Source organism: Microtus pennsylvanicus, chromosome 14, assembly GCF_037038515.1.
Source record: "Microtus pennsylvanicus isolate mMicPen1 chromosome 14, mMicPen1.hap1, whole genome shotgun sequence".
NCBI classification, from domain to species: Eukaryota; Metazoa; Chordata; class Mammalia; order Rodentia; family Cricetidae; genus Microtus; species Microtus pennsylvanicus.
The window spans coordinates 52,038,897-52,183,075 of NC_134592.1; positions in this window are offsets into that span (position 1 = coordinate 52,038,897).

A 144,179-nucleotide genomic window follows, 5' to 3' on the forward strand; every position below is an offset into this window, starting at 1 on the left:
GATCTAACAGAAATGACAATCATTTAATGTATAACTGTCCTGACAATAGCCGGCACCAGTCAGAGATCAGCAGATGAATTCAAAAGAAATCTTAAAATTGGAGGTAAAGATCTGCTGCCTGCAGGGAACAATGTACCACAGACCATTCAGGTAGACCACAGTAAAGGAATAAAGATATATAACACTAGTCAAAAGGAAGCTGGAACCTCTCTTCTTCTGTGTTCATAAGACGTGAAGTCAGAAAAAAAAAAAAAAACACCTGAAGAGACAGAGGGTAAGAACAGAGAATTGCATAATGTTAAAGGTGCCAGTTCTGGGGAAAAAAATGGAAAATGAGTATGACTTTAAAAGCAGAGCACCACAGACAGTGTATGAGGTGTACTGACAGAAATCAATGAGGAACATCCAGGATTCATAGGTAAACTTGTAAACCTGCTCTAATTTGTATCAGTAGAACACTCCACTTTAACAATAGCAAATCACAGTTCTTCTCAAGCTCAGATCTAATGTTCCCTCAAAAGATGAGACCATAAGACAGACTTCAGCAGTTTTGAAGAATGATTTATGCAAAGCTTTTCTGTTTATAGTGGAGTGAACTTAGAAATCAATAAAAGAAAAATACATTTAAAATGCTCAGTGATTAGAAATTAAACAACAATTTTGAAAAACTCAATTGCCGAACAACTGTTACAGACAGTTCTGTGAGGACTTTTGCAGACAGTTCAAAACAACAAAATCATAAAAGCAGCCTGTTGAGGGCTGTGAAGAGAGAACAGCCATACTAAACCTTTCCTTCAAACTCACTGGGCATGACACCACACACTCTTGGGATTCATGTCTTAGAAAACTTGACTTCTTCCCACTTTGCCATACCTGTTCCCATGCTAACAGATCCCACAACAGTCAACAACAACCCTTTTTCTCTGAAAGTAAAGCCAGATAACCACCCTCCTTTGGCTCTGAAGCTTGCTATGTTTTGCTGCCTCGTTCTCCTTATGGTAATATATACACCGTGTCTTTCAGTGTACATATCCCTTTGGCTGTTTTGTTACATCAGTGCACAACAATTGTAAAACAAAGCATTTCATGAAATACCTGTGGGATGTGAAATACAACAGAAACAAAATCCCGGGAATCTGATTCCGGTGTTTGGAGGTTGCTTGAGGTTTGGACTGTGCATGCAATGGCCAGCTCAAGAATCGGGGATGACCATCAGCCGTGTCCTGCACTGATTAGTCTCTCCAACTGCACATCACTCCAGGGATGAGGCCACTCATCCCAGCTGTCCCTGGGAAGCTGCTTTTCTGGCAGTGTTAATGGAGTACGAAAGGAGAAGTTTTAATTGTTGTTACTATATATTTCATTTTAGGATTTTGAAAAGTTTAACAACAGCAAAAATGTCAACTGAAGCATAATCATCTGTACTTTTAAAAATAATATATATATATATATATATATATATATATATTCAAAGAAACTGGAAAGAAAGTGAAGAAGGAAAGGAGGAAGAAGGGCCACTACCCAAAACATCATCTTGTTAAAATGATAAAATTTCCTCTAAAAAAAAAGAGCTTAAATAGGCAATATAGAATTCATACATTTAAAAGGCATGAAAATTTAAGTCAATAAGCTAAGGTTTCAAAAGGTAAATATAACATATTTGTAGTTTCAAAAACATATTTATAAAGTTCCTGAAATTTTAGAATATATGATATATCTTGGATTCCTCAGTCTAGATCAATGAGCTCTAAACTTTGCTCTAAACTATTATAAATTCAGACTAAGACAGTATTTACTAGCTCATACTATAGCTTTGATAGACCTAGACACTGATATTTTCACAATTATTTCTGTATTTATTTTGAAATGTTCAAGGGGTACAGTGAAAACAGAGATGTAGAAATAAAGCCCCAAATTAATTTGTTTCAATTTTAAAAAAAAATGAATTCTCATTCACAACTGAGAAAGTAAGTACAGTTACTGTACTTCTCACATGGTGTATAACTTAACTGTCATTAATGTGGACTGTTATTGTCTTCTTATGAAATTAGAGTTCCAGATTTGTGACTTCCAAAATTAGAATTTAATTCCAGGGTAGGGTCCATTCGGATGTCTGGACTGTATTTTAAAGAGTCATTCTTTCATAAAATGAACCTTGACAGAATTAAGTTGCTTCTGTGCAAGATCCTGTCCACCCTCTAGGACTTCACTGAAATTAAATATGATCATTGCTGAAAATGAGTTTGGAAAGATATATGATTTGGGGAAGTAGCTTAGCGATAAAATGCTTATGAAGCATGCATCAGACCCTGAGTTCAGTCTCCAGGACTGTTTAGTCTCCGGAGCCAGATAGTTAGTTTCCTGCCATCCCCCACCAAAATAAAGTAAATAAGATCAGAGGGTTTAGCTTAGTGTATGTAGAAGGGTCCTGCCCAGCATGTATGAGGTCGGGGGTTTAAACCCCAGAAATGAAAAATAAACTTATTTTTTATAAAAAAAAATACTTGCACTTAAATTTTTAAGCAGGAACAAATTTGCTATATTAAAATGTGTTTTAAAATGACTTCCTAAGGAAAATTACATTCAAACCTTTCATGGGTAGTATACAAGTTGAATAACTACTCAGGCACTCACCTAGTTCCCACATCTATGTTATTGTGGCACGAATCTCAAATATCAAAGTCATTTACTCCATAAATGTTTCACAATATTCTGAAAAGAGTTTAAAAATATAATCATAATAATATTTATGTCTGCGCTCTGTGCTCTAGAATCCAGTTCGTGAGCTTTGGACAAGAGGCTGGAGGTTGAGGAAACACACACAGAGACAGACCAACACATGGACCTCTAATCGCTGGTACAAAACCCCTCTTTAATAGCACCATGGGGGCTGAAATACCCTGCAGTCAATGACCAACAGGTGAAAATCTCATCCTCTGATCCTCTAGGCTAGGCACAGCTTCAATTAGAAGGCTCTAGACAGGAAAGAGCAGCTGAAGGCCAGGACTCAATTGGTCCCAACAATTTTCGCAATATTCTGAAAAGAGTTTAAAAATATAATCATAATAATATTACAAGAAACAGTTTTTCTTTAATATATTTACATAAATAATGGTTAAAATTGTCTCGTAAATATATATCAATTTTATTGCTTGTTTTGGTCAATAACCAAGTAAGACCACACTTTATACTTGCTTGAGATAGTTCATATTTTTCAATGTCTTCATTTTCCTTGCCACTCATTAGTGCTGTAGATATCCCTATGGAAGTTGATAATTGCTTTGCCAACACATATGTGAACATGTTCCTTTACTTTCTACCTTTGTCATAGAATATACTTTAAATTTAGATCAAATAGTTCTGAAGATTTAGGAGTTGGCGAACATGATAGGTTAGAGTTGATCAATGCTCAGATCTAATAATTTGGGGTTTATAAAATATTGATTTTTAATTCTGTCTGGAAACTTCCCATAAGGAAAGAGTACCACTCCTTTAATATCCTTGTATAACATCTTCCTTGTGTTCCCACAGTTTCAAGTTAATTAATTGACTTAATAATACTCAGCAGCACTGAATAATTAAGATATCACTGTGATTTAAGTGCAGTTTATAGACCACCATCTTCGAAAATATGTTTTAAATAACAGCATTTGTTCTAATTATCATTGGTTAAATTATTCATTTTTAGGGGGATAAAACCTTTTGCATAAACTTTTGAGTTTGCTTGCTTGCTTTTTGACATAGTTATGAGTGTTTTATGGTTTTCTAGACTTTAATTTACTTTGTTGTTTTGTCTTGTGTGTGTGTGTGTGTGTGTGTGTGTGTGTGTGTGTGTGTGTGTGTGTGTATGACCAGTTGTCTCCATGAAGACCAGGTTAATTTCAAACTATTGATGCTCCTTGCCCAGCCTAGGTTGCTGGGATAACAGCTGTATGAAAACTCTTTCAATTTAGTTTTATGTATGGCTTGATGACCTGTTATCATCCTGTTTATTTTCTCTTCTAGACCTGAAACATCCATTCCTTCAAAAAATTCTAGATCCTTTTGTATTTCTGTTTCTTTTAAAGATAATGTTTGAAAAAAAAAGATAACATTTGATAGATGCAATTTGGATACCATGGTGCTTGCTGCCAATCAGCCACTTAGTTTTCTTTCACCTTCCAGTAAAAGCTATAAACAGTTATTTTAAATAAAATATATAAAGAACATATAAAAATGCTTTAAATATTTTAAGTCATTTTAAGTCATTTGTTTATGTAAGGACAGTATAAAATGAAAGCTGTGTCAAATAACTAGAGCAAACATAAAATTTAAATTATGTGAGTGTTAGAAACTCAGTGATACTTTTTAATTTTTAGGAAATATCTGATAAGAGAAAATAAATATATTTGAATCAATTAACTCAAAATAAAACTTAATTATAAATTTTAGTGTGCACATTGTGCATATAAAGAAAGAAATGAACAGAGAAACATGACACAGTTCATGATTAGTCCCCTGATTCCTTTCCACTGCTCTTTTTCATTCCCTTACCATACAATTTCTGGATTTTTGTTTTTTAAACTTCAAATCTCTCGAATGCCATAAATTCGTTTTTTCTTCTCTGTTTTTAGAATGATACGCAATGTAACGGTTTTCACTATGGGACCCTCTTTCACACAGTGTATTTACTGACCCTCAGTACTCACTCCCCTCCCCCAAGCCCTACCTTCTTCCTGGCAGCCTCCTTTCTCCCACCAGATCCATTTCCTCTTCCATGTAGCATATTTACTTACCCACCCAATAACTCCTTTATGATGTCTTTCTTTGTCTCATGATCCTGTTTCTAGTAGTTATCCATGACCCCTACTCTTCTCACACCTATACACATGTGTAGAAATTAAAATCTAGGAGACACACATGAAAGAACAAGGTATTTGTCATGTTTTTTGGTGGTGTGTTTTAGGTTCCAAGGCTGACCACTCTGTATTGAACAACCAATAAAGAGATGCATACTTGGGAGAAGTTAATTGTCATTCCAACATTTATTTGGGTCTTACAGTTTTTTGTATAGGAGGGAGACTATAGTTGCCATGAGGATTGGCCTCCAGCAATGTAAGCATCTATTGGGATCCATGGAGTTGACAAACTAAGACATTTTTGTCTGAGGGAGTAAGGGATAAGACAGACACACTCTCTTGTTGGTTTCTTTTTGACTTTTTCTTGATTCTTCTATTATTTTATTTTTCCTCTACAGATTTTGTGGTGTATTCCTTCTCTCATTCTTGGTGTTTTCCTTCTAAATTTCTTGATTTTTTTTTCCTTTTAACTAACATTACTTTTTTTCCTTAAAACTTACTTATGCCAGTAGAATCTTTCAAGCAATATGAAAATTACAATGTGATTACATTCTATTTTTCAAGTGAATGATTACAGTGAATGCAAGTAAAAATCCATGCTTTCCATATCCCTTACATGATTAAACATTTTACATGTTATAAGTGAAAAATGAGTTGGCCCAAGAACTCATATACATTCATATCCAATCAACTTCTTATAGATTAACGGATTGTGAGAAAGCAAGGTATTTTTCTCAGCCATTTCTTGGCTAGAAGGCTATATTTTGTGGTTACAAAGAAAGGACCAGTCTTTATTATTCATCTCAAAAGATAATCTTATAAGAAACATTAGAAGAATCACAAATCCAATCTCTGTATATGAAAAATAACCAGATATCTATATTTTAAATCCTCAGAGTGCATACCCACTCACCAACAGTTTTTTTATATCAGGAAGCTGAGGGAGAAATTGGCTGCTCCTCTGTCTGACATGGCCACCAGCATGGGACCTCAGAAAATTTCACCCCATCCATATTAGCATGTCCACTGATACTGTCTTGTTTATAAAGACATCGCAAGGAAAGATTTCACAGCAGACTTCCTGATATTCTGGCTCTTTTCGTCTTTCTGTCCCCTCTTTCCTGATAATCCCTGACCCCATAAATGAAGAAGCTGTGATGTAGATGTATCCTTTGGAGCTGGGATCCCCATCATCTGTTGATCTCTCAGATGTTTCCAGCTGTGGCTGTCTGTGATGCTGTCTTTTTGCTCGACAGGAGGCTTCTTTGATGAGGGATGGTGTATCTGTGGGTATAAGCACAGGATTTAGAATGGTAAGGAGTAAAGCTAGTCTAGCCATGTGGAGGTAGCAGATTCCTTTCTAAGGTCCTTGACCTCACTGTCCTTGAGAAAGCTGGCTAACTTCCCAGTGTTACAGGGATCTCTCTTAAATAATCACTCTGACATCAATGAGCATGGAAGAGAGAAGTCACAGGTGGACCAAATGCAGACTAACTCCTGAAAGGCCTCTGACCTGGGCCAAGTTTATACACCAAAACCACAAGGTGGGGTGCACAAACAAGCCAGATTTTATAGAAGCTTAACTGGCAAGCCAGTAGGTTGTTAAAGCAACAATCAGTTATTTTAGATACTGTTAAACATCATTCTGTTTTAGGTTGCAAGTGAAGACATGCTTGGCAAGTAGACAGTATGATCAATGCTTTAAGTAAAATAAGTCAGTATCTAATAATTGGTCTTTCCACTTTATTCTACTTCACAAATACCAGGAATGATTTCTCACTTGTTGAATTGGACCTCAAGACCAGTTAGACAGCTGTTGGTTGTCAGCCACATGTAAGTGTCACTTATTGCAGGGTTATGTATATCTTGTCATGCTTTTAATTGTCATGACTCATAGAGGTCATAACTGTGGGTAGAACTCTTTAGTTGCCTCCCTCCATCGACAGCTTTGTAGTATTTTCTGGAAGTATGGCAGGTAGATGTGATAGTTTATCAAGAGTTGCTTCAACATGATAATCTATATTGTCTGGGTAGTCACTTGAACTATGTTAACAAACCATTTAAAAAATGTTTCTTGTGCTTGATATTAGAGTTCAATTAAAGAGAAAGAAGCCACAGCTTTGAGAGCAGGCATAAGGTTATAAAAGAGGAGTTGAAGCAAGGAGAGGGACAAAGGATGTAATTATATTATCTTTTTTTTTTTTTTGGTTTTTCAAGACAGGGTTTCTCTGTGGCTTTGGAGCCTGTCCTGGAACTAGCTCTGTAGACCAGGCTGGTCTCGAACTCACAGAGATCCGTCTGCCTCTGCCTCCCAAGTGCTGGGATTAAAGGCGTGTGCCACCACCGCCCAATTTTCTAAAAAGAAATTGATCAGTTTCATTCACTGTTTCTAAAATGTTTGCACTGATAAGACTATCAAGAATGAATATATGTATTTTATTTTGTAGTTTCAACTTTTTTGTTTTTTCCTTTATTTTTCTTTATTTTTTTAGCCTTAACTTTTTCCATGGCAGGAATAATGCTTCCAAGAACATTGATACTTACTGATATGTCTACTCATTTTCAGCTGCCACTAAGAGGTAACCACTTGATTCCATGTCAGTGCTTGAGCCTTCTTGTCATTCAACATAAGATTAACTAGGAGGCAGGTCAGGACGTTATAGCTACAGGAAATTATACAACATAGGTATCAGTACTGATAGATATTTTTCAGTTTAACAAATGAAACCTTCACAAGGAATTTTGGTTTTATAATTATCTCCATACACTAAAGTTCCTACATATCATAAAACAGGGGACATCCATTTTCTGTAAATAATTAAAGGATTTCCAATTGTATTTCTTAAATTATTTCAACTATATTGTCGCAAATTTAAAGTGTTTATCCTATGTTGGAATAAACATAGCAGGCAAAGAGAAAGGACACAGAGAAAGGAACATAACTAAACTGAACTGGGAGATCAAACTATTATGTTTGGAGTGCAGGCCACTTTCTGCATTTGTAATTTTTCATTTTTAATAGTCTTCTTCCATTTTCAATTTCCCATGTATACCTTTCCTCAAATGTCTAACATGTGAAGGGTATAATTAAATGTTATCTTAGGAAATGTCATTGATGTTTGAAATGTACTAAATTAATTGTCATCACTATGCATTCTCTGAAAAATATTTGTATATACAATAATAGAACTTGTAAATTCTTATTTTCCAATTCTTTGGATCATATTTTGAAGTTTGTCAATTTTTTCTGAGTCATAGAGACTCACATAAATCTTTTCTATGTTTAAAGATATTTTGAATTGTGGTGTTTTACATTGCAGATGCAAATTAACAGCATTCAGTTTAGGATAAATGGCTTAGACCATAAAATACTAATTTTCTCCATTTATAACTTATTACCACTTAATTACTTAATACATATTAGTGGATAAATTGTCACAGAAATAATGTTTTTTTAAAAAAAATCTGAACATATATTTGTATAATGCAGAAAATCTAAATGTTTGCAAACTTTTGTAGTATTTATTTGCTTTTATTTTTACAGTATTAAAATTAACTTGGAGTATTATACATGCCAAGCCAAAGTCTCACCACTGAGTTACACTTTCTAACCAAGCGTCTTTAAAAAGCTAAGGTTATAGGGCATTGCAATAATATCTCCAATTTTTTTAAATTCTAACCTACATTATTCGTCTGCTAACTAGGACGACCATAGCAGAACACAATATGTACTTTATATGGGTTAAACAATAAAATTTGTTTTCTTGAGGTTAAAAAAAAAATTCAAGATTATAGCAGGTTTCTCATGACTTCTCCTACCTTGGTTTGTAGAGTCCACCTTTTTTTTTTTAGTGTGCTCGTATATGTCTTCCCTCTATGAAGATTCATCCATGACATCACTTTGCTTCCAATAAAGATGCCAGTTTTATTTTACAGTCCAAAACACTGCTGCCTTTCTTTATGTTAATAACATCCCTGATCCCAGCAAGCACGGTCACATTGGCAAGTAGGAGTACTTCATTCAGCATTTGAACTTGACAGGGAATAATTAATTCCATAGTTTCTATTAATGGACATCTTATTTTGAGAAATAGGAACCATATTTTTTCTGAAGAGAGGCAAAATAAACTTAAGCACAGTAAATAAAACTAAGAGGAATAATGTTAAATGAAGAAAAAGGTTTCATCTTGTTCTATTTTATATATCATATATTTTTGCAATGCCTAAACCTTTGCCTTACAGAAGGTAACGCCAAGGTGGCTCAGCAGATGCCTGTTATTAGGTCTAATGATGCATTTAATCCCTTACCTTGGAGTGATGGGTGAGGCCCATAATCTACTTCTAACTAGCAGAATATGCCAAAAGTAATAAAACATTATATCTATAACTTTTGTATGATGTGATAATTAATCTTCCCTGAAGGCATAGTTCAGTTTTTATTTGCTCTAAGTAAACTGAAATAAGTGACTATGCCAGAAGCCCCCATATAAAGGAAAGTGAGAATCTACTCTAGACAACATCCAGAAAGAAGTTGAGCTTTTATTTCACAAGATCAGGAAAATGATCCCTGCAATGACCCAAGAGACAGAGAAAGCAAGCATAGCTCTGTAAACAATTGGATGAGAACTAACGCCTTCGTGATGACTTACACGTGCGGCTGCCAGACATCTGACCCTCAGCAGCAAGTGTAGGAAAATAAATGTGTGCTGTTCCACACTGTGTGCTCTTCATAATTTTTACTCAGCATCAAACATTAATGCATGCTTAAATTGAATTTGCAATATGGTCAACATTTGATAAAATGTTATATCCTAACATTTCGGCATAAAATATCTTCATAACATCATCTTAAGCCAGTTTTCTGTATTTTAATAAATGTAATTCTAAAGTATATTTTATTCTGGTTTAGGTACAAATGTTGATTTTTATTATCTGGATTATGTGCACATTCACACTATTCTGTAAAATACAAAAAGAAAAAATGCTTCCAAATTCATTTTTCTGTCAAATGTAAACAAAAATACAAGAAAAGGCTATAGAACAATTTCCATGATGAATTTACATGTAAAAATTCTCAGTTACACATTGAATTCCAGATCATATAAAAGTGATGACTCATCATTAGCAGGTTATCTTCATTCTATAGATGCAAAGGTAGTTAAACATAGTCAATACACATAATTCATCACATAAATGAACTCAAGCACAGGAATCACATAATCATCGCAAGAAATGTGAAAGGGCCTTTGATAAAAGGCGTCATCTCTTCAAAACAAAAGAACATGTGAAGAGGCTAGGGATAGAAGAACATATTTTGACATAATAGAGCCTAGAGAATAAACCTATAGCAAGCATCATGATAAAAGAGTAAAACTCAAAGCATTCTCAATAAAAATCAAGAAAAAGACACAGGTGTCCAGTCTTTAACCTTCCTATAGAGGTTGAACAAGGCAACTCATTCAGGAAAAAAAAAAAAAAAGACTTCCCAGAGCAGGAAAAAGTCAGAGAAATACCTACTTCGGCTGTTAGGAATCCCACAAAAACACTCAGTCAACAGCCATTAACATAGACAGAGGATCTGGAGCAGAGCACACCCAGTGTCTTTGAAATGCTCTGAGCTCTACTTAGGTGATTTAGTGGGCCATGTTCTCCTGGCTGTCCTCCATGCCCTCTGACTCCTGTAATCCTTCTCTCCCCTCTTAGGATTTCTCAAACCCCTGAGAAAGAGACCCAGTGGAGACCTCCAATTTAGAATTTTTCTCTGACTGTGTGTATCTGCACCTGCTCCCTGAGACTGGAGGAAGCCTCTCTGGTGACAGTTGGACAAGGCACCAAACTATGAATATAGCAGAATACCATTAGCAATCATTTCAAAGTTGCTTTGCTTATTTATTTGTATGTTTGCTGTTTTACCAGTCATGTTTGGTTTTACCCTAGGTCTCTAGATAGACTTTTTATTTATTTATTTTATTAAAGATTTCTGCCTCCTCCCCGCCACCGCCTCCCATTTCCCTCCCCCACCCCCAAAGAAGCCCCCCTCCCTCGTCAGCCAGAAAAGCAGTCAGGGTTCCCTGCCCTGTGGGAAGTCCAAGGACCGCCCACCTCCATCCAGGTCTAGTAAGGTGAGCATCCAAACTGCCTAGGCTCCCACAAAGGCAGTACATACAGTAGGATCAAAAACCCATTGCCATGTTCAGAGAGTCCGGTTTTATCCTATGCTTTTTCAGTCACAGTCCAGCTGGCCTTGGTGAGCTCCCAATAGATCAGCCCCCTTGTCTCAGTGGGTGGATGCACTCCTCGTGATAGCACAAGGTTTTGATCCTACTAGGCTTTGTGGGAGCCTAGCCAGTTTGGATGTTCACCTTCCTAGACCTGGATGGAGGGGGGAGGACCTTGGACTTTCCACAGGGCAGGGAACCCTGACTGCTCTTGGGACTGGAGAGAGAGGGGGAGAGGAGTGGGGGTAGAGGGAGAGGGGCGGGAGGAGGGGGAGAGAAATGGGAGGCTGGGAGGAGGCAGAAATTTTTTTTTAATAAAAGATAAAAAAAAACAACCCATTGCCATTGTTCTTGAGTTCTCAGTAGTCCTCATTGTCCGCTATGTTCAGCGAGTTCAGTTTTATCCCATGCTTTTTCAGACAAAGGCCAGCTGGCCTTGGTGAGTTCCCGATAGAACATCCCCATTGTCTCAGTGTGTGGGTGCACCCCTTGTGGTCCTGAGTTCCTTGCTCGTGCTCTTTCTCCTTCTGCTCATGATATGGACCTTGAGATTTCAGTCCGGTGCTCCAATGTTGGTCTCTGTCTGTCTTCTTTCATCGCCTGATAAAGGTTAATATTCAGGAGGATGCCTATATGTTTTTCTTTGTGTTCACCTTCTTATTTAGCTTCTCTAGGATCACGAATTATAGGCTCAATGTCCTTTATTTATGACTAGAAACCAAATATGAGTGAGTACATCCCATGTTCCTCTTTTTGGGTCTGGCTAACCTCACTCAGGATAGTGTTTTCTATTTCCGTCCATTTGCATGCAAAATTCAAGAAGTCATTGTTTTTTACTGCTGAGTAGTACTCTAATATGTATATATTCCATACTTTCTTCATCCATTCTTTCAATGAAGGGCATCTAGACTGAACCTGATAGAAGAGAAAGTGGGAAGTACTCTACAACACATGGGCACAGGAGACCACTTCCTACATATAACCCCAGCAGCACAGACATTAAGGGTATCATTGAATAAATGGGACCTCTTGAGACTGAGAAGCTTCTGTAAAGCAAAGGACACTTTCACTAAGACAAAAAGGCAACCCACTGACTGGGAGAAGATCTTCACCAACCCCGCAACTGACAAAGGTCTGATCTCCAAAATATATAGAGAACTCAAGAAACTAGACCGTAAAAGGCTAATCAACCCAATTATAAAATGGGGCACTGAGCTGAACAGAGAATTCTCAACAGAAGAAGGTCAAATGGCCAAAAGACACTTAAGGCCATGCTCAACTTCCTTAGAGATCAGGGAAATGCAAATCAAGACAACTTTAAGATACCATCTTACACCTGTCAGAATGGCTAAAATAAAAAACACCAATGATAGCCTTTGCTGGAGAGGTTGTGGAGAAAGGGGTACCCTTACCCATTGCTGGTGGGAATGCAAACTTGTGCAACCACTTTGGAAAGTAGTGTGGCGGTTTCTCAGGAAATTCGGGATCAACCTACCCCTGGACCCAGCAATACCACTCTTGGGAATATACCCAAGAGATGCCCTATTATACAACAAAATTATATGCTCAACTATGTTCATAGCAGCATTGTTTGTAATAGCCAGAACCTGGAAACAGCCTAGATGCCCTTCAATAGATAGACTTTTTAAATGTGACTCAAATATCACAGGAAATTAGTCCAACAAATGTCAAATGGGACATCATGAAACAATAAGTGTCCATATTCCAAGGGACACTTTTTAATGTTTTAATATGTAGTTACATCATCGTTCTCTCCCTCCAACCCTCCCTGAGCCTCTTTTGAACCTTCTAAAATTCATAGCCTGTTTTAAACTATTATTTACACACACACAGTTGAGTAAAAAGGTTGGAAGAAAAATCTATGCCAGCTATACGTCGGACAGTGAATTAGCATGTGGACTATATGAAGAACAAAAGATCTTAAAATGAAGTATCAAACTACCTACTTAAAATATGCGTTGCAGTATCAAATAGGGTTCTCAAAACAAAAAAGAAAGCTATAAATGGACAGGAAACATATGCAAAAGTGTTCAAAATCCTATCTGTGAGGAAAATACAAAACCCAAGTACTTTGATAGTCTACCTTACCCCAGTCACAGTGACCACCATCAAGAACACAAATGAAAACATGCAGCTGTGGATGTGAGGAAAGTGTAAACCACATGCATTGTTATCAGGGATATAAATTGTATAGCCACCATGAAACTCAGTCTGGAGCTTTCTCAATAGACTGGAAATAAACCCTCACATAAACCATCTGCACTATGCCTAGCCTGACACTTTGCTATGGAGATAGATGCACATCCATGTTTACGACTACTCAATTCCTCATAGCTATAAAATTGATTGAGTTTAAATGTCCATCAACTGATGAGTGGAGAATGGAAATGTAGCACAAATACCAAATACAATTTTATACAGCTATAAATAAATATGAAATTATAAAATTTGTAGAAAAATATATGGTTCTAGAAAATATTATATTGAGTGACCCATTCCACACACAGAAAGACGGTCTCTGCTTATTCTGCTTTATATGTTTAGCATACAATCAAATTTATAGATGTCATATTTAACTTGGAATGTCTGTACAGACACAGAATGAGGATACAGTCATGGAGTGAAGGGAAGGAGGTCTTAAGTGGTATGGAGAGAGTAAACTGTATGTGATATGGAAATAAAAGAAAAAATATCATGGGTGGCAAAGTTTTAACATAGGTGAAGGTAGGATATTTTGGATAAGAGAAAGATGTACAAAAACTTTATTGGAATTTTTTTAGGATATATGAGAAGCTACATCAAAGCATACTATTTTATAAGTCAACATAGTTTTTTTAAGTTTGAACAGAGGTACCATCTATGCATTGGTAAAATGAACCCCAGATTTTATTGGCTATTAAACAAAAGTGTCAGTGCTAGCTCTGAAAAACCTACAGAGGACAGCCATAGCAGCTCCTAACACTATATAGGTTCTAGAAACTGCCCTTAGTTTCCCACCAGAACTGGATGATAAGACCTTGTTGCTCATGTTCATAAGAGGGAGAGAAATAAAGGAATATGCCTTACACCTTCATCTTCATCTGGTCTTCAACTGTGTGTGTGACTGTGCACCTGCAGAGTCAGATGCATCACAGCACCACACACACACACTCAAACACATACACAAACATATGCAGCATACCACGTACACATAAAGAACAAAAAATACCAATAATAAAAGTACTTGAGTTCATTTCTGAATGCCAGATCAAATAACTTTTAATCAGCTTTATTTATTTTTATCTGGATCTGACTTCTGATAATTTTATTTCTGATTTCCTCCCATGATTCTTCATTTCTCTGGAATATTAAGTAGACTATATGAAGTCTGTGTGGAAGTAGGTTTCTGTTGATCATACAGAGTATCTACAAACAAATTCACTATCAATTTGTCAAAGTTTGTGTATTAAGATCATTTTAAGTAATGATTATAACATACCAAATACTTATGCATATGATGGTCCAGTAAATTTTCATGTACTTTAAGTATGTTAAACTATTTCATACTAAATAAAAGAGTGTTGTGTAGAGACTACAGGTATTTCATTTGTATCTTCACAATGGACAAAAGTGACAGAATGTTAATTATTTGCCTAAAGTCATATAGCTATTTAATAGTTAATCTAATATTCATTATGAATCTATTGACTTTTTTGATCAATAGTCTCATAAACACATAGTTAGCATGGAAAGCAACCAACATATTATTTCTGGCCATACACACACACACACACACACACACACACACCTGACTCTGTCAAAACTGTCCCATTAGGCAAAGTGTCACCTACCATAATGATCAATAGATATAGATTACATTTTAAGTTCTAACTCCTAATTCTTTTTGCTACCCTAATTAATGTGCTAAGGTAATTAAATCAGCATAAATATCATAGCTAGCCGAATTTCATGAAAAAGATCAGAAAATGTTATGCTCATTAATAACTTCTATAGCTATTCAAGCAAATATAATGCAATAAGGATAATTAAATCTTGTGCTTCAGGGAGCAATTGGGCTTGCTTAAGGAACAAAATGGAAAATATGCTTTGATTCTCTGCTCTAGGGAAGGCAGTGGGAAAACTGACTCGGTATATTAATGGGGTGCTAGGAAGGCTAACATCTGCTCTTCCCTGAAATATTAGAAGTCTGGCTAAAGCATAATTAACTGACTCATATCTGATATTGAATTATAATAACATTGATTTATAATGTAATAGAAACAGGATCTGGTTTAATTTAATATTAACTTTAACTTCCTAAGTATGGTGACAAGCACTAGAAAATATATTTTGAAGTACCCAATGTGATACTTCTAATGATACTTAAATTTTGTTTTCTAAGTTTATTTTAATGGTGCTGAGGTGTTAAAGACTTGAAGCAAAGTTTTCTTTTCCTTAATATAGCCTCCATGCTGGATCGACTCTGAATTATTCATAGATTACTGGAGGAAGCAGAAATAAACACACAGGTGTCAGTAAGCATTTCTCAATGACCAAAGAAGTTACTGAGCAAAAATTCTTAATTATAATTTGAATAAATTAGTATTACTTTTAATCTTTCAAGAATGAAGATTCTTAATATTGGGAATAATTTACCGAATGGACTGTTCAGTGGATTTAGGTTTAATGCCTAGAAAAGATGATAATTTCTAATTTTCAACTCATGCCTGCTTGCACTTTCATAAATCTACTATTTTAGTAGTCTCAGATCCTAATAGCAGGGAGCTTTAATAGGCTGAAGAGTTCTAATTTCGGTTCTTAAATCCAGATTGTAGTGTATTTGTGTTTTAATATATTCTTAAAATTTAATTTTATTCCTATCTGCCCTCATTTTTTTCATGCCTAGGCCCCTAGACTTTGCCAATTTACATATTTGAATTAATGTACCAAATAATGTTTGAAAGTCTAATCATATTAAATGCCTTTAAACCCAACACTTCTCCTAACTAGTTAGACCTTACTAATTAACCTATGTGATAAAAATTTTATGCTGCCTAGCTACTAAGTTGTCTCTTGGGGTCAATGGACCAACTGGTTCCCTTAAAAAAGCAGAGTGCTGAGGCAGGGTGATATACATGAAGTTAGATATCCATGGCACTTTTAGATAGTCTCATTTTCTACTTACACAAAATTCTACTCATTATAGAATATACTGTAGGAATAAAGATTAAGAGTTGACACACTTGACATAAGGAGTTTTATTCAATTTTCTTACCCAAGAGTAAAATTCTGCCAAAACCAAGGTTGCCAATGACTGAGGAATGATTAATTTGTGACATATGCTACAATTATTTTAATAGAGACAGAAATATAGAAACACTCCAGGTAGTTTTGAGCCCAAAAAAAGAAAAACAATTCTCAGCTACATAACATCTCAAAACACAAATCTTTTCAACACATGAAAAAACATGAGTAGCATAGTGCTAGCCTGTTATGAAACAAAGAAGGACATGCTGGAATTGTGGGTACACTATAAAGATCTCAGAGTGCATTTTTGAATTTCATGTACATGGAATTGTCAGTTAGTGATAGGCCATTGTGATCAACTGAAGCAATTAAATAATACTAATTACGTGGTATAAGTCTCAGAAAATACACTGTTTCTCAGGACTGAGTGATGGGGTGGTGTGGATTTCTGTGTGTGTACGTATGTGTGTGCACATGTGCACACTCAATATAGACAAACATTTGTGTTACTGCAAACCAAAAAATAGCTATGTAGCCAAGAACTGCTACGATATGAACGGTCAATTCCTTTTTTCTAAAAGGGAGCTATCCTTTATCAATCCTTAGACTTACTTCATCTTTATTGACTATTTTAGCCTTTATCATATGATATAAGCCTTCCTACCAGAGAATGCACAGAAAGGAATTTGGAACAGTGACACTTGCCCACCTATTTCAATAGACAGGAATTGACACTACCTTGTGTTGTTATCATCACAGAAATACTTGACAGTCACGCTTTTAAAAATCACAGCACTTCACGGTTTCTGAACCAGGATCTAAAGGAGAACACTCAAGGTTCAATAGTGCATCCTTCTTATGCTAATTGCTCAGAAATCCTTACATACTAAATTCTTTATTTGCTTCTTTTAATCTAAAAACACAGCAACCTTTGTACTTATCTGTACAAGTTTTCAAGAGTTCTTCATTGTTGTGTAATCAAGGTTTATGGTACAGAAATGCTGACCTTCTTGCTTTGATGGTGTAGCTTTGTAGTATTTGTGTGTAAGCATGGATGAGTGTGTGTGTGTGTGTGTGTGTGTGTGTGTATACATGCATGTGCATGTTAAAGACAAGGTTAAAGACCCCTTTTACAATTTCTGATATAGTTCTAAAAGAAATGTTGCAATGTTAGCTAAGTGGGCTGCCACCATGATAATTTCAACTGAGTGATTAATAGGACATTACAACTGCTGTTACAAGAGATGTTGTAAAATAAGAAGAAGGGTTTACTGGTTATTCTAAAATTAAAAATAGAAAAGCAAAATTGCAAAACTATTATATCCACTTAGCAAATAAAAATTCTTTAACATTGAACATTTTCCAGAAACCAAAGAACATCTGGACTGAACCTACTTATTGAATATACAATCTCTTTGTAATTAATAATATGCCTTTTCTAAAATTAGTATCACAAAAGTTTGATATACAGAATTTACAGTTGAAATTAGCAGATGTTGTTGGAATAGTCACACAGTCAATCATTGTGTGATTAAAGCCAGGTCATTCCCATAGCCTGAGTTTTTTATGGTAGTTGTATATATTACAGAGAGCAATATTATATTTAGAAGATTTCACTAGCTTTTAAAACTTCATATGCAATCATGACTACTATACTAATAAAATGAAGTTATTATAACATGCCAAAATTGGGTATAAAATGATCTAAAACTGATAATTCCATTGAGAATGTCATGAGCCATATTATGCTAAATCTCTAGTGAGCTGGCTTTTCATTAGGGTTGGGCATAAATATCTTCACTGTTGATCATCCCACCATCAATTTAGATATAAAGTTTGTCCAAGAGTTGCTAAGTAGTTAAAATCCTGACTTAGATTTTCAGAGTGTTTTTAATGACCAGGCTGTGGTTTCATTTTTATCGGAATATTTATAAGTTAAAGCATGTCTCCCTTCAAACATCTGATTCCTTCTCTTTTCTATAGAAGCTAATTTGCATACCTTTTATCCAAATACAACAGTCAGTGTGTAGGCAAGGATTTCATGATTTGGGTGAACTCCAGAAATTGTGAATCTTAGATCTGGGTCTTATGAAGTAAAAAGTCAAATAATTTGTCTTATAGTATTGGGAAAATGACATAAAAACAGGAGAAACTAGGAATAAATTAGCAGGCATTGTTTTTTACAAGCAATTTTGAACCTGAGTCCAGGAAATGCCCTTTCATTGAGGTTCTGAGAGAAGTCACTTCCTCTCTAAACTCCAGGTCTGTCTGTTGGGAATTTATTCCTCTCCCATCATTCTTTGTGGCAGAATATAAAGAATTAGTTGAATGACACATTCTCTCAAAACCAAACCAAACAAACAAACAGAATCCTAGTTACTTATAAAATTAAAAGTGCAGAATTATTTAAGAGAATCTTTGACCTCAATGATCCAAGGTAGACTTGCCTTTTTGCTGACATAATTCTATTTTGTAGGGTTAACAGGGGTTGTTTTTTTTTTTTTTCATGTACTTTTGAAGTTCAGTTTTTGAAGTTCAATTTCCGACCATCAACTTACATAACACCTTCCATAAGTGTCTCTTCTGATTCATTTGAATGAATTTTTGGTAATCCAAGTCTAGTAAAAAGACGTCTTTAATTGTTCTTTCACTATTTTTGACTGTCTGAATGGTGTGCTTGTCATTTTAGAAGGCCTTATACTCAACAAATATTGTATACATTTTTAACAAGGGGTTCAAAAGCCTCTCCTTCAGGGAATCTTCTGTTCTGGAATACTTATATTGATATTTCTAGATTATATCTTTAATTATGTCTGCATAACTTAGGTGTGGGAGTGTGTGTGTGTGTTTAACAAATATTTGTTAAATTATTATAGGTTCTGGGATAAAAATATGGACTTTACAGGGCATAAGGTAAGTTGATCTTAAAGCATTAAGGCTCATAGATTTAAAAGAACTTAAAAATAGGAATAATGCTATAGTACTTTGAGCTAAAAGCAAGAGAATCCATCCCAAGACATTATAGGAGAGACCAAAACTATACTGGCTAATTTTATGTCAACTTGACACAAGCTAAATTCATCTGTGAGGGAGAAACTCTAATTGAGTAAATATTTTCCTAAGGTTAAGCAGGCAAGCCTGTAGAACATTTTCTTCATTAGTGACTGATGAGGGAAGGCCAGCACATTGGGGGGGGGGGGTTATCTCTGTGCTGGTAGTTCTAGGTTCTATAAGAAAGCAGGCTAAGCAAGCCACGATGAAGAAGGCAGTAAGCAGCGCTCCTCCCCTGGCCTCTGCATAAGATCCTGCCTCTAGGATCCTCTTCTATTTGAGTTCCTACTCTGACTTCTTTCAGTGACAACTGTTACCTAGAAGTGTAAGCTGAAATAAACCCTTTCCTCCACCCTCGATTTGCTTTTTGGTGTTTCATCACAGCAATAGTAACACTAAGTAAGACACCTCACCTGTCCCTTTTAAATTTCTCTGATTCCTTCTTTACTTGGTAAACCTTCCCCTTGGACATTTAGTCTCCTTGTTTCATAATGTCTTTTTCATAACCCTGACATGTGCTCATAATGTTGCTGTCTAAAAACTGTGAATACAAGCCCTCTTTCAGCCTCTGAATCCCAGTTATCATTCATTTTCCTTTAATATGAACTCTCCAATATTCATTGTCCTTATTGCCTGTGCTTAATGGTTTTACTTCTTCAAGTGTCTTACTTTTTAACTTCTTTTACAATATATCTTATCAAATCCCTTTCTCATTTCTCCTTACTCAACCAACTTTGTTTCATTTTTATCTCACTTAAAATATGAAATCAAACAATACAAAAAATGTGCATGCACATATGTGTATATGTATTGTGCATGCATGAATACACATACAGAGGGAGAGAGAAAGAGGGAGAGAGAGAGAGAGAGAGAGAGAGAGAGAGAGAGAGAGAGAGAGAGAGAGAGAGTCCTTTTTGTGTTAACTAGCTACTTTTAAACAAAAGTCCTGTCCAGGACTGTGATTGATGTACCTACTGACAATCCTTTGAGGAAAATGAAGTTTTTCTTTCGTAGATGGCTATTGATTGTAAATAGATTCTTCATTAGGGGTAAGACTTTGCGCCTACTTCTTTTCCATACTGGGTTTTGGCCAAACGTGAATTTATAAAGGTCTTGTGCTTACTGTCACACTCTCTGTGTTTTCATACATGCCTCCACCTAGGAAAATGGTGTTTCCTTGGAGTCCTCCACCATCTCTGACTCTTTCTCCTCCATTTCTGCATAGATCCCTGAGCCTTGAGGGGAAGGGTGTGATAATAATATACCATTTAGAGCCAAGTACTCCAAAACCTCTCACTCTCTGCATATTGTCCAAAGTGCTTGTTTAGTTGTTTGTAATTGTATAATTACCATTTACTACAAGAAGAAGCTTCTCTAATGAGGACTGAGTAATTCACAAGGCTATGGGTATAGCAATATATTATTAGGAATAATTTTATTACTATGTTCATTTAGCAGAACAAATTTAGGACTGAAGTTAATGAAATAGAAATAAACAAAAACAATATAAACAGACACAATTTCAAGCTGTTGAAAATAGTCTGACTTAATTCAATTTTAAACTGTCTGTAGGTCTTATTAATTTTTAATTAAGGGTATCTGAAAAATCATAAGGAATCAAGTTACTATTATTTATCTAGTACTACATATAAAACACATAAATATATGTGCATACATACACAAATATAGTTTAAACAAAATTATCCCACTTGAACCAAGCAACAGGCTTTTATCTAAGAACAGCAAAAAAAAAAACAAACAAACAAACAAACAAACAAAAAAAAACAGTACCAGGCCAGAGAAATTCCCATCAAGTTGTTGGTCAAGGAAGTCCAACAGGTTCAGCAAATAATATAGGATATTGGTGTTGTACTTGGTTGCCTGCTAAAGGTTTATGGTAAATTCCTAAATCCCTCTCTTCCCATTGCTCAATATACAATCCCCCAATCTGATCCCCAGCTAGGTGGTAGAACTTTTTTCCAATTCCCGTGGCTAAATAAGCAGATCCTAGTGGAATACTCTGCATTCTTCCCTTCTGTCAACACCTTCAAACACCTAGCCTAAGCAAGTGTCAGCTTCCAGTGTCCAGAAATACATTTTACCTGAAATTCCCAATGATCACACATATCAGATCCACAGAAAATTTTCTAAAAGGCAGCACACAGCTAATACACCCTCTTAAAATCCAGAGAGGAAACAAGAAACCAAGGAAAACACACTCATCCAACAAAGACAAGACCAGATATCACACCTGGACCTATAATCATCCCATCCACATAAACCTAGATGCAAACATAAAAATACGGTGATTAGCAGTCACAACCACATCTCAGCTCTAGAGGCCAGCAACCCTACCACAGCAGGCCCTGGAAATATTTCAACATAGCTGAAACATAAGAAAAAGACCTAAAGACCACCTGTTGAAGATAACAGCAGTCCTTCAAAAGGAAATGGACAAATCCCTTAAAGAAAGCAAGGAAAAAATAAACAGTTGAAGGGAATAAACAAAATAGTTCAAGTTCTGAAATTGCAAATAAAATCATTGAAGAAACCCAATACTGAGGGAAACCTGGAAAAGAAACTCTTAGGACCTGAACTGACATCTCAGAGGCAAGCTTCACTAACAGAAGAGGTAGAAGAGAGAATCTAAGCATTGGAAATACAAAATAATAAATGCATCAGAAAATATTAAATCTAATAACACAAAAGGCATTCAAATATCTGGGAAACAATGAAAAAAATAAATTTTAGAATAATATTGACTAGAGGAATAAGAAAATTCCAGGTCAAAAGCCCAGAAAATACTTTTAACAAAATCATAGAAAAAAATTCTAACCTAAATAAGAAGGTACCTATAAATGTACAAGAAACAAACAAAATGACAAATACACAGAACTAGGGAGAAATAAGTTCTCTTGGCACATATTAATGAAGATACTAAATATATAGAAGAATGTTAACAACCAAAAATCATATAAATCAAATCTAGAAAAATTACAATGATTTCTCAGTGGAGATGCTAAAAGCCAGAAGGGGGTATGGACAGATGTGCTGCAAACTCTAAGTGATGACAGATGCCATCCCAGACTACTATACTCAGAAAAAAATCTTCCAATCACCGTAGATGGAGAAAATAAGATATTCCATGATAAGTCAAATTTATGCAATATTTCTCTACAAATATACACTTACTCAGTTACTAGAAGGAAAAGCCCAACCTAAGGAGGTTAACTACAACCATGAGATAACAGATAAAAATAAATAAGTAAATAAATAAATAAATTTCTCAGAATGGCAAAATCAAAAGAAAAGAAACACACAAACACACACACTACCACCCCTACCATCAACAACAATAATATAACAAAAAAAAGGGATCAAAAATCATTGGTTATTAGTATCATTCAAAATCAATGGTCTCAATTCCTTAATTAAAAATAAGACATAGATAAACAAAGTGGATATGAAAACAGGGTTCATCCTTCAGCTGCATGCAAGAAACACAACCCTACATTGAGGATAGATATTGCCTCAGGGTAAAGGGTTGGAAAAAATATTCCAAATAAATGGACTGAGAAAGCAAACTGGTATAGTTGTTATAATACCTAGCATGAATCTAAGAATCTCTCCACTCATGCAATAAATGCTTTTAAGAAATATTTAGTCCTTAAATTTGGTTAAAATATTAAAACCTATAGTAAATGTATTTAGAAACACATTATTTCAGAGGATATTTGTATTAAAATTATCCTTCCAGAAATTCAGCTAAAGAAATTAATAAATGTTGATTAACATAAAATTACAATCATGTTTAAAACATTGTAAGAAATTTATCAAATTTTTGGTAATTTAATTGCAAAATTCTCAAATGTACACACTGGAGGTTATGATATCATGTTGTAGTCTCAAAAAGTTGGACATCCTGCCAAAGAAACTGAACTTCAGGGCATCTGTGTCCAAATCAAATGAATCCCAAATGTGTTTTGGGATTTTTCCCCTATTCAAATTTCTCATTTCTAGGGACAAACAAGAACAGTGGAAGAGACTCCCAGGGAGTAAAGTAGAAACAAGATCAGTAGAAACAAGAACTGGGAACACTGGAAGGAAATGATTGTCATATATCTTTCATAGTACTACACTTTTATAGTTCTGGAGCTTCCACATTAAGGATAATTCTGAAACATCAAAGTTAAGTTTTTACCTGATATGTAAAGTCTTTAATTACAGACATAGGCATCTTGAATCAAGTTCTATTCCATTACATACAACCTATCTCTTCTTGAAAAAAAATCTCTTATGCTCAGTAAATCTAGATATATTTTCTCATTTAAGACAACATTATTGCATACTGTATGAGGCTGGGGAAAAAAGATTAAATTATTTTATATGCCATGACATTGTCCCATTACTTCATTAAAAAGCAACTATGGAAGAAAATAACATCACTCTGCTCCTTGTTTTTTATTTTCCACTTATTTTTTTCCTTTCTCCTTTACCCATTCCACTCATCTTATTCTTCTATTTTTTATCCACCTCTTTTGCATTCCCAGGATGATGGAAGTGTTCACAGACATCAGATATAACAATTATTGAACAGACACACAAAATTGAGCTGCAAACACAAGCACAGAAAGCAATACTCATCTGAGATGCAGAAACATCCACATAGGGCTTTTGAAAAATTAGATAGCATCTTACTATACAGCCCAGGCTGTCTTTAAATAAACTCAGAAATTCCCTCTTTGTCCCCTTGAATGCTGAGGTTATAAGCATTAGGTACGGTGTCTGGCTTTGAGTATGTCTTAATGCCTATACAATTGGACTTTACTTTATGGGTCTGTACATAACATTGGAACAGTACACCAGCAAACAACTCTGACAAAAACCTTAGTGGATGGCTTAGCACTGCTTAGAAGTTCAGTGCACGTTCTTCTGTGTATAACACAGCTTAGGAAGAAATGTGCAACACTTAGAATCCACTTGTTCTGATCTATTGCCTGTCTTTGTTCTAATTACCCTATTATTTAAGCGACTGAAGGCACACTTAGAAATAAATAAATAAATACCAGGCTGTGTGTCCAACACCCATAGTATAAATCACAGCCAGCCACTGCCAACTCTTTCGCAAAACTGGAGCTCAAGGGAAGCAAACATGTGTTTTTTTGACACGGGGACCATAAACACTGACATAATGGGGCTACGAGGAGAGCAACTACATCTTTCTACTTCGTAGTATCCAGGACTGAGCCTGTGGGTAAAGGGATCTTTCTACCATGCTAGAAAAAATCCAAGGGCTTCACTTTTCAGGGCCAAAATGTCGGAAGGTAGGTAGGTCCTCACCTTTATATTAGCTAGCTCTGCTGTCCAAGCTCAGGACTAAGGCCATCTTGGTTTTCTTTGTAAGAAGTACAGATGGTGAAATGAGAAGACCCCAGTCTTCACCTTAGTGCCCCAAGCAGGCAGATGGGAAAACAAAAACGGGAGAGAGGAGGACTTAGGCTAGCCAGTGCTTTCCTCCTTCTAACAAACATCCTGCTCTAAGAACTCTCTGCTTACTGACTCGCCCATAGGTTATTTAGTAGGACTGAATCAAAATTAACAGAAAAAAAATGGGAACTATTTAATGCCTGCTGTTCTCCAGCAACTTTTTGAAAATGTAAAAGTTGTATCAAATATTCCTTGCCTCTTCAATGCAAAAATGTTCTTGATTTAAGAAATGGAAATTTATTTTTCTTCACGAAAAGCATCTCCATCTTCACACTTACCCAGCCTGCAGTTTCTGAGGATATTGGGATAAGGAGCAGAGCAGTTTCGGTAGCTGATTCTCTATAGGTAACAGTATAAGATTCTGGTTTCTAAAATGTCTAGTTCTTTGGTCCCTGAAGAAAAGTTTCTGTTAGATCAACACTCAATAAATACAAGCCTAAATCAGCTTAAGCACAATAATAAACTTAAGGATCAGAAGGACCAAGATCCAACAATAAAGAGAAATGCATTGAAGTATGGTGTATATTTCCTGCACGGTAAAGGGACAATGCCTTAGGCACCCAGGTTCTTGTGGGGTGTCATGAATTTGTGAGATAGGAACCCTAAAATGAGTGGAACCTAATAAGCTATCATCATGAAGAAAAGAAAATCACTTATATAAACAGAAAGTGCTGTGTTAAATTTTTTCTCTGAGTACTTGCCACACCCCAAGCCTCCAAAAGAATGATCAGGACCACAAGTCTAGAAATAGTGAAATAAGGAGAAAGCTGATGGGACCTAGAAATCTGCCTACAGATTAGAGAAATCAAATGGCAGCCAGAGCTCAAAAGGGAGAGAATGTACAAAAACCTCAGGCTTCCAAATGATGCCTTGGAAGATCTAGACTATAAATGTAAACCAATAGACTAAGGCGACTTTCAAGTAACCCACTCTCAGCAGAATCAAATCATCTGCCCGTACAGTCTCTTTGACCAGAAGACACCCAAGTCATTATAAAGCCACAAAGAAGACAATGCATTTCAGGATCTCTGCACTGTTATACACAACTTAAAATTCTATAAAATGTTACTTGGCTTGCTGATGAGAAAGTTTTGACAAGTTCCATGAACTTGGATCCTATATAACTCATGCACAAAAACGTTGCTAAGATTGGCCTTCCCAATTAGATCTTCAACTGAGGCTTATAGAGTTACTTTACATTTTATTGTTTCGTGAATATCCTAACAGTCCATTGCTTTGCTGTCACGCAGCCACTCTAATCCTTTTATTCATCTTTTCTCCGTGTTTTCCATGTCTCTGAAGTCTCTACTCACTTTTCTGTTTTCCAATTTCTTTGTTCAATAACAATGAAACACTCAGTGAGCTCAAGTCACACACTCAGTGAGCCAGATCCTTATTCATACTCCCATTTTATTTTATTTTTTACACAACAAAGCTGAACCAAAGGTCTTCAGTAGCCCACCCAGCATAGTAAAACCATGATCGAGCAAGGAAAGTCTGGTTACGGGATCCATAAACTTAACGTTCGGTCTACATATCCACTCACAAAACAAGATGATAAAAATTTTGTTTTATCCAACAAAGACAGAAGAAAAATATTTCAAAATATTAGAATATTTATTATTATTATTTAATATTATTATGTTTTGTTATCTGTATTTTTATATCTTTCTATTTCTTGTGTTACATAGTACCCTTAAAAAATGATGAAAGTAAAAAATGGCAAAATATTCTTACCTACCAGCAGCAATTCCTGTAAATCATTTGGAATCCATGTCTATGGACGACATGGTTATTTTAGAATAAAGCAGGTATCTCTATTGTGCTTCATCCCACCATAGGAAAATAAAATTTTGTAAGGATCCACAATTTTAGTTAAATGTGAGTTGGCTTGAACAGTTTATGAATATGTTCTTTAATTTCCTCCCAGCAGGAAATAGTTCTTTTCCAAGCTTACCAACCATTTCAGGATACTACATTTTCACAAATTTTACTACAGGTAGCGATTTTCTCATTGTAGTTTAATGGACTGAGCAAATAGCTTTACTGCATAAACAATGTACTCCCCACACCGTTGAAACTGAATTAAAAGCAGAGGGGTGTAATGCTTCCCCTAAATGCAATTCTAACCCCCTTGAATGGCAACATATAGGTAAATCATTTTAATTTACAGCCGCAACAGTGGTGAACCTTTGGTAAAAACAAATGGTGCTTAGTAAGTTAAGCCATGAGGAAATAGAAAGGAGAGTTTAAAAGTCACTTAGTTAAACAATAAGCAAAATCTATCCACTTGAATAGCAGTAAAGGAAGTAAATTGGCTGGGCGTGAACTCACACAATGATGAGAGTCCTAACATGGCTCATCTAGAGGATTGATCAGAGACAGGGAAGCGATGCCCTTATTTGCAGCAGCGTTGCTCGAAAGACAGCTGCGGCTGTACCTCAATCCCACTGAGACTCACAGACTTTCTTCTTAGAGCTTGTACTGCGCAAAAGTCCGCAAGTCATTGTTATTGGGACAGACGAGGAAAAGGGTTTCCCATGAAAGGTCTTGATTAACAGCCCAAGCAGCCCTTTGCTTTCTGGATGGATTTGCACATGTGCTTTCAGCAAATCCGCATGTACATCTTTGTTTTCAAATTCCAAAAGAGCCAAAAATAGGACCGAATTGTAAGCAATCACAGAAGTTACATCTTGTGTATGTACACAAATTGTTTGCGCATTTAGTTATTCATAGTGTAATTTATTTTAGTTCACTAATCTAATGAAAGGAGTAGGAGTCCTTGAGGTGCAGCGGAAACCTAGGTAAGTACTCACTTCTTTGAACACACAACACTTACTTCTTTTCCTTAAGCATTTCTAAGGATGTTTGGGTATCTTTTGGGGACTCATTGACAAGAATCATGGAAGAATATTTTATTTGTATAATAATCAAATTCTATCGTGGAATTATACACCCTGAATATTATTTCTAAGGAGAATATTTTAATAACAGTCTATGTTTTCTGTCTTTTCAGGAAAAATAACTTTAGAATAAAGCATATTATTTCTTTTGTAAAATTATTTATTTTATTTTAAAGATTATAATACAATTGCATCATTTCTCCTTTGCACTCCTCATTCAAAATTCTTCCCTATGCCCCTCCTTGGACTCTTTCAAATTCGTGACCTCATTTTTAAGTCACTGTACACTCTCTTATAACCTCTACTTTATTTTTAACCTCCCGGTGTGTGTGTGTGTGTGTGTGTGTGTGTGTGTGTGTGTGTGTGTGTGTGTTTGTGTGAGTGCCACATGTTTGCAGAAGTTCGGTAGAAAATGTCCATGTAGCTATAGTTACAAGAAGTTATAAATCATTCAAAACATATGTTGAGAACAAAATTTATGTCCTATGGAAAGGCTGAAGGTATTCATAACTACTAAGCCATATTTCCAAACCCTGAGTGGGATCTTTAATACATAAATTATGTATATATGCCTATTTACACATTTTATTTTTGTGATAAGACTGGGATTCATCCATTTTTTCATGGTGATTAATGTATTATTTTAAAAATATTTCAGTGAATTTATTATATCCTATGATATTTGTAATGGATATGATACTAAGATATTTAAAATATTTCTGCAATAATATATTTATTTACTTGCAATAATTTTAGAATAAATATAAATTTAAATGTGGTTGTTTCAAAACATAATCTATGCTTCTTCTTCTTTATGTAAGGCTAAAATGTCTTGGAAATTTACCAAATAATCTATCACAAAAATATAATGAGGAAAAAGTGTTGTGTACACAGGGGTTGGTATTGAATGTTATCACAAAGAGAAAATGAACTAAAAAGAAGTCAAAGGAATATGCTAAACTGAAGAAAGAATTAAAAAATAACAGATATTTTCTAAGTTTTACACCCCCTAATGGCATTAAATTAGCTTTGGGTTTCCCTTCAGAGAAGAAAGTCTTTTGCTAAAATAGAATATATATCCAGAAAAGATTTTTATGTAAGTAAAGCCATCTGGTCATTAATTTGCCTTGAAATTTCTTTGAGGTGCTAAGGGCAAGGCAACAGATGTCATCAGTGAACTGTGGAGAGACAATAATTTAACACATGAAGCACACCACAGAGAAAGAGAGAGAGAGTAAAGATAAAGCAAGAGGAATGAAAATGCCCTCGCACTTTTAATCAAAACAAAAATTATTTGTTATTTTTTGAATTTTTTATTATAAACTTGCTAAAAAATAGGAAACATCTATCAAAGAGGAAAAGTCTATTAAAAACAAAAATGGATTATATTTCTATTGGCATGCAGACTATTACTCAAATTATAAGTGATGAAACCAAAGGCTGATAATTGTTAAGAATAATAATATGTATCAATAACAACAAATAATGCAATATTATATTATACTTTTCTAGCAGTGTTTTTTTTGTTTTTTGTTTTTGTTTTTTTGTTTTTTGTTTTGTGGTTTGTTTTTTTTTTTTTTTTTTTTGCTGGGAAGAAGTGTAACCCCAGATACATTAGTTGATATCTGGGAACATTCTGGGTTGTTATAACAAAGGGATAATACTGGCATCTAGGGGTAGCATCCAGGGATGCTGAGAAATATTTGTCAATTACCAAGACATTTGGACCTAAGAAATGTTCTAACCCAAAATGTTAATGACATCGAGAAGAAGCAATCCTGAAACCTTTGACAGACTCTCTGTTTCCCCAGAAGCAGTCCCTCAGGCCCATCTCTAGCACTGCAACAAAACACTAGCTGCAGGCCCCCTTCCCCATACCTTACCCTTGTCCTTGTTTCTGTTCATCACAGGGACCATGCCCTGCTGGCCTCTCTGTCCCCACCTGTCACCATGTCCCAGCCCAGAAGTTGGACAGGTCTATTCAGTCACAGACCATGCTTACCAGAAGACCAGCAGACTGCCATCCCACCTTATCTGCGCTCTAGCTCTCTCTCTCTCTCTCTCTCTCTCTCTCTCTCTCTCTCTCTCTCTCTCCCTCCCTCCCTCCCTCCCTCTCCCACAGACCATCTGCATACTGATATCCCTCCCCCAAATGATCACTGCATTCCAGCCTTCAACATCAGCAGGCATTCCTATTTTTGCACCAACCATGAAGGCCAGTAAAAGAGGCAACACACAACAACCACACTCTGAAAATCTAGAGACGAAACAGAAACCAAGAAACAAAACAACTAACCACAAAGACAAACACAGAAATCAACACCAAGACCTACAATCATTCCAAAACCAGAAGCCTAGATGCCAGTATAATGAATAATAGCTAGAATAATAGTCTCCACTAGAGCTCAGCCAGAGTATTGCAGCATAGCTGAAGCACAAGAAACAGATCTCAGAACAAACCATATGAAGATAATAGAGACCTTTGAAAATACAGTGAATAAGTTTCTTAAAGAAATCTAGGGAAACACAAAAAACAATGGATAAAATAAATGCATTCCTTAAAGAAAGAAAAAACAGTTGAAGGAAATTAATAAAGTGCTTAAGAAGACCTCTGAAAATCGAAATAGAAGCGAAAAGGAAAACACAAACTGAGGGAAATCTGGAAAAAAAAATAGGAATTCAAACAGTACCTACAGAAACAACCTACACCAACAGAATATAAGAAATGGAAAAGAGACTCCAAGTCATTGAAGGAAGATGCAGTAGAAGAAATGAATACATCAGTCAAAGAAAATGTTTAATCTGAACAATTCCTGATACAAAGAATCCAGGAAATGTGGGACGCAATGAAAAAAAAACATAAGAATAACAAAAACAGAAGAAGGAGATTTACAGTTCAAAGGCCCAGAAAATATTTTGATCAAAGTCATAGAAGAAAATTTTCCTAATTTAGAGAAGATATCTATAAGGGTAAAAGAAGCATACAGAACACCAAACAGATTAGAGCAGAAAATAAATACCCCTCGCCACACAATAATCAAAATAATAAACAAATAGAACAAAGAAAGAATATTAAAGGATTCAAAGGATAAAGATCAAGTAACATATTAACTGCAGGCCTGAATTATATCTGATACCCCTTAATAATAAAAGTCTTGGAGAGAGACATACCTAAATGTAACAAAGTAACAAAGACAATTTACAGCAAACCTATAGCCAACATCAAATTAAATGGAGGAAATTCAAAACAATTTTACTAAAATTAAGAACAAGACACAGTTGTTTCTTCTCTCCATATCTATTTAATATAGTGTTTGAATGTTTAGCTAGACCCATAAGATTCAAATCAATTCCAGTAAAACCAAGGACAAGACTCGGTTGTTTACTTTATCCACATCAGTTAATATAGTATTTGAATACTTAGCTAGACCCATAAGGAAACTGAAGGAGATCCAGGCAATACAAATTAGAAAGGACAAAGCTAAAGTATCATTATTTGAAGTGAAGATGATATGAAAGTACACATAAATAACCTGAAAATTCCACCAGGGACTCCTACAGCTGACATTCACTTTCAGAAAAATGGCTGGATAAAAGATTAACTAAAAAAAAATCAGTAGCTCTCCTATATACAAATAATAAATTGATGGATTCAGAAATCAGGGAAGTTTGCAGAAGGTATGAAAAACAGGAAGTGTCATATTTTTAATTAGTTATGCAAGTATAATAAAACACTGTATCAGAAATTTGTCTGTAAGTTTATGGTGCTTAATGCTGATAGGAATGCTAACTAGCATTCAAATGTAAATAAAATAAAAAGATGTTGTTTTTAAGCAAAAAGAAGTGTTGGTGGTATCTATTTAAAGAAACTAAATCTAGGATTAAGAACATCTAGGAGAGTGTTTTCTCAACAGTCTGGAACAGGCAAAAGCAAATGCAAGGCTTTGTCTTGAGGAAAGAGCTTAAAAGGCAGGAAAATGTGTTAGCGATTGCCTTGGATCTCTTCCAAAATTTGGTACTGTTTGTGTTTTGTCATAAACTGACCTAGATATTTTTAGGACGTCTATTTTTACTTTAATGAAGAGAAGTTTTCTACAATTGTTATATCACCAGAGAACATGATTTTCATTTAAATGTAGACTATTTCAGTGAAAATGCTTCTAATTTAAATTTATGAGCATCTTGTCTTGTTACTTAATAAACTCCTCAAAAAATCTTCATGGTTTTGAACACTAGATGTCAAACTAGGCAACAGATTTTCTTAAACATTGGGAGATCATAAAGTGGTTGACTGCAGAAGGACTTCAGGAACATTGGTGAATAAACCAGCAAATTTCCACACTTGTTCTGTAAAAGGGAAACCTTGATGATCAAGTTCCCTCCATGTTGCTGGGAAAGAGTGGATTTGAGGGTGAAGAACTTAAAATGAGCCTTACATGTGGAGAAAATTGGAAGCACTTAAGACTACAGGCCACTCAGAGAGGGAATTCAGCAGGAATTACTAAGCACATGATATAGGCTACAAATGAGCTTGAAATGGACTTGGGAAAACCAAAGCACCTATATCATGTCTCAGGTGCACATAGTGCTTCTCTGGATTCAAAGCTGCAGTTAAGACACAGACATTAAGGTTACCAGAATTAAATACATTTACATGGACAGATTATTTAAATTTAGAATATCAGATAATAGAGTTACTGCATTTAAATACCACTTAACTAAAAAAAATCAACTGCTTAGTATTTCTTAGGTAGCATAGAAAAGAATTTCTCAGCCATATTTATTGAAAAGCTTGATTGAAGTTGTAAAACATCTAAATAGTTGATTGAAGATCATATTATATTATGTATATTGGTAAAGAATATGGTGTGCATTACTGTGAAAAAACAAGCAAACCTAATGAATGATGAAATTCCCAAGAAAATGAAAAATTTTCGCAAAATATGTACCGTGTTTTCGTTTGTTTCCCTTCTTTATTCTTTGATGTATTGACCCAAACTGTATGTCTGTTCACGTGAGAAATTATTACTGTAAGTAAAACTTAGGTTCATAAAGGAGTGTTGTGCCCACAAACTCTTAAGATGATAACTCACAACAAATTTCTCTATAATCTTACACATCTGTGCTGAATGAGGACACCAGAAGAAACACGGCCAAAAGAATAGACTAAGCATTGCTCACTGGGGTTCATCAAGACTGAAGTGATAACCAGGAAACCTGTATAGGTCTGAGCTAGGTCCTCTGCTTATATTGTGGTTTTGTAGCTCGGTGAACATATGGACTTCTAGTGGGTGTTGTCTCTGACTCTTTTGCTTGCTCTGAGGACCCTTCTCCTACAGGGTTGCCTCATCCAGTCTTGATATAAACTATGAGGCTAGTCTTATTGTGACTTGTTATGATGTGTTTGTTTGACATTCCCAGGGGTCTACTCTTTTTCTGAAGGGAAATGGTGGCGGAGCAGATCTGGGGTAGAGAGGAGGTGGTGGGGAGGGACTGGGAGTGGAGGGAGAGGAAACTGCAGTCAGGATGTAATATATGAAAGAAGAATTTAAGAAAGAAAGAATGCTAATGTCCTCTGGACCTAAGTCTCAAATGTGTAGAGGGAGCGTGTATCTTTAGCACACTAAGAGCTGGTGTGTAAAGTATGCGACTACCATTGCTGACGAAGATCGAATGGAAAGCGCTGGGAATGGCAAGGCGACCTCCAAAGTTCATCTGCTGAAGCTGTGGCCCCCAAGGCAACTGCATTTGGATACCAGGATTTCAGAAGTTAATTATGATTGAGTGAAGTCCTCAGGATGGATCCCTGTTCTAAGAGGAATAGTAAGGGAGACTTACAGGAACTCACTTTGTACGATGTAAGACCCAGTGAAAAGCACCCCTGCAAGCAATGTGAGGTGCCCTCACCAGAAAATTCAGTCACCGTTCAGTAAGGAAAGACATTCTGTTATTTCACTAGGCTACTCAGACTGCCATTTTGATATGGGAGCTTGCATTGTATCTGAAACCTTCTTATAAAACTTCACTCACCTAGAGTTTTTGTGGTATCTTCCAGGAATTTTAGTCTTGACTTTTATGTCAGGGCAATATGCACCCAGTTAGGGTTTTCTGCGATGGTCTCTGTTTCTGAACTAATTTATGAAATGTATTAGATCTGAATCTATATATTGTTTTTATACAATTGTCCAATTGTACTAATTTCATTTGTTGAATAGGTTACCTTCACTTCATTTAATTGCATAAGCTCCTTAGACAAAAGTAAACTAATTATTATCTGTGTTAGGTTAATTCTAGACTCCCTATATGGTCCTTTTTGGTATTGTGTTTGTTCTTTTGATAATATCTTGCTCTTTTTATTATTATGGATTTGTATCCAATCTCGAAATTGAGCAGTATAGGACTTTCAGCATTTTTGTTCTTTAATATTATATTTAATATATCTTTATTTCCCAAATATTCTTAAAATAATGAGTCAATAATTCATAAGAAGTGAACAGGAAATATATATATATATTTAGAATTTATTTTATTATTTTTATTACATTTTATAGTTTTAAACATGTAGACTCTACAAATTTTAATAGAATTGTGCCTAATTATTGAAATTGTGTATGCCACTAATGATTACTATAATTTTATTTTAGATATGAATTGTTTATTACTGACTATAAAATGGGGTTATGACAATTCTTTACATTTTAAATGTCTACTGTTTAGAAATAGAAAATCAAATGATTTCTATTCCCTTACTTTTAAAAATATGTTTTAATTGAAATAGAATTGTATCACTTTCCCTCTTCCCTTTTCTCTCTTCAGCTCCTCCCAGCTACTCTCACTTGATCCCCTTCGATGTCCCACAGCTCTCATGTTAATAGCCTCTTTTACTTTGATTTATTATCATTAATACATATAAATACATGTATGTGTATGCACAAATATGTAAATACCACTAGTTCAGCTCATTTTAATATATGTATACATATACAGTTTCAGGGCTAACCGCTTTTCACTGGGCTATAAATGAGAGATCTCATCCCCCAGAGAAGTTAATTTTTTTTTCCCAGCAGTCATTATTTTCCTACGAGTCCTTTTTCTACGAGTGGACCCATAAAACAGTCTCCCTTAAATGTTAAAGTGTTCGTTGATATTGCCATTGTTCTGGCCTTGTTTATTAAGCTATTTCCCTTCCCCCAACCTCTCCCCCCATCCCCTACCCCCCTCCAGTCCAAAGAGCAGTCAGGGTTCCCTGCCCTGATGGGAGAGAGTCTTCTCTTTTGTGTTAATTTCATTGGTTAAATAAAGAGACTGCCTTGGCCCTTTAATAGGACATAAAATTAGGTAGGCGGAGTAAACAGAACAGAATGTTGGGAGAAAGAAGCTGAGTCAGGGAGTCGCCATGATTCTCCTACTCCAGACAGACGCACGTTAAGATCTTCCCTGGTAAGCCACCTCGTGGGCTACACAGATTATTAGAAATGGGTTAGATCAATATGTAAGAGCTAGCCAATAAGAGGCTGAAACTAATGGGCCAGGTGGTGTTTAAAAGAATACAGTTTCCGTGTAATTATTTCGGGTGTAAAGCTAGCCTGGTGGGGGGATGCAACCCCGCCGTTCCCCACAACACTTCCCTGTGGGAATTCCAAGGTCTTCCCCCCTCCATCCGGGTCTAGGAAGGTGAGCATCCAAACAGACTAGGCTCCCACAAAGCCAGTACATGCAGTAGGATCAAAACCCACTGCCATTGTCCTTGGCTTCTCAGTCAGCCCTCCTTGTCCGACACTTTCATAGAGTTCGGTTTGATCAGATGCTCCATCAGTCCCAGTTCAGCTTGCTTTGGTGAGATCCCTTTAGATCAGCCCCATTGTCTCAGTGCGTGGGCACACCCACCCTAACTAGTCTTTTTTAAGAGTGCAAAATTTTAAGGAAGTAATACAAAGACAGTTTAGAAAACTATTAATTTCTAAGGCAATAATTGCCATTCCCTTCTTTGTCCAACTACAGTAAAGTTCTGGGTAATTAGCAGCTTTTTAGGTGTTTTCATTCAAATAGCTTACTACATTCACAGTAAGCTTCTTCTTTGACTCACCTTAAAACCATCAATTTCTTATAAAAATGATATAACACTTTAATGCTTAATTTATTTTTTTAAATCAGATGATACAGGATTGACTTTGTTATTTATTCAGTTATATGAAATATTCAGGAATAAGATTCATATCATGTATATCATACATATCTGATCCCATATGTGTCTGCAAGCCCTCTAGCACAAGGTAATGAGTAAATTTTCCAACAATTAATTGGAAATGTGTTGTTGGCCTCATGATTTCATAAAAAATGTAATTCCCCCTTTTTGTCTAAACAAAAAAAATGAAAGGTTTTTATTTTAAAATATTAAGACTGGACACAATAAGAACAATTATCAAGTAAAAATTACATTTACAATGTGATAAATTCCCATTCATTTATGTTTGATAAATTAAATGAAATTCCCTATTATCTATCCCATCTTATTGAATCTACAGTTTTATACCTAATTTACTCTCTATCATAACTAAGGAAAACTGCAACTATACCAATTCAAGGTTATTTTTGTTACAACATATTGCATATATATTTTTCTCTTGTTTAAGGTATTATACCTATGCAATTCATTTAAAAATGTAACATAAAATTCTAGTTTTTGAAAACTATTATTATGAACTATATAGGACATTCAAGAAACAAAGGGCGGTAGTTAGTCATCTACAACAATGAAATTTGTCGCTATTCTAGGTATGCTTTCCAGATCATATGGAGAGACAAATGGTCTTTAAACCATTCAAAGACCTGCAGAATATGGCATTTAAAATGTTTTGCTAACTTAGGGATTTTCAGGACAATGAGACAAATCTACTCTTGGCAGCACCAGGAAAAAGATTGTTGATCTTTGCCAAAGCAAGGTAGGACAGTTCTTCAAAGTTCATGCTTCACAGAAGAAACTTCTAAACATTCTGCAGGAAATGAAGACATTAAGGAACTTGAAGAGGAACCTAAGAGGCAAGCCTCATCAAAAGAATATAAGAGCAGAAGACAAAACACAAGAAAAGAATACCTCAATCAAAGAAAATATTAAATATAAATAATTTAGACATAAAAAATCAGAAAAACTGTGACAAAATGAAAAGAACAAATCTATGAATAACAGGAATAGAGGAAAAAGAAAACTATGTTAGAGGCCAAAAAATATTTTCAATAAAATCATAAAAATGAATGTGCTTGTTGAGGCACAAGAAGCATATAGTACACCAAATAGACTGGCACAGGAAAGAAAGTCCCCTCACCCTTCACCCATAATCATAATAAAAAAAACCTAAACAGAGAGAATGGAGAAAGAATAATAAAATCTACAAGGGCAAAAAAACAAATAATATTTAAAAACAGTTATTATAATAATACCCAACTTTTCAATAAATACTCTAAAAGTCAAAAGGATTTGGAGAGATGTTCTGTGAACTCTAAGAGGTCACAGATGCCAACCTGGAAAATGTTTGAGTTATGATAGATGGAGAAAGAAAGGTGTTCTATGGTAAAACCAAATATAAACAGTACTCACCCAGCCCTACAGAAGGCACTAAAAGGAAAACTTCAACATTATGAAATTAGTCACAGCAAGAAAACACAAAGAATAATTAATCTCAGACCAGGAAAAGTGGGGGGGGGGCAGACCCACTTGATAACAAAACTGATTCAATAAATACTGCTCATTGATTACTCTCAACAGTGGTATTACCCCCCCCCCAATAAAAAGACACTAACATATTGGATTCAAATCAGGATTTCAGGATTTCACATTTGTAAAAGAAACATTACTAAAGCTTAAACCACACATATAAGCCTGTACATTAATAGCCTTCAAAACACCACTCTCACCAATACATAGGCTCTTCAGTCAGAAACTAAATGGTGAAATAAAAGAACTAACAGATGTTATGACTCAAATAGACATAGACCCAATAGACATCTACAGAACATTCCACCCAGACTCAAAAGAATACACCTTCTCCTCAGCATCTCATGAAACCTGCTCCAAAGTTGAGCATGTACTTGGTCACAAAGCAAATCTCAATAAATCCAAAAAAATGGAATAACCCCTGTATCTTCTCAAATAATTGTGGATTAAATCTAAAATTGAACAACAACAGAAACTACAGAAAGCCTCTAAGATCAAGGAAACTGAACAATTCTCAACTCAATTACCACTGGACCAAGGAAGAAAGTAAAGAATTCCTAGGATTCAATGAAAATGAAAACACCCAAATTTATAGGACACAATTAGAACAGGCACTAAAAGCAATAAAGAAATAAGATCTCATGAAATTGACATGCTTTTGCACAGCAAAAAAACACTGTCATTCACAGAAAGCAGCAGCATAAAAAATGGAAAAAAAGAATTTTTACGAAATTGTGAGCATGGGGACCTTGAGAGAGATTTGAAGTGGAGGGAAAAGGCAGAGAGGGGAGCAGAGAAAAATGTAGAACTCAATAAAAATCAATCAATAAAAGAATACTTAACTGTAATATACATCAAGTTCCAAAATTAATATGATATGTAGCTATGAGAAAGACAAATAAAGGTTACATGCTGGTGATTTTAAAGAGGAAACCCAAAAATGCTAAAATATCTCAATAGGAGACCATATAATAAAACATTCATAAGCAGTCATTTTGCATGTGCCAAAGTACAAAAGATTAAAGCAGGATAACGACATCTATTTTTCTTGGCAGGGACATAAGACCCTCTACATTTTCAGTGAGCCTGTAATTATTATTTCTCTTTGATAATAAATTTAGCAACAATTAATTTGCACAGGATAAGCAATTTCATTCTACAAGTTTAGCTCACTGGAATATAATTATCAGTTTCTAACACCGTATAAACAGAAAAAAGTTATCACAAAGTTGTTTATAGTTTTAGATACATGAAAAACAACATAAGAGTATGACAAGTAAGACAATAATGGCTTTTTGTCACCGTGACCAATACTTGAAAAAAATCTTTATTTTATAAAATTATATTTATATTTGTGCATGTTGTGTGTGTGCATATGTGTATGTGTGTGTGTGTGTGTGTGTGTGTGTGTGTGTGTGTGTGCTTGCATGCTTGCCACAATTCACACCTTGATGTCATAGTATAATTTCTGGGACCCCTTCTTTCCTGCCACCAAATGAGTCCTGGAGATCAAACTCACTTAGGCTTCTTTTAGCTGTAGCCACCTTTCACCACTGAAACCTTTCACCAGCCTTTATGTTAGAGATAACTTCATGAAGTGAACTACAGATCTATGTCCACCAATTCATGAATATTGATTGCGGAGGTGTTACGTGGAGGTTTATGTGCTTTGTGCTTGCAATGGGTACACTGTGATCAGAAGGCAAAAGCCAGTGGAATAGGAACTCCTACAAAGCAGAGCATCACTTACTGTCTGTACACTGTAGATTTCTCCAATGCAGTCTTTATTGTAGTTCTAATTAATACTTATATATCGCTGTGCTGTTTTTGAAAAAGTGTGTTTTAATAGATTACCTTTCCATTCCTCTGCTTTACCTCTCTGACCCCCTTTCCCTTCCCCCATTTAGTCTCGTTTTTGTTCTCATGCCACATGTCACCTTTTATGTTCACACAACGCTATTTCATCACTTTCTTTCTCTCTCTCTATTTTCCTTCCAGCTTTTGTTGTTTTGTTTTGTTTTATGCTTATCCCACATTTACGTGCATACATGTAATAGATTACAAACTAAGGTCCACATATAACATACAGATTGCAAGAAGTTTTTGTCTTTCTGAGTTTGGGTCACTATTTTTTTTTTAACTGAAGATAGATTTGTCTCTCACATAACATATACTGATTATGTTTTTCTCTTTCTGCACCTCACAGCTCCTTCCCTTCACTCCTCCCACCTGGGCCCACTCCCTTTCTTTCTCTCATTAGAAAAATGTTCTAAGGGATAACAATATATATAATAAGATAAAATAAAGTAAACGAAAAGCTAATGTCAGAATGGACAAACAAACAAACAGAAGGAAAAGAGCCCAAGATAAGGCACAGGAACCAGAGACTTCCCTCATCCTCACCCTCAGGAAGCCCACAGAAACAACAATGGAAGTCATAATATATACACAAAGGACCTGGTGCGGACCCCCGAAGGCCCTGTGCATGCTGTTTCAGTCTGTGAGTTAGTTATGTGAGTTTTGAATATGTTGATTTAAAGGTCCTTGGGTTTGCTGTCATTATTGTTTGGTTGGCTGGTGTGTGTGTGTGTGTGTGTGTGTGTGTGTGTGTGTGTGTGTGTGTGTGGCTGTGAGTCTCTATAGTTGTTTCCATCTGATGTTTTTAAAAAAATGTATGCAACAGTCTCCATTTTGGTTCAAATAAATTATGATTTTTATAGTGAATTCTTGGTAGAGGCCACATAAAACCTCTTGTTGGAAGGAGGACGCTTGTTCTTCCCAACTGCCTAGCTAGCTTAGACTATAAATAATCACACAGGAGAGAGAGCATGAGCAAGGAACTCAGGACCACGAGGGGTGCACCCACACACTGAGACAATGGGGATGTTCTATCGGGAACTCACCAAGGCCAGCTGGCCTGGGTCTGAAAAAGCCTGGGATAAAACCGGACTCTCTGAACATAGCGGACAATGAGGACTACTGAGAACTCAAGAACAATGGCAATGGGTTTTTGATCCTACTGTACGTACTGGATTTGTGGGAGCCTAGGCAGTTTGGATGCTCACCTTACTAGACCTGGATGGAGGTGGGTGGTCCTTGGACTTCCCATAGGGCAGGGAACCCTGATTGCTCTTTGGGCTGATGAGGGAGGGAGACTTGATTGGGGGAGGGGGAGGGAAATGGGAGGCGGTGGTGGAGAAGAGACAGAAATCTTTAATAAATAAATAAATTAAAAAAGAAATTATATTAATTAAATCACTGCTTGGCTTGGCCCATTAGTTCTAGCTTCTTATTGGCTAACTCTTCCTTATTAATTTACCCATATCTATTAATCTGTATATCTCCACTAGGTCATGGACTACCAGCAAAGTTTTAGTATGTCTATCTCAGGCAGCAGCTATATGGCATCTCTCTGACTCCACCCTTCTTTCTCCCAGCATTCAGCTTATTTTTCCCTGCCAATCTAAGTCCTGCCTTGCTATAGGTCCAAAGCAGTTTTTTACTCATTAACAATAAAAGTAACACATAGACAGAAGTACCTCCCACACCAAACTCTTCTACTGAAACATAGCTGTGTACAGGTAAACTGATAGGAATGTGCAAAGATATTTACAAAGTTGCTTACATTAAGTGCCTCAAGGGAATGAGAGATCATTTCTTTTGATTTATGCATTTTTATGCTAGTTGTTATTAAAATATGTACTACTTAGGTAAGTTTTTAAATAATAAACATCTACCCTTTATTAAACATGGGGCATACTATCACAATTTTAGGTCTGCTAAACTGGAATCCATACCAGTGACCTTCATACCACATGCAGATTGCACCTGTCTTACCATTTTGAATTTCATCTTTGAAATACGAATCAATCTCCATCCATTTGTGAGCCTGTCGAAAGCCTTTCTTGTCAGTCCTTGGTTCTCCTCTGGGTTATAAGCATAATTTTCCCTTTTATCTTTTCTCCCTTTATTGTTTTCTTTTGATATAGCCTTATACCATGTTAATAAAGAGGATTTGAGTTTCTATATGCTGTATCAGTTCATTTATTTTATTAAAATATGTATATTCTCCCTAGTGGAAATTTTTCAGAAATTGTTTACGATACTGGCAATGTAAATATATTGAACACATGATTTATCTATTTTGAAACATAACTGGATCTATTGAGTCCATCACACTAACATACAAAGAGCAACCAGAGGAAGCAGTTGAGAGTTCACTACAACACTACAAAGCATGTTCTTGAATTCTTGTTTGGGCATAGAAAAAAATAAAGTACTTTCCTATGTAATAACACCAGAATAAATTTGAAAACTGTCAATTCTACCCATCTATATTACCAAAATTGACAGCTGACAGATAACCTGAATTGATTTTCCCAGAGGCCACCACAGGCAATGAGTTCCCTTCACCAGCTCTGGGCTTAGGTCTGAGCCTGAAGAGATCTGTCTAACACCTAGAGCCTGTATCTACTTGAGAAAAGGTCAGGAGAGATAGAGGCTGCGAAATCAGCAGGAGAAACTGAAGTCAAATGCAACAAACACTTCCTTTTCCTAGAAAATGTCCTGATCTTATGTCTTGGATTTGCTAAACTGAGCACTCAAGATTTTCTGAAAAGTGGAAAAAACACACAGTGAAAAAAAAAACTGTTCTGCTGTTCTAATTGTGCCAGAGACCAGAAACTACAAGAGGGACCCTTCCATCCAGAACCCTGGGGGATCTACATTCAAATTCTGACTAAAATGAAACTTTTTGAATAACAAGCTTCAGCCAAGTAGCCGAAAGCTCACTTTCAATCAGAAATGAACTTAATTTTAGAGCTGTAAATCAGTTAATGTCTATTTTCAACATTTAGCAAAATGTAAATTGATGAATTTCACATTCCTGCCATCAGGTAGAAACAGCTTCATATGCTCCTAGAAACAAATAGGACAATAAGGCAAGGCATGCTTTCTTGTTCCACAAGGTATCTGCTGTTCAGTGATTGAACAAGTACTGCAAATGATCAATTAAACTTGACCCTATAATCAAGGGAGAAGCAAACAAACCAAAAAAAGCTTCAACTCCTAGGCAGGTTACATGTGGGAACTGTTGAACATCAATGTTAAAAACATCTCCTCTAGATAAGTACGGATTGGAACATACAGAAAGTAGGGATAAAGAGATGACAACTCTCAGCAAGTGAAACTAAAAGATGGTGGAAACTTTGATTTTTCTTTCTGAGTCTGGATATGGCCATAATCGTAGCACTAACAAGGGCACATGAGAGTAGAAAGCAAGATCTTAGGGAAGAGCCGCAGGGAGAGGAGTTAGAAAGACAAGAAGGTGGCAGTATGCATGTGACATGGGCAGAGAACTGGGGATGCTGAAGAGAGATGGGAATAGCAAGGTGAGGTGGTGGGGGGATGGGGAGATACACATAAGGAGTGGGGCAAGACCAATGCAAACTACATATGAGAATGCAAAAGTGAAACTTGTTACTCTGTCTGGTATGCTCATTTTCAAAACTAAGAAAGAAAAAATAGAACATATGATTTGTAATACAAAGCGGGTCTCATAGTTGAATTAAGCTGAAGAAGAAATAATCAGTGAATGTCAAGGTGGGTTAACAGTGAGTGTTCTAAAGTAAAGAGGAGAGAGAGAGAAAGAGAAAGGAAACAAATTATCAGAAGCCTGTGATAAAATGTCAGGCTTCAAGGTTATAAACGTGCATGTAGAAAATAATTAATATAACCCACCATGTTAAAAATATAAAGGTTCTCTTTCATTTTTTTCTCCCTCACTGTCCTATTCCCCTCCTGAGCATCCCATTCCCTCATATTCTCTTCTTCCTTTTCCTTCTCCCTGCCCCTCCCCTTCTACAGTTCCTTCTCTCCACCCCCTTAATTTTCTCAGGAGGTCTTGTCTGTTTCCTTCTCCCAGAGAGAGCCATGCATGTCTCTCTTAGGGTTTTCCTTGTTACTTTTCTAGTATGGGAGGTCTTTCTGTCTATGTGTTTGTTGCTTTTATTGGTTAATGAATAAAGAACTGGCTTGGCCTATAGCATGGGAGAAAGAAGGTGGAGTTAGAGAGAAGACATGGAGTCACTGGAGACAGTCGCTGGAAACTTTACTCAGGTAATCCACAACCAAGTGGTGATATACAAATTAATAGAAATGGGTTAAATTAATATATAAGAGGTAGCCAATTAGAACCTAGGACTACTGGGCCAAGTAGTGATTTAATTAATACAGTTTCTGTGTGATTATTTCAGGGCTGAGTGGCCAGGAATCAACAAGCAACTCTCTGCTCCTACATTTTGCTTTTCTGGGATCACACAAGTATAGACTGGTTATCTTTTGCTTTTCATCTAGTAACCACTTATGAGTGAGTACATACCATGTTTGTCTATCTGAGTCAAAGTTACCTCACTCAGGATGGTTTTTTTTTAGTTCCATCCATTTGCCTGCAAATTTCAAAATGTCATTGTTTTTTATTGCTGAGTGGTACTCCATTGTGTAAATGTACCACATTTCCTTTATCCAATCTTCAGCTGAGGGGCATCTAGGTTGTTTCCAGGTTCTGGTTATTAGTAACAATGCTACCACAAACACAATTGTATTAATGTCCTTGCGGTATGAGTGTGAATCCTTTGGGTATATGCACAAGAGTGGTATTTCTGGGTCCTGATGTAGATTGGATTCCCAATTTTCTGAGAAACTGCACTCCACTAGAAATGAAGGAGTGTTCACCTTATTCTGTACCCTGTCAAGCATAAGCTATCACTTGTGTTTTTAAAAATGGAGTTTGCTCATTCATTTCCTGGCTGCCCAGGTCCAAATAATAACAGAGAAACTAACTACATTAATTACAACACTGCTTGGCCTATTAGTTTAGGCTTCTTATTAACTAACTCTTACATCTTAAATTAAACCATTACTATATCTCACCATGATGCTGGGAATTACTGGGTAAAGTTCTGGCATCATTCTCCTTATCCCATTTCTATTAATCTGTATATCACTATGAATCAAATTGAAGGCAAATTCCATAACAAGTTCCTTAGCCACTCTGACATGTGTAAGATTGATATCTCAGAGTTGTTTTGATTTGAATTTTCTGGTGGCTAAGGATATTGAGCAATTCCTTAAGCGGGGGAGAGAAAGGAAAGAGATAACTTGATTGAGGGAGCCATTAAAGGGCTATCAAGGAACATAGCACTAGAGAAATTCCCAGTAATTCACAAGGATGACCCAACTAAGATTCTAAGCAGCAGTGGTGAAAACACCTAAACTGATCTTCCCTGTAATCAGATTGATGATGGCTACCTTAATTGTCATCATAGAACCTTCAACCAGCAATTGATGGAAGCAGCTACAGAGAGCTACAGCAAAGCACTACCTGAGACCATGAGAGGGAGATACACATGGTCTTTAAACGGTTTAAGCCCATGATGGTGTTACACAAAGAAACAGCTGATCTGAGCTAGTGAGAGCTCACTGACTCTCATCTGATAGCAGGCGAACCTGTATAGGAGCAAAGTAGGCCCACTGAATGTGGGGAACAGATGTGAGTGAGGCTTGAACAATCTATGGGGCCACTGGCAATGGGAGCTATATTTATCCCTAGCACTTGAACTGGCATTTGGAGCACATTCTTTTAGGAGGGATGCCTTACTCAGTCTACAAATATGGAGGACCTTAGTCTTACCTCAAAGTGAAGTGTCAAACTTTGTTGACTCCTCATGGAAAGCCTTACACTTTTCAAGGAGTGGATGGGGAGGTTGGGGGAGGGGAAGGAGTAAAAAGTGGGAGGGGTGGAGGGAGTAAGTACAGAGATAGCTATGTAAAATGAAAAAAAATTGAATTAAAAAAATTCTTAATTAAAAAACAATAATAATAATGATGGTAAAGGAGATAAATAAAAACATCTGCCAAAAAGAAAACAGAAAAAGCCTGAGACAAAACAATGTTCATTAATTAAAGAAAAAAGCTTCAGAAAGTTGGAGAGATGTCTCGGGGATTAAGAGCAATGGCGGTTCTTCCAAAAGACAGGGGTTTGATTCTGAGCACCCACATGTAGCTCACTGCCTTTTGTAACACCATTATTTTTCTGGTTTTTCGAGACAGGGTTTCTCTGTGGCTTTGGAGCCTGTCCTGGAACTAGCTCTGTAGACCAGGCTGGTCTCGAACTCACAGAGATCCACCTGCCTCTGCCTCCCGAGTGCTGGGATTAAAGGCGTGCGCCACCACCGCCCGTTAAACTAACATGATGACACTACTGACTTGCGAGAGTACCAAGCATGTGTATGGTACCCAGACATTTGTGCAGCCAAAACACTGTACACATGAAAAATTGTAAAAATCATAAAAATAAAATAATTGAATTAATTGTCATAAAATAAAAATAAATTTAGGATCCAAAATTAGGAAAACTTTTTAAAACTAAAATATATTATTCGTAAAATTAAAAAATATATAAAAAGTAAAATTTTAATAACTGTGTCTTAGAGTTTCTATTGCTGTGACAAAACACCATGACTAAAAGGCAAGTTATGGTGAAATTCAGAACAGAAACTCAAGCAGGACTGAAACCTGGAGGCAGGAACTGATGCAGAGGCTATTGAAGGGAGCAGCTTACTGAGTTGCTTTTCCTGGCCTGCTCAGTCTGCTTTCTTTTTTTTTTCTTTTTTTTTTATTGATAAAAGGAGGAAAAGGAAAAGAAAAAAAAATTTCCACCTCCTCCCACCAGCCTCCCATTTCCCTCCCCCTCCTCCCACTCTTCTCCCCCTCCTCCCACTCTTCTCCCCCTCCTCCCACCCCTCTCCCCTTCCCCCCACTCCTCTCCCCCTCCCTTTCCAGTCCAAAGAGCTGTCAGGGTTCCCTGCCCTGTGGTAAGTCCTAGGTCCTCCCCCCTCCATCCATATCTAGGAAGGTGAACATCCAGACTGGCTAGGCTCCCACCAAGCCAGCACATTGCGTAGGATCAAAACCGCGTGCCAATGTCCTTGGCGTCTCATCAGCCCTCATTGTTCGCCATGTTCCGAGAGTCCAGTTTTATCCCATGCTTTTTCTGGTAACAGTCCAGCTGGCCTTGGTGAGCTCCCAGTAGATCATCTCCACTGTCTCAGTGGGTGGGTGCACTCCTCGTGGTCCCGACATCTTTGCTCATGTTCTCACTCTTTCTGCTCCTCATTGGGACCTGCTTTCTTATAGAACCCAGGACCACTAGCCCAGGGCTAGCACCACCTACAATGGGCTGGGCCCTCCTCCATTGATTACTAATTGAGTAAATGCCTTACAGCTGGATCTCATGGAGCCATTTCCTCAACTGAGGCTCCTTCCTCTCTGATGACTCTAGCTTCTGTCAAGTTGACACACAAAACAAACGAATACAAACACCCCCCACAATAATTTGCATTTAAATTCCGTACTTCCTTTAAAACTTTTAGAGCCAAGTCTGTGATATGGGCATAATTTGAACCAATGCATCAGTGAGACAAATGGGAGTGCACAGATGTAGACCATTGCAGAAAAACATGACTGATCAAAATGCAGTGTTGCAGAGCTGAGTCCCAAAGGGTACGTGTACAACACAACATCTAAGTCCCAGGGCTCACTGAAGAGGAGGAATCAAAAGATGGTGAAAAACAAAAAATACCCAAGCCACCTGGGATTTTACTGTGAGACTGTGTCTCCTAAAAATGTCAGAAGCTCCATTCGTGAAATCTCACTAACAAGACTGCCTAACCATGAGCTGAACACGGACACCAATAGACACATGGAAGTGGATGGGGAAAAGCTAGGGAGGCCCCAGCCATGCACAAAGAACTACAGGCAATTAAGAAATGCTGAGACTGTGAGAAATAGTCTTCCTCAAAGAAGAGCATGCCGGCTAATACCAAAGATCAATATATGCATACAAGTAATATCCTATGACTGAGGATGTTGGCATAAATATTTAGCAATTAAATTTATGTAGTAATGAAAACCACATCATGTATTTAAGAAAGAGTAAGGACGATAGTATATGGAAGAGGCTGGAGGGAGGAAAGGGAAAGGGGAAATGATGTAATTGTATTATAATCTCAATACATATTTTTAAAGGAGTTCAAAAATAGCTCTGCAGAAATGTAATTAGATTATTTTGACAGGCAACAATGCAATTCAATAAGGAAGAAAAATCTCTTCAGCAAGGCTTTATTAGTCTCACTGAACAAGAGAATGGAGGAGGAACTAAATCTCCTTCCGTTGACACATCAGGCAAAAATAATTTCAGATCAATCATAAACCTGAACATAGATCTAGATGCTAAGATTATAAAACACCCAGAAGAAAGGAGCTTCATAGTTGAGCAAGATCATGACTAGCAGATGTCTATAAGCTCGTGAGAAGAAACAAATAACCAAAATTACAGAGAACTAACCTACACAAAAACACAGTATTGAATCTGCTGTGTGTACAGGGAACTCATCTTCTTCGGCAGAGAGCAGAATGTTCTGCTTAAAGCAGAGAATTTAAAATGATTACTAGGAGCTCCTCTGCACTGGGGACTAGTCTAAGAGAATGTTGAAGAGGTGCCTACTGCAGTGGAGCAAGTCCAGTGGGAACTAACTGCCATCCCTCTGAGAACACAGAGAGCACAGCGATTAATTCATACAAATCTCAGGCTCCGTAGATTTTGTAAGACGGACAGGTTAAGTGTATTGATGCAGAGGAACAGGGGATTTATTTTCTAGGAAAGCACACATGAAGTAGAGTAAAATGAGCTGCTTATGAGACTGTATGGAGTTGGCATGGTTGCTGGAAGAATTTAACTGATGGGAGAAATTGATGCTGGGTTGTAAATGGCAAACATGCCAAAAAAAATTATAGATATTAAACACAAAATGTGAATTTACCTATCTTCTAATATTATAAAATGTTCTAAAGCATGTTTTAGGTTTCTTATTGTAAAAATGACAGAAGACACTGGGAGTTTGGGTTCTTTTATGTGAAGTGTTATATCTTCTTGGAGAATTGACTTTTCTTTCTGAAATTTTCTTTATGTCCAACTAATCTTGAATCTTAAGCCTCCTCTGATGAAACCTGATAAAGTGACTCACTTTTTCACTTAATATTAGTCTGTTGTACTTCACCTAATTTTTAAATATTTTAATCTATATGAGTTACTACATTAAAAGTAAGTTTTAAAATATGGTAGAATAGTCTATTTTTAAATATATAAACCATGATAACTTTTGTCTTAACTCTGAATTTTGTCCATTTCAATTTAATATTTAACATACTTTGGTTAATTAATCTACTCCATTTATTTGTTTAACTGTTTGACATTTGTCATATTTATTTTTCTTCTCTATTGCTATCTTCCTAGATTTTAATGGAGGATTTCATATAATTCTCTTTTACCTTCTATATTCTACATCTACATGTATAATGATTTCCTTGAGGTACAATGGATACTAACTGACCTAATCTATTCTCAAATAGCACTAATCTGCTTTGAGTGTAATAATAAGGATATTCAATCTTTCCTTTTATCCATGATGACTGCAGACATTTATCTAACTTGACATAGGCAATGGTTACTTGATATGTTTTTAATGATATGACGATAAATTTCTATTTTTGATCAATTAAAATAATAGTTGATCAATTATTGTTTATTTAGTTGGTTGAAATTTTATTTCTTTTTTGGTGCTCTAATATTCTTCATGCAAACTTTCTGACAAATATATTTTCTTTCTATTAAAGAACTCTGACATTTTGCACAGCAGCTTCCATGGAAATTATTATGTATTTTCAGTTGTATATCATTTATTTTTAATGATTTTTCTTTTTTCTTTGGTTTTCTGATGTTTTCAGGTGATGTACAAGGTATAGATTTTCATATTTAGCTAACTTAGTATTCTGTTATTTTTCTAAATCTGTGATTAAGTGTCATTAATTTTAGAAATTTCTAATTGCCTCAAGTATTTGTCATGCTTGCACTTCTTTGATTCTGGCAATTGAATCATGCATTATATAATGTACATAATTATTATACATTTTAAAACTTCCCACCCTATAATGTTGATTTCCTTTATTTTCAATTTTTTATATTTTAAGATTATATGTAATTACCTCATTTCTTCCCTTACCTCTTTTTCCTCCAACTTCCCAGCCCTTCCTCTTTCTCAAATTCACAGGCTCTTTTTTGTTAAATATTGTTACACACACACACACACACACACACACATATACACACACACACTTCTAAATACTATCTACTCAATCTGTATGTTACTAGAATGTAAGTGTTTTCAGGGCTAACCATTTACTATTCGATGACAATTGGTGTCCTCTTCCAAAGAGGACTCTCTGACTCTGGATTCCTTACCTCCTGTAGTTCTTTGTCTTGAGGACTTCTGACCTTCTGCTCTTCCACATTAGCATCTCTATTGGAGTGGAACTTGTTTGGTCATTTTTAGGCAGCCATATTATCTCCAATTCATGGGTACTGAACCTGTAACTTTTGGTCACTAGAATTCCAATGTCTTGCTTAACAATATGGTTTGCCTCAAGCTCATGAACAAATTACTCCTAACTTGTTTTAGTTTTTGGGTTTAGGTCTGTGACCATTTGGCTTAAATTTTGGGTATGACAGGAGGTAGGGGTTCTCTATTTTTCTTCTGTGATTAATATGGAAGGCTATCTATAAGAAATTATTTATTAGCAGAATTATTGTTAATGGTACAAGCTATGGTGTTTGGGCAGAACAATTTTGTACATGCTTATCAAATCTGGTTATTACTGAACTCTGTCCTTTCTTCCCAGCCTAAATAAATTCCAGTGTTCACTCTTTTGCTTGCCAATCACTACTTTCGATTTCCCCATGTGTGTGAATACTGTTTACTCCTGAGCACAGCTTATTTTGCTTAACGTGATGTTCTTCCCTCCAACCCACTTTGCTGCAAATAGAAGAATTTCAGTTTTTATACCCGTTGTTTATAATAATCTCGTTTTCTTTATCCATTCAATTGTTGGTAAACCTCTAAGCTGATTCCATATTGTGGATCATATGAATGGAGCCACAAAAACATGGCATTTAGGTGTCTGAAAAAAAGTAGGTTCCCACAGGAAAAATTACATGCCTGGATCCCTCTAAATTATATAGCAAATAAACTCAGAATAAGGACCTCTCATATTTTGGGGAAGAAAAGTTATGATATAGTACATGGATAACTACTCAGTGCAAAGAAATGACCATGGAAATGTTGCTATCAGACAGATATAATACTTGGTAGTTAAATGAGTGTCTGCAGTCATTTTTCAGTGATTAAAATTTATTTTCATTAAAATGTTGAGAATTGCAAATTTAAATTAATATCTGTGAATTTCAATTTTAAAGATGTTTCCTGTGGGATCAGATATTGGAACGCTCATAACACAAAGGACTGAAACACCTAGAGTTGGTAGGTTAGGCTGGCTTTAACCTCTAGTGCCCGAGAATGACTGTTTTTTACTAATGTTTTACTATGCAAACTCAGACCTTTTATGTGCCACTGATGTTTGCTTTTTCTGAAAGCACCGTTCATTTTTTTCTCACACCAAATGACTCTGTACAAATACAAATATCAGTTTAAATTAGTAGACTTCTAGCATTTATGCTCAAAATTAAATTCACATGAGACCCAGGATGCATAACTACCACTCCTTGTTCTCAGGAAACTGAGACACAAAGATCACAGAAAAAAAAGCCTGCTTGGACGACAGCGTGAACTCAATATCAGTGTGTCAGCTTAGCTAGATCCTGTTTTAAACTAAAAAGTAAAAGATAACTGTGGATATATAGTTCAGTGGTAGAGTGTTAGCCTAGAATGTGCTGGGTTCTGTATTCAATCCCCAGTTCTTTCCTGTGAGAAATTCACAGGGGAATGGATGTCCTCAAAATCATACCATGAGTAAAGTATAAGCAATGGCAGAAAGTTGACTGATAATTTCCTTTTTCCACAAGAGATAATCTACACTTTTGTACTAACACCCTCTCACCATCAGCCCCTCCAGAAAATAAGCATTCACTAATATATGCCACTTAAAATCCAGAAAATCTGTTTACTGTAAGTGAATGAATTTGATGAGAGCATAGGAAATCAGTCTTCACCTTCTCCTCTGGGGGAATTAATACCCACACTGCAAGAGAAAGGGATAAAATATGAACAGGGTGGAAAGTTAGCTTGGAATCATTGCAGTCCACTTATAGTTTGACTTAATACCTCATACCAGATCTCTGGGAAGCATCTCATGCCTCTATTTTGCAATTCTGTCATGGTTCACCTGATGCGATGTATTTTTTAAAAAGGAATGAAAGAAACCCCATAGGTTCTATGTCTTTTCAAGAAATTTTGCTTTGGCTCATTAAAGTTTTCCATCTCATTTCATATTTTCCATTGAAAAATTTGCCCAGAGCAATTTTAACATATAAATAAAATAAGATGAATGGAGTTCATTTGCTTGCATCTTTTAAATTAAAAATAAAAGGAAAACTTTCTATGGATCACAAATTCAGAAAATTTTTGTGACAAAATTGAATGGTTTAATAACCTAATAGAGTTACTTCATTTACAGCTACCTTGAGATGGAATATCTGATAATTAAAATTACTCATCTTCTCCTTTGTAAAAACATCTAGACATATAAAGCAAATGTATTCTTCACAGTCCCTTTGCTTGCAAATTTCTGATTGAGTAACAAAGGACTTAATTCTGATTTCATAATCATTTCCATTGTGAATATAGAGACAAACACAAAAATACTATACAGCAGGCTTATTGTGTAATCGTTATGAACTTATTATTTACAGATTGGCAACAAGGACCAATGCAAACCTGGGATTCGTTGTGAGTCAGTCCCCAGGCTCAGGAAAGCTGCCCAGGGCAGATGGAGTCTCATCTGTGCATGCTCCATTTGCTTTGCAGCCGAGAGACTATGGCAATCAGTTCATCCTGGGTTTTATGTCTCATTGGGCTGAAGTGTCAAAGGATAAGCCACTTTCAGGGAAGACCTGGAAGAGAGCCCAGGCTGTTCCACTCTCTTTCTTAGCTTAGGATATTTCATTCCAGTACATCCTATAGCTGTTCTCAGGACCATATATAAACTGGAGTATAACAGTGTTGGTCTAAGGTAGCCTGTGAAACTCTCTGCAGTTGCAGAGATTGTAGAACAATAGAAGGAAGTACTAGAGTCTTGATTTCATTTATAATTGCCTGTATGCTGTCACCACCACCTCTTCTCCTCCTCTTCCTTTGTTTGAGCTTATAATTTAATACCTCATTTCTCCCTTCTCACTCTCCCCTTCAAACTCTCCCATGTAACCCTCGCCACTTTCCTTCAAATTCATAGCCTCCCTTTTCACTAATATTTATTGCATGGATATATGTATATACATATATTCCTGAATATAACCTTTCCAGCTCATGTGTATGTTTTCATGGTTGACCATCTGAAACTGGACAATAAATTTGTGTGCACTTCCTTGGGAAGGTCACTTCTCCTGTTCCCAGATTCCCTCGGTTGCCTATAGTTATTTGCATAATAGCAACTGCTACAATGAACCATAGCCAATTAAAATTCAGAACTGTGAAACCCAGCCCCAATGTATACATTTACAAAACACCCCAGCACTTATGGCTAAGGAAATATGAAAGGAGAGAAATAAAATATCATAAGAGTCAGGGGATCAGGGAGTTTGCTATGAGATTGTATCTCTAATAATATCAAAAGCTACACACTAGTGATGTTAGAAGTCTCGCCAATGTGACTGCCAGAAGAACATGACAAACAAGATAGATGAAAGCCCGTGAGGCTTTTCACCACTTCATAATCATCCAAGATCAGATCTTCCTGCAACTTTCTTTCCTTATCTTTGAAATTAGTCAGCTTTTTGTTATTTTGGTGAACTCTTGGTATAAGCCACTTAAAAGAGAAAATGTTTATTTTTGGGATGTGATTTCAGAAAGTTTCAGTCCAGAGTGGCTTAAAATCATTGCGCTGACACAAAATGTATCAACTACTGGTGTGTGTGTGTGTGTGTGTGTGTGTGTGTGTGTGTGTGAGAGGTGGATGCTAGAGTAGTAGGGTTGTTCATCTCATGATGATCAGTGTTACTTTTCTATTGCTGTGATAAAATTCAAATACCAAAAGAAACTTGGGAAAGAATACTTTCCTTTCATCTTAAAACTTCAGGCTTCACTAATGAAGGAAGTCAATATAGAAACTCCAGGGAAAAACCTGGAGGCAGGAATGAAAGCAGAGACCAGAGAGGACATGCAATAACACTGCTTGCTAGATTGATGCATGGCTTGGTCAGTCTGCTTTCTTATACAATTCAGAGACATCTTCTCAGAGCTAGAAACATCCACATCTTCTCAGAGCTCGGGCCTTACCAAATCACTCAAATTAAGAAACTACCTCAAAGTTGTCTGCAATTTTTTAATTAACTAATTTTACACCTCCCTCCTCTATTGCAGTCCCTCCTCCTGACCCTCTCTGTCCTCACCACCAAGCCACTCCTACTTCTTTTCTGTTCAGTAAATGTTGCCTAGAATCTTAAAGATGTACTTTCTCAATTGTAGTTCCATCTTCTCAGAAAAAAAAAAAGGTAATTGGATAACTGACCCTTTGTCAATTTGACACAAACACACTATTATTCCACTATATTTTCTTTCTCATTCATTCCCAAATTCTTATATTAATTTCACTATCCAAATACAAAATACATTCCAAAGTTTAAAAGGCCCGTAGTCTTGAAAATATAAAATGTTTTAAAATTCCTATCTCTTTCAGAGTTCAAAGCCAATCTAAAATATCTAGGCTCTCAAAAATAACCTGCCTCTACAAAACCCCCAAATCTCCAGATTCTCATAACTGTGGTTTCTTATAAAAATCAACAGCAAGTTAGATACTTTCTTTCTCTAAGAGAGAAGAACCAGAGAACAGGTAAATCAAATCAAAATAAAAAACAAACGTCAACAACATAAAGAGTTATGTACTTAAAATCTGGGATCCAAGCAAGACACGATGGGCTTCAAATGACTCGCGTCACTTCCCTGGCTCTGCCCTCTGCAGCACACAGAGCTTGTCTCTCAGGCCCAGGCCGGTTCCATACCACAGCTTCTGCTGGTTTCAGTGATTATCCATGACACTTGAATCTCCAAAATTTTGGGGTTTCCTTTCAATCACAGCTCAGACTTTCTAATTCCTCGATATGATTTCAAGTATCAACTACTTCCCATGACCTCTTCAATACTGGGATTTAATTGAAACTTCCATCAACAATGGCCTCTTCTAGACATTCACAGTATCAAGTCTCAAATGATTTTCTTTTTCTTTCTTGCCTTCAAACTAATACCACGTTGAAGAGTCTTGCACATTATCAGGTTAGATTGTAAGCATGAGTTACAACCTTGTTCCCTCTACCCCCTACCAAATTTCTGTGTGCTGACCCTAACAAAAATATTTCCAGAAGATTTTGCCTCAATGATGCTTGTATTTTCTCAATCACCACTAAGTTCTCAGTTCTAACCAATCAGTGTTTATTGTCCCAGCAAAGCAATGGCTTTACTTTAGTGGATCTGGTCTCTTCTTAACCATAGCTGATTCTTCATACCCAGATGACAAGAGCCACAGATTCTTAATTCCAAGTATCATATAAATAGCACGATAGAGTTTTAACTAGTCAAAATAGAGAAGACAACTGACCATGAATTGCCCAACCCCAAGGAAACATCATGGAAGTGGGGACCAAAAGAGTGTAAGAGCCAGAGGACCAGGAATGTCTATTGTGAGTTCTCTCTGTTATCTATGGCAAGGAATATATAATTGTGAAAACTCAAAACTATTGTCACTTAAAAAGACCTGAATTATGAAACACCAGGTAACATAATAATGGGGATGGAATAAATCTTACAGGGTTCTACCTCTAGTTGAAGAACTACAAGCAATTAATAACTATTGATAGAGGAAAAATGAATCTTCTCCAGGGCTAAGCTCGCAGGTGGTTGTCTTACATGTATAGGCATGAGAAACACTGAATATTTCCAGCAGGATATGTGTATATGAGTGTGCTAAAGCCAGTACAGTCCTGAGCAGCACAGGGTCCTGGAAACCATGCATAGGATTCTGATTTCAATTCAGGAATAAACATTTTTCCCGTTGCTATTTATACATTGTTTGGCTGGCTTTTAATTCAGACTTCATTGCAAACAGAGCTTTAACAAACAGGCTCTTTGACCTGTTTGAGTTCTTACTTTTACATCCTGCTGCCATTGTGATCTGTTTTGCTCGAGAGGACATTACTCCTCAGCTAAATCTCACGCCTGCAAGTTTCTGCAATCACATGACCACAGCTAGGATAAACTTTGTGCCTGAAAAAGGAACTGCTGAAGACCTTCTGAACCCCAACATGTGTGAGCATAATAATTGTTATTTAAAAATATTAAAAGAAGAGGTCATGAATTTGAGAGGGAGTGGGTAAAATATTAAAGAAATCATAAATAAAAACCCAATTATCATTAACAATTAAATGAAAGGCAATAGGTAAGAATTGATGCATGGTCATGAATACCCAGCGACATATAATACCGATAAACAAGGAATAATATTTTCCTTGAATAGTTTACTGACATGCAGGCAGAGGCAATAAAGGGATGGTAAAACAGCCCTGGAGAAAGTCTTGTAAAAGAAAGACATTGCTCATGCCCATCCTAATAATGGGATCTAGATAGCACTGAAACATTTCTTTTAATGTTGAGATTAAATGAGTGAATTACAATAACCAAATGAAATGGGGCATACTTTTCACAAGTAATTTTCCCATTATGTATCTTCTTATGAAAAATTCATATTACTGTCTTTTGTTTCATTAAATATCTGATTGTTTTGTCTCCACTGGGTTAAGTGGGATTTTTGTTAATTTGGGTATTAACCATAAATCAGATGTATGTTTTACAAACACACTCACAAAATCTGTAGATGGCATTTCATTATTGATTGGTTCAGTTTGCTATGCAGATGCTTCTGAGTGTCACACTTCTTTTATGATATAGAATCTCATTGCTGCCTGTACTGTTACAGAACATCTCTTTTTATATTTATACAATTATTTACATTTCAAATTCTTTCATGAATTTTGGGGCTTTGTTCTTTATATCTGTGGAATGAGGGTCTAATTTCATTTTTCTTGTTACAAATACCAGTTTTTTTCTAGTACCTCTTACAAAAGAGAATATCCTGTCCTCGTTATGTGTTTTTGGAATTCTTGTCAAGAATCAATCAATTGATCATAAATATCTGGGCATAGTTCCAAACTCTCTCTTTGGTTGGACCTTATGTCTATTTTGCATCAGCGCTGTGCTATGTTGATGACTATAGTATTTATATCAAGTAGGGTGATGGCTCCAGGTCTGAGAGATGCTGTATCCATTCATTAAGCATTTCAGTAGTTGATTCTTGAGGATGAAGGTGTTGGTATTTCATGTGAAGAGCATGTAGGTATTCCCTGGAGAACAGGCCACTGGGGTCTCAATTATCCCTACTGTGGATGATAAGAGGAGCTGCTACCTGTCTTTTCTGTGCCTAGTCATCTCTTAACATCTCAGCATTTTAAAACAGCGCGGCTTTTTTTCTTGCTATGTCTGAAAACCAAAAAGCATGCAGTCAGCTTTTCATCAACAGTGTTTAAGTGTTTCATGGCAGGGCCTCTTAAAAGCTGCAGGGTTTTGCAGCTAAAGCTGAGTCAGGAAGCCTCTCTTAAATGAGAGTGCTTGCCTCTAACAAGCAGAGTCCACCAGAGAAAATGCTGCTATCAATAAGCCATGCTTTTCTGTCTAGAATTAATTCCTAAGCTCTCTCAGGATTTATGTGGGTTTAGTTGCCCCATGTTGGGCACTATTCTGTAACATGTGGGTCTACTTGTTGGGGTTTCTGTACCATTCTGTAACAAAAAAAAAGTCATAATTTCCTGTGGTGTTGAGTTTAATGTTTTATGGTGGAAACACATGCACCAAACACTTTTGACCAAGGAGTTGTAAGATGAGATACTGTCAAGGGCTAGGGATGCTGACTTCCTAGACCTACAGGAGATCATGAAACTTACAGTTCTTAGTGATCCAGTAGCCTAGAACCTTACAAGGGTCTGCTTTATACATCTCAGTTTCATTTCTGTTTTTGTAATAGTAACATGACAAGTTACTTAGGAAATAAATATTTTTAGCTTACAATTCCAGGTTACAATCCATCAGTGCTGGCTTGTCACAGTGAAAGGAGCTTCACATAACTGGTCATACTGTATTCGTGGTCAAAGCAGAGAGAGAAATGAATGTTTGCCTGCTTTTTTGCTCAGCCAACATTTTATACTTCTGTACAATCCAAGAGTCCAAACCAGGGAACAATATGTCTCATTTTCATGCTGGGTCTCTCTACCTCAATGAAGGTAGTCAAGGAAATTACCCACAGGCATACCCATTTGATCTAGACACTACCTGATTGAGCTTCTTCATGATGACTCTAGCATATGTCAAGTTGACAATTAAAAACAACTACACAGGGTCCCAGCACTTGAGGGTGACAATAAATAGCACCTTTGCTGCTCTTCCTCCTGTCTACTAATATCACTTGTCAAATGCTCAGGATTATGGAAACATCCAAATAGCAGCATAGGAAGACTTTGTATCCATGAAGAGGAAAGAGACCCAACCACTTCCTGATAATGTTTTTCTTTCAGGATGTAGTTTTATTTGGAGAAAGAATTGTAAAGAAGTTAACAAGTGGTTATATGACTTCAGTATAGCCTTCCTTAATAAAATATGACTAATTTTCTTTTAAGAAGCAATCAATTGGTCCTGTACATCTTCAGGGCAACACAAGACACAAAACAAAGAAATACAACCTAAGGAAAGAGGCACACATATGAAACCAAACCAACCAATCCCTTGATCTTTAACTGTTAGCCTGCAGAACAGTGAGGAAATCAATTTCTGCTGTTTAGACCCCCTGTCTTTGTTTAACATCTCCAGGAACCTAATAGCAGAGGGCACTCCTCCATTGTTACATCTTCAAAGGAGGGGCAAGGTGTTACTCTATTCTGGAAAATACAGCAAGCTAGAAACCTTACAGTCATTTTACACATTTAGCTCCATTTCTTGTCAAAAACAAGTGTAATAAATAAAGTAAATATATTGGATAAAAATTCCACAAAACTGGTTAATAGACAAACTGTTTTACTGTGGGATTTCCTGTATTACTCCCCAGTGAGGCTGCTTTTCATTTTAAATCTTATTTTTCCATTTATTTTACCTAAAATCACAGATAAATTTCTCAATTGCTTTGGCTTAGTTTTCACCAGTAAAATATGGAGAATTATGACTGTCTAACAGTGGCACTGTGAGAACAGTATTTATTATGAAGACTGTCTGATCACATACAGGCAATAACTGAAAATGACATATTTGGGAGAAATTCTCTTAGGAAGATTGAACCAAATAAACCAATTTATATGAGTAAAATGTTCAAATTAGCTTTTTTTTAAATTGTAATTAAGTATGAAATATTTGATATATAAAATAAATCTACAGAATAGAAGATTTTAAATAACTGATTTATTTGTATTTTTAATAAATACACTAGTATTTATTATAGATAACTAATAATGCAATGAAAGTGTAGAAATTTAGTATAAAATGCTGGCCTAACATGCTAACCTTGTTAAAATCTATTTAAGTTTGAGATATTAATAAGCAAACATTAATATATGAAAATTAAATGGAAGAAATTAATTTTGATGAAGTTTTGAGCTCATCTGTTTTGACTCATGTATTTTCCAGTGAATTCTGCCAGTTCCTAGGGTTTTTAACAACTGAACATAGTGATTAGATTTTATAGACAGAAAATTTGCTTAGTGCTGAAGCACACACAATGTACCTTTGCTGGAGGCATGGTTTTTATTTTTTAGAAAGCCCTGGTGTGGAATGTACTTTCAGTGATATAAAAATATAAACCCCAGATAGGCAAGAGCCAGGCAACACTAAACAGTATTACTTTGCAAACACTCCCCTGAGATGTAACTAATCTGCTTCATTTAGCCTAGAAGAATCACACAATATTCTTCTCAGAACTATTTAACTAGCTCAAATTCAAATGAAAACACAGAGCAACAAAGAATAAATACAAAGAGAATTTCCCATCATCTGATATAGCCTGATGTTTAAATGTATTTCTGAAAAGCTAAAGTATTACTGTGTTTAAGTCCATTGTAATGACATTTTTATTTATAATACATTAAAACTATGTCCTAAGTAAATCTTGTTTACATTATTTTTAAACAAACAAATTCTTGAAATGATATATTCCATAAATTTATATGTAATAACCACACTTTTTATACTTAGCTTTATTTTGATCTGAAAATAAAACAAATTAAAGACCATCTTTCCAGAGAAATCAGTCATTTACTGTAGAAATACAATAACAAGTCTATTATGAAACAAATTAGCGCACCACTCAACTGTAGAACCATCTTCAGTTCTCCTCTAGTATTTCCTTGACTTGTTGCAGTGATGAAACACTTGACCACGCATATTCAGAAAGGAAAACTTTGTCTTGGCTCACAGTGGCAGCACATGGTCCATCATGACAGAGTAAATGCCAGCATTCAACTCACCTTTCCACTTCTGCAGTTCAGGACCAGCCCAAGCAGTGGTGCTACTCACAGTTAAAATGGACCTTTCCACTTCAATTAAACCAATCTAAACAATCCCTCACAAGAACACAATCTCTCACAAACACCCTAAAGGACTATGGACCAAATCAATTTGACAATCAACATAAACCATCACACCAGTAAAACTATTTACATTGAATTTAATGGAACACTTGCAAAATATAGAATACAATTTCTTGTCCTTGTGTAGGACATTGCATTGTATAACATTTTTTTAAGTTTTTATTTTTTTAATTTTATTTATTTTTTATTTTATTTATTTATTTTTTATTGAAAAAAAAATTTCCGCCTCCTCCCAGCCTCCCATTTCCCTCCCACTCCTTCCACTCCTCTCCCCCTTCCCCCACTCCTTTCCCCCTCCCTCTCAAGTCCCAAGAGCAGTCAGGGTTCCCTGCCCTGTAGAAAGTCCAAGGTCCTCCCGCCTCTATCCAGGTCTAGGAAGGTGAGCATCCAAACTGGCTAGGCTCCCACAAAGCCAGAACATGAAGTAGGATCAAAACCCAGTGACATTGTCCTTGGTTTCTCATCAGCCCTCATTGTCCGCCATGTTCAGAGAGTCCGGTTTTATCCCATGCTCTTTCAGTCACAGTCCAGCTGGCCTTGGTGAGCTCCCAATAGATCAGCTCCACTGTCTCAGTGGGTGGGTGCACCCCTCGTGGTCCTGACTTCCTTGTTCATGTTCTCCCTCCTTCTGCTCCTCATTGGGACATTGGGAGCTCAGTCCAGTGCTCCAGTGTGGGTCTCTGTCTCTATCTCCATCCATCACCAGATGAAGGTTCTATGTTGATATGCAAGATATTCGTCAGTATTGCTCTAGGATAGGGTCATTTCAGGTTCCCTATCCTCAGCTGCCCAAGGAACTAACTGGGGACATCGCCCTGGGCACCTGGGAGCCCCTCTAGGTTCAAGTCTCTTGCCAACCCTAAGATAGCTCCCTTAATTAAGATATGTGCTTCCCTGCTCCCCTATCCATCCTTCCTTTATCCCAATCATCCCGTTTCCCCAAGTTTCCCCCATCCTCCACTTCTCACTTTTCTCTCCCCATCTCCCCTTACCCCCATCCCACCCCACCCCCAAGATCCCAATTTTTTGCCCGGCAATCTTGTCTACTTCCCATATCCAGGAGGATAACTATATGTTTTTCTTTGGGTTCACCTTCTTATTTAGCTTCTTTAGGATCACAAATTATAGACTCAATGACCTTTATTTATGGCTAGAAACCAATTATGAGTGAGTACATCCCATGTTCATCTTTTTGGTCTGGGTTACCTCACTCAGGATAGTGTTTTCTATTTCCATCCATTTGCATGCAAAATTCGAGAAGTCATTGATGTTTACGTCTGAGTGGTACTCTAATGTGTATATATTCCACACTTTCTTCATCCATTCTTCCATTGAAGGACATCTAGGTTGTTTCCAGGTTCTGGCTATTACAAATAATGCTGCTATGAACATAGTTGAACAAATGCTTTTGTAATATGATAGGGCATCTCTTGGGTATATATATTCCCAAGAGTAGAATTGCTGGATCCTGAGGTAGGCTGACATATACAGATTACCACTCAGATCATCACAAAATGATTTCTGCTAGTTTCCAAAGTAAACATTCAAATAACATACCAACATCAGTACAGTAGTTTTCTTAACTCACATGATAATCAGCTCTTGGTATTACAATGCTTTCCTTCTCAAATGATATGATATGCAGTGTCTTTATGGCTTTGATCAGCATCTTATAACTGTTTAAAATATTTTCTTTTTTATTAATTTGTATTTTCTCTACTCTAAAGTTATTATTGTGCATGCTAGGTTCTCTATCAATTTTCTAGTTTTAAATTATGAGTAGTTTATTTTGTGGGGAAAAATATGGTCTAAAAATTTTGTGCTTTGTACAGGAAATGCCTCTGCACAGTTTTGGTGTGTGATAATTTCCTTCATTGTGACACAAAATATTGAAAACATAATGGATGTTTAAGGAGTAGATAATAGAATGAAATAATAGTAGGTGTATTTGTAAATTAAAAATATCGTCAGTACACAACATTAAAGTTATAATATATAGTACATAGCATAATACCATTAAAAAATAACCAATATTTCGAGGGAAATTTTAGGTAAATCAGTCCATGACATAGCTATATATATAATTTATAATATAAGTTAGAAATAAAATATTATAAAATTTGCATACATTTTAAGTTATAGAACATTTCTTACCATTTTCTGTTAAATTGGATATTCATTTCAGATGTGAAAGTCATAAAAGCAATTAGATGATAAAAAGCAAGCAAATTAGACAAAATGTCACACCTCTTGTTTCGTTGACCCAGTGATTGATGTATCATTTATACCATCCTGTACTTTCCTTGGTGTCACATTTATGAAACTGATGACGAATGTATATTAATAAGATGCACAAAGGTTGGCACAGAAAGGTCTAATATAGATGCCACATGCCATGTGGGGCACCATCTGCCAGCCCCCACATATTTACTTCTCAGAACGAGTTAGAAGAATTATCACCTTATGCTTATTCACCAAAATGTTTTCCTTTTGTCTTCGCTGTCTGAAAGCTAAGGAACAAGGAACCCATCTGTCAAGGCAGACTTAAACAAATAGAGATCTTACCCTCATCAGGATCTCCTTACATTTCCAAATATACACAAAGTGGAATGTCTTTCACATCCATGTGAGATCTGGAGGAGTGAGAGTACTAAGTTCCTTTGGTCTCTAACAGACAGACACAGTCTACCGTACACACCAACGAGTATTGAGATAATGAAACACCTCCTTGTTATACACAGCAGCATAGTTATATATCCTATTCCACGAAGCCACGCTTTTAAAACCATAGAAACAAGTGTGTTTACCAAATGGCTCCCACAATAAGAACATCCTGTTAAAACCATTGTGAGAATATCCACAATAATGAGAGTATAAGTAGTTCACAGCACAGCTTCTTTAACTTCTCCAATATGAAAATCACTAGTTACTATTCCTCACAGAGGGGGCTCCCAGGTCTGTACCAACTTGATCTCTCCAAGTCCTGTACCAATGGAGTATGCTGTCTTCAGTAATAGGTTCCTACCTTCATGGTGTGGGAAGTCCTTCTGTATATGTGTTGCTTCTATTGGTTAATGAATAAAGAAGCTTGCTTGGCCTGTGATAGGGCAGAGCAGAGCTAGGTGGGAAAACTAAACTGAATGCTGAGAGAAAAAAGGCAGAGTCAGTGAGATGGCATGAAGTCACCAGAGGGGAAAGACATAAGCTGTCAGCTGGAAACTTGCCGGTAGACCATGAGACTCATGGTAAAATATAAAATAATAGAAGTGGGTTAGCCAAAGATATAAAAGCTAGCTAACAATACACTTAAGTGATTGGCCAAGTAGTGGTTTAAATAATATAGTTTCTGTGTGATTATTTTGAAAGTCTGGGCTGACAGGAAACGAACAAGTAGCCTCCCCCAACACCTTCAATTTCTGGGAAGTAGTGAAGGGCAATGGCAATAGCTTTTATTGTTTTCTGGGCCTCTTAGAATATAAAAACAACAACTTGAAGGGAGATGTCTCTTGCCTTGCACTGGATTTCAGAGCAAAAATTATCAAATACAATGACAATGAAGCAAATGAGACAAAAATATATAGAAAACTTGAACATATATGTATTTCATAAAACGGTGTCAAAATGCATGAAGCAAAGTCTGAAAGAACTAAAAGAAGACACCATGAAGACTGCACAATGGCCATCCATCAGCACTTCAAATTCAAGGAGCTGAAAAGATAATAATACAATTATATATGAATATACATATATGTATGCAATAACAATCAATGAAAGAAGAGATTGAATTGAAGGAAAGTGGTGTGTAGGAAGATTTGGAGGGAGGAAAAGTAGGAAGAAATGCAAATATATTATAATCTTAAAAATAAGTATAAGTTAAAAATAAAGAATTCATAAAAGCTCATTACACTACCTATAAACTCAATCTAATTTACATCTGAATAACAGCTCATCCAACAACATCAGATTTTATGTTCTCTGAGTTTTATGGTAATTTTTCCAAGATAAACTATAATTTGGGTCAAAAAACACTAGGACAAATTATAAAGTTGCAGTAATATAAAAATGAATTTTAAAGTATTGAAATTTCTCTAACTATTGTGAAGTAAGACACATTTCTGATCAAGTGATAAGTACAGAAAAATAATTGATACTATTTAAAAGTTCTTTGTATTACAGGAATACTAAAGGTAATTTATCAAATTGATAGACTCTTTCGTGAGTTGTGGGAAATGGGAAGATTTCAAGGATGGTAACTAGAAGTAGATGAAGAGAAGTGAAATAATTGTATTTCAATTTAATTTTTTTTTAAATTAGAAAAATACTATTTTCAACTATAACCTAGATGCAAAGCAAATATTTTGGGACTCGTTCTATGGAATCAGTATGAATTAAAACCAAAACAATATAAAGTCATTTAAAGAGTAAAAACCATGAATCAGTCCTCCGTAATAACACAGACAAAATGTTACACTAAATTGTTTGCAAATGGAATAATGCAACATGTGCAACATGGAAAGGCAAACCGGGACCCATGCTAAGTGTGCAAGGCTTGATCAGCATTTAAGTTTCTGACAACTACCTCATCAACAGGACGAAAAAAGAGAACAGAACAAGTAATCAGAGGGCCAAAACAACTGAGAACAAAACATTATTAAGCAAAGTTCAAAACTTGTTCACAATGAAAACCTCATCACTTCATCAAGAACATCTATAAAATACTTATGACTAACACAATACTTGTGTAATATTGGGAATTTTTGTCTACATTTAATTTATTAAACAAGCATAAACCCAAACAACAATCTATAAACATTTGTCCTTATAACACTTTACTTGTCATCTGTAAAACTTCTCTGCCTCAGATAAAGAACACTACAGAGACTTACAATCAATCAATACGCAGAGGTGTGGAGCCAAATCTCATGGGATGCATCTGCAAAACAATCCCTCATCTCAAACCCAGGGAACTATGAAGAAAGGGAGGAAACACTGCAAGGGCCAAAGGATCACTTTGCTGTGAGATTGGGTCTCCTAGTAACATCACAAGATACACCTGTAAAGCCTCCACAACATGAATTTCTCACACATGAGGTGGATAAAGAGGACACCAACAGACAAGACAAACCCATGGAAAAGCCCACAAGGGCTCAGTGCTACACAAAGAACTACAGGCAATCAATTAAAGCTTGCAACATGATTGGTGGACCTCCCCAAGAAAAAGTGTACCAATTGGTTATCAAGTGCAAAGTGGCCATCCCTGAAAATAAGCATATAAGTAACATTATATTGACTGATTTAGTTAAATATTAGGGAATATATATATATATATATATATATACACAAAAAAACATATGCATGAAATAATATTTGATGAAAAAGAGACCATGTATTTAATGAAAGAAGGGAGTAGTATATGGGAGAGTTTAGAGTGAGAAAGACAAAGACAGAAATGTTGTAAAATATAATCTCAAAAATAAACATTTAATGGGTTCAAGAACAAACAAATGAATGAATTTTTTAAAAAAGGACAAAGCATACATGTTCCTTTTCAGTACTCCCATTTAGCATTTTATTGGAAGCCCTGGTCAGTTGAATAATGCAAGAAAATAGCATAAGTATAAAAGGAAGAAAATAAATAAATTTTCTGTAGATGACATTATTTTCTGTGCAGAAATCTCCAATGAACAAAGAATCGAAAAATTCCTTAGAAGTAATACCTATACTTGTGTGACTACAACTTTCAAGGTCAAAATTTGAAAGTTCATTTTGGTCTTATGAAATAAATGTTCTTGAAAATATTTTTCTCTATTTTCAGGAGAGCTTGATTGACAAAAAAAAACCAGTGGTAATAGAGAGGAAATGAAAATGGAAGATGGAGGCTCAAATTTGCAAGCTAGTAATTTGTACTGTGAACACACATAGATATGCAAGCACAACACACAACACCACAACGATGGCTTCCAGTTATAGAGGAATCTGGTTTGAAGCAGAACTAGATGCTACTATGTCCTGCAACACTATTTGAGAGCTCTCCAGATGAGCTAGAATCATTCTAGTTCTGTTAAATGATTCTTGGAAGTGCAGTCCATCTTCAGCACTCAATACACATTTTGTCATCTGGATTAATTCCATTTGTCATGGAAAATATCATAAGATGAAACCTATGTTTACCATGTTTTTAATGTTTGATACAAATTATGTGAGATTAATGCAAATCATGAGCTGCACAATGAGGTCAACTTATTCTTACCTGTGAGTTCACAGCCATGTAAATTTACTTTCTATAGAATCAGAAAGTTCATCTTTCGTCTTTAAACTTCACCTATGAGAAAGAGCTTTATGAATGCTGTTTTTTGGCTGCAGGATGATTTTGAAGGAACATGTATCCTTATTTAAGACTTATAGGCTTCACTGTTAATTGGAATGACAACACACAATTTAGCATGTAGACAAATGTTGAAGGATTTGGTGACCATGGTAATAGAATGAAGCTTGTGTGTGACTGTCTTATTAAAGGCAGCCTTCGGCCATACAGTAAATCAAGACAGTAATTAGATGTCAAAAAATAATCCTTAAAGGAAATGTGATGTTTTTGTGTGAATGTTATAATTTTCTAAAACCATTTAGATACAAGAGGTTTTTTTTTTTTTAATGTTTCTGTTCCTCTTGTGGGAAAACTAATTAACCAATGCAAAGTACTTATGATCCCTTCAGATAATTAACTGCTGGTGTCTGTTGAGCATCAATCAACACTATTACACATAATTATACAACAGACAAAAAAAAGCATCACGGTCCCCAAAGGTTCACCCTTCCCAGTGGACTCTCCAGTCACATCCTGAAGTAGACACCAAAAAGGTGTTTATAGTACGCAGGACACTGTTAGCTCTGAGATCCCACAGAGCCCTTAAGCATCCCACAGGTAGCCTGGGCTGTTGATAACAGACTTACAAACAGATGATCAAAGACAGGCTTCCTGGGATCCATTCATGAAAGTTATAGTTCTGGATATTGGGAGTTTGATGGTTGTTATTGTTATAATGGCTGTTGTTTTCCCCTAAACTAAATTTTGGGATTATCTAGAAGAGACTTCCTTTTATTAAAAAAAATCATATCTAGGAAAACAAATGTGCCCCAAAGATATACAAAAGTAGCAATAATTATAAATATATGACACTTGTTCACAGGACAGTTGATAAGATTTATTCACATTTCCAACTCCCTCACAACCTAAGAGATTATAAACATGAATCCGTTCCTCAGCTGTAGGTTTAAACTCAAAAGCAAGGTATACAGATGTCATTAAGCTGCAGCACAGGCTCTACAAAGGTTATTCCAGTTTAAATTTAAATGAAGAAAAAATTAGGGAAACAAACACCTGAGCTTCTCCTTGTGAGTTTCTGGGCATACATAGAACGTTTCCAGGATGCCAGGATCAGCTCTCTAGTCTGCAGCATTCGCATGTACAACATTCCTTTACGTTTTATGATCTCCTAAAAGTGTAACTTTTTATTCTTATGAACTAGAATTCTTTGTGTTTTTCTTTTTCATTTATTGTGATTTTTAAATTTTATTTGTTATGTGCATGTATGTGTGCACCTATGTGCATAAAAGTGTGTGTACATACACATATGAGTCTATATGTGTGTAGGCGTGTGTGCAAGTATGTATAATGTGCAGGTATATGTGCATCTGTGAATACATGTTCATGTGTATGTGTGTATATGTATCCAAACTTGTGAAGACCAGAAGATAACTATGAGAGAGTTGGCTCTCTCTACAGTTTGGTTCAAGGATGAACCTCAGTTTTTCAGACTTCTGTGGCAGGATCTTTTACAAGCTGAGGTATCTCTACAGCCCTCACATTTTTTTTATTAATAGAATTTGCATTTTGTGTCTCTAACATGGAAAAAATTGTAAGTGTCTTAGTCCATCCAGCAATAACTGAGACTGCCTGCGTATATTTTGAGTAACCATGCGGAAGAGCACACTGAAGTAAGACTTTCCTTTCATAATAAAGTAACTTCAAAATTAAGATTAATGGGTTTGAGGGGAAATGTTTAAATTAATTAGGGACTGCAGAGATAACTCAGAGATTAAGAACCCTGGATGTCCTTCCAGAGCACCTGGATTTAATTCAAAGCACCCACACGGTAGCAATCATTAACTCCAGTCCCAGGGAATTCGATGCCCATATCTGGCCTTCATGGACAGCAGGAATGCAAATGATCAGAGACGTACGTGCAGACAAAACACATAAATAAAATTAGCTTGAATTATTTAAATTGAAAATATTTATATAAGTATACTAATGCTTAATTATACTTTATGCCAACACTTAAGGGAAATATCCAATCTCATTTAGATAAATGAAGCATTGCCTTCAGACACAAATTTAGGTAAATACCAAGAATATCGTTAAGAAAACTAAACTTTAGTTACATATTTAATTATATTTTATTGAAGATTAAAATAAAATATTTTAAATTAATGTAGAAATGCAAAAACACGTGTTATAAAAAACAAAACATTTCACAATGTACCTCAATTAGGTCTGTCTCTATGGCATATCCTGCTGTCTTCCTTTAAAATCCAAAACAACATGAAAAATAAAATAAAAATAAGATAACACACTGCAATCTGTCAGAGTCTTGAAATGCCCAAGAAATCTCTTATATTACACAGATATGTACATATGATTATAAAAATACAGAATCTGACAGTACAGCTAGATTTTGTTTACTTTGGGAATTGCATTTATTAATTATAATTGTGCATATGTTTGTGCAGATCAATACACCATGGTGTGTGGAGATCAGTGTGCTACTTGTTAGAATGAGTTTTGTCTCTCCACCATGTGGGTTCTGGGGAATGAAATTTAAATCATTAGACTTTGCGGCTGTCGGTTTACCACCTAAGCAATCTTGTCAGCATGCTGTTTGTAGGGTACCAAAGAAACCCTTAGTGAATGCGTAAAGAGCCAATGAAGCCCTGAGTAAATATGTATGGTAAACATGGGCACGGCCATACCAATGACCAGTGCTTCAGATGCATTAGAATTTAGAAAAGCCTTCCCCACAGGATGAGACTCAGAAGGATGGGCCAAGCACAAACACTCAACTTGTGTGAAAGTACTAGTGTTTATGAATGGTTGGCCAGTATGTAACAACACTGGCAGATGCAGCTTCATGTTCTGATGTTATAGTCTGAGAATGCTGATTTACAGAGACCTCCTGTAAGGCAAGCTAACACCTCTCCATGTACTATAAAAAATAAACACACTGGCGCTGACATTCCAGGTTGCTGTGAAGCTGGCACAGCTGTACCAGAGTACACATGACCTGCCTGACCCCAGCTCTCCTCTTCACATACAATAATACCAGATATTAACTTTTTAGCTTTGTGTGAAGGAATTAGTAAGATTGAAACTTCTATACAAACTGAATATACACTTTGTATGGATGCAAAATATATTAAACACTCATTGGTTTAGTTACAAGAACCACAACATTTTATACATCCCTTTGTCTTTTAGAAAATCATAATAAAAAGACACCCTGCTTGTATATTCATTACAAAACCATGGCAAAAGATAAAACCAAACTAAAACAGTATCTATGTATAAAGCCAGTCATACAGAAGACTATAGAAGAAAATCTTCAAACTGAAGATGTTAACCACACCTAAGAAAGCACAAGGAACAAATCATTGCAAGGCAGCAAATCAAAAAAAGAGAAAAAAGCCACATCACAAACAACTATCGATCACAATCAACAAACAACTATCTTTGACAACTCTCGATATCTATGGTCTCAATACTCCAATAAGAAGACACAGACAAATAAATTGACTACAAAAAGAGGATCTTTCCTTCTGCATACAAGAAATACATATTAACATCATGGATAGACATCACCTCATGGTAAAGGATGGAAAAAATATTCCAAGCAACTGAACTTAAGAAGAAAATTGATGCAGTCCTTTTAATATCTGACAAAATAGACCTCAAATGAAAACTTATCAGTAGAACGACAGAATATGATTCATAGTCACCAAAGGAAAAGTCCAAGAGGACATTGCAGTTCTTAATATTGATCCATAAATCCCAAGGATACACAAGTTCATAGAAGAATCACTTTTAGAGCTTAAATTGCATATCTACCTTCACACACTGATGATTCCAGTGGGTGATTTCAATACCCCACTCTCACCAATAAACAAGCCATCCAAACAAAACTAAACAGAGACCACAAACCAAATAAACCCAGCAGATATTTATAGAACATTTTTCCCAAACACAAAATAATATGTGTTCTTTTCAGCACCTCATGAAACTGTCCTCACAACTGACTACATAATCTGAATTCAGAGCATTCAACTGAGCTCCCAAAGTCCAGTTGAAGAGTGGAAGGAATGAGAATATGAGCAAAGAGGTCAAGACGATGATGGGTTCACCCACTGAAACAGTTTACCTGAGCTAATGGGAGCTCACCAACTCCAGCCGGAGAGGGCAGGAAACAGCAAAGGTCCAAACTAGTCCCTCTGAATGTGGATGACAATTGTATGGCTAGGACAGACTGTGGGGCCACTGGCAGTGGCACCTTTTACTCCAAAACTCAGTGTCACTCAAGTTTTGCCATTTTGATTTTGTGGCAAGATGCTAAATAGAGCTTTAAGAGTCAAATGAATTACACAGTTAAGACCGATGTCCTTGTCACATTTCTGTTACAGCCACTCCCATACTCAGGGATCTAATGTCTTGGTTCTTACACACACTTTCAGAATTTGGTCATAAATAAGAAAGTGTGTTGTATCTATAGATATAAATAGAAACTTTCATGATTATTTTTTTTTTCATGATTATTTTTTAAATATACTCTGTGACTGTCTCCTTTCATCGCCTGATGAAGGTTAATATTCATGAGGATGCCTATGTGTTTGTCTTTGGGTTCACCTTCTTACTTAGCTTCTCTAGGAACATGCATTATAAGCCCAATGTCCTTTATTTATGGCTAGAAACCAAATATGAGTGAGTACATCCCATGTTCCTCTTTTTGGGTCTGGCTTACCTCACTCAGGATAGTGTTTTCTATTTCCATCCATTTGTATGCAAAATTCAAGAAGCCCTTGTTTTTTACTGCTGAGTAATACTCTAATATGTATATATTCCATACTTTCTTCATCCATTCTTCCGTTGAAGGGCATCTAGGTTGTTTCCAGGTTCTGGCTATTACAAACAATGCTGCCATGAACATAGTTGAGCATATACTTTTGTTGTATGATTGGGCCTCTCTTGGGTATATTCCCAAGAGTGGTAATCGCAGTGGGTTTTTGATCCTACTGCATGTACTGGCTTTGGGGGAGCCTAGGCAGTTTGGATGCTCACCTTAGGAGACCTGGATAGAGGTGGACGGTCCTTGGGCTTCCCACAGGTCAGGGAACCCTGATTGCTCTTCGAGCAGATGAGGGAGGGTGACTTGATCAGGGGAGGGGGAGGGAAATGGGAGGCGGTTGCGGGGAGGAGGCAGAAATCCTTAATAAATAAATAAATTAAAAAATAAAAAAATATATACTCTGTGAAATACTGTATGTGGAATGTAGGGTCTGGTCCTAGTAGAAATTTTGAGCTGGAGAGTATGTGTAATTCAAATAATACACAATTAAGAATTTAGACTATAGGACTGGCTTAGTTAGGCAATACATGGAGGAAAAAGCCTATATTAAAAGTATAAAGACAGATATATTTCAGAATAGATGTTCACGGTAGTTGCATGGTCTCAAGAAATAGTGGTACATGGAGAATAAGCTGTGCTAATTTATGTGTTGGTCCTGAGTATTTCCAGTAAGCCTAAATGAAAGACTTTCCTATTATTCCACCAAAATGTACCTTTTCCTAATGGTCTTATCTGATCATCCAACCTTCCAGCCTCCTGATCAATAAACTAAGATAATTATCTCTGCCATGTAATCTATTAATCGCCAGGCCATTTCTCCCTCCATTAAATGTGAATGAATGAGGACATTAGTCACTAGCCTTCCACAAGGAAAGTCTGTTTCCATCACTGTCTTTCAGGACAACTATATGCATAGCTATAGTACATGTGGCCTAGAATTTAGCAGGAAACACGTGTCAAAGGTATCTGCCGATGTCAGGGAGCCTCCTTCTTCAATAACTCTTGAGAGGGAACTTGGCATAAATAGAGAAGCATCAATCCAAATTCAGGTTCTCTATCTCACTCAAAGGCCCTGCCATGCGGTGTCTAATGGGCCTGTCTAATCCACCTAGATTGCTAAAGCAAAATGAATGCACTGCCAGAGGCCTTAATCACTAAACAGTTATTTCTCACACTCCTGGAGTCTGGAAGTCTTTTGGGTGACATTGTAGTCAGGTTCTTAGAGGAGACTCCTTTCCTGGTTTACAGATGGCCAATATGTCCCATAGTAGTGAAGAACAGAGACTAAACTGGCTCTCTTTCTGTTATTTTTGCAGTTGCTTTTATTCACAAAAGCACTAATTTTATTAATAGAGCTTCAGTTCTCATGAATGAATCACCTTCCAGAGGTCCTATTCCTAATAATATGATATTTGGTGCCAGGGTTTCTTTTTTGAATATTGATAGGACACATTGATTCCTGTACAAGTTGGGTTTCTGTTAACAAAGTATTTGTGATGATTAACATACAAGGCTAAAAGATTTATTTTGCCTCATAGTTCTGGAGGGTCAAGATCAGTTGGACCCATCATTTTAGACTTCTTGGCTGCATGAAGAGGGCACATTGCAGCAAACATCCCAGTTTCATACACAGGATGCTAAAGAGGAAGATAAAGAAGAGATAACATTTCTAGAGAACCTTAAGGGCACCTTCTTGATAACCTAAGGATTTATAGTAAAGCCCTAACTCCCAAGGATCCATAGGACCTCCTGAGAGCACCACCAGAGGACCATTAACATATGTGTCTTTGGTATTCAGATGACCATAACAGAGCCCTCACCTTCTGGTTTTTTATTGTTCTTACTGTAGCATCCTGGATTGGTAATATTTTTATAACTACTCTGAAAAGCAATGGTCATAGCCTAGAATCCTCCCTAATAACAGAACTTCAGAACACTGTGTTCAAGAAAGTAATTTATTTGGGATGAAAAAGTTTTTATGAGTGGAAGAGAGGGATCAAACCAGAACAATATTCCTGAGCACCTGGTCCAGATACAGACAGATGTGTGATGAAGCAGAGCACATCATTGGGTGGCTTATTGAAAGAAACAAAGTGCTACTTATCAGCAAGTATTTAAAGAATGGGCATCAATGTTTTCCATGGGAAAATAGTTGTATTATAAGCTAATATAAAAAAATTGTAGTCCCATTTCTGGGTGAGAAGGAGTAGATTTTATTTTTTTAGAATTTCACTGAGATGTCAGTAGAACATTATATTTCAAGAGTGGAACTGGGTGGACACCTATGGAAAGCATAGCACAATACATGTTATGATAAGCAGGTGCAAATGAAGTGGCCAATAAAATGGAGACATGAAAATGAGTAAGCCCGAGTCCTAACTCTTCCATCTGGCTGAGCCATCAAATAGACAGATTTTAGTATCAATTTGCGGGAAAGTGAAGTTACATGTAAGAAAAATAAATAGAAATCCAAAACTTTAAATTATACTGTAGATCATTCAATTTCCTCTCCAATAAAGAAACTCTCCCCACACTTAATGTGATCTGGATTGCTAATAGCTGCTGTCTTGAACTATGAAATTAGAAGTCTATATTAATAATCTGGAAAAAAAGTTGAATATAATTCTTTAATAAAAGAGTTTTCAAAGAACTTTCCTTATCATACAACTTCTAAGTTCAAAGTCCCTTGGATAAAGTGGATCCATCCGTGTGACAGCAACATTGGAGGCTTCAACTCATTCAGGTGGTGGGAGCATTTCCCCAGAAAACTAATCATTCTGAAGCCACAATTTTCTCTTCAGTTTTTCAATATCACATAAATACATCATTCTCGGTAAATAATTCTTATTTCTCCATTGTAGGTGAATCATGGGTAAATTGTCAAAGTGCTTTTGAAAGTTTGAATAGCCATTTTAATAGGGCTGACCTGTATTGCTTTAATAATCTGATAAATTTTGTTTAAAATTTTATTTGTTAAAACTTTATAAATAAAATTCAAAACAAATTATGGCTCCTATTCATCCTTCTTTCCCTTCAAAAAACTCCTTAAATTTGAAATAAAACTTACATTTTTCATCTGTAGTCTACTGTGAGTTGTAATTTGTGCTTTGGGACAGGACGTAATTGAGAACTTTGTATAAATAATGTAAAGCAGAGTTTATATAAAATATTAACATTTAAAATGGTATGCATTAAAATACCTACAGCTATAACCTGTACTTATCAACATGCTAACTCTTGAATTGCACTAAACTGAAATATCAACGGATTGAGACAGTAAGAGCCTACGAGGCATGCATGCAGTATGATATGGACACTGCTAAATGACTGTCTCTCCTCCTAGCACTAACTCAGTAACAAAAAGTCCTGCAGTCTTGTGATAGTACTCCAGAGCTACAGTTATCTGCTGACTATTTGGCATCATTTGGGAGACATGAGGGATAAGAAGAATATGAATGATCATTCTATGGCTCTAGAGATGGTTCATGTCTTCCAGTGTCCTGTTGTCCTTAATATATCATATCCCACATAACTGCAAGGAAAGTTAAAGAGAAAATGAGCACAAAGTTCACGTGAGCACATCTGACATGGACGCGACTCTCAAACATGAAATCAATAAAATTCGTTTCAGATAAGAGACAAAAATATTATTGATGATGAAATGCATTACAAAGGAGCTAACAAGAATGATGTTAGGGATTACTATTTCTATTTTAAAGTCCGTATTTCCAGTTCCAGTAGACCTGCCATCCATGACAAAGCACCAGTGGACATAAAATAAAATAAAAATAAATTAAGTTTAAATAGTCTTCTATTTTTAAAGCCAATGTTTATTTATAGTTTTGTCTTATTAAACACATATTTATCAGAAATTTCAGAGTTGCATTAAGTTAAAAACTTAATAATATTATTATTATTATTATTGAAATAGTTTACCAACAACTTTAAATGAATTCATGCAATTTTTAGAGTGTTTATAAAAGATTTTAAATGAATTTATTTAATTCTTTTATCTCCAAATGTTAAACAAACACAACTGTCAAGCACCTTGAGACTCTAAATCCATCACATGTTTTAGAACACCAACTAACTCATACATCAAGACCACAGTCATCTCTTATGATTTCCATGGTAATGAAATGCTGTACCATTTTGAGTTATTAGTGTTTCAAGCATTGTTGAGCAGAGGATCAATGACAGCATGACTTTGGCTTAAAAGTCATCGTATACATTCCATGGCTGGGTCAAAGTCTTCAGAAAAATGTGGCATGGTAACAAATAAGGTACATTTATGGGAAATGGATCTTCTACACTTGATGGACAAACTAGAAAAAAATAACTCATTTCACTCATTTAAGATAATTCATACCATACAGTGATGCATAGCAATTATTGAAGTTATAGAAGGTATATTTAAGTATCAATTGGTTATTTTAAATAGAAAACATGTTTTAAAAATCACAGTATGGTATCAAATGATAGTATCAGAGAAGTTTAGAAGTGATCAATCTCCAGTCAAAACTTTTCTTAACAATAGAAAACCTGATTCACATCCTGTCCTGAAACTTCTTGATCTATTATCACAGGGGGTCAAGCCATTTGTTTATTTATGGCAACATTGGGTTTCCCCACAACACATGCACCTCAAAACTTTCCCAGCTTTTGCTTATGTTCCAGTTTGAAATAAACTTCTCCACTTTTAAATAATTGCTTTACAATCTCTTAAATGGTCAACACCAATTTCTATCTTAGTCTCTTCAAACTGCTTGAGCATCGTTTCATAGGCTTGGTGGCTTGTAGTATCAAAAACCTATTTCTCATCATTCTAAAGGCAGGGCAATCAAAGATCAAAATATAAATATGATCAGTGTCTGGTGAGGTCCTACTTCCTGCTTGAGAAAATATTCTCACTGCATCCTTAGAGGAGTAAGAAGAAATGAGTGGATTCTGGACTCACTTAGAAGGATGACCATTCCCATTGATGGAATTCTATTCATCATCTAATCACCACACAAGATCTTATTTTTATGTCATAGCTTCTGTGCAAATTACCAACATATTAAGTTAGTGGTAGCAGCTGTTAGGTATGAAAAGACCATTTAAAAGATCTTACGGCAAAAATAAGATGACTTTTAAAAGGGAATGGTGTATTTCTTATTTTTATTCTGAGATTAGATAGCCATGAGTTGAGGCTACTGAAGAAATGCAGACAAAAAAATATTAAAATTTAGCAATATCTTACAACAGATAGATTTTCAATTTATAAAGCCAAATTATTTCTCATAATTGTACATTACTGAGAAAGTAGATTCAAACATATGTAAGTTAAAACATTGCTTATAAAAACAGACTCTTCAAGTCAATTTTTATATAGAATAGGATCATGAATTGGGCACGCCAGTGTTTAGTTTTGATTTGGTTAGCTATTTGGCTTAAGAGATGTGTAAATGAAAGAATTTAATAGTGTTTTCTTCATAATAAAATGTTTCCTAAAAAGTTGGAAGCCTCACATAATTTCTAAATAACCACAGTATAGAAATAACTTTCCATAGATAATAACAAAGAAAACATATTTTACTAACTTCAGAAAATGACCTCCTGTAACTAACCATAGTCTTTTTCCTGAGTCCCATATATTATCCAAAATTCTCTGGTCAGTAATATTATTCTATTATTAAAGTCCTGTTTCAATGGGTTGTATATGCCTATAATCCTAGCACATAGAGGCTGAGGCAGGAGGATCACAAATTAGACTATACTAGGCTATGGTTCCGGTAAAGCTTGGGCTGGCTGCATAATAACAGAAAGGAAGGAAAATGGGGAGAGAGGGAGATGGGAGGAAAGGAGGGAGGGAGAAAAGGAAGGAGGGAAGGAGGGAGAGAGGGAGGGAGGCAGGAAAGGGAGGAAGAGAGGGAGGCAGGAAAGGGAGGAAGGGAAGGAGAACAAGCTGTGTAAGAATTTAAAAACACCCTTCAAAAAAAAAACGCCCTTCATTCTATTTCTCTTATTCCTCTTACCCACTTATCTCTGCTTGCATTTAGGCATCACATAAGGCAATCCTTGCAGACCACACAATTTTGACAAGACCAAAATAATTCCAACTTCAAGTCCATAGTTCAGTTCTGACTATAGCTCATGTGTTCTGTGAGTGTTCTACAAATTTGGCAATATTTTTTGTATCACTCAAGCTTCCACAAGGATAATTAATCCAAACTGCAATCCACTCTAGACAGAACTTCTAACCTAAGGGGGAGTTGCTACAAAATCAATTCTGAAACTTTACTATAATTTCAGACTAGAGAAAAGAAACTGCAAGTCTTATTAAAAGCAGTAAGAAATGCCTACTGGAAAGGAGTTTCATAAATCTCTTTCAGACACTTCCTTTTCCTGAGAGCTTTCATACATACTTGGCAAACTCTGAAAGAACATATATCTTTATAAGCAAATAAATAACGTTGAAAAAACTCAACTAATGTGTCCACTTACAAGAATTTACAATAATATTAATAGTATTTAAGGTGTTTAAGGACACTTTAATGAATATAGGTGATGTATATAGGAGACCCTGCAAGCCCAATATTAACCAACCCAAGAAAACCTACAATAGGGTTTTCTTTAATAGTGTGAAGTTTCTAATTCAGGTTTCTAAATTTTTCTGAATTTTGTACTTTTAATAGTACAAAGTTTACATTAATAACTTGTTAAAGTTCAAATTCTCATAAATTAGTCCGATGTTTTAAAATTTTCTAAAACTAGGTATTTAATATTATCATAAATGTCTTTGGACATACAAACTATTTTATACTCTTTAATTTGTATTTATTGACCATTCTCCAATAATATCTGTAGCTAATATTTTCTTTGACTTTTTTCACAATTTAAGGAACATTTTCAAAGATGTGAAAAATAGAAGTGAGCTTCTGGAAGCTAGGAAGAGACCCACCATTGCAATAGAAGGAAGAAGGGGAGATGGGGGATGACTAAAGCAGGTTATCTATATGTATGAAGGAGTCATATAGGAACATATTGATTTGTATTATGTACAAATTAAATAACTAGTCAGCCAAAACTGAATACACTGGAAATTTAAAAGAATATATATTATGTTTTAAGTCTCACTTAAAATTTTCTTCTAGTCCTTTAAAGTTTCATTTGCAGATTGAAAGTGAACTGAGAAGATAGTGGAAAAATACAAGAAAATAATACAAAGAAAATGACACAAGCTTCTCTAGAAAAATTAAAATAATGTGGCTGCTGAGAAGAGTCAGTCAGAAGACCCAGAGAAGTCAGGTGATTGAGGCACAAGCATGGGGAATGACATTAAGGCTCAGCAGAGGGTACCTGTCATACCATCAGTGGGCAGATGAAGACTGGAGGATCCCTGGAAGCTTGCTGCTAGCCACTCAGCCTAGACAAATCAGTGAACTCTTTGATCATTGAGAGATTCGGCTCAAAATATAAGGTGGAGACTGATGGCTGAGCCAACTAAGGTCCTCTTCTACCACCATCTGAGCACTTACATGAATGAGCATAGTTATTTTATTTAATAAGAAGAATTATGGAAAGATTATATAGCACTAAATAGCTAATGCAGGCAGGCCCATGAATGTGTTAAAATCAGTCCTCATTCTTTGGTTGTATGCAATGAAATTACTATGTTATCAACCACAACACAATTTTTCTACAATATGGAGATGTTCAGATTTCAGTAAGGATACCAAAGGAACCCTCCTCCCAGCAATAGATGAGACAGATGTTTCATCAACTAGCAACAGATGGGTGTTCTGACTGGCACTTAAAGCCATTAGTGTCTCAATTAGGAATCCTCAACTACTTAAACTGCACACAGTCTGCAGGATGCTGACATGTGGAAGGGCCTCTGACAATGATCCCAATTCCTTCTACCCTGCAGCAATGATACCACTTTCTTTCTTATGTTCAAACGCTTTGGTCCCAAAAGTGCCTGAAATTAAAAAGACACGAAAGCAGAAGTAGGGTTATCTGGGATAAAGTGTGAGTAGTGGATAGATCAGAGAGAAGAATGTGTTTGAATATGATTGCAATGCATCGTATAAATGTAGGCACTGTCAAAAATAAAGTAGATAAATAAGCAAAGGGCCTAAAAGGCAACAGCCTCGGTAATTTCCTTCCATGATTCAGTTCTTCTCTATGACTTGTGTTTTCTCTCTTCTTCCAGAACACATTGCTAATTGTGAGATTCTGAAAGTATAAAAACATATGTGAATTAATTTATGCATGCATTGTAGTCACTGTTTAAGTTATTTTGATGTTCTTATTTATAGCACTTTAGAAATCTCTAAATTCCACATTCTCTTCAACATTGAATACCAAACAAGTGAATATCTAAGCAGCTACAAAGGTGTTACTTTATGATATTTCTTATATCAGGAAATAATACGCTTGTATATAATTTTAATAGCCAGACAGTTTATAATTTTATTCCAAAATGAAAATTTCACTCTTTATAAGTCAAATGCATGAATCTGATAAAACCAACTTAAGTTTACATTCAAAGAGTTAGTATTCCTGTTTACTGTCTTTAACACCAATAAATTTGTGTATCTTTAGAGCCTAGAAAAATAATTCAGTTTGTTTATGGCTAGAAACCAAATATGAGTGAGTACATCCCATGTTCCTCTTTTTGGGTCTGGCTTACATCACTCAGGATAGTGTTTTCTATTTCCATCCATTTGTATGCAAAATTCAAGAAGTCCTTGTTTTTTACTGCTGAGTAGTACTCTAATATGTATACATTCCATACTTTCTTCATCCATTCTTCCATTGAAGGGCATCTAGGTTGTTTCCAGGTTCTGGCTATTACAAACAATGCTGCTATGAACATAGTAGAGCATATACTTTTGTTGTATGATAAGGCCTCATTGAGCCTATAATTAGTGATCCTAGAGAAGCTAAATAAGGAGAACCCAAAGAAAAACATATAGGCATCCTCCTGAATATTAACCTTCATCAGGCGATGAAAGGAGACAGAGACAGAGACCCACTTTGGAGCACCAGACAGAAATCTCAAGTTCCAAATCAGGAGCAGAAGGAGAGAGAGTAGGAGCATGGAACTCAGGACCGCGAGGGGTGCACCCACACACTGAGACAATGGGGATGTTCTACTGGGAACCCACCAAGGCCAGCTGGCCTGGGTCTGAAAAAACCTGGGATAAAACCGGACTCGCTGAACATAGCGGACAATGAGGACTACCGAGAACTCAAGAACAATGGCAATGGGTTTTTGATCCTACTGCACGTACTGGCTTTGTGGCAGCCTAGGCAGTTTGGATGCTCACCTTACTAGACCTGGATGGAGGTGGGTGGTCCTTGGACTTCCCTTAGGGCAGGGAACCCTAATAGCTCTATGGGCTGACAAGGGAGGGGAACTTGATTGGGGGAAGGGGAGGGAAATGGGAGGCAGTGGCGGGGAAGAGACAGAAATCTTTAATAAATAAATAAACGGAAAAAAAACAAAGCTATAAACAACAACATCAAAAAATAATTCAGTTTACACCAATGGATAAAGCCAAAACCCAAAAGCTGTCCCGACAACTGGTCTGTTATGCCTAAGATTGTGGCTACTCTAAATGCCCCAACGTCTTCATAGTACACAAAGTTAGCGTTGACCATATACCAAAGTAATATATGTGATTATGTGTGCAAATTATGTGATCTTGCCTATACTGTGCCATCAAAAATGTGCTCATATATGATGTATAAACCAGAACATCTGTCTTTCTTAATGAAGGTGATCTGAGTGTTCCTGCCTACCACGTATTGAGGCTAGGGTGATGGTTATGTTGGTGTCTAACCTAGCTGGATTGCAATTCAACAAAGAAACTGACTGCTAAGCACACCTGTAAGGAATTTTCTTGATCAGATTATTTGAAGTGGGAAAAGACACTGGGAATATTGGTGACACATGATGTGGTGGCCCATCTGAAAAGAGATTGGAGGGGAAAGCTTTGCTTTCTGCCCCCGTGTCTTTCACTCACTGATATCTTCATTCATTCTGTGGCTGACCACTGCTGCTGCAATCCTTGTCTATCAGCATAACCTAGCATCCTCTAGCTTCTAACGTTGACAACATGGTCTGGGTAGTCCAACAATGGCTCTCTTTAGACTGGAGAAACTGAAAACATGGTAGATGCTCAGTCCACAAGGCTGGATGCTTCAGCAGTCTCAAGCCGCTGCTGAAGGCCAGGAGGATTCCTGGAGAGCCATGGGTCTTCAGTCAACATCTGTGTTGTTTCTGATCCCAAAATTTATATTAGAAAGGGAAGTTTTAGAGAGGGTTTATGATTCATACTGAAAACCTAAAAGTCCTTTCTGACTCCCATGTTCCATTACAGTGACATAATCAGGCCCTCCAGCTGGCCTGGTATTACTGACAACAGAATAAGTCACTTGCCAGTTAGCAAAGAAAAAAAAATGAGGAATGAATGATTTTAAAAAAATACTACCTATTTTCTATAGTATCAACTAAAAATCCAGTCATACCAAAAAGGTAATAGAAGAATGAAAAATGAGTACAAAGTATGAAAAGTCAGGAATTTGGTGAATTAACCAGGGCAAAAAAAAAAAAAGAAGCAAAGAAATCTCATAAAAAGCACAAAATTCAAAATAAACTAAATAAACTAACACAAAGGGAACACACACTCAAGTGAGGCAGTGTAAGGCAGCATAATTGTTATAATATAAGCTGTGTGTTGTGGATATATTTTATTACCATTGGTTAATAAAGAAGTTGCTTTGGCCTATGGCAGGGCAGAATATAACTAAGAAAAATCCAATTATACTTAATAATAGGCCTCCTAATTATTATTTCATAAGTGATTGAAGGGGCAGGCAGGTGAGAAACTGGTCCAGTGGGCAGGAGAGAAACCAGTCCAGCAGACCAGATAAGACAAAAAAAAGTCTCCAGCTAAACTCTACCAATTAAGCCTCATCCCCGCTTCCTCACAATTCACAACTTCACAATTCACTGGTCTTTGTTGTATATTGTTTCTCTCTAGATAAGTATTATCTTCCTGAGATGTTTCTACAAAGAATTTAAGCTGTCTGGAACCAAAATTGTTAAAAATTCTGCTTGTAGGATCCTGCAAACCTTGCCAAAGAATTATGGTGTCATTAAAAATGATTAAATGTCACATGTATATACATGGCTCAGAAAACAGTTGTCTTTTATGATATGAAGTAGAACCAGGAGTTACTGATTTAGGAACTTAGTGCTCTTTGAATGCTGAAGTCTTAAGGATTATTTCCTCAACCAGTATACCCCATTCTTCATTACTTTAATTAGGTGGTGGAAATTTTAAAATGACAACAGGCAACACCTTAATGAAGACCTGAAGAAGACAACAAAGCCTGTCACCCGAGTTGTTTCTTCTTAACCTTTCTCCTTCCCCACTACATATCATTTATTCTGATAGTTTCACATTGTACCCGAAAGGAAGAGCAACCTTGAAATCATGAGAAAGCTTCCAAGTCAAACTAGCTCTTTGTGGTCAGGTCTGGCTTAACTGCATGTCCCTTTCCAACAAATGGGAGGGAGCCTTTAGAAAATGAGGTTGTGACAAATTCCAGGTGAATATTCAAGGCCAGCAAGGTGATCATAAACTAGAGACCACCCTTTCTTATTACCATGACACAGACAATTTATGTAGGAATTTATTCTGGTTTATAGTTCTAAAAGTATAAGAGTCTACTATGTTGGCGAGGCATGGCCGGAAGCAAAAGGCATGCTTCAAGGTCACATCTCCAAAGATGAGCACAAAGAGAGAGCAAGCTAGAGGAGGCTTAAGGTTTTTAATCTCAACATCTGCCCTCCAAGTCCCTAAGCATACTTCCTCCAGCAGGACCTAAATATCCTCAGACTGAGCCACTATGTATTTAAATACCAATAGCCAAGATTATGAAGGACATTACTCATTCAAACTACCCCACTGTCCTTCTCACTTGCCTCTCAAAGAAAATGTCTCTCCTACCAAATGGATGGCAGTAAAAACAAAGTGGATACCAGATTAGGACAAAAATCTAGTGATGCAGAGTGAATGCAAGACAGCTTCAAAGAACTATCAGGCTTTCCAATGGGGAAAGCATGGGAATGGACCATAAGATATTACTCAGTGATAGGCTACTAGACAGAGTAAGGCTGAAAGATCTTCAAATATTAGTGAGATTTCCTTATAAGGTACAATGATTGTACATAAAACTGAAAGGGACGCAGAACTCAAGATATAAAAGGCCAGCGGGTGGTGGGTGGTGTGCGCCTTTAATCCGAGCACTTGAGAGGCGGAGGCAGGTGAATCCCTTTGAATTCGAGGCCAGCCTGGCCTACAAGAGCTAGTTCCAGATATATATATATATATATATATATATATATATATATATATATATAGCCTTAGACCTTTTGAAGAAGTCAATTTGGTTGATTTATGCATAGTGCGAACATATTACCAATCTAGTGTGACTTGTGCAGATCAAGAAAGAAAAATATATCCATGAAATTGTCTTTCATCTTCCAAACCACAGTGAATTACACTTTATACCAGCAGTCAAAATCTTGATACAGTATTTAATCCTGATCTATTTTTAATGTTCTTGTGTCTTTAAGAGGCTTCATGGAGATGATACTTTATTATATATTTCAAAGAAGGAAATGAAAGGTTTTACCTCTGTGGAAAAGTGAATTAAATCTTGTGATATATGAGAAAGGTAATTTGCATAACTGCTGTGAAAGCACCTATAAGAGGTCTCATAACCTCTGCTCTACCCATTTCCATTGGACTTTGGGAGACTGCTTTTGCCTCATACTCCTCCACTTCATCTGCCTCTAAATTTCCAAATTAAACAAGTTGTAATTGGGGTAACTTCGTGGCTTATAGTGATACTGTTCATTCGGGAATAGTAAAAACCAGTTTCAACTTTATTGTATAGTAGAGTTAGTGGATAAATCATTTAAAGAATGTTCTATTGCTATAAGCTTTTAATATTTTCTGCCTTAATAGATCTCATATATTCATATATGTGGGGAATGGGTGTTTGTGAGTGTTACTAAAAATATGAATCTATTGATGAATGTGAACATTATTTTAATTATTTTATGTTATTTCCACTATTCAAATGATTGCCTGCCAATAGAATATACTGATTTTTCTAAAGTCAAGGACAAATGGGTATCACACTTTCAACATTTAATGAAAGCCTCTCTTTATTTCAGGTCTACTTCTTAGACTTTCTCCTAGGAAACCATGCTTACCTAAATGAGTCTCTTATACATGTTTCTTTCAGGGAAGGTAACATCTTGTAGCTCCAAAAACCTCTCTCAATATTTCTTTCTTCAAATAGCATCTTAATCCCAAACTGGATTCTGTACAGAGTTGCACAGCATGTAAGAGAAAATACCTGATGTTAAGAGACTTGACACAAGAAAACAAAACTGAAAATTTTTGAACTAACCTCATGCTTCAATAATGAAAATACATATGTAAACTGAAAACCTGGGGACTGAGAGTTCTGTGCTATAGAATAGTGCTCTGCAAACCTTGATGAGACATTCCACAATGCATCAGGCTTAGGAGGGAATGAGACACAATATTAGTGTGTCTGGAACAGAGAAATATGGTCTTCCATGTATCTTTTGTACATTGTCTCAGCTTCTGTTACATTTTGGGCTTTGCCTAAAAGTAAAATAACTCATAACTGCTTTTACAAATAAATGGTTTTTTTAGAACCACAAATGGATAAATTTAAGAAGGATTCCAACCGTGTGTAATTTTTAAAGCTACAGCAAGAAAATGTGTATACTCAGAGTTTCTTATTCCTTCAAATTCTATAAAATGATAATACAAAATCCAAAATCTTAAATCATATTATGTTTTTTCTTTTTAGATGAATTCTTGAAATAACTGTTGGCCATTATACTGGTCACAAGTATGTTTCCTATCATGTACAAACAATGTAATACTATAAATACAGTTCTTAAATGTTGATAAAAGTATTTTGAAAACATATATACCACCATCTCTTCAGTCTGAAATATATGTATGCATATGGAACTCTAAATTGGGAATTATTAGCTCATGACTGCATGATTGATGCCCTCCATACTTTGATCACATTTAATAAACATCATTATTTTGTGGCATTTTGCCTTGATAGATGTTCCCTGTTCTGCTGAGAAATGAATGTAGTATAATGCGGTGGAGGTGAGGAGTTTGCTGTTTGTCAGCTTGCTCAGGTTATAGGAATTCTTTATTTCAGGAAAAGAAAAATACCGTTTTTGCCTTGTATGTGACTCCAGGTTGCAAGAATGCCATTAGCACGGTACAAACACCTGGCTCCAACTTCCATCCTTCTCCTATTCAAACCTGTCCTCTGGCTCCAGATGTGTGAGAAATTCCTCAGATCCCACACGTTATCGTGCACTTTCTTAGCATCGCTTATCTTAGTTCTCAGAATGGATTTCTGAAGGTCAAGTCAGAAGTGGGAAAGAAACTCAGAAGATAGAGAGCACACGTCCCTCTAAGACGGTGTCTGCTGCCATAAAATAACACATTCTGAGATGGTTTTGCTTTTCAAAAGGCTTCTTTTCTGCTTATGGGAAGCTTATGAAGTTTTCCTTTGAAAAAGCGCAAGAAAAGTCTCTTTTTATTTTTCTCTTCCAGGTTTGACCTAAACCCCAGACACCAATGTGGGTCCATTATTTCTCTAAGTTTTTAACTCTCTGTGAAATAAGATTAATAAAAAAAAAAGATCAAATTTCCTGCTTGATTTCTCAAAGAAATTTTAGGGCAACGGATGCCTTGGATTTCTTCTCTGCATTGGTCTGGCACAGAGGAAGGGAGATAGAATCAGAACTAGGTAAAATTTTATTTTTGCTAATCCAACAGCTACTTTATTCATTAAAGCTGTTATTTTTCCTCCACTCTAAAAATGATAATAGCTATTGTGAAGGCTTAAATTTAAAATGCATCCCACATGTTTGTGTTTTGAATGTGTGGCACCAGTTGTTGTAACTAATTCGAGAAGCTTTGAAACTTTGGGAGGTGGGACCTTGCTAGAGAAAGCGAGTTGTACTGGAGATACATTTCCATTGTGCCTGGCTGTTTTCTCCAGTCTCTACTGCCTGGTCCACTATGATGCTAACAGACCCATTCCAATGCACCTTCCCTACCACACTGACTGAACCCTCTGAAAGCATGAACCTAAACAAGTCTTTCATGTTTTCAGGCATCTATGTCTGCCAAGTATGTGGTCACAGGAGCCATAATAAAGACCTCTCATGGCAATCAGTGTGTTGGGAAATACCTGTCTTTGGATCCTCCTTGTAGAATGTTATCTGAAATAGGTGCTGGAAACCAAACCTGAGTCCTCTCCATGAGCAGAACAAATCTTAGCCAGTAAGCCTCCTCTCCAGCCATTGCTTTTTTACCTTATTAATTTTAATGTTTCATATTTCTGTGAACATTTTGGAGTTAAAAAAAAACCCACAAAATAGACCCTCAAAAAATCAGTTTCCCATTCAGCAAACAGATAGTACATTCACATTGGTTACATCTATTTCAACCTCTCCATTAACGAGAAGGAAATTGATGCTTTCAAGGGTAAATGTCTCCCCAAGCAGAACATCCAGAAGTTAAGTTTCTAAATGATGGCACATCTCATACTTAGTACGGAGTTATGGTAAACTAAACGCTCAGTTCCTGAAAGTGCATGATGTTGCTACCCGGTAGCAAAAGAAGTTCTGGAGATTGAGACAGCTCTTCCAAACCATGCTTTCCTCCACAAATCTAGTAGGTTTCCAAGACTGTTAGTGATTAATGGAAAAATAAAAGACTGGGTAAAATGTGCTAGTGCGGGGCTATAGTACTGAGCTCATGAAAGTTGAATTCACAGTCTCAGGAGTTCAAGGCCAGCCTGTGCTGCACAATAAAGTTCTACCTCAATGTTTTCTTCCTTAAATTCTTATATAGGGTTAACAATCTTAAAAGGTTTTATTGAAATTTAATTTTAAATTAACCTGAAATGTTGGTCTTCTGTAGTCATTTACCAAATAGGAAACTTGAGAAATGTAGATAGTTGTAAGGTTGTTAGATTAAATATACAAAACCTCCCCCAAATAATTTTTAAATGATTAGGTAATGAAGTTACTCAATGTCTCTTTTCTCCTTATTCATTACTTCCATGTTTCTTTGCCTACGCGACAGAGAAAGAGCTGACTTTTTGTACTGATGGCATGCTGCTCTTGTTAGCTTTACCCAGCAGTCCCAGTACTTTCTGTGTGGACATTTTTACCTAATGTTGCATAATCCAGCCTCTGCCCTGGAAAAGACTAACCTGTGAATGTCACATACCTCAGATTCATCAGGTCAGCCCACTCAGAGGCTCACAGTGACTCCACAGGCTCACTACACTGCAGGCCAAACATACCACAGGGCCTCCCACCTTCCATCCCTCCCTGATTTTTTTCCTTCCTTCCTTTCTCTCTCTCTCTCTCTCTCTCTCTCTCTCTCTCTCTCTCTCTCTCTCTCTCTCTGTCTCTCTCTGTCTCTCTCTCTCTCTCTCTCTTGCTTTTTATTCTTTCTTTATTCTCTACAAGTTGCTACAAGATTCCCTCCTGGGGTTTCTCTTTGTTCCCTTCTTACTATCTAGTAGTCCTCTGGAGATTTGACTCACCCATATTTATGCTGTGTTTGTCACCTGTGTGGAGTTGAACACTGCACTCTTTCTCTTCCTGCCCTCTAACTTCTGTTGGTACTTAGATAAAAAAAAAAAAAAAATGGAACCTGGTTGTAAGTCTAATGGAGAGAAGCAATGGAACATCCTCCTTCCTGCCTCCTCATTCTTACTCAGTATTTTCATAAACCCATGAAACTTCTACATTAATATCACTTGAATCTGTTCTTTCCCTATCCCAAGCATCCTTTCCTCAGTGTTAGGATCTTTTGCCCAGAGAAAGCCATGATGTCCAATCCAGTCTCACAGTGTTTCCTCCAGGCTTTCCCCACTTACTTCTCAACATTTACAGATGTCCATTTGCCTTCCATCCTGAAAACTCTAAAACTTTTACGCATTGCTCTCTGAAGGAAAAAAAAAAGACAGGATCTTCACAACCAGATGTGGTCCATAACCACCAAAAAAAGCTTCAGTTTAATTGGCAGTCATATGTCACTCTTTAGTCCTCTTCCTTGAAGGGTATATGAAGGGACTACAGATCTTACGTAACTGTGAGCCATAACAGAAAAGAACCACTTATTTTGAAAAAAAATGAATTTTTTCTGGAAGTAAGAATGCAATTTTAGCACAGGATAAAAGCTCCTACTGTCAGAATTTACAGATTTATTCTTCCAGGTGCCTTTACTAGGGCTGTGTAATCTAGTCTTTATGTAATTTCTGTAATTTAGTCTCTGCTTTATCTTGAAACCAATCATTTCTTTTCCAGGAACAACATCTTTCTCTCAGACATAACTTTTCATCTTACATTTTTCATCCTTTTTGTTTTTGGAGATTGACTGCTAATCTTCTGGGACTATTTCTCCCCATATTTGAGAGGTTTCCTGTGACCCTGGAGATACATAGTCACCTTCCCTTGCCTGAGCCTCTGTAGAATTTATACTTGGCTCTAGATCCTTTTGACACTCACTGGTTTTTCCAATTCTTCATTGTTCTGTGCTCGTTTGTTTAGCAGTGTCCTGGGTGTTATTATGTACATAGAATGTGGTCAATATATTTGTTTAAATGAATAATTTTTTCTTTAAGCCTAAGCAAAAAGATACCATCAGGAAAAGAACGCTCTTAGTAAAAATGATATCACAAGACCTTAGTTTTAAAACTAGAGATGGAAAAACACTTAGAAGAACAAAGAAACAATTTATCAGTTAATTACATTCTGAAATTAATCATTTTTATATGCAAGCAATGTCCCTGCTCCTATTCCAAGTTCAAGTATATGAATGCCCATGCTGAATTCCAATTGAGCCTTTGTGAATGAGTAACTAGCCCAAGGTCAGAAGAAGATTAAACATGCTGCTTGTGAAATTCTAACTTAGTATCCTGGAAGTTGTAGGTAAGACTAAAGGTCACTGGAGCATCCCAGAATTTGCATGATTTCAGCTTCTGGGAATATGATCCTATATCATAATGACACCCTTTTACCTGCTTGTTTTGAAACTTAAGAGCCATGTAATCTTAGGAAATGAGATTCCTTTCTAGAACTTTTACCTAACGCCCAAAAGAATGGCATAACAATGACAAGTATTAAGAATTTTTATATCAATACTGACAGTAAAATGTCTTTTAAATGACAGGAGACTATGCATAATATATATGAAATCATGTTTTCTTTTACTAGCCATTTTTTATTCATTTCAATAAGCTAAGATTGATTAACCTGGTTTTTTGTTTTCATAAAATTGAGGGGTCTTCAACTCGGAAGTGTCATAAAAGTAGCATCTACAGACTCACACTTGTGTGCAAGTATATTTTTGTATGTACAAAATGTGGTGTCAATGTCTGTTCAATGCTGTTGGTATTTTAAGAATGCTATTGAGGACATAGTTATGGTCAATGTCATAAACATCCCAAAGCGTTCATGTATTGAAATCTTTGTCCATAGCTCATCGTGGCCTTGGGTTAGAGAAAGTAGGTTAGTAAGAGTGGTTTCCTTGACAAATATATTAAGTTGTGAGCCCTCTTCTTGCCTTGAGCATATATGAAATGAACAGCTTCTCTCCCACATGTGCTCTCACCATGATGCTGTTCTTTGCCATAGGTCCAAAGTGACTGGGTTAGGCAATCATGAGGGAAGCTGTGTGAGAGTAGGTCTGTATTCTTCATAAATTCATTATTTTGTCACAGCAATAAAAATATAATGGCTTAGTTCCTTTTCTATTGCTGTGTAGAGACACCATGACCAAGAAAACATATGAAAGAAAGCATTCAATCAGGGGCTTACAAACATATTCAGAGGGTGAGTCCATAATCATCAATGCAGAGGGCATGGCAGCAGGAAGGCACACAAAGAGTTGAGACCAATGACTGAACACTTTCATCCTATCCAAAAGTTAGAGACAAAGGGAGAGAATGAGCCTATTATGGGCTTTTGAAATCTCAAAATCATTCCCAGTGACACATCTCCTCCAACAAGCCCACACCTCCAAATCCCTCCCAAACAGTTCCACCAGCTAGAAACCAAGCATTCAAATATACGAGTCTATGAAGAACATTTACATTCAAAACCATCACATTCCATTCTGAGGCCCTCATAGTTGTAGGCACATTATAAGAAATATGCATTTAATTCAACTTCACAAGTCCCCATAGTCTGTCACAGTCTGAAGACTGTTTAAGAATCCTACATTTAAAGTCTCTTCAGAGACACCAGGCTATCTCTTAACTGCAACCTCCTATAAAAGCAAAATGAAATTACATGCTTCCAACATACTGTAGCACAGACTATATATTATCATTCCAAAAAATAAGAAAGGGGCATTATGAGAAAATACTGAACCACATCTAACACCCATGGCTTCTCCCCTCTAAGAATATGCTTTCTTTCACATTTTCTTGAGAATGATTTTAAGCATGGGAGTGCTCCAACACTACTTTTTAAAGTGAAATGTTCTTTTAAAAAAACCTAATGTACATGCTATAAAGTTTTAATATTCTTTTTTGTTAATTTCATAAAAATTCACACCTAGACACTGTAAGTTAGTAGCCACCTAGAAAGCGAAGGCTGTTCTTGCTCTTCCTCAGCATGCTGATTCTTATCCTCGAGTTGATGCAGCACAAAGTAGAGAAAATGTTTCCTGCATCCAAATTTCATTCGGTGGGACTTAATGCCATAGAACATGTGGGTTTATAAGTGGAGAAAACACATCCTACTCTTTTGTAAGATGAGATGAGAAACATCTTATATTCTCATTTCATCCTTGTGTCTCTAAGACTCACACAAATCATGGCTACTGTTTGTGACCTAGAAATAGTCCTATACTTGAAACCAATTCATTTGAAATGCAAATCTGTGGGGTCAATAGGTCTATGTTTTTCTTACCCCTTAGAACAAAACCTAAGGACATAGTGCTTAAGCCAGTCCACAGTACTTAGTACATGTACATCAGTGTAATTCACTTACACAGATGACTACAGTCCTAGTGTATTGGTATGTGAAGTGAAATTTTGTACACTTAACTATTCCAATTTTTCATACACATTTCTACTAGGAGAGGACAGCTCTTTACAGGAATGCTGAGAAATGTAAGTTCATTTGTCTCCAGATCCAGGGGGATCTTAATGTCTCTGACCTCTGTCGACACCTGCATTCACTACACATACACACACAGTTAAAAATTTACATACACATTTAAGCACACACACACATACACATAATTAAAAAAACAACATCGAAAAAAAGAAAAGAAACATAATTTTATGTAGTTTCTTTTACACCCCACCATATGTTTTAACCTTTATCAGTTCAAAGGTAAAAGAAAGCTTCATGTATCTGTGCAACATAAGTTCAAGTATACCACACTGTACTATCTGTGACAGGAGTCGGACCAGTGGAACATCTACTCTGCTAATCATGGGCAAACCATCCTCGCTGTAATAGCATATCTTTGCCCGTTCACCCATTCAAGATAACAATGACAAAGGAGGAACAAACCAGCTCTGGTGACTGCTAAGATGACCATAATGTTTGCTCTTGCTAAAAATATGTTCATTGGTGTTGTTATATTCCCTGGACAGCTTAAAAAGACATAGTCATGATGTTATCTACTGCCTTTCAACTATTTTATAACTGACTATTAGATGAAAGAGAAAACATACATGAACCAACTTATATGGTTCCTGGCCATTATGCTCTGCCAAACAGAAAGAAACTCAAATACAATATAGCCCTTCATTTGTTTCAGAAGGAATATGCGTAGGTATTCCAGACAATTGTCTCAGGTAACTTCAGGCACCCAGAGTTTCATTCCAACTTTTGGGAATCCTTGACACTAAAATATTGTCACACAATTTATATTATAGTTTTTGGATACAAATTCTAGTATAATTTATTGAAAATTTAACTGCATAAAATGTTAGTAGGAAATTGTGAGACAAGTGTTGACTTAGGAAAGACAGCAATGACTTGCCTTTTCCTTTTTAAACATTAAAATTGAGCCTTCCTCGTGACGGATAAGAAAGTTTGAAAATGAAACTAAACTCTAACCTGTACTCAGGTATGAACTTACCCAGAGAATCATATAAAACACTGTATTTAAGTCTGTAACAGGATAACTTCTTCAACAGGAGAGAGAGGAAGGAAGGGAGAGAAACAGACGGGGGGGGGGAGATAGAGAGAAAGTGTGTGAGAGATGATTTATCTGTATTCTTTCCGTGAGTCTTAATTCATATTTAAGAGCCTTTTTAGGCAGAAGGCTTAGAAGAACCACTTCTAAGTGGCAAAGTAATTTCCAGCATTCACAGGGGTCACATTAGAAGTCTTAAGACTTAGAGATATGAAATAAGAAAGAAGTGGTCTAACTGACCTATGTCTTTGATCCCAAATAGGATATTCTGTGACTGCATGAGGTCTTGATCTCCAGCTTCCTAATATTAGTTTTTAAATATAATGGGGAAGACAAAGTTAAGTGGAGTCAAGATGAAGAAAGTTTCTAAAAGGATTTAAGCCTCGTTCTATAAATTACATCTGTTATATAATGTGGTGATAGTTTGTGTTCTAACAAATAAAGCTTGCCTGAAGATCAGATTGCAAAGCTAGCCACTAGTTAGCCATAGAGGCCAGGTACTGGTGGCACACACCTTTAATTCCAACACTTAGAAGGCAGAGAAAGACGGATCTCTCTGAGTTCAAGGCCACCCTGGGTTACGTGAGGTTGATCCAGTCTGAAAGCGAAAGAGAGCCAGGTAATGGTGGCTAACATAATTAATCCCAGTATTTGGGAGTCATATGCCTTTAATTACAGCTAGGGAGGTAGAGACAGGAAGGAATAAGTCTGGACAGAGAGAGGAATATAAGGCAGGAAGAAACAGGGGCTCAGCCCATTCAGTCTAAGAATTCCTGGAAACAGGATATTGCCCCTTCAGTCTGAGAATTCGGTAGAGGTAAAAAATCTCTAGTGGATGGCTTCTTTACTTCTCTCATCTTTCACCATTTCCACTGATATCCGACTCCAGGTTTTTATTATTAAGATCAACTAGAATCTGTGCTACATTATAAGTTATGGAACCAGTCCCTTACTTATGTATTTTACAGAAAAGTTCAGAAATTTAAATGAGAATCACAGGGTTCTGTAAAATATAAAAAAAGGGAGAAAAGACACAATAATAGTCAGTTAATTTGGGATTTATGTCTGAATACTATTGTATGCTTCACATTGTTTAAATGATTATCACTGAGATTCTTTTTATTTTTCTACTAGCTGTGTATAGAAAATTATCACAATGATAAAATAAACCCAATTTTTAAAATTTCCTATCAATTCTGAAATATCTTGCATTAGAATTAAACAATTCATTTCTTTCTAAATGACAAAAATGTGTATTGTTATGATGTTTTAAAGTAAAAAAAAATCAAAGTTTGACATGCATAACAGTTTAAATGTACAGAGAATCTCACAAACTAATGGTTTCTTTTAAGGCCTTTAACAGGAAAGCAAATGTATCAGGCTAAATCATGCAGCCTTCAAAGCTGTATGTAAATATCACTTAACGTGAAATGCTGTTACAGCTGTGAAATTTGGAAATTTTATTCCTAAATTATTTTACCTGTCCTCATACTTTAGATATTATTTAAAATATGAAGGTTCAGAAGCACAAGAGATTAGTTTTAATTTCTTTAGTGACCTCCTGTGAGAGATGTCTGTTCTAGTTGTTTTGTTTTGTTTTGTTTTAGAATAAAAGAGTATTTAAATTGTTTTATGATTTTATAGGAATCCAAAGTTGAGATATTCAGAATATTTTAGAGAGACTATGGATGTTTTAGAAAGGCTTTGTGTTTTGTGTATTTTTTATTTTGAAGCTTTAAAGATATTTTGGGTATTCCAAAGAAACTATTTTGTTTGCTTGTTTGGTTTGGTTTTATTGTTTGTTTGTTTTTACATCCAGCCACAGTTTCCCCTCCCTCCTCTCTTCACAGTCCCTCCTTCCACTTTCTCCTCTGTTCCCATCTCCAATCCACTGTTTCTGTTTAGGAAAGAACAAGTCTCTCATGAATATCAAGAAAACATAGCATATCAAGTTGCAATAAAATAAAGCATCTCCCCGGGTATTAAGACTGGGTGAGGAGACCCAGTATGAGGAGGAGGTTCTCACAAGCTAGTAAAAGAGTTAGAGACAATCTCTCCTCCCACTCTTAGAAGTTTCACAAGAGAAGTAAGTTACACAACTGTAACATAAGTGCAAAGTGCCTAGGTCAGTTCCATGCAGGCTCCCTGGTTGTTGGTTCAGACTCTATGAGCACCTATAAGCCCAGGTTAGTTGATTCTATAGGTTTTATTATGGTGTCCTTGACCACTCTGACTCCTACAATCCCTTCTCCCCTTCTTCTGCAGGATTTTCCAACCTCTATCTGAAGTTTGGGTCTCTACATCTTTTTCCATCAATTGGTGGATGAAATCTCTGATGACAATTGGGCTAGACACCAACCTATGGATATAGCAGGATACCATTAGGCAGTGTCAGAAATGGGCTCACTCTCCTGGCATGGATTTTTGGCTAGACCAGTCAATTGGTTGGTCATCCTCAGTCTCTAGGCCACCTTCACCCCAGCACATCCCATAGGCAGGACAGACTATGGGTTGAAGGTTTTGCGCCTGCAATGCTTTCCCAGTCCTTCCACTTAAAGTCTCACCTAGTCACAGAGTTTGGCCAGTTAGAGCATGAATCTGCTATTGCTAGGAATCATGGCTGTTGGTCATCCTTGTAGATTTCTGGAAAATTCTCTTGAACCAGGTTTTTACCTAACTCCAAGCTTCAACCTTTTTCCAATAGTCTCTTTCAGTTCTCTCCTCCACCTCCTCACAACCTGATCTCTCATGTTCCCATTCCCAGCTGTTCACCATCTACTCATGAGATCTCATCTATTTCCCCTCCCAAGGGAGATCTGTACAGCCCCCTTGAAACATCCTTGTTACCTAGAGATGGAATTTTTTAAGTGATTTTTTTTAAGACTGTGGGACTTTTAAAAGTTGAAACTGTTTCACATGAGAACTTTGGAGGTAAACAAGAAAGGAATGGTTGTGATTTAATAATAATGCATTCGTGTGCCAAGATGATAGGGATTCGATGGTCTTCATTGCTTCAACTTGACATAAGCTATAATTATCTGTGAAAAGAAACCCTGGTCAAGAAAATACGTACATAAGATTTCCTATAAGCAAACCTGTGAGGAATTTTCTTGATCAATGATTGGTTTGGCAGGGTCCAGCTTTCTATGGGTGCTGCAATCCATGAACAAGCAGTACCGGGTTACATAAGAAAAGAGGCTGAGCAAGTCTAAATGAGCAATCCAGTTAGCAGCAGTCCTCCATACTTCTGCTTTGCTTCTTACCTCTAGGTTCCTGCCTTAAGATCCTGGTCTGACTTCTCTCAGTGGTGGAATGCGGCCTGAAAGTTGTTAGAAGAAGTAACCCCCCTTTTTGAACAAATTAGTTTTGGTCTTGGTATGTTATCACATCAGTAGAAAATCCTAACCTAAATATAGCATCTATGTTTTAATTCCTTCTATCAGTTACTAAATCAAAGAAAAATTATCCTCAAAATTTATACCCTTATCTGTATCTGTGAGTTGACATCACTCCGTGCCATTTCTTTTCCATAGCTCCAGGCATTCAGCTTTCACTGATGGGGTCATGCTAGACAGATGTCCTTTCTTATTTGCCTTTCTGTCTGCCTGTTGCTTATCTTCAAGGCCCAGCACAGACATCAGCATGATGCAATGGGTCTTACAACCTTCAGGGATGATTTTTCTTCAGCTATGTGTCTAAAGCATCTTGTGCTTTTCTCCTAAGTTGTTTTTGATTTGCTTTAGAAGCATCACAAAATGTGATAAACTATTAACATAATACACCAATAAATTTTGTAGTCTACATTTGCTAACTATTATACCATAGGAATTCTTATGATAGTAAAATAGCAGTCAAAATATATGCAGGTAAAAATCATGATGTATTTGATGACTTAAAAAATACTTACTTATTATTTCACTGCGTCTACAGGTCAGAAGGTCTGGTACATTGAAGCTGGGCTGGTTGCCCTCTGAAATCATAACCCTCTTAGTCAATTCATGAGGTGGACATATTTTTTATTCAATGTCAGCAAAGTAATATACTCTGTTTCTGAGTCTAACCATTCTATCCCCTTAGAAACTTCTTGGTTTGATCATGCTTCCAAGGCCCACCTATTGATTAGTACAACTGATTAGGGAGTCTAATCACATCTGTGAAGATTCTTGCCAAGTGCATTTTGTAACCTTGGGAATGATATCCGTGGGAGAGAAGAGTGAGAGCAGTAGATAGGAAGAAGTATTTTCAGCTGCATTGTTTATAATTGCTGCCTCCCAGTGACAATATAAAGAATGGTTTTGAAATAGTTTCAGTGCTGTTTTTGAACTTCTTTTTTTTTTTTTTTTTTGCTTTTTTGCTTTTTTGAACTTCTTACAAAGAACGTGCTTCATTGTTTCCTGCACATAGGTGAAGCACTCTCACCATTTACTTTACTTGATGCATTACTGCCTAGGGTAACAAAATTTCTTACTAAAGAACATTGATACAGCATAGGATGTCTTTCCCCAGAATATCATTCTAAGTGTCAGCTGGTTTATTTTAGGCTGCATATGAAGAGTACAGTGAGAGAAAGAGAGAGAGAGAGAGAGAGAGAGAGAGAGAGAGAGAGAGAGAGAGAGAGAAGTGCTACAGACAATTCTACTAAAATATTGAACAGAATTTAGGAGAAATGTAAGAAATAAGGACTTGTAGCTCAAAATACAGCCTCATTTTTTGTACCCAGTTTCTTCAGGCAACACAAGGGTCTCAAAATGAGAGATAACATCTGGACAAAGACCAAATCTTGAGTTCTCTTGTGAAAATACAGCCTCCAGGTGAATTTGAGACTTAGAGAGCTTTAGTAGACTCTTGGTTAAAACTTCAGAAGGAGTTCAGGCAGTTTCTTGAGACTTCCACAACTAGGTGGAAAAGGAGGTCTAAGAATAGCAAGAGTATGTTTCCTGGACCCTTCCAGCTAATGACTCAAGAAATGTTTTCCCAGGTCTTAAAAGTGTACTTCCTTAATTTTCTTATCTAGAAAATGAAGATTTTCTTTAAATCTCAGCAGCTTGACTCTTTACAGGACAAGAACATGAAAAAAATGATGACATAGAGAAGTTTTTGGTGACCCAGGTAGAAAGGTAGTGTCTCAGAAAAAAAATATGGGTGTAGATCTGGTTTATGGGAACAGCTTTTCTATGTAGCATGTCAGATTAATATTTGAAACAATCATACCAATTTACAATGCAAGGGTTCAGCAACTGAAAATGAAAATATATCTAAAGTCTATTTATTATTCCTATTATGATTTATTATTGTTTTCTTTTATTTTTGATAATATATAATTATATTATTTTCCCTTCTCCTCCCTCCAAATTTTTCCATATCCACTTCTTTACTGTCTTTCAAATTTATGTCTTATTTTTCCATTAATTGTTGTTATGTGAATATATGTATACATATTAACATATGTATTCCTAGATATAGCCTAGCTATAGAATCTGAAATTAGTGGAGAGAAACAGAACTGGGCCTCCATCAGAGTAACCAGATCACCCAGCTGGTGTTCATAATTGCTGTTAAGCAAGGACTACTGTTCTCTCTCCACTTTTCCACTTCAAATGGCCTTGCCCATATCATTAATCACATTCCAGCATTCAGTACTGGAGGCTTGGGAGGCAAATTATCTTTTGTATTTGCAGAACTTCTGATGAAGTAGTATCTTAATTAAGGACTCTAATTTACCCTTGGGCTAGTGTGGGGATAAAAGTCTATACTTTGAATCTATTGAGATAAAGCAATGATTCAAAGCACTGAGGATCTTGAGAAGAGCTGAGTGTACTTTGTATTGATTGAAGGAAAGAGTTGGGGTCCATTAGAGACTATGTCAGAGAGTCTCAAGAAGTGTCCCTTATAAAGAATAACACCTCTCAACACTCAACCCGAATTTCTTGGACACTTTCTAGAATGAATTTTGGCAGAAATGCATTTCATAATCTGCAGTAAAAATTAAACTGTGATTTCCAAGGCCATACATGAAAAACATTGCAGCCTCTGCCTACTCCTTCTGGAATGTTTGTTGTTTAGGACACTTCATTCACAAATCCAGATGCAAGCTGTGGGAAAAATGAAGTATAAACTGCACAGAAGTGTCAAGTGCAGGTGTGCAGGTAAACTGTCCCAGCTGACTTCCCAGGAAGCACTGCGCATCATCCACTAGCCACATGAATGAACCATCAGTCAAAATCAATGGATGCAGCTCCTATATTAACTGACTACCATGCAAAGCAGGAAACCACTGTACTCAGAATTAATACTAGGATCTGGATAATAAATTGTTATTTTATCCCCAAAGACAGCATATTTTTTGTAAGAATATAAAATAAAAATATTTGTCTTTGAAATCTGAAAACTATATTTTGTTTTTAAATCAAATATTCTTACTTTAAAGATATGCATGTGTTCTTCTGCACTTAATGTACTTACACCACATGCTTGCCTAATATCCAAAAAGGCTAAAACTTGAACTACGATCAGTTGTGAGCTATGTGAATACTGGTGACTAAATCAAGTTCTCTACAAGAGCAACAAGGGCTCATAACTGCTGGACCATCTCTCCAGCCCTAATTAAATAGTCTTTCAAAACAAAAGATTCAAACTCAGGGAATTTCCCAGTGGGTAAGAGCACACAGTACTCTTCTATAGTTCTTGAGTGACAGTTGACTGACAACAGGTTGTAACTCCAGCTCCAGGGGACTGATACCTCTGACCTCCACAAGTGCAAGCCACCATAGGCATATACCCTCACACAGTCACACAGACACACAGACACACAGACACACACACACACACACACACACACACACACACACACAATTTAAAAGAATAAAAGTAATTCTTTCCCAAAATTATTGTTGGCTTACACAGAAAAGAAGGCCACAGAATGGGCTCAGCCCATCGGCTATAGCTTGTGCATTTCTGTTTTTATCTGCCAGTTATTCAAGAAAAAGGGAATACAAAATGCCATACCAATTAACATGTTTTTCCAAAGTGCCAGTTCCCGAGAATTAGATATGTTTTCAGTAGCTCTGCAGTCCCATTGTCTGTAACAGAGTCTATGCTGTCAATATGTTGCCCTCAATATCCTTCAAACACAACTCAGTCGTATTGTAAAATCCCTTCTAAAATAGTTCATATTCATGGAAGAAATATTTCTTTGTGGAATCTATATGTAATATTCTCAGAAACAAAATGACAAAACATCCTTCCACTGGAAATCATTTGGCTAGAAGTGTGGTATATCTATACAGTGTGATATTATTTTGTAATGAAATAGTGAACTTACCTCATGAGAATTCTACAATGGATGTGGCAATGGTTGCTTAACTCTGAAACGTTACAAAGCTTATTAAAGTTGTAATTAAAATGCATGTATGTTAAAATATACAACCCAATTGTCCCTATAAGTGTATTAAAACAATAGTATTTTGATTGTAATAGTATGGCAGGAAAAAAGTACTTTATGTTATTCTGAGATTAAAATTGTAAAATATTTTATTGCAGTGATGTGTTCCATGCAACATTACTCAAAATAAATTTAGTCCCTTCGTAGCAATTACTTTGTACTTCCTTTGAGATGATATGTCCTGCACACTAGAGAAGATTATTGTGAAATAAAAATTTCTTTCCAGTTGTCCCCTATAAAAATTATTCTCCAGATGTGGAGTACCTAAATAGTCAGAAATTATTGGTGATGATTAGAAATTACATTCTTAATAAACTTTTTACTTATTTCATAATAAGTAATTCACAACCATATTTTAAAATGATAACATAGAACAAATTTATATGGGATATTAAGAAATATGTTGTTTTTATCTCTGCAGACTTGAGTAAAAAGTTCAACAGTCCTTGAAAGTTATAAATAACTTTTGAGATTAAAAATTATCAAAGCAAAATTTTTTTTGTAAGATCCGTGACCTCTCTAGCTCTGGGAAGTTGCCTGGGTTTCTAGCACAGTGCATGATGTCCTCCCTGTTGATTGGGCCTTGAAAGTCACAATTTAAAGGGTGCAGGTGAGGAAAACCAGTGACAGCATGGGTAGTTTATGCTTGTCTGTTTTTACAGAAATCAGTTGTATGTGATGGGGAAAAGACATAACACAAAGAAAGAAAATAAAGTTGAAAGTCGAAGCATACTTTTCCTTTAGGGCAGGGAAATCAGAATTGATTTATTTAAGTGGCTGGAGTAGAATGCAAACTTATATAGAATTAATGTGTAAGGGTTTGAAAGAGTCTCATGTAATAGTATAATATAAAGGTTTTGATTAGAGGTGGTCAGAACTTGGGTTACTTTTAAAAATTTATTGTTTCCAGTCATGAAGCAAAAAATAATTGAAGTATTGATGAACTCTGAAATCAAGCTTTTTTATAAGATATATTTATTATTTTTCTGACCAAAGTGCAATGATTTTTAAAATCTTTTTAAAACAAGTAACCATGAAACAATGTATTCCAGAAAATAAAATACAAATGGGAATTTTAACTATTAGATTGCTTTTCCTAATTTATTCTAACTCTGTATTTAGTCTAAGAAACAAACAAAACAAAAAATCCCTGAAGTATTATTAAAATAAGAATGAATCATATCAACATAAAGTAGCACATGCATGTTGGGTCTACTACTAAGAACCGTGTTAACATCAGTTAAATGATGACTAGCCCTATGTCACAGGGCATAGGAACACAAGTCATTTCCCCTTGCCCCACAGACTATGTCAGAAGAAATCAAGCTGTTTGACACATGGTATATTCAAAACCATCAAAATAAATAGAAATGGGAGGCGGTGGCGGCGGGGAAGAGACAGAAATCTTCAATAAATAAATAAATTAAAATAATAAATAAATAAATAGTGATTTACCAACAGTATGGATATAATTAGTTTTATTTAAAAATAAAATATAAATTCATTTTTTTCAGAGTAAATGAAATATAATTAACTGGAAAATACCATATATCAGAGGACTATCACTTGAATTCATATTGGGATACATTGTGTGTGTGTGTGTGTGTGTGTGTGAGAGAGAGAGAGAGAGAGAGAGAGAGAGAGAGAGAGAGAGAGAGAGAGAAAGGGGGGAGGGAATACCATGAATATGTTGTTTAAAATAAGTCCCACTGTATAATACAGGATAATCTAGATTCTAGATTTTTTTATGCTTTTGCATCACAGTCCTTCAGGCATAACATTAGTGTACCATCATGCTATCCCAAAGTCATAGATAACAATATCTTGGGTGACATCTGTGGGAGGTATACCCCCAAGGATAATGAAAACCCTTAAGGAAACCAATATGGTCACACACCTACATAACAACATCCTGGTCAATAACAGACTGTAAATTTGACAGTGGTACTATTATAATAAAGATGAATCATGTCTGTCTCCTAGTGAGTTTATAACTGTCACAATGCTGTAACAGCATTACTCATGTGTTCGTGTTTCTGACAGAATCAAACCTACTACACTCTCAGTCATTACAAAGGACAGCACACAGAACAATTAGCAGTAAGTAATAGGGTATAATGATAACAAATTAATGTGTTCAAGGTGTATATTTACTACTTTGTACTATCTCCTAGAATGAACTGCACTTATAAAACAAAACATTTCGTGGAAAACTGTGCTTTGTGACTTAAGTATCTGTTTCATGTATGTCTTTTGTTCCAAGTACTTAAATACATCAAGAGGTAGCAAGTAGCTGATCACCTAGTATGTATAAGTACATACTGCTGTTTGTAAAAGGATGAAATTGGCTAGTGTATTTCTAAAATATGTAGTTGTTGTTACTAAAAAATGTGAATGAATCTGAAACCTCATAAAACTTTTGATTAACACAGAGAATTAACATCAGTCTCAGGAATACTTGATTATTTTTAGATTTTGGTAAGCTTGCAAGAACATTTCTGGAAAATAAAATTGCAAATAAATGATTTATTATTAACAGTGTTCATTCATTTACAATTCCTAAATAAATGAAGAAGTTGTCATTCCTTCAGTTTGCTAATCTTTACGTTCCATCTTCTCTCCAAATCTTAAATCTGCTGAAGTCCAAACTAATACGGTGACAAAATTAATCTAGTTTTTCATTTTTCTGTTACTACTGAAGTATAAGTGAAAAGAGAGAAAAGTAAAAACAAATAAATAAATAAACTTACAATGGAGAAACTATATTCAAAATCTGTGAATAATTTACCTTAACATAAAACTAAATAAATGTGATCTATGACACAAGTTCAATAATCATTCTCAAAGTTAAGAGAAATAGAAAATATTTTCTTAATTGTGCCCCTACTTTCTAATTTTGCAAAATTTAAGTAGGGATTATACAGATTGAAAGATTAAAAAAAGAATCATAGAAAAAGCCAACATGAAAACTCAGTCTTAATATATGATGAGGGTTACTGTTGGGATCCAAAAAATGTGAGCCTATTCCATCTTGTCCAAAGGTCAGAGGGTTTGAGTTTATTTTGCTTGCTCAAAATTGTTGACAACAAGTGTGTCTACACATCCTGACATAGGGTGTGATTATTTGATGTTTTGAACATTAAAATGGCCCACAGAGGTAGATCTGCTCTGCCCTAACCAAAAATCAGAGAATTCAAGCATAGTTCTGCTCCTTCTTTTGAAATAGGAGATTTGACCTAGGGAGCAGCACCTGCAGGATACTTAGTCTAGTGTATTTTTACTGCCCACACATCTAATGTTTTGCTCAGAAATTGATGACTTGATGTCTCAAGTATTGGAGCAAGTAATTTTTCTGGTTGTCCTTTGTATCATGTTAAAACACTCTTTTGTCTTCATCCTCCCCTTTTGTATTGGGCTCTAAAAGTGTACAGAAAATAAATAGCATTCAGTATTCACTGAGTTGCACTCCCAATAATATCCTATATCTCTGTGTTCCTTTCTTGTCTCTGTTCCTCCCATCTAACATTTTTAATCCTCAAACACCTACCCTGGAATGTCCAAACCTGCCATGGCTAGGATCATGGCAGAAGTCACCCCAAAAAGGTGGCTCAGGACAGGTTACAATTCATAGAAACATGGGATTAGAATACCAAAACTCAAGTGAGCAGACATGGAATAGATAAGATTATATGAATCACTGGGAAAAAGTGTAAAAGAGCACATATAAATATGCTTCCTAAATGCTGGTAGTACTAGGAAAATGCAACACAGCATTTGATAAGATCATGATATTATGTGATTAAAGCTGAAGGCTGAATTTAGAAAGGGCAAGCTCAGATTGTGTAGTTTAGGTTTTAAGACTTTATCCTCTTCCCTAAAGCCATTTGACAATATGTAGAGACAATTTTGGTCACTGAAAATGAGTAGAGAAATTATTGTCATCTAGTGAGAAGATTTTATGATTATATATATATAATATATATATTATAAATAAGTTTTTATTTATCATAGACATGCACATATGATAAGATAAAAATCTCTGGATATCCTGGGATGTAAATAAGACTGTGATTTTACATTATGAATTTAAGACAAACACAGAGCTTGAACAGATGAAAATTATGTAAAGAAAGGTCATCTAAAAAGGATGAACGAAAAAATCAAAATGCTGTGAAAGAGTTCAATGTACTTTGTTTTCGATCCAATCTCAGGATTTACTCTTCTCCTTAGAGGACTGGAACACAGGACATTACTTGTGAAATGACCATTTAAGCATTGGAGCACAAACATCTAAAGACTATATGTGCTGTGAAAATGGAAATTAATAAGCTGAACTCTAAAATTATACCGGTTATTAGCCTACAGCTATTTTCTATAGCCCCCAAAGTCACGGGAATTGCACAGAGCCTGGTCGTCTCACTGCTGAGCTGAAAGTCAGATGGTAAAAGGGAAAGGTATGGACACTGCATGGTCCTATTATCAAAGAAGAGGAAGCTCTGCAGAGTGGGAACCCTGCAGATCGTCAGGTAAGACCTGTCTGAGTATTGTTCAGTACATACAAGACAGAAACCATGCTTTCTGGAGAAACAACTACCACAGTGAAAAGACACAAAAATTCCCCATGTTTACCCAAGGCCAACTGTACTCTTTTCATATTTTCATGATTTCAGCATTATCATTATCACCACCATCATCAGGGTCTCAACATATGGGCCATCAAGTAAAGTTTGAAAAAAAAATAATCGTTGCAGTGGAAACTTCTTACACCAAAAGCTGATCACTGTCTTCGACACTGACCACAACATATCCTAGTAGCTGTACTACATGTAAGAACAAATTCAATGTGTATTTTTGTTCACAGGATATTAAATGTCACTGTCTTTGAAATAACATCAAAAAGCATTTCAAAGCCAATATAATTATTTGTAACCTAAAGAAAACCATGCAGACAAGTAGAACCACGGAAGACTGGCATGATGGAACTAGGGTAAAGATGCTGAAAGTCATTACAGTATCCTTTCCATGTCAAAATGTGGTAGAGATGGACAAAATAAGGAAGTAAACTGAACAAAAGTTTAAAATATAAATGGAATTTTTAGATATTTAAAAAAAAAATATCAGGCTTAGTGTGGTGACACATGCCCTTAATCCCAGCACGGAGGAGGTAGAGGCAAATAGATCTCTGAGTTTGAGGCGAGACTGATTCACTGAGTGAGTTCCAGGACAGCCAGTATTTGCAAAGAAAACTCGACTGGATGAAGTGAACAATAATTTAGAAACTTGAAAGACAAAAATCAGAAAGTTTGAAGCAAGCATTCTACAAAATAAAGCATATGAAAAAAATTCAAAAAGACTGAGTAGAAGATATCAAGCATTCTTGTTTATGTACGATTTAAATTTAGAAGAGTGATAAGCAAAAACCAGAACCCTAATTAATTAAGTGATTTATCTTGTTTCCTAGAAAGTATAAAATATCAGATATGAATTACTCTGTCCAACAGCACTTTTCTGAAGCCCTGCATTTATGTTGTAAGTCTAAGTTGCTTCTACTCAGAGTTAAAGTGCCATTAAAACTCCTGGCAAAAATGGAATGTTCATTGCATAGTGATGAAATTTCAAATAAAAATGTTTCTAACAGTCAATAGATTTTGGTTTTTTGTTATTTTTATAGAAAAAAACCTTTACATTATCTATTCTGATCAGTTTCCCCTATCTCAACCTCTCCCAGATCCCATCTGTTCACCCATCCAAATATAAGCCCTTTAGAAAACAGGCAAGCAAAAACAACCAAACAAGAAAGTTAGGCCAGAAAGAAAATTTAAAAACAAAGGAAAAATTCAAGAAATACAAACACACACGCACACACACACACACACACACACACAAAGATACAAACACATAATCAGAAACCATAATATGCAAACAAAAGACCAGTAAGACAAAAAGCGTCCAAACAAAGAAATAAGAGACAAAATGTCTACAAAGACACCAATGAGTTTGTTTTGTATTGGTCATCTACTTGTGTTTATGGAACCTACCTTAAGTGTGATTAATGTTCCCAGTGAGAATACAGAGAGAAAGCCTTTTTTTTTTCATTACAAGTAGATGTCAGTTGGAAAAATCTTCCGGTTTAGAGATGGGAGCTCATGTGTACTTTCTACTCTCAGTGGAAAAATTTTGAGGAACAATGTTTCTCAGTAAGCAAGTTATAGTACATTTTAGTACAGCTTGTCTTGAGGTAAATATTGTTTTCCATTAACTTAACAGTTGCTTTTATCTGACCAATAAAAGGATATAATTTTTCTTATTACTTTTCATTGTTCTCTAACTGCAAAAATTTCCTTTTCAATCTATTAACATAGCAGATATAAGTTGACTAAAATCTTAAACTTCTATTTGTAGAAAGATAACCTAAACCAAAGGAGTTCTCACAGCATAGTTATTGCTTTCAGATGAAAGTGGGAAGAAAACTGGATCTTGATCCCAAAAGTCCCATTCAGCATTTACAAATGGAGTTCATGGAACAATGGCAGTATATAAATATACTTGGTCACTATATATCTATTTTCAAACCACGTAAAGGCTTGATAAAATCACAAAGAGGAATGAAATCAGATTGAAGAAAGACCAGGAAGAAAGCAAAATAACATTATTAAGAGAAGAAAAAACACACACAAAGAAAAGAATCACTTGTTTCTTACTCATAATTTGAATATAAAGAGGAAAAGCATACATGAAAATTAAAAGAAGACTCTAAGGGATGTGGAAGAAGAAAACAAGTCAGAGGGAGTGGGACAAAGTAACAGGGGTGAACATGATCAAAATGTATAATAAGTAATATATAAATGCTATGTTGAAACCTTCGCACCGTTACCAAATGGTAGTAAAAAGGAGAAGAAAAGTCTTATAAAATTATTACTTTATGTTGGAAAGATGCCACACCCAGCAAAGGATCTAAGCCTGATGATCTTGAGTTTGCTCCCCAGAACCAACACTGTAGAACGAGAGAGATGACTCCCACAAATTGCACCCTACCTCCACACCCATGTGCCTCCCTGTCCCCCACACTAGATAAACAAATAAAAATAATTTTAAGTGTTATTTTACTTTTTAATATCTGGGATTTTTCTGTTGGTCTCTCAAGTGATTAAAAAATGTATTTCTTCAAATTGTTCTTAAAAATAATTGTTGAGTGCTCCTTATTTAATATATCCATTGATGTGACAGACTTTGCTGGCGGCCTCACCCTCTGTGAGGATCGGATGGAGAGTGGGATGGGAGAGAGTGAGAGGAGCAGCAGGAGGAGGGAAGGGAGAGGGAACTGGGATTGATACATAAAATAAGGTTGTCTTAAAAATTATATACTATGTCATTAATTACTAGGAAAGCCATATGTAGTCTATGACTCTCTGTGATCAATAAGGAAAATAAACACCAGGCATGGAAAAAAATAAAATATACATTGCTTAGAAATGTGTAGGTTTCAGGGAGCATAGATATAACCACTGCATCTTTCCTACTCTACCTAATGGAACCTATGTGCAACCTATGTGGCCCATTTTCTTTTTGCTCCAAGTCCAAGTTTTGCTAAGTTCCCACTGGAAAAACTAGACATTTATTTTGAATAGTATTTTATACTATATTCTCAGCACTCAGGAGGCAGAGGCAGGTGGATCTCTGTGAGTTTGAGGCCAGCCTGGTCTACGAGAGCTAGTTCCAGGAAAGGCTCCAAAGCTACAGAGAAACCCTATCACAAAAAAAAAAAGAAAAAGAAAAAATTATTATGATGATATTATCCCTTAGAAGCCTGTTCATTTTCTGAAAGACAGAAAAGTAGTGGATCCAGCTAGAAGAGGATGTGGGAGCAAACAGGAGTAGAAAGAGAGCAAACTGTAATCAGATACATTATATGGTAAACAAAATATATTTTCAATAAAAGAAGAGAGATACAAAATAAGATAATTTAAAATGTAAAAAGGTATGCGTGGAGCTGAGAGTATTACACTATTTCTTATTTATCCTTCAGAATGATAAGCACTTATCGTTGCTCACAACCCAGAGTCCTCCAATCAGAGCTCTTTTCCAGAGTCCACAAAAAGTAAAAGGACACAAATAGCAACCGAAAAGAATGACTGATCCAAAGCTGAGAGAATTTTAAAGTTTCTCTTCTTCGCGCCGTAAATTTGTCAAATTAACAGTTGGGGGCCTTTGAATGCGAGTTGGATCTCATTCTGCATCTGCAGCAATCAGGAGATACCACAGGGTAGCCTAGCGAAAAGTCCTTTCGTGGCCCATTTTCTTTTTGCTCCAAGTCCTGTTGTAGCATTTGCTCCCAATGGGCTCGGTTTCTTAGTCTATTTTCTCCTGAAGTATGCTTGTAGCTCATTAAGAAGCAGCCGGGAGCCTATGCTAACAAAATGGACCATTATACCAGCAGAACAGAGTTACACTTACAGTCTCTCCGATGCCTACTTTGGGCTCCACAAAACAGCGTATGAATGCTGCACACATTCAGACCCCAGACGCTGTTTTAGCATGGACCTCAAAGCTCTTGAAATTTTGTAGCTGTCTTCGGCAATACGTACCAGTGATATCAAAATGAAAGCCTACAGCCAAACTGGCTCACTGTTCTTTTACCGTCGCAGTAAGTATTTTTCTGTCTGTCTTTATTACCCACACACCGAGTAGAACAGCAAGCATAGGGATGCATGTTCAATGAAGACATCTAAAGAAAATTAATAGAGAGGAAACAAAAACACATTCACTTGAGATGTGAAACAGGCAAGATGTGTAACAATATGTCACTCGGCCCTCACTGCCTCTTTCCTTGGGCCATTAGACCAAAGAAGCAAGGTGGTCAACCACTCCACACAGTAAAACAAAGGCTGCCTTTGTTTGTCTTAATAAATATCAAAAAGTTATCCAAAGACGTCAAGGTCATTAAAGTAAGCTTCAGTCTCCTTCACTTCAAAAAGCGGTACTCCCAAGTACAGGGAGTAGGCAACTTCTACAAGCATATTCTGTTCTGTGCCTTCAGAACTACCAGCATCAAAATAACTAGATTGTCACATGATATATTTAGAAAATATTTTGAAGTCTTTGCTGCAAAGCCAGCATTGTAAGTGGTATAGTCTTTTAAGGGAGGGAGAGCATTTCTACTACAAACACCAGGACAAGCCTTGCATGGCCATGTCTTTGCAGCTGGAGTAATGGGAAAACATCCAAAATAGTCATGCTGCCATGAGAACGATGAGGCTGCTTGCCAGTGCAGGGACTGCTTAGCTGACACTTTCCCATGTAAGGCTGCCAGCATACAGAAGGCAAAGGTCTCTCTCTTGGCATTCAAAGGTAAGAGAAGCCTGCTCTGGGTATGCATGTGCACTCATTCAGAGAAACTATAAAGACTTCAAGATGGTGCCAATGCAAAAGTAGCTGCATGTAGAAGTGCTGAACAGCATTTAACAATGCAGGTTTAGAAGCACTTAACCTCTGCTCCATGGTCCCAGGGAAAGATGGATCTCTGAAATCACATATTTCACTATTGTGAGATTAAAAATCCAAAGCAGAAGAAAAAAAAAAAGCAGGCATCTCCGTGTTAGTCTATTCCTGGTTTACATGAGGACTGTGAATGCTAATTTGCCTCCCTTACTACATCACACTTTGCTGTACTTTTTATACCTACACATATATGCTCTACCAGGACCTATGGCGGTATTGTGACCACCATGGCATATGTAACAACGTAATGTTTTGTTCCATGGGAAAAGAACACAAGAGTTTGCAAGTCCGGCATCTTGAAAGGTTCACAGGTAGATAAATGTGAGTAGACTTCCATCTGATTCACTAGCACTTACCATCAGCTTCTAAATGACCATCAGTGTTATTTTTCAAAACTTACTTTATAACAAAAAGCCAGCTTTCTGAGATGGGACAATTAAATAAGGCTACATTTAGGGTGAACCTGATGCTTTAATTGGCGTGTTTATTTCGATCTCCAAATAGCAGATACACCTGTTTCACAGTGTGTGAAATAAATAATTACCTTTACTTCCAACGCATTTCCATTTCGAAGACAACTCATAAGGTAGTTTACTTTCATTGCCAAATTCTAGATGCCAAGGCATTGACTTTTAGACTGTATCAGATGTATTTGGTTTTTAGATCTTCAAGATAGCTGAAATCTTACCGCCTGTTCGACCTGGAAGGAAGAAACAGATGGGGAGAAATGGAGAGAAGGAGATAACATTCTACATCAAGAGGGGGACTTCAAGAAAGCAGCTATGTCAACAGCTTCCTGAGAAAATGGATGTGAATTTACTGCCTGAGTGAGTCTAACCCCATCCGTCACCTTCCCATGAATGACAGATCATTTGATACACGGTGTTTGCCTTTCCTCTGTCCCCATATTTGACACTTAAAGGAGACAGGAAAACACAAAAACCCTTCAAAGATTAACCTTTCATATAGCAGTTACTTCTGAAATACATGTGAAGGACAGAAAGTTAGGATGTGAACTTTCTGAAAAGTGCATGGCCTTTTGTAAGAAAACTAGATCATGGAGAAATTCACTTGCCTCAGATAAATCTAAAACACTGGCACCTTCTCTATAATACACTGAATTACGTATGAATCATACTTGAAAACCTTATGTAAGAGGTACAAGCTTAGAAAATGGCTAAAAACATACTGTTTGTTTGCCATATCAGCACGGTGATCAAAAGAACATGAATGCAGTTATAGAAACTGCATAGCATTAGCACACGTAATTTTTCTGGTATGATGGTGGCTTCATAAGCATACTGTGGGAATTTGGCCTTCTACATTTTCAGCTGAGTGGTATGGTTTCTCTAATGGACTTCCCAGTGATGCTTCTCTCAGTAGCTGAATTTCCTTTAGATCGTAGGCCATGTTTTATGCATGTTTTGTTCTGTTTTTTTTTTCTTTTAACTTGAAGTTTCTGAGGATTCCCATATGGTAGTGAAATATCAGAACATACTGCTTTTTGCTGCCGACCTAGCAGCCTCCCAACTGTAATGTAGTGCAAAATTGTTGCTTAAAAAAATTCAATGTTTAGAATGATTGTCCTCATTAGAATTTCCCTGACAGAAAAATCTGTGACAGGGGCCAGGACACAGGTTATTTATTTTAGATGTGGTTTCAGGAAGCAAGAGGAAAGGAGAGGAGAGGCAAGAAAAATTAAGCATGCACTTTACAGAGCTACTTTTGTGGAGAGTGTGGTCTCAGTCCTCCAGTGACCCGCTTAGGAATCCTGTGGAAAGTGCTGTAGACAATCCTTCTGGAAAAGAGGGAAAGGAAGCCTTATCTCACGAGACTCTCCTCCCTGGAGTAATGGTTTCTTTAGAGACTGCCCTAATCCACACCAATTCATCCAGGCTGAGCCAGCTCCCAGCGCTACAGGGAAAGCCTGAGGCAGAAATAAAAAACAAGAAGACAAGCCAAAGGGGGATTGGAAGCTTGAATTGCTCTTACAAGCTGAGCTGACACCCAGCTGCAGCCACATCTGATTCGGACAAGGGTGTGTTGCAGAGCTGAAAGGGAGCCTGTTATATTCCATGAATTCCTTGCATGCCCTTCCTTGTGTCATTCAGCAGCATTAGCAAATGAATTTTGAGTAGAAGACTTTCCGTACTTTGAAATCAGAACAGTGTTTGGAACTAGTCTCTAATTGAATGTCGGGAGCTTAGAGAGGCTCCCAGGTCCATCTTCTCAGGTTCGGATCTGGACTCAACAAGTTAAGATGTGAGAACAGCGATGCCCGTGGCAGTGGAGGGCCCTGGCGCTGTATCATCTGTGGGCACCGCAGTGCTAATTCGGAATAATTTATCGTTTAATACTGGAATGGTAATGATAAGTGCTTCTCTTGCCCAGCCTACCTATAACGATTAACATTGCATTAACTTGGAATCATCTTTATTCTCAGGTGGCATTATGAAGATTTTTCTGGTACCAGGAAATTTGTTTTGCCCAGTTTGCTTAGGTAGGGTAGTCACAGATCATTAGCCAGGACTCACCTAAGAGAGTGTGCCAGCAATGTGGCTCCTTGGATCCTCTGAGCTTTGAAAAGTTTCACTATAACCCTAGGACATTGGTGAGGGGGGAAAAATAAGTGGGAATGCTGGCTGCAGGTTTTCTTAATTCTCATTCCCGTCACTCATTGTAGACTGGGTCAGGCAGAAGCATCACCTTGGGCACCTTTTTCTGTCTAAATGATGAGATAGACCCCAAGTGTCCTTTCTTCAAGAGCATATTTTGAACAGAAAAACATAACACATGCCAGGCTTAAATACTGAGCCACTTTTCAATCTTCCTGAGAATTCATTTCAGCCTAATATTTCTCTGTGCTAATCTCCAAATGAAAACTAGTATCAATAAAGCTACCCTTTCTCTAGATCCTTTGTTCCTTATCTTCTGACACATTAATTTGACCTACTTTCTTCTCTCTCTACCTTTCTGTTGTTGTTATATTCTCTATGTGCATTTATTGATACTGATAAAACATAAATACACCTTTGATTGAACCCTTTCCAGAACTGCATCTTGACATCTCCCATTGATTCCAGCTCCCTCTGCACCTCGAATCACATGACACTTACATCTGCTGATACTTGATTTATCTGCCACTTTATCTCATTTTCAAAATGATAAATCATGCCAAAGATCCCTTCCTTGTTTTATTTGGATTTACTCATTCCATTTCTAATCCAATGAGAAGTAATCTGCAGCTGGTAAAATTATTGACAGATTCCTGTCTGAGGACCTAACTGTCAGATGATGTCCAACTTGCCTAATGTCGGTGTGTACGGGAACATTGACATGGAATCAGTAGGCCTGTAGTGCCAAAACTGCTAGTCTTTTTCCCAGCCCACGTGGCTTAGACAAATGTTCAGCAGGGAATTATGCAGAGGTACGGAAGAAAACCTTTTCTCATAATATCCATTGTTTTGCTGATTCAGATTTGAGATCATTATTTCATTCTAGGTATTTGCATGAAACTATGAAACTATTTTGCATGTGATGGGTACTCAGCAAATATTTCTTCAATTAAATTAAGTGCTTTATACATTTTTTTTGCCTCAGACAAGTCTAAAGAACAAAATACATTGGTATTATTCTGCATTTGAGTTGGAGCCGATCCTTTTGTGGCCTGCAACCTTTTATGGAGGCTATAATCACACTTGGTTTTATTCTGGAGCTAAGATGGTCATAAGACTAGAGATCACTTTGAAATCAACCAGCTTTTCCCCCAGCTGCTGCACTGTCTTGTGAAACATTTCAGATGTGAGGGCTATTCAGTTAGGGGGGAAAAATCAGACTCCATCAAACGATATAATGAAAACGCAGATCACTCCCAAGCATGGCCAAAAGAAAATAATGCTTCATAGCTACAAACAACTTTGATCTAGTCACACTGCCTGAAAATACCTATAATGGTTGGCAAAATGATTAGGGTCGTTTCAAGCCACTAGAATGCATAGGGGATCAACTCTGCTACAAATAAAGCAATTCTTCGGATTAATTCACCTTAAGGTAGCACTTAAAGATCCCATACAATCATATATCAGCTGGCATGCCTTTCTGAAAGAAAGGTGTGTCCAGTATGTAAGACATGATTCTCAGTACTGGTATAAAGGGTTGGCAAGAAGCTGTGTGGTAGGAAAAACCAGTTCTTGCTTGTCCACCAGACCTTTTCCTAGCATTGAACCATGTATAATACTACACCACCTCACTCAGGATCCCTTCCATTGACTTGCTTTTTCAATAACATATGCCATACCGTGGTTTTTCATGTAAGGAATCCCTCTAAAATGTGTCTCAAGGAGGAAGCAGTCAAGGAAGAAGTTGGAGGATTCATTTAACAGAAACTTATGAAGGATGTGTATGTGCATTGCAGCACATCATAAAGACTTTGAACAGAAAGCAAATGCCATTTCAATTCTATTTCACCTTGCAGTATTTTTCTTTAACCAATATTTGGCAATCACCATTTTCTTTACACAGTTTGCCAGGCACTCCTCTGGAATGAAAGCTCCAAATGCAGAGGATCCTCAGAACATTTCTGGTTATTCTTTTCTTCCCACAGATGTGAGAGCTAGTTAAGGGCTTGTGTTCCCAGAAGCACACTGTCTCATGCTCAGGTATAGGCAAGTAATATCCTTAATTGAATTATCCATTATGGATCCTTCTCTGGTTCTAAAATCTCTAACTACTAGCGTTCTACTTTCATGCTGAACATAGAACTCAAATATCCTCTGGCTAGAATTTCCAACTAGAAAATTTAGATTGTAAACACTACAATTTTCTAGAATTCTCTTTTGAGGGGGAAACACGTTTATCTTTACGTTTCAGAGTAAAATGTTTAATGGGGGAAACATGTTTAAATGTTTAAACTATTTTAATAGATCTTATTTTAAGGCATCTTGTGTCTTTGTTCACATTTTATACCCTCAGAATGCAAAGATGATCATGACCAGGCCTATTATGTGAAGAGTAAATTTCAAATAATACCACCCAAACTATGCTATTCTGTGGATTATTATAAAATACTATGAAAACACATTGAGATCATTAACACTGGTTTGTGAGACTTACTAATTCCAAATGTATTCCCTCCACCATACATTTTAACAAATTTTTATTAATAAATATTCACCTAGCACCTACTTTGTGCCAGCCACTCTCTTGGGCCTTCTGGGCATTAAGGGATACAGTTAACCGAGAGGAGCAAATGTACCTGGTGTGTGGTGTTGATTTTCTAGTAGAGAAATAACAGATAAAACAATGTACTTATAAGTAGTAAAATACATAAGTACATGCTAGGTCAAAATTATCAAAGTAAAATTAAATGTGGAAAAAAAGCAATACGAAGGATTTATAAGGATCATCACAGAAAATTATCATTAACAAATATGTTTGACTGTGAAGTACAATAAAGTAGGAAAGGTCAATCACTAAATACTGATTTATTGATTTATTAGTGATTGCTTAAAGCATGGCTTGTTCTACTTGTTCCCAAACATGATTTCATCTTGCTTCCTGGAACAGAATGACCTAGAAAATATGCATGAAATACAATAGGTAGCTACTTAACAAATGAACTTAAAAGCCTATACCTGTCTACTATAGCAAATGCCTCTGAAAAGCGACCAGCACCACCTCAGGTAACTGCAACGCTTGCTTTTGAAAATTCTGCTTGCTTGCTTGTTCATTCCACCTGCGGTGTTAGTGTGTAAAATGTGAATGCAAACTGGACTCAGTGCTGCTCTTCCAGGAGCTATCCCAACTACAGTCTGCCTGTGAATGCAGCTGGGTTGCTCTTCCAGGAGCTTTCCCAACTACAGTCTGCCTGTGAATGCAGCTGGGTTGCTCTTCCAGGAGCTATCCCAACTACAGTCTGCCTGTGAATGCAGCTGGGTTGCTCTTCCAGGAGCTTTCCCAACTACAGTAAGTGTAGACACCTCCTTTTCTATTCAGATTAGATAAGGGAATCTGGTAGGAGGAATCTGTCCCCAAAGCAGACAACACAGTCAGAAACAGCCCAGCTCCCACTGTTAGGAGTCTCACAAGAAGTCAAGTTACACAGCTGCCACATAACAAAAGAGGGTCTAGATCAGTCCCATGAAGACTCCCTGGTGGGCAGTTCTGTCTCTGTCAGGCCCAAGTTAGTTGATTCTGTGGGTCTTCTTGTGGTGCCCTTGACAACACTGAGTCCTACAGTCCTTCTGCTCCTTCTTCTGCAGGATGTCATAGGATTCCTGGAAATACCCCTAACGTTTGGTATCTGTATCTGTTTTTGCTATGTGCCACCTTGGTTCACAGCTAAGCTAAAATCTCTCTCTCTCTCTCTCTCTCTCTCTCTCTCTCTCTCTCTCTCTCTCTCTCTCTCTCGTGCACACGCACACACACACACACACACACATACACACACACAGAAACACACACACACACTGATGGTTATGCCCATCCCAACCAACTAAAAGTTTAAAGCAGAAAAATATTGACAGCCAAACTTGCCTACAACGTTATACACCCTAAAAGACTTAAAAATAAACAGGCTGTAAAACTTACAGATGAACTCCACCTGCCTATTTTTGTCGATAAAAGACAAATATAAATAACCTAGGACAAGACAAGTCAATGATGACATGTAAGAGTGTTCCCTCCTGATTCCTGAGATGATAAGGGGGAGGGAGAAGGGGCTTAGTGGTAGGCCTTAAAGACGTCTCTGTGGTCAGTGTGCCTGCCCTTTGGGCTAGACGCCTGGCTCTGCAAACTCCTAAAATAAACTGCCTTGCTCTTGGTACGCTGATGCTCTTGCTATGAAATGCAGTCACTCTTACTGGGAACTGAAAATCTTTCTTTCTCACAGCTGAAATCAAATATTATTTTTGTAATATCAATTTTCATATTGAATTTTAATATTACTGATTTGGAAGTGTTTCCTCTTCAAGGTGTATGAATAATGATATCATTTAAATGCTTATAATTTTGACAAAGTTAGAAAGAAAAGCTTTCTCAAGTTTCTTTCACACAAAAACTGTCAGACTTCAATCAATTCAATTATTTTACAGAATAGCTAATCTTAAAGTGATAATACTTATGCTAGTTAGTTTTGTCAGCGTGATGCAAACTACAGTCACCGTGGAAGAGAGATCTTCAGTTAAGGGATAATTCCCATCACACTGGGCCGTGGGCATATCTATAGGACTTCTTCTTGACTTATGATTGATATGGTTGATGCCTCCCACATGTAGATGGTCCAGACTGTGTAAGAATAGTAACTGAGTAAGCCAAAGGATTCAAGTTACTAAGTAGCTTACCTCCATGGCACCTACTCCTGCTCTTGCTTGAGTTTCTGTCCTTACTTCCCTCAGTGACCAAATATGATCAGAACATGTAAACCAAATAAACTCATTGATCCCTTAAGTTGTTTTTGATCACTGTGTTTATCATCACAATGGAACCAAACTAGGACATTAATCATTAGCATGTGTCGATAATTTCATAATATAATCCAAACATGGCTCTATGACCTATATCTTTCCACTTCCCAGTGATGCGGGGAATGTTCACATTACAATGAAATCTCTGGCCAGTTATCTTAGGGCTCACAAAGTCAAGTGAGTGTGGAAGTAATTCTGAATTCTATTTTTACAACAGGATAATGGTAAATAAGTATAAACCAAAATGGCTGAGAAACATATCCCCTAACTCATTTTATCCTAAGTGCAACTCAAATATGATTGAACACCTCCTGACAGAGGGAAAGTACAATAAAGGGGAAATCGACATGATGAGTCAATGTTTCTTAACTTCTTGCAATGTGATTAGTTTGTTTTTCTGAAAATGATCTTTAAAAAACTTAGCCACATGGATTGAATGTATTGCTAGGACCACCCCCAGGGGAAATAAATATGCTATGGTGTTTAGCTTTTTAACTGCACAATAATCCCATCTGGAAATAGAAGGCATGGCACTTAGAAAAGAAATCAGAACTAATTTAATTTAGTTTTGAAATCGTCTTAGGGACCGCAGGATTATCTCACAGTCCTGGTATAGGTGAGGCTGCCCTTGAGCTCCTCATGCTTTCTGCCCCTCCCCCTGAATGCTGATGAGCACCTACACAGCTGGGTTAGGAATCAGAAGTTTGGGAAAGGTCTTTCTTTTATGAAGTTGTGAGTGGTGTGTGTGTGTGTGTGTGTGTGTGTGTGTGTGTGTGTGTGCACCTCTGTATTTTCTGTAGATGGAAACCTAGTAGCCATGGAAGCCAGAAGATGGCATTAGATCCCCTCAAACTGTAGATACAAGTGGTTGTGAGCCACCTTGTCGGTGCTGGGAACAAACCCCAATCCTCTGGAAGGTAAATAAATACTTTTAATCACTGTTCCGTCTCTCCAGTCCCAAAAATCAGAACTTTAATTCTATTGTACTTATGCTCATGAAAATTCTCTAGAAGATAGTGGGACGGCGTGTATAAAAAACTCAATATTATTTCAATTAGGTATCTCCTCAAATTGATTGAATGTGCTGGGAGCAGGGCTTGGGTGAAGGTGCAGTACTGATGGGAAAAACACAACTAATAGAGAAGACAAATAAACCCACAAGGCGATTTTAATACTCAAAAATTAGCAACAATTTAGACTTGGTCATTTGTTTCATTTTAACCAGACAGGAAGCCCTTTACGCATCTTGTATTGTAAAGCCAGGAACTGGCAACAACCTCTCATTCATGTGCACCTGTGGCTCTCAGCATTACCTTCCATAACCTGGGAATGTTGAGCATGTGTTCTGAGTTTTACAATTTTCAAAGGCTCATCCACGTATCCCTTTCTTAGAGCACATTTCCTCGCATTATAAAATTGCTTAAAGTGAATTTGCGAAACATTGTTAATTTACAGCTCTCTGTTTCTCTGATCTAACAAACTGAGCACGTGGGCTAGGAATCATTTCCTACTTTAAATGATGCAATTTAAAATTGTCCTCAACCAAATCACCCCATAAACAAACATCTTAACCTTATAATATTACATTTTCCTAGATCAAATCCCTGAGCAGGAAACAATAAAATATTGTGAAATCAGATTAATCCACAAGCTAAAATAATTTCTGTTATAAAAGAAGCAGAGATCTCATTTTATTTTCTGGTATCAAACATGACTGCAGAGCAAGCTGCTCAGTCCACGTCTAAAGTTTCAGCACTGTAGGTTTTGTTTTTTGTGTTTTGGTTTTTTTTTTTTTTTGCAGCCTACACTAAATTAAACAAAGATGCAGCTTCCCAGACCCATCCACACAATGAGCTTCTTCAGAATTTAGAGTCTGAATCCCCCTTTCCCTCCACATTGGCCTTTTTACATCCTTTTATGGGTGCACTCTTTTCACAGTCCATTGGGTTTGACTTTAGTCAGGAGACATAGCTGGTAGCCCCTTATTTCCAGAAACATCTCCATTCTTAACCCAAATGACGAGCTCATGTTCTCTAGGTTATAGAGTGAAATTACTGGGGATGCAGAAGTTTGGGGCTTCAACTTATGAATCCATTACTCTGGCTATTTTAAGTCAATTTGAGTACAGAAAAAAATAAAAATGAAATTCCAGTTGATATTCAAAGGTTACAAATGAATTTTGAAAATCAGAAAGTAGAATTAAGCGGGCATAATGTGTATTTATAGTATTTTGCAGACTTTAAATGTAAGAATAATAAAGGCTAATAATAAAACATTATACTTATTTATTTCCTCTGTATCATCTAATCATATTTCCACAATCCTCTTCTTGAACATTGGAGAACCCCTAGTGAATAGAAAGCATTTACATGTATCAACTTTGAAACGTTTCAACATCTGTATAAATTCACAGTCTCACTAACACATGTCCGAAAGGTGTTTTTTGAAAACATACTGTCTAGGAATGAACTTTATATTCTATTCTGTGCTGGTGCAGAAGCAACGCATCTACTCTTTGCTATTGTCGGCGCAAAGTATCATTATGCCGATGCCTGGCAGTGGAAATCTGAAAAATCACACTTGAGGGTGATCCTGGGGAAAATAGTGTCAACTCTGCTTTCCACCCCTAACCCCTGTCTCAGACACTTTGAGCTGGTGTAAATGAACGACAAAGGGTCCCATGAATACCCAAATTAGAGTTGCATTAAAAAGCAGTCAATAAAACACGAAGAGAAAATATCAGTACAGGCACTGGACATATATCATAGGACTAAGTACCAGAAATAAAAAACAAATGGTCTCTTGACCTTGTCACGGGCTAGTTTAATAGACTTTCAACCCCTGTCTAACATCACTTTACCCTCCTCACAAGCACTGGGGGTCTGGTGTTTCTCTGCTTTCTCTTTCTTTAAAGTGTCATTCTTCCTCATCCGACAAATCCATGGCACTGTCCACTTCATCTCTCCAGCTACCAAGATGCTCTGATGCCGAAATCCTTTACAAGTGCCTTAAGAAAGAAAAACATCCTACCCTGCCCTGAATGTAACCATTTCAGGGACTACATCATATTTTTATTTAGGAAAAAAAAGTATAATAAATCTGTTCCTGCGTGGGCAAGTGTAGATTCATTCCCTCATGTCTCTGGCCTCCTCACCTCAGAGAATCTAACCACGTAAGAATGCAGTATCCACTCCAAAGGACAAATGACAGCAAAACATTCAGTTCTCTAGATTTGGGAGTGACACTGTCTTCCTGTTGCGATGAACTCTGGAATACCCTGTGCTGTGGTGGCAAAGAACATCTCTGTCACGGGAGGGGGATATTAGTTGAAAAAGAAAATTTTGTTTTTATTTCAGATGTCCATTCTGGCCAGAAAAAAACAAATCACAAATAGATTCAGATTTTTCTTGAAGAGATGAATCAATGTGCTTCACACATTTTCACAGACAGGTAGAGCATAGCATGTTACCTGTGAAGCCCATCTACAGAACAACCCTCCTGGGAAATAAAGTATATAGTCTCCCACAGAAGAACATGCTGCAATAATGTTCCACTTAAAGTTTTCATTGAAGCTGTATACATGTAGAAATCTCTCTTAGCCAGGAAGATTCTGCCTTATATTTATAATTATAGTATTTTAAATATTTGCTCAATATACCAATTATGATGCCTAATCTTGACCTTCAATTTAGTTGGATTGAGAAATACCTAATCATTAAAACATGTGGCTGTGTCTAGGGGTGCTTGCAAACTTGAATAGGTAATAAGGACTCTCAGTTAATCAATGGTTTAATCAAAACATGCGCATATTGTTGGGAGGGTGTGGAACTACAAAAGGTAAGGCCAGGTTGACAGAGTGTCCCTTCAGGCCCTGTCTTGCTCTGGCTTCTCTCAGTTACTGTACCACTTTGTTTCTTGCATTGCTATGCCAGGAGATGCCCTGCTACCACCCTCCCTTTTCCCACCATGCTAGACTGAAATCTCTGAAACCATGCTGAAATAAGTCTTTTCTCCTTTGAAATCATTCATGCCAAGCCCCCTGCCATCCTGGTGAGAAAACTGAGTAACACACAGATAGAGGAAAGGCTCAGTCACTAAAAATGGTAGCTGGTTTGATAGTCTCTGGGAATCTTTGTTTCCATGCATCAGAAAAGTGACAGATTTTGCCCTCAAGAGTCTGGCATTGTTAAACTTTTTCTTCCCATGGCAAACAAGTCTGCATGGGAACGAAGAACTTCTGTTGAAATGTGTCTCCCTCTAGTCTTTCTAAGCAGAATTGTTGCCTAATCCTTCCCTACTCTCAGCCATTTGCCCTTCTCTAAGTAAAAGAAATGTTCTCGTTTAAAGCAATATTGATCACTATCACAATTATTCCGCACTTACAGCTCTTCACACCACTGCAGTTAATTATATTAGTGCGTACTTGCCGAGCTCTCACTTCAACTAAAGAGCACCCGGAATCTTGCAGAATCCCGCAAGATTTGTTTCCTAAGATTGTTCTGGTCCTAGGAAGTTACCCTTCAGCTCATTCAACACATCTTCAGTGTCCTTGCCTTTGTTGTGTAATGCTCATATATAAAATATAATTATAGATAAGATCCCTCTTGAGACTAGCTTTTCGTTGTCTCTCTAAAGTATGTTTGTTCATGCATTAAATTATATCTCTGCACATCGCACGATACTAGCTACAGCTCTGACTGTGTTCTTGGGTAAAAGTGACCAATTGATATTCTCACTATAAATTTCTTGAGTTCCAGTCAGCTCTCCTTGTATCTTCAGAGTTCCAAACACACTTTTACCTCATTAATATAATGAGTAATTAATAGAAATTATTTACCTATGGTATGAAGTTTGAGTGAAATACGTCATTTGGAAGCTAAATAGCTTGTTTAAGATCATTTAATTCTAAACATTTAAAAGCATTGCATTCCCTTTGTATGCATTGCTTCATTCACTTCTGTGGCTTTTGGCAATAACCTTCTGTTGATTTTCATCTAATCCCTGATAATAACTGTTTTATCTTCTTGTTACAAACCATCTGGCCTTTGAATTTTTAGCTATCATCATATTATATATGATGATAGCTGAAAATTCAGAGTTTCGTATCCGTATACCCAAATGACACTTTACTCTGTTTTTAGTGCATTTGTTTTCTTTCAATAAAATAGGAGTTTTAACAAGAACAGGTGTCAAAACTTTTATCTTTATGTTTTAGACTAAAATTCTGCTTAAATCTTCTGCAATTAAGTTATCTTGCAAATCTGAAGAGTCTGACTGATTTCAGTTTATAGATGGTTAGCACACCCCAAATCATTTTCTAAGTCTTTTCTCTTCTTCCCCATCATCAGTCCATTTCCTTCCAGCTGTCTCCCTCTGGCCATAACTATCTGTGAGGCATCCATTCTGTTTCAGGAGCATAGTAGACACTGAGACTACCACAGGAGCTGAGTCAAGCATTTTCGTTTCCTGTGGAATACATGTTTATTGTATATAGTAGTTCACAGTGGATAGAATACCATGTGTCATAAGACCTTTCCTGGAATGATGCAACGCACACATCCACACATCACAGATAGGGAGCCCAGAATCCATCAAAGTCCAACTTGGTGAGCCAAAGGGTTTTATTAGAGTGACTTGCAGGGATATGGGGGAGGAGTTACCTACAGTAGCAGAAGATTCAAAGACAAGTTGAATTACCAAAGCCCACTCCAAGTTTGGGAACCTGGAGCACACCGCACTGCCTTCAGGCAGATCAATATTTTTCCAAATGATTAAGTTGTTCTAAACTTCTTTCACGCAACTCACTTGGTTTCTGCTTCTTCCATGAAACTGGTACTGTTTCAGAGTCTTTACAGCTTTTCTTCACTTTGTCTTCTTATCTGCACAATTCCTTTGATAATCTTTGCAGCTCAGGGTTCTCTCATCTGAAGGAGTCTCTCAGCTTGCATTGCTTACTCTGGTAGGGAGTGGTCCTTAGTTTCAGGGACTTCCTGAAACTATTTTGAGTTGTTCACCAACCTGTTAAAAGAGCTTCCCTGCAGGATGAAATGTTTTGATCTCCAAGGAAATTACCTCACAACAGATATTTATTCTCTGTAGCTGTAAAACAAAACAGATGATTCTCTCTCTCTCTCTCTCTCTCTCTCTCTCTCTCTCTCTCTCTCTCTCTCTCTCTTCCCTTCCCTCTCTCTCTCCCTCTTTCCCTCCTCTCTTACACTTAACAAATACACACACACACACACACAGTGGGTAGGAAGAGAGAAGGGGAAAGAGGGAGAGAAATAAAGAGAAAGGACAGGTGGAGGACTAAATTCTGCATTGCACCCAAGATCTTCTCTATTCCAAAAGGGCGACTATGCTAGCTGGTCAGAGGTCATCCATATTGATGGTGTCCATGATTAGACTTTGGAAAATGTATCTTCCCTCCTATAGGCAGAAATTCTTCTCCATCTGTCAACTTCTGACTCTTTACAACAGTAAAAATGGAATGACTATTTGTTTCCTAACTCTCTTTAAAGCCTAGAAGAGAAAAGGAAGGCAGAAACTCATAATATTGTGGATTGTTTTGGCAGCCTGAGAAGCCAGCTGTGGATTGGAGTTCCACAAAACCAGCCAGGGATGTGAGTAGCTTTCTCTGGCATCTGTGTTGTGAGTGACATCTCTGGATGAAATCCCCCAATAGCTTCTTGGCAGCTTAAAATTTCCAGACCTAGATGAAAACATGGCTCTCGAGATCTAACTGAGACACTGGAATATTTTGAAATTGTCTGAGCCAGCACGAGATCTGTGTACATCTCAGAATTTCAATCCAAATTTGAGCTGATATTCAGCACCTAAAAAATAGTGACTTACTATGAGCAGCATCTTTAGTTGCTGTGGGAGAGAGGAATTTGTAGACGTTTTTCTCCCATCTCTCATCTGCCCATGCTTGCTTTTCCTCATCAACACAGGCAAGTGAGAGCTGTTACCTTTTACTGTTTGAATTTGAGTCCAGATTGGAGGTAAGAAGAAGGAAACTATCCTTTTTGGTACCAATCGCTGTCTAAATTGCAAAGATTATACAGAAAGACGTGTCCTTGTTCTGTGTACAGCATTTTATTCCTCTGCAGTGCCAGTCTTCAGTATTATATCACAGATTACAGACTTTAAAAAGCAGCAGCACAGATTGGGGATTTGCTGCTCATGAGATAGGGAAACAACCATTGCCAGTAGGACATGTCTAAAACCAGGGTAGGAGATAAATAGGTGAATTAAGCTACCATATGTCCAGTCAATTAAGCAAAATCCTAGCATATAAAAAAAGTGCTGATGTGATTTAAATAGGCAACACTTTGCCAAAAATATAAAGAAATGAAATTACAAATTAAATCATACACTGCTGAAACCCAACATGTTTATAACTACTGTATAAATATATTATAGCAGGAGAGTAATTGGCTTTCACAAATGCTTTTGAAAATCCTTCCTTACTTCAAGATCTTAGGGAAAACTTTTTACAGTTACTTGTGTTAAGAAGTGTTCTTGCATGCATATATAATACATTCAAATCCAAGTATGTAGATTGCTAGTAAAGGCAAACATGCATTATTGATAAAGCATACATGTTTCCAAAATAGAAGACAAGATATTTGGAGAAAAATAGCAGAATGGACAATATTTTCTGAGAGAAACATACTTAAAGTGGTTGGGGGGGAGACAAAATTCAAAGATTTAAAACTTTTTATTTCATTTGGTTCCATATAACCATAAGTCAGTTGATAATACCGTAAGAAATTACATTTAGTTAAGAAAACACACTTTTTCTGCTGACACTGCCTTTCTATTTTCACTCTGCTTGATTTTAGTTATAAACCATTAATAATTTTTAAGAGAATTAGTTGAACACTTACTATACCGAGCATAAGAAAGTTTGTTATTTCCTTGTCATCCATGCATAATCATGGAAGGTGCAAAAACTGTTCTCACTAGTTGCATAATGAACTAATCCAAACAGAGAGAAATAAATAAATAAAGCCCCGTGTCATCCAGTTAGTTATTACCCATTTAATTAACCCCAAATATTATGCAATAAAAATAAATGTATTTATTATTTCCTATATATAAAAAATTCCCCATATTTGTATTGAGTTGTGGACAAATATCTAGAGCATGGATGCTTTATTTGGATGAAGGACAACCAGATCCATTGTGTTTCCTGTTGCTTCTACTGATAATTGAAGGCTCAGAGGAAATAGTGATTTATCACCTGGATACTTTATCGTTAAATTTATATATAGCATTTATTCCATGACTGATCAATAAAGAGGAAGTCAAGAGCAAATATCAGAGTTGTTTGTTTAACCCTCCATACAGCGACCTGTGGAATCAGAGCTGCATGACCATGGTGGACTTTGATACAGAAAGGAAGAAGGGAATAGAATTCACACTGAGAACGGGCTTTTTAATCTGATCACGATAATCAGTCCAACTCTCTTATCCCGGGTTCTTTCCCTGGGTCACCTTCTGACCGCGCTTGATTTGATGCAATATGAGATTTTGATCAGCAATTTTTTTACTTACAGAAGAACGAGTAAAGGGGAAATTGCATAACCCTTGAAAACATGGGCCTGAGTGACAGTTAATTAAATAAAGCTAAATAACCGAAGATACTAACTTAATGTCGAATGCTTTATGTTTCATAACATTTTTAAAAAACATGATGCTAGTAGATTATGAACTGTCAGTGTGTTTAAAGCTAGCATTAACACAACATGACAGATGCTCAAAGATTTATTAGCCATTTCTGTAGCATCAGTTGTGTTCATATCTGTCTTAATGCGAGCTAGGGGTATTGACTGTGGCGAATAAAGCCCTAATCTTTAGAGGCAGACAGAAGGAAATTACCCTTTTCTTTAGCAATTATATGTGTATTTGATGATCACAGGAGTCATATTTCATACATTATCTTCTTTGCCAGATTAAAGATTCATCATACTCAACAGTTTTCATTAATCTTCCTCAAATTTCACCGTAACTGCAGAATTCTCATGGAGACACATAGTCACTTGCCTTTGCTGATGATCTAAAAATATCACTCTATTTGTGGAAACAATATAGAGAAACAATAATTTCAGAGATATAAAATATCTTGACCTAGATGTTGACCGTTTCCAACGTACAGAATAAGAAACGAAGTCAAATGTAGTCTCTGATACTGACGTCAGGAGTTGCTAGGATTTACTCACACTAATACTTCACCCATTTTTCTCTTCTCTTTTTCCTCTTCTTCCTTTTTTTGTGTTTTTGCTTTTTGTTGCTGTTGTTGCTGCCACTTCTGCTGTTGTTGTTGACACTGTGTCTCTTGTAGCTCAGGGTGACTTTTTTTGTTCACTATGTAGCAAGGATACCTTGTATACTCCTGGTCCTCCTCACACTTTTAGCAAGTGCTAGCATTACAGGTGTGCGATGCCAGCCTGGTTTATAATGCTGAGGACTGAATCCAAGGCTTTGTGCATGTTAGATAAGTGAACAGCCCTAATCAATTATCTAAACATATTAGAGAAACTGAATTTTTAAATGTCTCAATATAGGACAGGGTTCCACTATAAACATATAATATTTAGTCAAGTATTTGGGTGTACATGTCAATTCTTAAAAGGATTTACTCAGTTTTCCAATTTACTGTTAGTGTTAGTCTCACCAATCTTGAATTTAATCACGTATGAGAGAAATATTTTAAATTAAGGAGTTGACACTGACTCACTCTTGGTGTGGGAAGTCCTTCTGTATATGTGTTGCTTTTGTTGGTGAATGAATAAAACTGCTTTTGCCAATGGCTGAACAGAGTAAAGTAAGGCTGGAAAAGATTAGAGAGAGAGTAGGCAGAGTCAGAGAGAAGCTATGTAGCCACCCGCAGGAGAAGGCAGCCTCTGCCAGAGCCCACTAGAAACTTGCTGGTAAGCCACAGCCATGTGGTAATATACAGATGAATAGAAATTGGTTAATTTAAGATATAAGAGTTAGCCAGAAATATACTTAAGATATTGGCCAAACAGTATTGCAATAATACAGATTTCTGTGTGATTATTTCATGAGTCTGGGTTGCCAGGAAATGAAACAGAATTTAACGCAGTTTCTTGCTCTGCTCTGTTTGCTGGCTGAAAACAGAGACGTGGCTTCTTTAAGAGGTTTTTTGATTCAGCTTTAGCAGTAAAAACTATGCAACTTCTTAAAAAAAAAAAACCAGCAACTTCCTGGTTTGCCAGCGTGAAAGACTCTGACTATTTCAGGAGGTCCAGCTATGGAAATTTAAATGAGGTTTGTGAGCAGTGTGTTACAAACTGCTTAACGGCACAACATAGACCTCCTGTATACCTGAAACTGGGATGGTGTACATGGCTTGAAGAGGTGGTGGACATTCCTCCGCCATGTAATTCTAGCACTCAGGAGGCTGAAGCAGTAATATGGAAATATTACTAGAATAATATCATAATTATATTACTAGGGTAATAAATACTAGGCTAATTTAGCTAGGGTCCCAGAAACTCAACAGCCACTAAAGCTACCTTGAGATGGTAGAGTTTGGGTACCTGTCTTACAGATTTGAAGAATAAAATTTATAGACCAGAGGAGGTAAATTTTATAAGTATTTTATTATAGGGAACTTAAAAGGGTGAAGCCAGATATCCTGTACAGTAGGGCAGCTCTCCTGGAGCTGATACTCTCGAAAGTCATGGAATTATTAAGGCTTTACTGAATGGAGGAAGGGAGCTGGGATGACCTGGACTGTCTAGGCCCCTTCCAGGTGCCCTGGTTTCTCATAGCTTCAGTCAGGTCCCCAGTATAGTCTCCTGGAAAAGGCACTCACTTAAGGCCAAAGAGATAAGGACAACAAAACCGGCTTCTGGAATCTCTGGCCCTGGTTATGACAGAACCAAAGACAACTGAACTTCAGCACATGCCTGAACTACAGAAAGAGCAACTTGACCACAGGTCCATGAACAAACTGGCTACTTTTCATGATGCTTTTATTCTAAAACTTCCTAGCCAACTATATTCTTCTGTTCTCATCAGCAGGGAGGTTGTTGTGTATCCAAGACCAGTCTACACTAGCTAATGAGTTTGAAATCAGCCGAGACTATATACCAAGACTCTGTCTTATAATATTTGCAAGAAAATAACTGATAATTCAGCAAGTTTTCAAATGTAGAAGAATTGGTTTATTTTTAATTCATTAAACTTGGTTTGAGACAGTTTTTCACATGTATGGAATACATATTGGTTACTCTCAGGTCTCACCTCTCTACTTTCCCTTTCAACTCTTCATCCCCCAAAATTTTTCCTGTGAACTACTCCTCATTTTATTCTGTCACTTTTGGTATTAACTGGGCATGCATATGTGATCATGAGTTTGTTGTTATCTGCCAGAGCCTCTTGGGCAGAGCAGTGGGAATAGAGCTAAAGATGGTAGCCCCTTTTTTGAAAAGTCTACCAGTAGTCCAGAGGTCCCTTTCCCTTCACTGACATATTGTTAATAGGACTGAGCTGTGTGACCCTGTGAAGATAGCTATCACTGTGCGTAGAATGACATTTCGAAGTCCTTCATCCTATCTTCTGATCTTACGCACTTCTCTTTCCTTTCTTCTGCAGTGCTCCGTAAGTCTAAGAAGGGCTTGAACAAAACTGTTAGTAAGGACTAGGCCTGCTACTATTGTTTACTGCCCACTCTTGGTCAGCATGGTATTCTGCATTTACTGCCATTCTTTAAAGGGAAAGGCTTTTGTGATTAAGGCTGAGGTAGACTTCTGTCTATATAAGGATAGATAATTAGCATGCAGGTTTTGGCCTTGTCCAATCTGAATTATACAGTCTTCAACTAAGCCAATGACCTCCCTAGACCTGTATTGTTAACCAAACCTAGGTCATCAACACTCCCATACACACTGAGTAGGGCTCAAGCTTAGTCATGGGCAATTGGTAACCCTGCTTACAAGAGTCAAGTTATTATTGTGCACAGGCATGTCTAGCTCAGCAGATTGGACCGCTGATTCACCGAGTTCACAGCTTGGTGAGACGGATGACGATGTTTCTCACTTAACAACCCCAGTAGCAATCTCCTGTGGGTGGCTGATCAAGTGCTAGAAAACAAGGAAGAATTTTCTAGCTCAGGACCAGCCTGCTCCCTCTATAGTTTACACCCAAAACATATGATGTCTTTTGTAACATGATCTTATCCTGTAGTTCTGGGAGCAGCCGAGAAGATTGACAAGAACTTCTTGTGGGGCACTGCTGGGCACTGCTGACCTACTCCTGTGATGGTATTTCTGGGAGCTATGTTTGTGTTCTAGTTTCCAAGAGCAGCATGCTACAGTCATGCAGGATGGCTGTCTTCAACCTTAATTTGCCTTGTCTATTTGGATTACAAGACAGCTGGCTTCCATATGGCCTCTTTATACTCCCTTTATTCTCTTTTTTAAAATTAAACATAAATTATTCTCTCATGTATGACCACAGTTTCCTCTCCCTCCACTCCTCCCAGTTACCCCCTCACTTTCCCTCTCCCCTAGATCCACTGTCCTTCTGTTTTCTTTACAGAAAAGAGCAGGCCTTTAAGACAGACAACCGAAACAAAACGAGGCACAATAAGACAAGTAAAGAGCTCTTATTTTGAAACTGGACAAGGAAACCCAACATGAGGAAAAAAGTCCCATGAGCAGAACCAGCTTTCCTTCCCACAACCTCATCTCTCCAATCTTCCCACCTCCCTCCCTGCTCAGACCTTACCACCAACACTCGCCTTTACTTTCATTTTCCCTATGTCCTACTATCTTCCCTCTATGAAAGTATCCTCTCCACTCCATGTCATCTTTCTACTTTCCTTGCTTCCATGAGTTCATCTCCTTAAAGAGCTGAAGAGCTGAAGCTACGATCCATATGTCTCATAGCCACTTCTCTATGGCTGTGAAGAGACAGAAAGACCAAAGCAACTAACAAAAGAAAACATTTCACTGGGGACTTGCTTTCAGTTCCACGGGGTGTGCCCATGATCATCATGGTGGGTAAAAAGGCAGCAAGCAGGCAGACAGGGTGCATGAGCAGAAGCGCCTGAAAGAACTCATCCTGAGTTTGGGGGCAAGAGACTGGGTCTTTCAAACCTCAAAGGCCACCCTCAGTATATTGATAATTCATTTGTACTTTAATAAATAAAGCTTCCCTAAAATTCAGAGACTGAAACAGCTGCACTGATAAGACTTACAAACCAGCTGAGGAGACAAATACCTTTAATCCCTGTAGCCACACTAGTTTGCCATAGAAACCAGGAAATAGTGGTGCACGCCTTTAATCCCAGCACTAAAAAGGAAAGGAATATAAAATAGGAGGAGACAGTGCACAGGCGCTCTAATTCTGAGGATTCCTGGATGCAGGATTGTTCTTTCGGAATAAGGTAGAGGTAAAAGGCAGTGCCTGGCTGTTTTACTTTTCTGACATTCAAGTTGAACCCCAATTTATGTATCTGGGTTTTTATTAATCATGCTACAGCCAGTGACATAACTTCTCCAAAAAGGCCATACCTCTTGATTCTTTCTTCAAATAGTTCCACAAATTAAATACCAAGCATTTAAATATCCAAGGTTAGGAGGGCATTCTCATTCACAAACACAATGTGAGAGAACATGCAGTGTTTATCTTTCCAAACCTCAGTGACTTTGGTGGGTAGAATTTTCTAGTTCTATTCATTTCCTGAAAATCTCACAACATCATTTTTTTCTAAGCTGAATCAAATTTGATTGTGTATATGTGTTCCTGTTGTATAGCTACTTCTTCTGAATTTAAACATTTCTTCTGGGAGGAAGGGAGAAGTTCAAGAGAATCAGGAGGAAAACAAGACATCACCTGTCTTGAAAATGGAAGCTTAGAAGATGGTGAAAGTCATCTCCTGCTTTATAAAAGGAGAAAACAGCAGTTGGGGGAGATCAGGCTAGCGGCAAAGAGGAGATTCTCCAACCTCTCAAACTACCTGAAAATTGTGCCGAGAGCTCCAGGTTCAAAAGTTAGTAAGTTATCAACCAACTTGGTATAGACCTTTTGGTGATACAGCTGATTCTTGGTCAAACTACTCTTGTTAGTAACTTCCTGATAATGGAACCTAAGTACACCTGATTCCAGAACCTGCATGTTTAACTGCAATGGAATCGTATTGCATTACAAATCCTCAGATGTAACTAAAAGGGCGGTATTACTGAATTTCTAATGGGTAGTATGGTAAATCTTCACAGATTTTTCAACTGCTGGGCTGTTTTATCCAAGCTTCTAGAGTGTATTATATTAGTCTTTATCTAGACAAGACATTCACCTTTGTTCAAATGATTGATGTCTGGTGGTAGACAGATTATTTCAGGTTTCATGGTGTATAGAAAGTTACATACAAAAATCAAAAACTAATCATATTTTCCCTGCATAGAATCTTATATAATTATGCTTTTATTTACAAAATAAACCCAGATCTTTAAACAAAAAAAAGTAACCTCCTAATAGCCCTATTAGTAACACCAGTAAAAACTCATTAGTTCCCCAAGCGAACTTTGGTACAGTTGTTTGGTCTGTTCCATGGGTTCCTTTAAAGATTTTTCACTTGTATTGGTTTAGTAATATGCTGATTGGCCAGTAGTCAGGCAAGAAGTTTAGGCAGGGTGACCAGAATAGAATAATTCTGGGAAGAGGAAAGGCTTGGTTAACAGCTGTCACCCAGACACAGAGGAAGCAAAATGAGAATGCCTCACAGAAAAAAGGTAACAAGCCACGTGGCTAACACAAACAAGAATTATGGGTTAAGATGTAAGAGTTAATTAATAAGAAGCCTGAGCTAATAAGCCAACCAGTTTATAATTAATGTAGGCCTCTGTGTATTTCTTTGGGAATGAAAGGCTGTGGGACTGGGTGGGACAGAAACCTCCACCAACATTCCCTTTCTGTGATGAGACTGTTCTCTCCTATAGCACTACCATAATTTCATTACCCATGCATCAGTTCTTGGACATCTGCTGTAGGAAGTCTTACAGGTAGTGTTTACCAGCCTACTGGGGCATGGCCTCTTATACTATATATGCTGATGCAGAGCCTGCATCTGCCCTCTTTTCCAGCCTCTCTGTTCCTTTTGCGGATTTTGTTTTCTGATCTCCATTCCAGGAGAGGATTCTAATTTGTGAGTTTACCCCTAAATAAATAACCACCTATTTCTCAGTTCTAAGTAAGTATGGGATTTCTTTTAAGCATCCGTCTTCATTTGGTGCCCATGTGAACTCAAACTCCACAACTACAGGGTGGATGGCCTAACAGCCTAGCCGGTCCACAGCCCAGACAGTCTCCCAACCCTGCCTACTTGGCTTGCTTTTACCTAAGTGGGTTTTTTTTTTTTTAGAATCCCCACCACAGTGGAGTTTGCTGTGTATGGCAACTTGGAAATTTCCCAAGTGCTCACACGACTGCTGCATTCCCTGGGGTGGTTCCTTGCCACGTGGTGACCCTTCTTCAGACATCTGAGCTGCTTCCATTTATAGTCATTGCTCTAATCTGCAGGTTCTCCTGTCTGTCGGTCTGTCTGTCTTAAAACACTACAGTCAAGGTCTCAGTTGCCAGCTGGGAGTTCAGTCGAAGGCAGCAGCATCTTAAGAAACTGCACTACTGGTCATCTCCAGGCTGAAACTTTGAGAGTCTTGGGCTAATCCACGAGCAATCATGAAGAGCAGCTTACAAAGAAGGCACTAACTCAGATGGTAGGAAAAGCCCCTGTGGCATTGCGTTGCTAACTCCTGCTTTAACCTTATTTGTTATCACTTTGTAATATGCTATTTGCACTTTCAGATCGCATAATAAATTCACTGGAGGATTTTTCTGAATATATTCATATCCTTCAATTAGATGAGCAATTGAAAAAGTTATTCCTCTAAGAATGGATTTGATAGAAAATTCTACTTGTTGGCTTTTCATCAAAAACATCATTGCATTTTCAAAGCAATTGTTTGAAGCAATCAGTTAAATATCTAAATTTTATATGGAGTTTTGATCTTTGGTTGCTCGAGGGAAGACTGGATCCAGTATCCTGCTGCTCTGAAATGAACAGAAGCAAAGAAATATAAAGGTAATTTAACTTTAAATAAACCTACTGCTCAGCTATGCTCAGCGGTTATAAATGAATACATTTAAGGAACCATGAATACTTTATCAGAGCCATTGTTCTTTTCCATGTATTTCAGAAGCATTCCAAGTATCATAATTCCCAGTGATGCACTTGTAAATTCTCACCAAATACAGTTTGTACTTAAAAACCCAAGGAAAGGTTGAACTAATCATAATGGTCATTACATAACATTTTGCAGCTTGACGACACAAAATAACACATTCTTGCATGTGCAGTATCTAAGCAACTGCACTGGGTCTACCTGCCAAAAGAATGTAGGACCACCGAGATGGCCAGAGATGTTCGAAGACTTAGAACTAAATATTAAGCTTATCAAGTCAGCGCATTTATTTTGCATTTCTTTTCCTTTGGTTCCCTGCTTGCATGTCATAATTGCCCATGTCCACAAAGAACAGTGAAGTGCTTTTTTGATGTCACTGCTGTCCTTTTTAAATTCATCTCCAATTTATACTTCCAAATTAGAAAAGATGGTAAAATTCTCTGTGAATCCATCTATGCATTGAAATCAAAGATATTTTAGAGGCATTGTTCACCTGCCCACACACTTGCTCATTATAAAAACCAGTGGAAGACTGGTTATAGATAAAAGCATTCTTTTGGTCATTACTGAGTCTGAGTTCTACCACTTTGGTGTTGCATGACCTTAAGCATTATGCTAGACTTCTTTTCCTATATTTCAAGTCAAGTAATCACCAAGAAAGAAAAAAATACATGTGGCAGCAATAGACTTTTCCATGGAAGGTTCATTAAAGGACTGAACAGAAATTCCAAGCCAGGTTTCTTGGTCCAAGCTTGTGGTCTGAGTTTCTTGGAGACAGAAATGTGAGACTCACGTGAACCTTAAAATTTCAATGCCAGCCTGGGAAATATTGACAGAAATCAACTACACAAAAAAATATAAAAGAGAGAAATCAATTTGAACAGCAAGTATTCAGTAAAAAAAAAAGATTAAACAAAAACAACAAAAATAAAAAAAACTCAGTACTTTTAAATTTAAAGTTCATGCTTTCTACTTACTGTGTAAAGTGTTATACTAAAAGGTTTAGATAATTAAACATACAACAGTCCTTCACTTGCTAAAGATAACTTAATTCAGGGAACAGAAACCAGTAATTATTATAGAACACACAAAAAATTATTCATGTGGTTTTATAAAAGTCTGTTGTATATGTCAGGGATTGTTTCCTTAGGAAGATACAATCCTCTGAACTTATTTCTAAAGACAAATAAATCTTGGAGTTTCAGATGACTTCTTTTAATGATTGATTATTGATACAAAAAGGCTTGGTCCATTCTTCTAATATCTTTTCTGTCGTTTATCTTATACCTCTGTGTTTACAGTAGCTTAAAGAATATGATATTCAACAGAAATATAAAAATAAAAGGATAAAAATAGCTATGAGATACTGAACTCTTTATAACTTCCAAGAAAAAATCTTTTTTAAAAAAATACATGAAATAATGTTTGTAAGGCAAATTTCTGAGATACAAAGAAAGGCTTTGAATAAATGTTCAGAAAATTTAATGAATGAGGCAGAAAACCCTAGAGTTACACACTCTAAATTTTAATTGTCCTGAAATGGTTAACCCTTTAGAATACTTTTGCAACTCCTGATGTCCCTAAGTCAACATAATTGCCAATCATAATACCTAAGAAAGGAACCACCACTAATGTTCCCTGGTTGACCTTTAGAATGGCTGTTTCACTAACTACATCAATAAAATCAATGGGGACAGGAAAATATATAAAACTCAGCCATGATGCAGGGCAAGTGCTCTGGGCTTAAAAATATCTAAGGTTGATGCTCAATTTTGAATTTACAAGAAGAATGTAACAAACCTCTGAGGTAAAGGAGAATAGATAAGAAATAAAGGTTGACTAGTTCCTGTTTAACCTTGACCTGGTTTGCCAGTCTTTTAACCATCTGAAAGTGTAACTGCTGTATAACATTTACAGAGGCTCTGCTGCAATGCCCGGTTGAGTCACTACTTCATAACAATGACTGGTGACTTTGGAGAATCTATGAATTATTTGTTCTTAGTTAAGCTCATAGTTGATAAGAAATGTTAAAATATTATCAAGGAGAAAGATGTTAAAAGTCCCATATGGAAAAAAAAAGAAGAGACAGATATATATATATATATATATATGTATAACACACACACACACACACATATATATATGTAATGCCGTTGAAAGTTTCTGAGGAAAAATACGTGAGCTCAAATTGTATGTTCACTGAGAGTAAAAGAAAACTTAGTAATTCCATCATGTTAGGTGCCTTTGTGTGGCAGAATTAAAACAAAATCTTCCTGAAGCCCATATGTTCCCAAGAAACAGCTTGAGTTAACATTACTTATGTTCTCAGAAACTTCAGAAAGAGACATTAGAGAGGGGAATCAAAATATGCCATGTTTCTTAAATAGAAACCAGAGGAAAATGAATGGCTTTATCACAGGTAAGCTATAGCTCAAATTAAATATCCACAATTATTTCCAATAGTTATGGGCATTCTTTTGTTGGGGCAACAGACTTGTTAGCTAAATAAAGGAGAGAACAAGATAGTTCATTTGTGGTAGAAAATAGGGAGAACAATATTTTGGAAACGTTTTGAGGGAGCAGAATTTGATGAGAAGGCAAGGAACAATTAATTTGCTTCCAATATCATATATCCAGAAACATGTCTAAAGGGGACAATGTCATGCCTGGGGAGATCAGGAATTATGGTTGTCCAAGTGAATTCACAATGGCCCAGACCATCAGATTAGGAAAAAAATATATTTGTCTTGTCGCTTAGGAAAGAGTTCATCTACATATTAATCAGTTTTATGAAGATTGATCCCTGAAAGTCAAAATCCTTTGGTAAAGAACAGAAATGTATACTCAAAATACAAGAGTACGTATGGTGAGTGTAAAAGCATAAAACACACAGGAAATATAGGACACGATGAAACAACTAAAGTTTTGCATAATAAACATAGGTCAAGAAGACTCTTAAGGCAGCGGCAGTGGCATAGACCATACCTTCAAAATCATCACTTTCTCAAATAAAGAGCACATAAGATACCACCTGACCAAGACTAGGGAGAAACAGCCATGTCATATCATAGTTAACATACAAAGAATACAGACTATAGAAAGTAAATGAAGGCTGCAAGTGCAAAAACAACACAAGTACCATATTAAGAAAAACCCAGCAGAAGAATTGATTTCTCAGTGGACACTATAAAAACAAAAAAAAAAAAAAAAGAAACACACTGCATTCCTGCATTCTAAGTCCTCAAAAACTTTTATGACCAGCCTAGACTAATATGCCTAGAAAAAATATCCAACAATATTGAATGAGAAAGAAAAACTTCCAAAGACATAAATCATTACTATATCCAAAGGGGAAAAAAAGAAAATACAGAAGTTAATATTTCAGGCTAAAAAGAGAATTGGGCATAGCAGAGAGACTATGGAAAGAAATATGATGGCATAATTATTTAAATACAAAGTACCACTGAGAACACACACAAAAAAACCCACCAAAACCAACAACACTATGATCAAAATTAATCCACACACCTTAATAGTAACTTTAAATAACCATGGACTTAATTATCCAATCAAAAGACATAGACTGACTGAATTAAATCAAGAAAGAGAATTTATCTATCTGTTTTCAATGAGAAACACACCTAAACTCTAAAGATAAGCACCAACTCAGGGTAAAGGGATAAACAAAAGTATTCCAATCAAATCAGGACGCAATCAGGTTCATTAGCCTAATATCTGACTAAATCGACTTCAGACTAAGGCTAATCAAAAGAGATAACGAGAGATACCTCCTTCTAATCAAGGGAAGAGTTAGCCAAGAAGAAATGACTCTGCTAAACATATATGTACCAATATCAGGAGCTTCCAGTTTCATCAAAAGGAAGAATGGACTGCTGATTTGAAGACACACATGAATGGCAATCCATTAAGAGTAGTTGATTTCTGTATTCTACTTTTCTGAATATAGAGGTCATCTGAACAAAAAAATAAACAGATAAACATTTTCATAAACTGACATGTATAGCAAATGAACCTAAGAGATATCAATCAAATGTTTCATTCATACATCAAAGAATAAGCTTTCTACTTAGCAACACATGAAGGCTTTTCTAAAATGGACCACATCCAGAGACATCAAACAAATTTCTTTCCAAATTCAAAAGGATTGAAACCATTCCTTGTATCCTATCAAATGCAAATGAAATAAAATTTGAAATTGGCAACCAACAATTCTCTAGTAATAAACTCGTGGAAATTAAACAACTCATCATTGAATAATTAATGGATCAAAGAGAAAAACCAAGAAAAAGAAATTTTCTGGAAAATGAAAACACAACACAGCAAAAACTCTGGGCTACATTGACAAGAGTCCCACAAAAGAAATCTTTACCTGTAAGTGATGCATTAAAACATCAGAAAGAATGCAAATAAATGACAATGGCTCACTCATGTATTTCAGAAATTTGGGTCAATAAAAATACAGTAAATTCAAAACCAGTCAGTGGCAATCAATAATTAAAGCAGAATTCAATGAAATAGAAACAAATAAAACAATTCAAACAATGAATGTAAGAGATGATGTTTTGAGAAAATAAACAGGAGACAGACCCTTGGTCCACCTAACTGGAAGAAAGAAGGAAAGAAAGAAAGAGAGAGGGGGAGAAAGGGAGAGAGAGATATTAAATATTATAAGGAACTATTTTGAAAATTTTGCTAATTAAGCTGGAAAACCTAAACAACCAGATGCATTTTTAAATTCAGCAAAACCCCCAAAATTAAAACAAGATAAAGTCAACAATCTAAGTAGAGGAATAACAAATGAGGAGATTCAAAAGTTATAAAAAGCCTTTCAGCTTAAAAAAAATGTCAATGTCTAGTTGAATTCATAGCAGAATTCTACCAGATTTTTTAAGAAGATATGCAGTCAATCCTTCTTATATTATTCAAAAATAAAATAAAAAGAGAAAAGTACTGTCAAACTCCTTCTACAAATCAATATCACTTTAATATTCAAACCAGGTAAAGACACAATAAAAAAAAAGAAATCTTCAGGCCAATATAACTAATGAGCATAGCCAAAAAAAAAACAATAAAATACTTACAAACTGAATATAGACAGGCATCAAAAGAGATTATTCAAAATAACAAAATTGTCTTTATCCCTGAAATGCAGGGATGGTTCAACATATTCAGGTCAATGAATGTAATAAGTTACAAAATCCGAGTTAAAGGCAAAAATCACATAGCCATCTCAATAGACACAGAAAGGGGCTTGGATAAAACCAATAGGGCATAGTTGACCCACCAGGAACCATACTCTTAGGGAAAGCTGGGTGTTCTTGCTTTAGAAGTCAACCATATACAGTTTTCAGCCTGGGACATGGGATTTCTTTCCAAGCTGGAGTGTTGACTAGTCTTATCTTTTCAGGCCTTGTGCAGGTAACCACAGTTGCTACAGTGCAGGTACAGTGTTGCAGTAGCCTGGTCTGGCCCTCCCTGACCTCTGGTTCCTACAATCTTTGTTTTCCTCCTCCACAATAGTTAGGGAGAGATTTTGTCACCCTCCCAAGAAGTATGGTGTTCTTGATAAATCAAACCTGTTTGTTTGTGAAGTTTATTGAAATGACATTATTTGTTTATAATCCTATCTATTCTATGCCTTTAATTTTATGAAGAATTTTTAAATTTTAGATACAGTTGGGTGATCAAAAGAAGTTGCCAAGGTAATTCAGAATTCACACATATCCTTCTGTTAACATATTTTCACACTCCCATCAACCTTATTCCAGTGCTATTAACCAAACTAATCATTTTTATTAATACTTTGACTTTTTAAAAGAGACTGGGACTCCATATCTTCAAATATGGTTAAAAAATAATCAAAAAGCATAGAAAGTTATTTTAGTAAATTTATTTATTTTTAACGTATGTGCATGTGTGTGTCCAGGTTCATGCATGTACACCACATTCATGGAGTGGCTGCCAGGTGGACCCCTAAAAATGAACTCATGGACTTCCGTGAGCTGCCAGAGTGGATGCTTGGAATGCAGCCTAGGTCCTCTGCAAGAGTAGCAAGTGCTCTTATTACTGAGCCATTTCTCCAGTCTTCTAGAAAGTTGTTGCTGCTGATGTTTAATAAGAAAAGTTCTCAAGAATGTCAGGTATGGGGGCAGAAGACAAGAGTGAAGCAGAAGTTTGTATCAAGAGAAAAACATATTTTTATTTTTCAAATAAGTTATAAACAAAAGATTAGAAGTTTTATGATATAGTTTAAGAGGAACCAATAGTAAATTAGTTCCTTATCTCCCATTTCTTATGGAAGAGTAATTGCTAACATGTCCATGCAGAATGATTTGATGATGTATCTCAATATTATAAAAGCATAAACCTTCTCATCTTTATCTTGTTCCATAATTTCCCTACATGAAAAATTATGAACACAAGATTATTACCTTTCTGTTAATAAAATTATTCATGCAATCACTAAATTAACTGTAAATAAATGAAAATTCAACCTAACAGAATCAGTAATAAAAAGATGGAATATTCCCTATGATAGTTGAGATTTTTTATTAGAAATATGTATTACCTACACTCATCCTTTATGAACATAATATAATTTTCTCTCCCATTAATGGTCCAATTATAAGAGTTGATTTGCTCATGAGGTGTAAACAGAAGGACAAAAATAACTTTAAAACTACAGGATATTGATTTTAGAAAAATAATACTTCAGGTTTGTAACTGGAAGTTTCCGTCCTGCCAGTTCCTAAATAACCACTCTGAGGCTTAATATTAATTCCAAACTGTTTGACCTTTTAGCTCAGGCTTTTTATTAATTATCTGTCACAACTTAATTTACACATTTCTATTATTCTATATTTGCCATGAGGCATGTGGCTTGTTACCTCATATCTTGCTTCTCCAGAGACTGCTGGCCTCTCTCTGACTCCACGCTGTTTCTCCCTGTACCTCTGTTTGGATCCCCACCCCCGTCTTTATTTTTCCTGGCTATTGAACAAGTTAGCTTCTTTATTAACTAATAGTAATAAAACATATTCACAGCATACAGAGGGGCATCCCACATCACAGATTCTCTTAGTTTTCTGGGGCTTAGGTAACCAAACAACCAACTTAAATAATAAAAAAGCATCATTCCCCAGCTTACAGGCCCAGAAGTTGACAACCAATGCTTCTTCTTTCTGGGGACTGAGAAGCAGATTTTTCCCATTCCCTCCCCTGAGTCTGGTGTTTTGCTGATAATTCTAGGAATTCCTTGCTCATAGAATCCTGGCCATTGCCTTTGTCTTCTCTCAATGTCCTCCCAGTGAATGTTTTTATATCTAAATATAACTTCTGTGTAAGACAGTGATCCCATTCTCATTTAGTTCCTTAATATGTCAATGTGACTATCATCTAAACCACTTAAGTCTTCAATGATCATCTTTCTAAATAACGTCATGTTCCCAGGTACTAGGGGTTTAAAGTGTCCCAAACTGTCAGCTGGGAAGAGGTAGAGGACAAAATTCAACTCCTTTCACAAATAAGTGAAGAAAAGTGATTAAATACGATTTTTATAAAATTTACCTGCATATTTTTGAATAATAATTTACTTTATTTAATTATGTTAAATATATAATTTGATTTATTTTATTGGTTATACATAGACCATACAAAAATATAAAAGCAATAATCATATAGTGAAATCAAATACTTAATATAAATCAAATACTTAATATAAAAGACAATTTTTAATTTTCATAAGAAAATATAAATAAATTTCTGGCCTCAGGAAAGGAAAACATTTCTTAAACATGAAATAAGCTATATGAAAAATAAATTTACTTAAGAAGTGATATTCATAAAAAATAAGTAAAAGAAATCATAACCTTAAGTCTTAAAAATAATCTGTATAAAATTCCTGTAGTCACACACAAAAAAACACAAATAGTCAAATAAAAAAATGACCAGATGATTGTTGACTAAGGTTTCTGTCCCACCCAGATCACTCAGCTGTTCAGTCCCAAATTAACACACAGAGGCCTGCATTAATTATAAACTAGTTGACCTATTAGTTCAGGCTTCTTATTAATTAATTCTTATATCTTAAATTAGCCCAGTATTCTTGTCTCTGTTAGCCATGTGGCTTGGTACCTTTGTCAGTGAGTCATTCTTATATTGCTTCCTCTATGAGTGAAGACTGCAGACTGACTCCTTATTCTTCCCAGAATTCTCCTATTCTCGTTGCCCCACCTCCACTTTCTGCCTTGTTGCTCCATCTCTACTTCCTGCCTGGCTATTGGCCAATCAGCATTTTATTAAAATAATACAAGTGACAGGATAAAAGACCATTGTCCCATAGCAGATGATATATAAATAGATAAAAGAGACAAAAGCCCTACAAAACTGATAAGCATGTTAAAAATTATTCAATGTATTTTATAATCAAGAAATGAAAATTAAAGCAATTAAGTTTCTATTTTATACCAGTAATTTGGCAAAATGTGACAAGTCCACAGTTTGCAAGGATTAAAACCAATATAAACATTAGCATGCTACATGAGTGTATCTTTGTGGTACTGTTTAGTAGCCCTCTCCCTTCAGCAAATGCCTTAGCAAACGCCTTTACTAAACAGGGACATGTAAGGATCTTTATAGAATTTAAATAAAAATTTAAACAATCATAAAAGGATGCTTATACCAATTACAGCAATTCTAACAATCTAAAAGAAATAAAAATTAATAGTCTCCAACCATACGTTCAACAAAGATAGTAAAGTAAAATTGCTTTCATGGAAGCATATCTGATGTTATTCCATTTACAAGAATCTAAGGAATTTAAGTCATATAACACATAGGACTGTATAACTTAAAAACAGTTGTAGAAAAGTAGAACAATTTTTTAAAAGTTTACCTGCTTGTACTTAATAGATTATAGCAGAAAATGAACAACCAGGAAGTAAATATTGAATGGGTTAGTAAGGCACTCCTCTCCCACAATACACTTTGGAATCTTCGCAGCTTTTAAGAAAAAATAATCACAAAACCATTGTCACTGAAAAAAAGAAATCACCTGAGATCAACCCATGGGTGTGACATTAAGATTCATTTTTCATCTTCAATTTTTAAATAATTTTTATGTTTTCTTTGCCACTGCAAGTAACTCAATATTTGTTCACATAAATCTTCACTAATAAATAATGTACTCTGAATTTCTTTAAGAAGCAATAGAAGGTGTGGATTTGGGTGGGATAGGAGAGGGAGTAACTAGGAGGAATGGGGATGAGGAACTGTAATCAGAATATATTGTGAAAGAAAGAATCTACTTTGAAAGAGAAGCAAATGATGGATTTGATTTTTCTCATGTTACCTTGGTCAGAGTATCTAGTAAATCACTGTACTTTCTCCCTATCAAAAATTAAGCCTCAAAAATATCTTCTGTAGTCCTTAAAAATTATTTGAACTTTGTTCACAGTTATTCCCTAGACTCACATTGGAAATTTTAGCAAATTTCTACAAAGAAAATGATGATGTTGATATATGTCAAGAAGTGTTTTAAACAAAATATTTTAATGAAATAAAACAGCAACTATTTTAAGGAATGGGGTTATTCCATTTTAAGAATTCATGAGTTTCAAATCCATAAAGCAGCTTAGCAGGATTTGACAGGAATTAACACTGTTGTCTTGAGACAGAAGTCCTTCTAGAAAATTGAATTTTTGCCCTTTAGACCTCTAACAGATTGAGTTAGGTCTGCTCATATTATGGAGAGCAATCTCCTTCACTTAAAATCACCTGATCAATGATGTTAACCATGTTCTCAAAATACCTTCATGGCAATGCTAGATTAGTGTAGATTAAATTATAGAGTAGAATGCCCTTTTCAAATGGACAGATAGCAGCCTTCTCAGCAGGAATTACAACCATCTGCATCTAATCTTATTAGCCAGAATCCAGGCATAGCCTAAAAGGAAAGAAGGAAGAAAGGAAAAAGGAGAAAGGGATGAAAAGAAGGGAGAAAAAGATGGGGAAGGAAGGAAGGCTGATCTCAATAACCCATAAATCCTGATATTGTACTGCTATTTATTCCCTCCAAAGGCCTGTACATACTAGCATGTGCTGTATCACCAAAGCTGTATCCCCAGTCTTCAGTGTTTTAAGCAATATAGTTTGGTTACCAGATTGTTTTGACAGTATCAATTATGGCTAAGGAAATGGCTCAGTGGGTATAGCATTTCCTGTGCAAGAATGAAAACACTTCAGACTACCTAGCACTCAGGTGTAAAAACTGGGTGTGGCTGGAAATGCAACCTCAACACTATGAGGTAGAAAGCAATTAGAAAAATTTCAAGGGCTTGTGAACCATACAGTGTAGCCGAAAAGCTAGCAAACTTCAGGTGTAGTGGGAGACCCAGTCTGCCTCAAGGGAATAAGACAGAGCGATAGGACAACTGAGTCCTCTTTATCCATATGTATGCATATGTATATATGTATATGTGTACACATATATATGTGTGTATATGTACATGGGTATATATGTATATGTGTGTATATGAATCTATATATCATTATTATAAAGAAAAGCATAATTATAATCATATGATGTAGGATTCCCCTCTGTATGATGTGAATATGTTTTATTACTGTTGGTTAATGAATAAAACTGCTTTGGCCAATGGCTTAGCAAAGCAAAGCCATGTGGGAAATATGAACAGAGATATAGACAGAAAGTAGGCAGAGTCAATGAGACACCAGGTAGCTGCCAAAGTAGGCAGACCCCCAGAACCATTTACCAGTAAGCCACAGCCTCATG